The 142457-nt window shown below is 34.8% G+C and overlaps 15 protein-coding genes, 1 long non-coding RNA gene and 1 other non-coding gene across 25 annotated transcripts in view; 9 read left to right on the top strand and 8 right to left on the bottom strand.

Moving 5' to 3' along the window:
* LOC128674566 (NFX1-type zinc finger-containing protein 1-like) overlaps positions 1-10066 on the top strand; it is a 23122-nt gene extending 13056 nt beyond the window's left edge. For both annotated transcript variants that reach the window (XM_053753206.2, XM_053753207.2), the window contains exons 18-28: positions 794-945; positions 1037-1229; positions 1428-1556; positions 1930-2052; positions 2740-2898; positions 3426-3678; positions 6566-6722; positions 6972-7083; positions 7676-7893; positions 8525-8799; positions 9202-10066. In XM_053753206.2, the coding sequence (XP_053609181.1) occupies positions 794-945; positions 1037-1229; positions 1428-1556; positions 1930-2052; positions 2740-2898; positions 3426-3678; positions 6566-6722; positions 6972-7083; positions 7676-7893; positions 8525-8799; positions 9202-9923 (2493 nt within the window). In that variant the 3' untranslated portion in view covers positions 9924-10066. The remainder of the gene's footprint in view (positions 1-793; positions 946-1036; positions 1230-1427; positions 1557-1929; positions 2053-2739; positions 2899-3425; positions 3679-6565; positions 6723-6971; positions 7084-7675; positions 7894-8524; positions 8800-9201) is intronic.
* A 2029-nt stretch (positions 10067-12095) lies between these two features.
* Positions 12096-18927, bottom strand: LOC128674965 (uncharacterized). 3 transcript variants are annotated; one of them, XM_053753993.1, is made up of 5 exons: positions 17843-18927; positions 17188-17361; positions 15993-16141; positions 15333-15366; positions 12096-14793 (listed from the first exon to the last, which is right to left on the bottom strand). In XM_053753993.1, exons 1-5 carry the CDS (start codon positions 18528-18530, stop codon positions 14666-14668), a joined length of 1173 nt encoding a protein of 390 aa, XP_053609968.1. In that variant the 5' UTR covers positions 18531-18927; the 3' UTR covers positions 12096-14665. The 3 variants fall into 3 exon arrangements, with proteins under 3 accessions (XP_053609968.1, XP_053609969.1, XP_053609967.1); XM_053753994.1 differs by having other exon boundaries at positions 12096-14865; positions 17278-17361; XM_053753992.1 differs by having other exon boundaries at positions 12096-14865; positions 17843-18925.
* A 1886-nt stretch (positions 18928-20813) lies between these two features.
* On the top strand, positions 20814-23073 carry dbe (dribble). Of its 2 annotated transcripts, none has more exons than XM_053753624.1 (2): positions 20814-20942; positions 21993-23073. In XM_053753624.1, exon 2 carries the CDS (start codon positions 22005-22007, stop codon positions 23007-23009), a length of 1005 nt encoding a protein of 334 aa, XP_053609599.1. In that variant the 5' UTR covers positions 20814-20942; positions 21993-22004; the 3' UTR covers positions 23010-23073. The 2 variants fall into 2 exon arrangements, with proteins under 2 accessions (XP_053609599.1, XP_053609598.1); XM_053753623.1 differs by lacking the exon at positions 20814-20942 and adding an exon at positions 20949-21108.
* Positions 23074-27628: 4555 nt separating this feature from the next.
* LOC128674753 (uncharacterized) lies at positions 27629-32697 on the bottom strand. Its single transcript, XM_053753622.2, has 5 exons — positions 31785-32697; positions 31450-31623; positions 30717-30865; positions 30089-30197; positions 27629-29163 (listed from the first exon to the last, which is right to left on the bottom strand). The coding sequence occupies exons 1-5, from the start codon at positions 32458-32460 to the stop codon at positions 28979-28981; spliced, it is 1293 nt and encodes a 430-aa protein (XP_053609597.1). The 5' UTR covers positions 32461-32697; the 3' UTR covers positions 27629-28978.
* A 108-nt stretch (positions 32698-32805) lies between these two features.
* SerRS-m (Seryl-tRNA synthetase, mitochondrial) lies at positions 32806-38510 on the bottom strand. The gene is made up of 4 exons (XM_053753619.2): positions 37736-38510; positions 37026-37213; positions 33240-33407; positions 32806-33135 (listed from the first exon to the last, which is right to left on the bottom strand). Exons 1-4 carry the CDS (start codon positions 38375-38377, stop codon positions 32820-32822), a joined length of 1314 nt encoding a protein of 437 aa, XP_053609594.1. The 5' UTR covers positions 38378-38510; the 3' UTR covers positions 32806-32819.
* Positions 38511-39403: 893 nt separating this feature from the next.
* On the top strand, positions 39404-47449 carry LOC128674615 (DNA (cytosine-5)-methyltransferase 1-like). Its single transcript, XM_053753316.2, has 8 exons — positions 39404-39692; positions 39888-39975; positions 40828-41167; positions 41607-41820; positions 42405-45414; positions 45679-45859; positions 46484-46665; positions 47311-47449. The coding sequence occupies exons 1-8, from the start codon at positions 39544-39546 to the stop codon at positions 47395-47397; spliced, it is 4251 nt and encodes a 1416-aa protein (XP_053609291.1). The 5' UTR covers positions 39404-39543; the 3' UTR covers positions 47398-47449.
* A 220-nt stretch (positions 47450-47669) lies between these two features.
* LOC128674617 (uncharacterized protein) lies at positions 47670-52233 on the bottom strand. Its single transcript, XM_053753318.2, has 8 exons — positions 51636-52233; positions 51396-51519; positions 51024-51126; positions 50396-50513; positions 49779-49969; positions 49082-49283; positions 48509-48709; positions 47670-48396 (listed from the first exon to the last, which is right to left on the bottom strand). Exons 1-8 carry the CDS (start codon positions 52087-52089, stop codon positions 47708-47710), a joined length of 2082 nt encoding a protein of 693 aa, XP_053609293.1. The 5' UTR covers positions 52090-52233; the 3' UTR covers positions 47670-47707.
* A 340-nt stretch (positions 52234-52573) lies between these two features.
* Positions 52574-53707, top strand: LOC128674618 (TP53-regulated inhibitor of apoptosis 1-like). Its single transcript, XM_053753319.2, has 2 exons — positions 52574-52833; positions 53286-53707. The coding sequence occupies exons 1-2, from the start codon at positions 52687-52689 to the stop codon at positions 53382-53384; spliced, it is 246 nt and encodes an 81-aa protein (XP_053609294.1). The 5' UTR covers positions 52574-52686; the 3' UTR covers positions 53385-53707.
* Positions 53708-53900: 193 nt separating this feature from the next.
* spt4 lies at positions 53901-55668 on the bottom strand. Its single transcript, XM_053753549.2, has 4 exons — positions 55464-55668; positions 55186-55292; positions 54475-54530; positions 53901-54062 (listed from the first exon to the last, which is right to left on the bottom strand). Exons 1-4 carry the CDS (start codon positions 55530-55532, stop codon positions 53944-53946), a joined length of 351 nt encoding a protein of 116 aa, XP_053609524.1. The 5' UTR covers positions 55533-55668; the 3' UTR covers positions 53901-53943.
* A 15905-nt stretch (positions 55669-71573) lies between these two features.
* Positions 71574-76276, top strand: LOC128674936 (uncharacterized). The gene is made up of 3 exons (XM_053753946.1): positions 71574-71734; positions 75124-75257; positions 75699-76276. The coding sequence occupies exons 1-3, from the start codon at positions 71675-71677 to the stop codon at positions 75811-75813; spliced, it is 309 nt and encodes a 102-aa protein (XP_053609921.1). The 5' UTR covers positions 71574-71674; the 3' UTR covers positions 75814-76276.
* Positions 75755-77932, bottom strand: LOC135309839 (uncharacterized). Its single transcript, XR_010370057.1, has 2 exons — positions 77205-77932; positions 75755-76611 (listed from the first exon to the last, which is right to left on the bottom strand). It is a non-coding gene; the product is annotated as an uncharacterized LOC135309839 (long non-coding RNA).
* A 604-nt stretch (positions 77933-78536) lies between these two features.
* On the top strand, positions 78537-82194 carry LOC128674609 (uncharacterized). The gene is made up of 7 exons (XM_053753306.2): positions 78537-78718; positions 78791-78932; positions 79049-79150; positions 79608-79721; positions 80096-80244; positions 80525-80702; positions 80912-82194. Exons 1-7 carry the CDS (start codon positions 78635-78637, stop codon positions 81073-81075), a joined length of 933 nt encoding a protein of 310 aa, XP_053609281.1. The 5' UTR covers positions 78537-78634; the 3' UTR covers positions 81076-82194.
* Positions 82195-82425: 231 nt separating this feature from the next.
* Positions 82426-104388, bottom strand: CenB1A (Centaurin beta 1A). Of its 3 annotated transcripts, XM_053753303.1 has the most exons (21): positions 104191-104388; positions 103989-104105; positions 102611-102784; positions 100378-100462; positions 100124-100267; positions 95287-95382; positions 94557-94816; positions 94335-94370; positions 92257-92373; positions 91695-91883; positions 91274-91380; positions 90835-90923; positions 90484-90578; positions 89859-89975; positions 89564-89634; positions 89155-89292; positions 88723-88871; positions 88224-88337; positions 87543-87649; positions 86073-86218; positions 82426-85676 (listed from the first exon to the last, which is right to left on the bottom strand). In XM_053753303.1, the coding sequence occupies exons 1-21, from the start codon at positions 104241-104243 to the stop codon at positions 85657-85659; spliced, it is 2424 nt and encodes an 807-aa protein (XP_053609278.1). In that variant the 5' UTR covers positions 104244-104388; the 3' UTR covers positions 82426-85656. The 3 variants fall into 3 exon arrangements, with proteins under 3 accessions (XP_053609278.1, XP_053609279.1, XP_053609280.1); XM_053753304.2 differs by lacking the exon at positions 94335-94370 and having other exon boundaries at positions 104191-104387; XM_053753305.1 differs by lacking the exons at positions 103989-104105; positions 104191-104388 and adding an exon at positions 103572-103659.
* LOC128675094 (U5 spliceosomal RNA) lies at positions 86370-86485 on the bottom strand. The gene has a single exon (XR_008405230.1). It is a non-coding gene; the product is annotated as a U5 spliceosomal RNA (small nuclear RNA).
* Positions 104389-110574: 6186 nt separating the features above from the next.
* LOC128674966 (uncharacterized protein) lies at positions 110575-113159 on the top strand. 2 transcript variants are annotated; one of them, XM_053753997.2, is made up of 6 exons: positions 110575-110708; positions 110844-111044; positions 111399-111524; positions 111607-111756; positions 111964-112284; positions 112610-113159. In XM_053753997.2, exons 2-6 carry the CDS (start codon positions 110876-110878, stop codon positions 112768-112770), a joined length of 927 nt encoding a protein of 308 aa, XP_053609972.1. In that variant the 5' UTR covers positions 110575-110708; positions 110844-110875; the 3' UTR covers positions 112771-113159. The 2 variants fall into 2 exon arrangements, with proteins under 2 accessions (XP_053609972.1, XP_053609970.1); XM_053753995.2 differs by having other exon boundaries at positions 111276-111524.
* A 552-nt stretch (positions 113160-113711) lies between these two features.
* MFS10 (Major Facilitator Superfamily Transporter 10) lies at positions 113712-119971 on the top strand. The gene is made up of 11 exons (XM_053753631.2): positions 113712-114072; positions 114494-114696; positions 114920-115000; positions 115208-115451; positions 115919-116133; positions 116668-116829; positions 117176-117308; positions 117743-117856; positions 118206-118336; positions 119328-119426; positions 119669-119971. The coding sequence occupies exons 1-11, from the start codon at positions 113979-113981 to the stop codon at positions 119741-119743; spliced, it is 1551 nt and encodes a 516-aa protein (XP_053609606.1). The 5' UTR covers positions 113712-113978; the 3' UTR covers positions 119744-119971.
* Positions 119972-129501: 9530 nt separating this feature from the next.
* On the top strand, positions 129502-141617 carry hry (hairy). Of its 2 annotated transcripts, none has more exons than XM_053753952.2 (4): positions 129502-129735; positions 139278-139373; positions 139697-139985; positions 140279-141617. In XM_053753952.2, exons 1-4 carry the CDS (start codon positions 129634-129636, stop codon positions 140557-140559), a joined length of 768 nt encoding a protein of 255 aa, XP_053609927.1. In that variant the 5' UTR covers positions 129502-129633; the 3' UTR covers positions 140560-141617. The 2 variants fall into 2 exon arrangements, with proteins under 2 accessions (XP_053609927.1, XP_053609926.1); XM_053753951.2 differs by having other exon boundaries at positions 129503-129735; positions 140276-141617.
* Positions 141618-142457: the final 840 nt, after the last annotated feature.

Raw genomic sequence — 142457 nt, 5'->3', positions numbered from 1 at the left:
ATTTACACGAAATATCCAAGCCCGAGATGATCAAGATGATCCTTGAAGCTGTGAAAAAATGAAACTGATAAAAGTCAACTCGATCAAAAGATTTCACAGGAAACTCATGGTACCCATTGACCTAGAATCATGAAATTTAGCATGAAGTTAGCATTTAATCCGGACCCGTGCTTCACCAAAGTTCTTAACCTGGGTGAAGCACGGGGACTTCTAAGGTCCCGTACTCCAACTGATGACGTTATTGTCCCTTAGTACAGTCAAGTAAATAAAAAAATACATAATTTAACAAATATTTAATCAATATGATTTATTTAGTGCCCCATGATCGTATTGCAGAAGGATGGCAATTTACAAATTATGTAATTTATAGCTAGTTTAAAAAAAGGACTTTAAAAATTTTGGGTCAAAAATTCTTTAATCTTATTTAAAATTTTATAACTTATAAATTTGTACTGAACCCTCGGTGTGCGAGTTTAACTCGCTCTTGACCGATTCATGATCACTTTTAATCCCCGACATAGGACCAGATTGGTGTTATTGGGTCTGTCTGTGCTGTCATATAATGTGGTTAAATCTTTTTTTTTTTTTGTTTGATAGTCTCTTTATCCCGCGGCTTCGCCCGCGTCTATCACGGAAACATTAAAGATGAAAGTTTGTCTTTTCTAATTACTTATACAATTTTAAGAAGTTAAAGATATAACAAATTTATGTATATAGAAACAACGTATATATAAATTGTGTTGGATAATGAACGAAATGTATAGGTACTTAATGTTTTTGATTCACCCTACAGATCGAAACTGTCAAAGATTTCGACAATGTGCCAGAAGGGGGATGCCTCCTGAAATGCGGCTATGTCTTGGATTGCAAGCATTTGTGTCCCCAATTGTGCCATACGTATGATCGAGCACATGCTTCTATTGCTTGTACCGAAAAATGTGAGAGGTACTGTCAGAGTGATTTCAAGCAATTTATACCATAAATAATTAGCGCTTTGCTAATATTTTTTTTATCTACAAATTGTTAATCATTTTAGAATATTATGCGAGCGGAATCATGTCTGTCCCAAAATGTGCAAAATAAAATGTGATCCATGCATGGTACCCATAGAAAAGAGGTTACCTTGTGACCACGATATGTATTTGCCGTGTCACCAAAAACCGGACGATAAAGAAAAGGTCAAGTGTTTATTCAACGTGGATGTGACTTTACCTCACTGTGGGCACCGGGTAAGGAGAGTTATAGTTACTTTTTACAAGTGTAGGTCCAGCATGTAATCATTATAACCATAATAAATGATCCACCATGCGGGCCCAATTCATAATCATTTCTTAATTTGAACTTGTTGGAAATAATACTATGCGTCCTATAATGTAAATTATTTTTTTAAGAATATATCAATAACTAAAATATGACCATTGTTCCAGATGAGAAAGCAATGTTATAAGGATGTACGGGAAGTAAAATGCATATTCAAATGCGAGTTCCGTGTACAAACATGCGGGCACGTGTGCATGCTGATGTGTCACGTCACTGACGACCCCGACCATGAAAAGGTTAGTCATATGTTGAGGTCAGGAATCTCTCTTTCCAAAATGTCATTTGGGTTAAAAATGTCCCGTTTTAGATTTTTCTCTCGTCTGCGTTTAGCTTTTTGTTCTGTTTTATTTATTAGTATTATATAGGTCTATATATCGTTTAGTAGCAAAACTTTAGCCAATCTCAGATTACCCCCAATTAGGCGCATGTGGTTGTTTATTTTTCAGATCATTAATTTAATTACTTTGCCTTATCTGATCGAATTCTATGTAAGTATATTGCCAAAACAATGTCGATATTCGATGGCGCATGGGTAATGTAAACTGGTGCGGAATACTCTATTGCTGGACTTTAGCTTTTTGCCAATATTGTGTTTATTTTTATTTTCAGTATCTTTGTGGAAAACCTTGCGCCAAGGCCAAGAAGAATTGCACCGCTGATTTACTAGGAGACCGCGGACAACACCAATGTCCCAAAATGTGTTATGAAACTTGCGACAACTGCACCGTCGAGGTCAGAATTGCTCATTTAAATTGTGAATGAATTAGAACTGGTCCAGTGGCTAAGAATCCCGCATGTGATCGAGAGGTCCCAATGTCGAATACTATTCGTATTATATGTATACTAAGTAATCTGACTCATGTATAGTAAGTACTTAGTTTTCATGGACCACCACTTGCTTCTGGTAATAAAAAAACACCGTGAGGAAATCTGCACACTAGTTGGCTATTTAGTTCATTAGTTCGTATGCGCCACTAGATAAATAAATAAATATATTAGGACATATCACACAGATTGAGCTAGCCCCAAAGTAAGTTCGAGACTTGTGTTATGGGATACTAACTCAACGATATCATATTTTATAACAAACACCTATACAGATAAACATCCAAGACCCGGGCCAATCAGAAAAAGATCATTTTACATCATGACCCGACCGGGGATCGAACCCGGGACCTCTCGGTTCAGAGGCAAGAACTTTACCACTGCGCCACCGAGGTCGTCAAATAATAGATGGCGGTACGTAGTCATAATAATTAAAAGTAATGAAAATTGTCACGATGCCTTTGTTAGGAATGAAATCTCACACTAGTGTTAGCAATAATACTCACTAAGATAGATTTTGTAATGACTAAAAACTATCTGCAGATTCATTTTCGTTATTAAATGTTCAATTAACCCCAAATTTTATTTATTTAGGTAAAGAAAAAGAGATCGTCTTGCAAGCATTCGGAAGTGGTGGCTTGCCATGAGAACGTTGACGACAAGCCGTGTCTTAAGAAGTGCGCCAGAAACCTGCCCTGCGGTCACTTCTGCCTTAAGAAATGTTTCGAACTCTGCGGCGATTGCTCCATTAAGGTACGAATGTTCTATAAATTGTTTTATAATATGGAGATACCGGAGTGATTATATATTATATGGAACGAAAATTGTAACTGTAAACTGATCGCGTCATCACAAGTCATCAAAGCTGCCACCAGCTGAAAATGAGCGGTTGAACAGCTTTGTCTGAGCAACATCGAGCTGAGCTGTTACCAATTTGTTTCTGTGGCCAGGCACTCAATGGCACACATTGCATGTAGATTAGCTACTAGATAACGGTAGGTACTCGTAAAAGTATGTCATATCCCTTTAAAAAATATTTCACAAAATTAAAAAGTATAAAATCTTGCACCAGTGTTGGTTGCACTAAAACAAGAATAGATGGCAATAACTGTTACAAACAACTTAAGAATATAATAATTTGTAATATACTCGTACTAAATTACCCTACTACATGGAGACACGTACGATATTCATTATCTAAAACCGAAATCGAAACTAATAAATGGCGTAGAGAGCGAAATTGAACATGGCATAAATAAATCGATTTTTTTAAATGACAGGTTACGAAACCCATTCCCGAGTGCAAACACGAAGTGAAGATAGAATGTGGCAGATCGCCTCAGCGAGAAGATTGCACGGCGGCGTGCGAGCGCACGCTGCCGTGCGGCCACGTGTGCGCCGCGCGCTGCGCCGAGCCGTGCGCCGCCAGCGCCTGCGCGGCCTCGTCCGACATCGCTGTCCCGGCGCCCTGCGGCCATCGGGTCGCCTTGCCGTGCAATATCGCGTCGCAGTGGTCACGCTTACCCACAGAAGGTAGGTACACTTAACAAGAACGCTACTATGTACCGCACGTCACGTCACGTCGTAGTCAGTACGACGCGACGAATAGTTACATCTTTTATCTGAGCCTTATTTCTCATTTATTTATTTACTAGCTATTGCCCACAACTTCGTAAGTGAGTAAAAATCCGTAAATACAGGGAACCTACATGCCAAATTTCAGCTTCCTACGCCCAGTAGTTTCAGTCAGTCAGGAAGCCGCGGGCAAAAGCTAGTTAGCAGTAGCAAAATTTCAGTAATTTTTTTATCGGGTACTCTGTAAGACTGGTAAATATATATTATTCAAATTCGCATTTTTTCTCATCTTTAGTTCCATATTCTGTTTCCCGCTGCGTGTCTCGTCCCGAAACTTGTGCAATCCCGATTCTTGCTATGTAATGTAAATTAGATATCCCGTACCGTTTCCTACATATTGTGCCATCATGTATTTTGCAATGTGTCCCGTCCCGTTTCCCACAATATGTGTCCTCCCCATTTCCACCTCCGGCTCCCACTACCGCTTTCAGCAACGCGTGCCGTCCCATTTTCCATGACGTTTTACGTCCCAGTTTTTATTAACCACAAACTAAAATTAAACATTTTTTGTATTTACTATTACTGTTATTTACATTATATTTATTTTCTTTTGTTATTAACACGTATTCATTACTTTGTTGTAAACAACCAAAATCCATTTTCAAGTCCATCCTTCCATCAATTTTTAAGTCACTAACTTCAACGGTGTAGAACTTTCATATTTACAGTTTTGCACCCCTTTCACCCCCTTCGGAGTAGAATTTCTAAAAATCCTCTCTTAGTGCTCACCTACACTCACCTACATGCCAAATTTCAGCTTCCCGCCCAGCAGTTTTAGGTGTACGTTGTCTGTCAGTCAGTCATTCTGTTAGTCACTCAGTATTGGAAGAGTTTTATACTGATATATTGATACATACTGCGCCCACTCTCTTCTGTTATCCTCTCTCACTACCCAAAGGCTGGCTGGAAGAGATTGCTTAAAATAGCAATAGGCCCACCATTGGTCCATATGTATGCACAATTGTATTATTTTGTACTAATATTGTTTTTATGGGCAATAAATATATTTTGCATTTTGTTTGGTAGCTTCGGAGATTACCCGCCTCAAACATACAAACTCACAATCGCTTACCTCTTTATAATATTAGTATGGATTTGTGAGAGAGACACCATAGTGTGATTTAGAGATTTAAAAGTTTTAGTGGCGCCATCTCATTTAGTCTGAGCGAAACCATATCGCGTGTTTAAAGTCTTGGTGGCGCCATTAATCATCTTTATGATCAAAACTAAAATATAACAAAATGAATTTGTAAATTGATACCGTCCAATTTTATCTATCCATCCATATATAATATACCTTCCAATTATATGACTTTCATCGATAAAAAAAATATATTTATATTCTGTTTATACCTTTCTACAAAAATTTTAAGTAAATCGGCTCCGTGAATTGTTATTTTAATTTTCCTACAGGACCCTCCTCATTTTCCAGGATGAAATGTCTATAAGATGTTAACCCAGGTTTCTGAGGCATTTTTGATTCATAATTAGTTTTTCAATTATCCTATGGGAACCTGACCATTTACCGGGATAAAATGTGTCTAAGATGTTAGCCCAAATTTCAAACAAATCAGTCCAGTAGATTTCGACTGATGCGCATTCAGACAGACAAAAATTTACAAAACTATATTTTCGTTATCTATATCAGTAACTAAGTATATTCCATGGAGAATTTAAAAAAATGTAATGTACAAATTTGGCCTTTTTCAATGTTCAATTTACCCCGATGTTAACCCGGTATATAAGGTATGTACATACCAAATTTCAAGCAAATCGGTCCTGTACATTTCGAGTGATGCGCGTTCAGATAGACAGACAGACAAAAATTTCCAAAACTATATTTTCGTCATCTATATCAGTAACTAAGTATATTCCATGAAGAATTAAAAATATATATCCAATGTACAAATTTGGCCTTTCTTCAATTTTATTATATGTATTGATGATTTATATATAGACACATACAGATTAACAGACATAACATCCAAAACACTTGCATGTTAGTCAACACTAAATTATAAACTAGAAATTGTGATTAGATTACAATATCGAATTGGTTAGATATTTTTCAAAATCATTATTATATTTATAAAATGTTAGTACAATAAAGTCATGATAATAATAACACGTCATACAATGAAATTAATAGTATTTAAATAGGCTAATACATTTTGGACAAATACACTTATAAGAGCCATTGAATCTGTGACATTGTGTTTAACGAGCATGTCACCGAGCAGTCGCTGGGCTCTCGGCGTGGGCGCGTTCCGGGCGTTCCGGTGTAGCGAATGCGCGCTGCTCATGATCCTTATCCCAGGATTTTCTTCCCCACATCGCCACATCTTACATTCTTACATCCTTATTTGTCAGTCCATTGGCGCGCATGTCGCCCGACTTCAATATAAAAGACGAAAATACCTACATATTTTCTTCTAAGAAGTTATTGGTGGTTAGTGGTTTTCAAAGTGTGTTCCGCGGAATATGATGGAAAATAATCAAAAATGCCTCGGGCAGAATATTTTTAACATTTAATTCATTTAGCAAAGTCATTATTTAAAACTGTTAAAATATAGTCTACCAGTACTGAGTATATTAGTACATAAACAAGTTTTCAATTAATAATTTTAATTCTACAATTTTTTCCGTCTTTAAACTAATATTTTGCTTTTTTTTTTCAAATGCATCTTTTTCCTATGTCAATTAATATCAGCTTGTATTTTTCTTGCAACTGCTTGATTTTAAGCGGGCCATACGCTAATATAGTACTTTACATATTTCCCAACAGATCGGAACAAAGTGCTTCTAAAGCATTGCGCGGCACCTTGTAATCAGACTCTGAAATGTGATCACGTGTGCAGCGGCACTTGCTCCCAGTGCTTTCAAGGTCGTATCCATATGCCTTGTACACAGACCTGCCAGAAGATCAACATCTGCGGTCACAGGTACAGTAGTCTCACTCTATAAATTCTTAGGGCTTTAAACTGAACACCCATAGTTTTCGTCATGTCTGTCTGCAATTTACACAAAAACTATTGGCACTTAGGTACATAAAGCTGCGGTTGGGTATTCAAATTAATATTCAAATTAATATTTGGCGTGTATATACATATTTATTACTGTACATTCATCGTTGTAACTTCAGATAGGGGGAGATCCTATACGTACCTAGAATGTATTCTTAAATTTGACAGTTGCGAAGAGCCTTGCAACCAGATCTGTCCTCCGTGCAAGAAGCCCTGTGAATTGAGCTGCGACCATTCCAAGTGCAACCGGGTGTGCGGGTCACCGTGCACGCCGTGCCAGGTGACAAATTAATTTTCCGCTCAGTTTATAGACTGCCATTGTTGTCGCCTATGTTTGACCTGGGGACATTATCTACATTTATTGAAAATTTCATCAAAACAGATCGTGAAAGCGTAACAGTCAGACAGACTTTCGCATGTATGATATTAGTATGAAATTCAAAATATTTATTTTAGACAGAGTCCATATGATATGATGAACAATATCAATTTTCACTAGTGTTAGCAAAAACAAATAATACAGCGTGAAGCCGTACAACAATAAAAATGTGTATGGAAGTAAGAATGTAGGTACAATCGTGGTCAGGTTTATCCCAAGTTATATGGGGCTGAATTTCACGAGCGTTTTGAACACCCTACCATTGACTATCATTAGTGTTTATTAAATTGTACCATACACATTAATCAATTTATATATCCTATTTTTAAAAAAAAGTAAAGTACTGGTGCAATGTACATTTTATAAATGTTTAATTTTTAAAAATGATCCTTTATTAAAAAATTAAACGCTACACGCCGCGCTCAAACAGTCGTGAAATTCACCCATGGGGGATTCAGTTTTTCTGCTCCCTTACTGTACTTATACATTGTAGGAAAAGTGTACGCGGGCGTGTGAGCACGGGGCGTGCGTGAACCGCTGCGGGGAGGCGTGCAGCCGCCGCGCGTGCGACCGCCCGTGCGGGCGCGCGCTGCGCTGCGGTCACCCCTGCCGCGGCCTCTGCGGGGAGCTGTGCCCCGACGTCTGCCGCCTCTGCCGCCCCGACACCTTCCCCAAGGACTTCCTCGGCTATGACTTCGATGAAGACGCCAGGTACTTTACAGGGTTATTTATTTATTTAAGGTAAACCAACATTATTATTTAACAGTATAAAAAATGGAAATACATCATAAATTCAAATTCAAAATTCTTTATTCAATTTAGGATGATATACATCACTTATTGACGTCAAAAATTACTTAAACTAAGTCTACTGCCGGCTTCCAAAGCGCAGGTGAAGAAGAAGCGGCGCAACAAACTTCACCGCAGCCTTTTCTCCAAGGACGTCAATTAACAAATATAGGTCTTATATTAAAAATTAGGAGGACGAATTTAATTATTTATGTGTTCACTAATAATAACAAAAGTAGGTAGAAAATGGTGCGAATAGACTATAAAATCTAATTACTATGACATAGTAAATATAAGAAAAACAAAAAAAGAAAAAGTAAGAATACTTGCTACATTATATGTTGTCTACAAAACACTAATTTCATGACAGATAATAAAAACAACTGCTGTTCAGAAAATATGTGCTTAAAACTAATTATTGTAAAAGTGCATAAACAAACAATGCTCTCACTCTACTAGGGTTACCAATATGAACTTAAAATATTCGTACAAAACCTTTTCGCCGAATTATTCGTCCTTGCTTGGAATTTGCTAAGAAGTCCTTTATTTACAGGTTCATACAGCTACAAGATTGCCCCCACATTTTAGAAGTTGACGACATGGATTGTCTTATGACTGGCGACACAGCAACAATTTCGGTTCGGGCGTGCCCATTTTGCCGCAAAAGCATTATCAGCACACGTCGCTACAAAGACTTGATAAATCATCAATTTAATACAGACATCAATCTTATAAAGCGAAAAATCTTTGGCGACCAAAATATGATAAATAACTTAAAGAAGGAATGTGAAGAAGCTATACTAAAACTTCCAGAAAACATTATAAAAGGTTGGTACATTTTGTTATATTTAGATATTGTAGTAAAAAGTTAGTAATTCATTTTTAAATACGACTGTTTGAACGCGGGGTGTAGCGTTTCATTAGTGTCGCACATTTTTTTTAAAAAAGAATCTTTTTTTTTAAATTAAACATTTATAAAATTAACATTGTACCAGTACTTTACTTATTTATAAAATAGGATAATTATATACATATATGTATAACAAATAATTTAAGTTATGTAAGAAATTAAGTTTAAAAGTAGCCTAGTATGAATATTTATGGGTATTGAAATGAATGCATAATTATATAATATCAATAGTTACCTATTTAAAAATGTTACCTATTATAAAAATGTTATTTTCTCGGATTATGTACCCTTTTATGCATCATTGTTATTTTTTATTTCAGAAAACAAGATTTATCGCATGGCCAGGAATGTTGGTATACCCTATAAGCGAAATCCTTCATTGTTAGACCTGGAGATGAAATTAATATATTTTAAAATTTTGGACATAATTGGAGAATATTACTCAACCTATATTAATGAAAACTTGACCGCTTTCGAGCCTGAGATTTTAGAACATGTTAAATTTATTTGTCAGTCACTTATTAATAACTCTAACAAATTAAGCGAACAACTTCAATCTGACATAAACAACGAGTTAATGCGCATGTCCTCATTGATTCAGCTTGGACAAGTTGTGAATCACCAGACTTATGTGCTGTGCAATAAAGAACTCGGAGTAGTAACTGCGTTGAATGCGGCAAAGAAAGTAATACTCAGTTGGTATGTATTTGATAGTAAATTAGCCGCGCAGTTGATAGAGAACCTACAAGATACATTAAAACAATCAAGCAAAGTGGTTACTCAAAAGGAAAGAGCGATGATTGTGAAAGCCATGGACATGACAGCAGGTCACTGGTTCAAATGTCCAAACGGTCATATATACTGCATAGGAGAGTGTGGTGGTGCGATGCAAGTCAGTAAATGTAACGAATGCGGTGCGCCTGTGGGAGGAACACATCATCAACTGCTGTCCAGCAACAGTCACGCTGGCGAGATGGATGGATCTCAATATCCCGCATGGTCTGAACAAAACAATATGGCTAATTACCAAGTCAATTTTTAAAATATTCATTATTCATATAATTTTTTTTATTCATTTAGTATTATTACAAGATCCTAATTATTAAATTTTTGACAAGTAATAAATGAGTGTATACTTACTAAAGTATAGTGTTTTTTGCCCATATTAAAAAAGTTATCTGACTAATATATAGTATTTTTCATCGTCCACCACTTGCTTCCGGTGAAGGAAAACATCGTGAGGAAACCTGCACACTGGTTGATTATTATTAACTTGTGTGTGAAATGGAGAAGGCAAACCACTCCATTAATAATGCCAAGAAAGTTGTTGTGTGTGTTTCATTCCACGTAATGACCACGACCCTCAGCCATGAGGAATACGACTATGAAGAAGACTCACTCGTACATACTAATTCCATGGTTATATTATATGACACCTACTAGTTATTCTAATCTTCTTCAAATCATAATTATGATTACCTACTTGGGAAATTATTTTTAGATAATTTAAATAAAGCTTTTTGTTGCCTCAGTAGCCTCAAATCTACCATGTCTTGATAATCGTCTAAGTACAAAGTATATTTGCAGAAATTTTGGAACGTCAGTCTGCACCCATGAACTATTTAGATGATAAACTTGGCTATGAATTTTAAAGGCGAACGCTCGAGAAGGACGAACGCTCCTTCTGAAATTAGTTGGCTCCAAAAAACGTCGTTTAGAACGCGCTATTATAGGCCTAGTTTTGATTGCGGATGTCCATATAACAACTATTCCAGTGGCAGTCCAACTTTGAACAACACATTCCTTTGGGCTCTCCGTGGCATATGTAGTATGTTTATTGAGCCAAGTTGAGAAAAGTCAATTTTATTGATATAGATCGAGAGGCTTTTGGATGCTCCAAACATGATTCTCTTTCAAGAGTCTCAAATAGTGGGATCTAGACGATGCAATCTTGGAACGCTGTGAAGCTAAACGCTCATTACGATCCGGTCGACTTTCTGTCAACCATCTCAAGCGTGCGCAGAAATCACTCAGATTGTGCTAGCCCCAAAGTAAGTTCTAGACTTGTGTTATGGGATACTAACTCAACAATGCTATATTTTATAACAAATACATATATAGATAAACATCTAAGACCCTATCAGAAAAAGATCATTTTCCATCATGAGCCGACCGGTGATCGAACCCGGGACCTCTCGGTTCAGAGGCAAGAACTTTACCACTGCGCCACCGAGGTAGTCAAATCGATGGTCATCGATCGTTTTCGAGGCATAGTTTTGATACCTTGGCAAAAGAAAAATGTATTGTTTTATTCGAATTGAAAATCCAAAAGCTCCTATGTGCGTACGTATTTCGAGTTTGATAGATATAATTTCCCGGCGGACATTCGAATCGACATTGCTTTCCTTGTGGCGCCATCTTGTATCAGATTAAAATTGAAGCGACTAAGCTTCTATATTCAATGGTGAAAGTTCGATGGCGAGAGTAAAATAAACTGTATTTTTTTCTAACAAAAAATAATTTAATGGGAACTATCATTATTATATATTTGACGATTTCATTTAAAATTTAATGAGTTCACATGTGGCGTCATCTATTATCAGGAAGTAAAACTAATTATCCGTATTTTTCTTATAGAAATTTTAAGTAAAATTTTCGAAATTAATACTTATACAATAAATAATTACAAATTTGTTTTTGAAAATTCAACCTAGATTAAGTAAATCTAAAATTGTACGTGTCTCACTTCAAAAATAACAAGTTTCATACTAACTTCTACTCCCTATTTCTCACTTTTCGGGATACAAAGTAGCCTAATCCAGGCCAAATTCTATCTCTGTGCCGAATTTCATGGAGATCCGTTCAGTAGATTTTGTGTGATGCGCGTACAAAGACAAAAATTCTAAAAAAAATTGTTTTGGCTTCTATTGACCCTAAATGTCTATTTATTTTTCGTAAATATCTCCTATGTACAGACATAGTCCAGTTACAGTTTTATTATATGTATATAGATATTTTCCTTGTCTATTTAGTACAAATAGGATGTACCTATGTATGCGTGCACACTACCGAAGGTAGATTCCTCTTTATTCATTGATATACAAAATTGATTTAGTGAGACGTAATTTTGAAGCATTTTTTATAATAAAATCGTTAGTGCATGTCCACAGTGAATGCGCGGTGACAGGGCCTAAATAGAATAAATAAAACAAAATAAAGGTAAAATACATTGTATTGAAAAATATCTAGAGCTAGATCTATACTCTAGAGGGAGTCCCACTACACCTACACCTACTAATTCCGTGATTTTTTTAGACGTAAACTTTATAATCAAGACTTCGATTGATGGCGCGCAAAAGTAGGGCCAAGTAATTATCGTTTTTTCTTTTATTTTTTCCAGTCTTTAATAAGACCTAAGATAAACATCATAACATGGCATGGCACGATGTTCGGAATGTTATTCTTAAATGGTCAAAATTTTGGGTTTGACCGGGAGGTACTTTATTAATCTCCACCTTGAGTATATAGAGAATTCAGAGTCTATATTGTTGATAATATTGTCGCAATGTGGGGTTAATGTAGACCTACTTACATTCAATACAAAATCAGTGATCAACGGTTAGTTTTTCATTTGGTCCTACTTTCACGCCGCGGCTGTCGGTGTCTTCGTCGTCAGTCACAAGTACGTCTACAGTCTACACGTCTGGTTGGACCTCATCAAGTTTAGGCAGATAGGTAGGTACTCTAGGGACCCCTTCCGGACTAGAATAAAATTTCCGGTATCAGTGATCAAACTTAATTATAGTAAAGCTATAATTTACTACTTATTACCTATAGGTACTAATAAAATCAGAAAAAAATCAGGTATATAACTACCTTCCTCGTAGTCAAAATCAGGCGAAATAATTTGCCAATGAAAAGAATAAGAGAGTAAGAAAGGCATTTACTTACTAAACACAGAATCTTAAAATTATACCTATATTCATGGACGTATAATTTTATACGTCCATGCCTACGTTATTATGCTTAAGTTTTATTTGCGCCTTAGGCAGTTTGCTTAAATTAGAACTGAACTTATCATTACATTAGGTATTGCACCTAATTGACCATCGTAAATAAAAATATTTGTAACTTATTACCTAACGCTGTTATTCATACGAAAGAAAGCATGTTGAAATACTTTGTTAGTGTCAAAGTGACAAAACATACTTTAACTAGGTAGGTAGTTACAAGCATGCTTTATCTTTATGAATAGGTAACCAAGTACACAATTACACTATTTGGACCTAGATAAAAATTAGCTTGGTTCACTTAACTAGTTTCCTAAGCCTTATAGGTACTATTTTCTACGAACTAAAAAGATTAAAACACTACGATCCTCAAAAGTAAAAAAGTTTAACCTTAAGACTAAGATCTCAAGTAATTTCTCCAATGTCTTCATTCGGTTGAACAGTATAGTTGAACATATTACTGACATAAAAGGCAAGTTGGCATGAACAAACGGTCGAGTACTTTTTATCAACACTAATGTGCAGTGGCATAGCTACCGCTATATCGCGCCGTATCAATGATACAGGGCCCCGGGCTATAGGGGTCCCAACGTGTGGAACCATAAATTAGGAAAATGTTACAATGACAATCTCTTGCTTCTTGAAAAGAAAAAAAAACTGGCATACATACCAATAGAGCTTTTACTTAAGAAACGACAAAAGTAAAAATAGCAATCCGGGTTAAGCGTGTGCCCAAATTTAGCAACATGCTATATCGTTTTTTTGTTCCTACATTCTGTTTGAGTAATAACAAACGGAAGAATTCCGCAATAACCAATGTAACCATGACAAAACACGGAGAACAATGTTTACACGTATACTTTATTATTAAGTCAATGAGTATTTTTTACCATTAATTTGGGGCCCCAATTTTTATTTGTCTTTTAAGACACGCTACGCCACTGCTACTGTGGTAAAGATTAGATAAGTACTATTTTGCTAACATAAAAACTAATATTAGGTATTACTTACATACTTTGTTATGGACCAAGTAATTGGACAAATTGCCCGCGCAACTTGAATAATGAAAGGGCAATATGCTAATATAATCAAAATATCTAGGTATAATTATTATGTAAGTACGTCAATGGGACAGAACAATATTAAAAAAGGTTTTTTCACTATTGCTAATTAACTTAGTGACAGAAACGAATTGCTGTTCAATCGACTTCACGTAGTCCTGTCGTACCTACCCCTAGAGTTTTATTACTACTTATATGTAATAATTTCTTTCACCCGAAATGGCTTGTCCATAATTAAAGTGAACATAGGTATATTAGTGTTATAATTAATCACATGGTTCATAACATATACACACCTCATTTGGCATTATTTTGTCCACATGCTTACTCCATGTTACTGAAAAACTTTTCGTAGTTATGGGTAACCCCGAAATAACGGAAAAAATAAGCTGACATTCTGATCCTAAAGTTAGGTGTTTGATTTGTATGGAACAATCATGGAACAAAATGTTTTTTCGCATTCTTGAGCAAAAAGTTATTTATTCAGTATCATGAACTGAGCATGGACACAATGAACATAACATTTACATAGGTACTTATTCCAAATTCTAAGAATCGGTGTGACAGAAAACAATTGTTATGTCTCGACATCAAATAAGATTTGTGCATTATTATAGCCAAATAAAACTTCTTCAGTATTAACGATAATGCATATAAAAAATTAAAACAGTCTGCTAGTTTAGCTACATATCTACCGCTACTTTTTATATAACTTATCCATCTGCGGATAACATAATAGGCATGCAACAAGGATCTTCGAAACGGTTGATTGAACGAACTCTGAAGAGAAACCTCAATCCTATCAGAAAAGGGATGAAGAATATCGCTGCCATCACGAGTCCTGTTAATATGTATATATTGAAGTATGCGTTGCATTTCACTACGTCGCCCAAGAATTTTGTCGCACCCATTCCTTCATGAAAGATAAGTTTATATATTACAGACAAACACGCTATTACATAACTAATATGTATAACCGTGAAATTTAATATATAGTAAATAAAAAGAAATAGGAACTAAATTTAAATTTGGCAAAAGATAATTTTCGGATATGCATATGGTTAAAATCTCATTTTAGAAAATGCAATTTTTTCTAAGTTCTCATTTTTGAAAATGCACCCAAGTGCACCCAGCCATCTTCAAAGGGTTGAGATTGATGCTAGTTCAATTAATGATCGTCCTAGGCGATCAATTGAATGCCGGCGTTTAATGAACGAGCTAGTAGCTCATCTTAGATTAATAAAAAGGATTCTGTAATCTGAGTGGCTCATTTTTATTGCCGGGCCCAAAAGCGAACGGGCCTAAACCGTCCTCGCTCAACCAGATGGCTGTGACAGAATACTTACCTACTAAATAAGTAAATAACATTAGTTAACTCACCATTTTCACTTTGAAATGAAGCAAAAGGTTGAATCTGAAAACACCAGAGTAAATCACTACTAAAGGTATCGCGGGAAAGTTCGCCGAACTTTGACGGATCCAGCACACATTGCAGTAGGTACATAAAGCACTATGTTCACTCATCGCGTCGGCATTCATGCATATTGTGGAGCCGGCATAAGTTAAGACGAAGTTTATAATCGAACTAAACATAATGTCATGTCATTATAGCTAAAATTTAAATAATGCGACTGGAGATTACGTTTGATACAATGATTAATATAGGTAATACCTTGTTTCATCAAGAATTTGAAATTAAGAATCTAGTCTTAATTTCAAATTCTTCACTCATAAGTTTGCCAATTTCCAATGTATTGTTCAAGGTTAGTTCTTTGCCTTTCTTAATAAATTTTCTTTTTAGGTTTGGGTACCTACATTTCTCTACTAATTGGTCTCTGAGTTGACTGACTTCACTTTCGTTGCTAAATTCGCAATAGCGCGCCTGCTTCAATTCACTCTAGAAAAAAGGCTTTGATCTTGAATCTTGACAGACGGGCGATAAAGTGATCGCTATATGGGTTCCATTTTACCTTTTGAGGTACGGTACAGAAACCTAAAAGATATCCATATCTATAGGTAATTTTCTACTTCAGGACTTACCTGATATTCTGACATCATGACAGTAGTTCCATCAACACTACTCACTATTTTTTTCGGCTCATCACAATAATACGACATGCCAATGGGCACCTTGATATCGAATTTAACTGACCCAACTTTTTCTGCGGCATCAAATAACGTGATATTATCTGAAATTAAATAATCGTTATCATCTTAAGAAATAAAATTCTTAGCTGGACTGACAGCTCTGCTCCTGCTATAAATTTTAAACCGGAATCCAGAATTCGCACTTTACGTTGTCATGCATTCTAATATAAGAGTAGGTATTTCAACCTATACGTAATCTTTAGTGCAAATACATTTTCTGCTTCTATATTCCATCTATGGAAACAATAAGGTGGACTGAAAAGAAGACGAACATAGAAGTGCTAAAAAATTGTAATGTAAAAAATGTAAAAAAGTGATCACCTTGTACGACATGATGATTTCTTTAGGGACTTGATTGAAGAGAAAGTAATAGTTAAAAGGCTCCTAACATAGATAAAAGAAAGGCAAAGGCAAAAGCTGACATTTTTTTTGTTTATCAGGCAAAAGCTGTCATATTTTTTGTTTATCAGACAAAAGCGATTTAAATTAATATTCTGTTTCTTGAGATCGTGTGGATGTTGTACCTGTGTTTAATATCCTATAGTAAGAGGTTAAGATCAACCAGACTGCATCCCAAATCGGATACTTACTTATTAAAAGTACCCAGATGTAATATTTGCCCCGGACATTAGTGAGCCCAAAACACCACCTTAAGAAAATAGTACCTACAGAAACTGTGAAGTACATTAACTATTTTATTTATTAGAAGCGGTATGGTGATGGTGAACATTCGCCCATTATAGAAAGGTACGAATCTTCCTCGTGTCACATGAGTTTGCATACCAATCTGACTCATGTTTAGTAGTTTTCACAGACCACGACACTCGCTTCCGATAAAAAAAAAGTGAGGAAACTGCACCCGTTGATATTTCATCACCTAAGTACCTTCGCTCTCGTGGGAATTTCGGGATAAAAGGTACCGTATGTGTTATTCCAGGTTATATTGTCTACCAAATTTCATAACAATCCGTCCAGTAGATTTTGTGTAATAGTAACAAACGAATAGGAGTAACAAACATACATACACGCATCATTACAAACTTTCGCATTTATAATATTAGTAAGTAGGATATCGATTTGGACCTACCTAGAAACCAGTAGTCCCATGTAAATTTAAAATAGTACCTCAATTGGACAGTGTGGTATTGAACATTAAATTCGAGATATTCCATATTACCTTTCTTAGATACCATATCATCCAAAAAAACTGGATTGGGAGGAGTTACATTACTGGTAGGACTAGCTTCTTTCAGTGATAGTCCTGCAATATATGTAGATTTATAATAATTATTCCGAAACACCGGTCAAGTTACTCGCACACACATAGTAGAGGTATAATATAGAGTACTACCTAGGTGGTGCCGTAACTTTCGAATTTATAATATTATTAGGATACATACATGTGTTAAATGTTTTTAATTTAATACAGGGGACGAAGTGCGGGTTATCATTTCACTTCTCACCATCGAATCTATTCGAAATGAGACATAGTGAACCAATCACATTGCAGTGTGGTTGTCGTTGCATTACAATGGCGCAATGTGATTGGTTCGCTGTGTCTCATTTCGAATCGATTCGATGGTGAGAAGTGAAATGCTAACCCGCACTTCGCCCTCTGGTATTAAACGCGTACTTTTTATAGGTACTTCAGACGTTTTATTATATTAAGCAATTAATAATGAAACGTGAAAGTTTAATGTGTTACATGTGTACCTACTAAGTATATCGGATCCTTAACTTACCTATGAAATTAAGCAGACTTGAATTAGCTGCTAAAAATACGCTATTATCAGAGGATGATCTCTCAGCACCTATGATACCACTGCGGTAAGAGGTCAACATAATAGGATTAACTTTGCCTGTATAAATTCCTACGACGGCGCCATTAGTTATTTTACGGATTGTCCCATAAATCTCATGCATAGCGGTATCATGACGGCGTAAAGCTTCAATTCTCGTCTCTTCACCTTCGTTGTCTTGGAAAAAAATATAGAAATACTTCAAATCTTCCGTTGGCTGAAATATTTGTCCTGGTTCCAATACAAACACATTCATTTGCGTTGGTTCCAAAATACGGCTCACTGTATTTAATGGACTAACAACATTAGGAATATATTTTACTTTGTATTTTATTATATCTTCGTGCAGATTATGGTATGGTGTCCCACTTTCGTCTTTCCCGCTTACATCTTCAGTACAAAACTGTTCTTCCACAAAAATGACAAGAATAGAAGACTGCTTCATAGCATCGTCTACGATGTCGGAAAACATGGCACTTCCTGTTCTGGTGAATGGATTTGGCTCAACTAATTGTTCTAAAACTTGATCATGGTCTATTAAGAATACGGGAAGTGTGTCTTTTGCGATACCGTGTTGAAATATACATATAAATAATAGACACCGCGTGAAACACATTTTTATATTATACATTTTAATTTACGCCGTACCTTTTTACAAATGTCAACTAATTTTATGAATGGAATGTCAACCGACATTTTAGAATATCATTATTTTAAAATTTCGAATATTCCAGAAATCAATCGACCATAGTTTTCGCAATGGAATAATGGCAGTATTGAGAATGAACTATAATGGCACTGGAACTCCAAATACGACTTGCTTCCCCCTTATATCCCAAGACCTGTTAATATGCAATTTCTATTAACATTAGTTTTCTCTCCATTTATAATTATATTGGCAAAATTTATACAAAATAATATATTTACTTTATATTATAATTTTTATTTACTTTATCCGTATGTATATATGTATAATATATTTATATATTTGTATATTTTAGGTTACACACTGATCCGTGTTTATAATATTATTATAACATATTATATTCCGTGTCAATTTCAACCTTGACCTTGGTGAACAATGGAGTTACGAAATTAAAAAAAAAACTCCAAATATGTACCTATCACCGAAATTTAATTAATATCGCTTATCCCAACTAATAGGTATTAAATATGCGAAAGTAAGTTTGTTTGTTACATCTAATCGCGTTATCTACTCAACCAATCTTCTTGAAATTTCGCATATAATAGTAATTAAGAGTATGTAGAAGGACATGGCTATTTCCTCCCGTTAAAACATACATACACATAAATAGGTACATTGCACGAACGATAAACGAATCGATAAACGAAATAATTCCTTAACTTTGCAATAAAAGACTAGATGGCGCTGCGTTATGGCTGCGTTACTTTCGATCAATGTTTTCGATGCGCTATGGATATTTTATTCCAATTGTCACATATGAAAAAAAAATGTTCCCAAGGGAATTTTACGTCGACAGCTTTTACTTTTACAGCTAAGTAGTGTATCATAAAATAAGACTTAATAGCAAAAAGTGGTTCGCCGTATGTTTCGACCGCTGCGGTCGCGATGTCATTACAATTTTTCAAAAACAAAGACAAGAATGAGTTTTACTCTTATCCAAAATCTTTGGTTTTACTAAGTATATGACTGTAGTAATGTCAATTTTATGAATGATTGATTTTGGAAATGATTACTTTCCATGGAATTAGTAGATACTCCGTGTACGAAGTGCTTATTAATTCCATGTTCCTTAAGAAAATTGACGGATTGTAATGATCGCACAGCCCCGGCAGTCGAAACGCTCTGCGAACTACCCCAAAGGCAGAGTTTCGTAAACAGCAGTATTTAGACATTTTAAACGTTAGTTCTCATATAAAAAAAAATACAATAATTATATATATATATATATATATTGATGCAGATTTATGATCAAAAATATTTTCTACGCAACCATGGTGCGAGGTTAAAGGAAAAAGGAAGGATTTAGTGGATTATCCTGAAAATAATAACACTATTTTAGGTTATGTTCTGCATTATTTGGTCAATTACTGTGGTCATAAACTGATATAAACTTGATTTTGACTGAAGAAGTTACCTGCATGAAGTCCATATTTTAACGTGTGAGTGTTCTGAGCTTTTTTTCGACCGTTTACTGGCTCGAAAATTTTACAGCGTGAGGCGTATCCCATAGTTTTCGAAGTATTTATCTTATGGAAAACGATATTTCCCAATATTTCGGCACCCGAATATGCTTCATGTTTGTATATTTTCATAAACGAATGCTTACATAATGAAATGATTAATAAAGTACTCTAAAATAAACGTTTTAATCGACATAGCAAAATGCGGCAAAGCTTTTGTGTACCTGACATACAGTGCTGTACTCTGGCGGGATAAATGTGCAGTAATACTCCCTATTAATTTTAGTTTACATTACTACATCATTATCACTATATATGGCCATGGATTTAATAAGTACTTGACGGAGTATACCTACTAATTCCACGGGTAAGGCGCCTGCCCTACCTGGCAAAACTTCAAAATTAAAATCACCAATAGGTGCCAAACCAATACGTGTAGAAGTTACTTGTATGGGCAAATGGGAAAAATATCGATATATATCGTATCGATATTATTTAAATGTATTGATAAATATTGAGTAAAAAATATTGATATTTTGATATATCGATATTTTCTGCGCAATAACCCATACAGCCTACCTACTCTTCCTTTTTTTTAGAAATCGGATTGGTTAAATACATGAGCAGACAGCAGAGCTTTACAAAATATATCGGTTTTTAATACGAATTTGATATCTGCAAATAAATATCGAAAATGATATATCGAGGGAAAATATATCGCTGATTTATATCGTTTTTTTTTTTGAAAAAGTATCGATATTTGGATATATCATTTTTTATGCCCATGCCTACGTGTCAGTCACGCTTACGCTTTTAATTTTCAGTCAATATCAGCGGTCTAGTAGTATGTAGTGTTAAATTATTCATCTTCATGTAGGTAAGTAAAAAAACAGTAGGTAGGTAGTACCTACCAATGTGCTCTGCATCACATTGTATTTTGGGAGTTTTATCACGTGTGCAATTATTTTGTGATTTTACAACAATAATGAACAGATACATAAAGAAGAAACAAAGTATAGAAACGTAAGAATTTTTTCCAGTAGGTACGTATTACTCTTGATCTCGATCAAAATAAAAGTGTTATTGCAATATCTGTGTAGATGGTACCTACCTATGTGGTTGTAATAAAAGTGCCCTTTTATGCATGTTATTTATTTATGTACGTAGACTTTAAAAGGAAACTAATGGGTATAAGACATTCTGTACCACATATCCTGGAAATTGTACATCAACATATCCACAGTTATGTCAATGTAAAGATGTCCGAGGAGCTACGTAGTTCTCAGAAACTACTTGAAGAATACTGTTGAAAATGATACATCACGATGATAAGTCACAAAATAATCTCAGTCCGATAGGTACTGTTTATATTAAAGAATGTACAACATTTTCTAAGTGGCTCCTCAATCCTAATGTAGCGTTGTCTAGATCACCATGAAGCTAAATCATATATTCGTATTCCACTTCATAAACCTTTAGTCCCTATTGGGATAGAATTTGTACCTGAGAAACAACTAGCGAAACTAAGTGGAATTTGGAAAATTAAATCATTTTATCTGGGTCCTTAATCCTGATGCTTTGCATAATTATAATTGGCTGTAACTACCCGAAATCACAAACAAATCAAAAACCGCAGACACTAACATTTTGTGTGTGTGGACAAAATATCAATATACAAATTAACATTGCAACTATTTGGTATTGGCAAAAAAATAATAATTTTCATATCGTAATACCTTAAGTATTCTCTAGCAAGGTGATAGGAATTAAAGTACAAGTAGGTATTACATTCTCTTAATATAGATAATGTCTGACAATGAACAAAACACTCCAAATTTAGCATGATACTTCAGAAGTGACACTGGTATGTTGGTGATTATCTTGTCAGGTTTGTGCTTTTTCAATGGTCTTGTTGATGTTTTTACAGGGTTTGAGACAAATGGATCAAGATATAGGAATAGAGCATGCTGCGCATCGGCCCGTGGAAAATGCATGGTCAATGAAAATTCCACAGTTTACTCCAGAAGACAATCCTCATGGCTTACTGGAAGAAAGTAAGTTTGCAACTTTGTTCCCAAAATATAGAGAACAGTACTTAAAAGAATGTTGGCCATTGGTGCAAAAAGTATTAAAAGAACATCATATAGTTGCAGAGTTAGATCTCATTGAAGGAAGTTTAACTGTGAAAACAACAAGAAAGACATGGGATCCGTATATAATCATTAAAGCTAGAGATTTCATAAAATTGCTGTCACGAAGTGTGCCGTTTGAGCAAGCTGTTCAAGTTCTAAAAGATGAGATTGGTTGTGATATCATAAAAATAAATTCTTTTGTTAGAAAGAAAGAAACGTTCTTGAAAAGACGCCAGCGCCTCATTGGCCCTAATGGAGTTACACTGAAATCAATAGAATTGTTGACAGAATGTTATGTCCTTGTGCAAGGAAATACTGTATCTGCTGTAGGCCCTTACAAGGGTCTTGTGCAAGTGCGGCGCATTGTTGAAGATACAATGAAAAACATTCATCCCATGTACAATATAAAAAGTTTAATGATTAAAAAAGAATTAATGAAAGATCCAAAACTAAGAAATGAAAATTGGGAAAGATTTCTACCAAAGTTTAAGAGCAAAAATGTTCCAAGAAAACAACCCAAAATGAAAGTGAAGAAAAAGCCATACACACCATTTCCCCCACCTCAGCCTGAGAGCAAAATTGATCAGGAACTGGCAACAGGGGAGTATTTCCTCAAAGATGAACAAAAGAAAGCAAAGAAACGTTATGAAAGGGAAGAAAAACAGGCTGAAGTCAAACGTGCACGCAAAGAAGAGAGGGAGAAGGACTTCATTCCCCCAGAAGAGAAGATTCCAAAAAAAACATTATCGGAATCTATTGTTGATATAAAACAGTTCAAAGCAAAAATAAAAAATCTTTCCAACTCTTTTTAAACGTTTTTAATACAATATAAATTATGTATTTGCCCTTATTAAAAAATAAATTTTAAACTTATAACTGAGGAGTTTCTTACTTTGAACATATTAATGCCTGGAACTCTTATTCTTGCCTGTTTCTGGTTTATTTAGGTAGAGAGCCGCATGCCACCGCGAAACCATAATCGTAAAAAATAAACCTAAAAATATTGGAAGATTCGGCTGTGATTTTACAAGCAGCCTGTCTGACAACCTGACATACAAATCATGGGGTAGTAGACTTAATTCACCTCTTCGCAGATTTTCTACAAAATTTTGTAATATTTTATATTGTACCAGTTTGTATGTACAAATTAATTGTTTACAATATAAAAATGCCAATGTTCTCGAAATCCTTGAGATTTTATTTCTATCGCCTAGAGCACTTGCCACCTACTTACTATAGTGTGCGTTACTCCAGCTAGAAAGTATCTCCTACAGAAATATGAATAGAACCTATAATTAGTGCCTAATCAGCTATGTATGTGCTCGGCATAAAACATTTATGCCTGTCGTAGTTTATGAAAAAAAAAAAGACTATTTCTGGTTGGATAACGTTGTTCTAGCAAGAAAATTTTAAACTAATAATAAGAGAGAAATATTGTTCACGTATCGTATCATCCAGTGGCAGGTAGACATACTATTTTTTTTTGTTTATTCCCTCGTTTTATTGAGGAGGCAAAGGGTACTAGCCCATACAGCCAAGTCTTTTGTATTGAGTAGTCATTCATACTAGTGTGACAGCGAGTCGGCAGCGTAGTTTTTTTTTTCTTTTTCTTTTCTTCTTTGTGGCAATCAAACTTCTTCAATAGAGCTTATTTATGCCAGTGTCGAGTTACATTGTTACTGGACGATAGGATAGGACTTGGCGGTGTTGAAGAATGAGAGCAATAAATACATATATTATCATATGTAATGTAAGGGTAAATAAATAGTTTTAAACATAAATATTATAAATATTTAAAATCTGTAAAGGATAGGATAGTAAAGGAATCACAAGGAAGAGGAGCACGGAGTTCTATAAGGAACTGGTAAAGAGGATTTGAGTCATATTTTGGACATCTGAACAGAAGATGATCAATATCACCTTCTTCAACTAAAGCGCAGTCACATATATATTCACTAAGAACACCGATTCTTTGTAAATGAGTAGCAATACAACAATGACCAAATCTAAGTCTACATATGGTAAAAGTAACTCTTCTATCAAAAATCAGTTTTGAAAACCAAGGTTTTAGACAAAGTTCTGCATTAAGGCGTCGATAATGTCCTCCCTTTGACTGACTAGACCTCTCCCATGTAGAGTTCCATTCTTTCAAAAGATACTCTCGTGGAACTACCAGGAGGTCTTGACAGTAGACAAAGTCATTTTCAGCATTTCCCTGTGATGCTGCTAAGGTTGCCAAGCCATCGACTAATTCATTACCTTGGATACCCGAATGACCAGGTATCCAAGCTAGAGTGACATGTAAATTTAAATTATGACAATGTTTTAAATGGCACATGACCTCAAGGGCTAGAGGACAAGAAGATTGTTTTTTGAAGGGATTTGATAAAATTGATTGAAAAAAACTAAGCGAGTCTGAACAAACATAAGAGTTTTTAATTTTGTTCAAAATAATATATCTAATACACTCAAGAATAGCCATGCCTTCTCCTATAAAGTTAGAGAATAAATTTGGATATTTAAAAAGTTGAAAATAGCCTGATGAATGTCTTAAAATGGCAGCTCGTACACTATTATTACTAGGGTCTAAGCATTTAGAAGCATCTGTATAGAATACTTCAGGTTTAGAATCCAAATCTTTAAGATACGAGATAAATGTAGAGTTTGCTAATCTTGTTCCTTTAACAATGCCTAGGGACAAATTTACTTTTGGCTCAAAAATTAAAGTATCGTAATCGTATGAAAACACAGGATGACAATAGTATTTGTAAGTTGAGCACTGAAGGCCTTCAAATCTCCTGTAGCTAGATATCAAATGTGGTATGCTCTTTTTACGTCAAAATACATTCCGATCATTAATGGTGTCACTGAGAGTACGTAATTTTGAATTTAACGCATGATTGGTATATTGTTGATTTTTAAAAATAAACCTATCGGAAAGATATTGTCTACGTAACGCTAAGGGAGGCTCGGAACATTCGACTTGTAGTGCATTTGTACTCTTCATTGCCAGTTATTATCTTAAGACATTTAAATTGTAATAAATCTAATTTATGAACTGCAGTTTTATTTTCAAGACAAAATATTATAGAGTCAAAATCTAATAGGCTTCTTATTAAAGCATTATACATTAATTTAAGTATACTAGGATGTGATCCCCATCAAACTCCACTAACAGCTCTAATTATATTTATATTCTTTTCACATTTTGTGATCACATTGTTAATATGAGCGTTACCGTTCATAGCAGTATCAAATAAGCGTCCAAGAAATTTAGCTTTATCAGACACCGGAATCATTTCATTATTAACTGAAACATTTATCAATGGAATTTTTCTTTTACGAGTAAATACAACTACTGTGCTTTTGGATTTGGATAACGAAAGATTATGCTCCGAGAGCCATATTGACAATTTATGTAATGTACTACTTAGGTTTCCTGCTGCCTTTTGAATATCAGTGTGAGATGAATAAGAAGTTGAGTTTTCAGACATATGTTTTTTGATATTTGTTTGCCTATTGAACTCAGGGCACAGCTTATTTGTTGCCATGTGAGGTTCAGAACAATTGACACAGACATATTCAGTCACCAGGCACGAGAGCCCACTGTGTTCCCCACTACATTTGCTGCATCTCGGTTTACTCCTACAGTTATTTCTAGTGTGACCAAAACGGTAGCAATTGAAGCACTGAATAGTTGGAAAAATATATTGTTCCACTGGAATGCTTGAAAAGAAGGAATAAACTGCAAGGCCTGTCCATCAAAGGTTAGGACCACTGACTGAGTAGGAGTCCATGAAACTGAGTCTGAGTTTACAGTCCTCCTACTCAATCTGCGGAACTTAACTATTGGTCCATACCCGTCCGGTATTCGTAAATTCATTTTAATATCCTCATGGGTCCATTCTACTGGGATTCCCTTAACCAAGCCCATCTTAAAAATATTGAATGTTAGGATGGCAACCTTATAATCTAAATTTTTGGACATTACATTTAAGAAATTGTTGGCATCACTACATGTCTTAAAAGTAATTGAAATGCGGTTCCTCCCTATTCGTTTAATATCGTCCTGAAGAATATTTCCTAATCCGTTCTTCATCAAAAAGCTGCCAAACTTCAGGGGATGCAGTATGGTACCTGACATGGGTTCTGATATCAGAGTTGCTTGTGCCATATATGGACCAGGGTCAGTTTGCATATAAAATGTTCTATATGGAAATTCAGCTACTTTAGGTGCTCCAAGGGGGGACCCGCGATATTAGGCGTTTTCTTATTTAAAATAAAATTTTCTGACACCAGAGCCTGCTGCAGTGGCCGCATTGACAATTGCTTATCTGTATGTTTGGTTTTGAAAGAATTAGATAATTTTTCTTTTCTTTCTTTTTGTTTTTGATGTTAACAAACTCTGCAATATTTGAATGATCATATTCATCAACAAAAAACATCGGTTTGCTGAAGATGCTGTTGGTAGTATCAGCAAAATCTCCTGAATCATCTTTCGGATCCGGACGATCCGGGTCCGGCTCCAAATCCATAAGTAATAAAAAAGGCTTAAAACTCACTTACAAATTATTGGCAATGATATATACACTATACTACAATATATTATTTATAATATCTACACAGGAATATAAAGATATGAATTTTTGAAAAGGATATCAAAATTTAACGCCCTGTTTTCCCGCCAATCTCAAAGTCCCAGCGTAGTCCCATACGAGCTGCGAAGACCCGTCCACCACCTGCGGGTCCACGGGGAATTTTTGTACACTCTATGAACTTTATAGTCAATGTAGTCAAATATCAGGTTTTATTAGTTTTCCTACATCTTGTTGTATTCTACATATACTATGAAAACTACACAATTCACATTTGTTGGAGCACTCCACTCTCTCTCTCATCTTTGTGTTGTTGACATAAAAGTGGAAAAAGATCCATCAATGGATTTTCAAGATTAATTTTAGTGGATGTTGATTTTAAGGAGCCATTTTAGTTTTAGTTTAGCTGTTCTATTATGATGCTACACCAGGTGTTTCAGTTTTTTAAATGTTGTTCAGGCTTAATAGCTTCAACCAGATAGATATTATTATAGGCATCTGTACCTCAAAAGGTAAAATCGGAAGACTTATAGGACCACAAAGGACCACTTTGTCTGTTTGCCAAGGCCTTTTCTCAGAAATGCGGACGCATATCAAAATTAAATTTACATGACCCTTGAAGCTGTAAGAATTGTTTTTTATTTGTAACTTTTTTTTGAAGAAACATCACTTTGCTCATTTTATAACAAGTTATAAAATGACTAAAGTGATGTTTCTTCACTTGACCGTTTTTTAAAACCTACTATTTCTAAATCAGACTAAATCAATTTTTGGAAATAACTTGTGTTCCTCATCTGTTTTATTGTAATGTGAAATTACTTTGTGTAGGTGTATTTTAGCGTGTGTTCTTGGTAAATATTGGTATTACAAAAAATCAAACAAGTAAGTAGATAGGTAAGTATATCATACTTCTATGTCGATAAAGTAAAATTAGTCAATTTTTAAAACATTAAACGTTATAATCTTGAAAACTAAATTATTATCTTTTTCCTTTTTATCCTTAGATTACAGAAATATAAATTCTGCGCTTCTATAATAGGTAACTAAATTGAATACATATAAGCACCTAGTTATAAAATTAAGACAATAGTACTGTATCTAGTTTTAAAAACGAAATTAACTTTGCTTAAACATACTTAACTTTATTTGAACAAATTTATACAAACAATTGTATATTTTCAAACAACAGTAACTTTTTAAAAGTTTTCAAAAAAGCGAGCTGCTAAGCTTCTTTTTAATAGCTAAATAAATAAACTTAAAATTGTTTATAGCTTACAAATGTCAATTTTATCATATACTAACCATATGATAAACTTACAAATAATACCTAGGTAATTATCATTAGATAAGTTGAATGTTACAAGATTTGACAGAGCACAAAAAAAAACAATACCTATTCTGATTTCTCCATGGAATTAGTAGGTACCCGGTTGTACGAAGTACTTACTAAATCCATGGATTTCTCATTAGATGTATTGCTTTGCCAGACTTAATCGTCAATAAAATTTTGCTATTATCTTTTTATAAATAACATGAAAAAAAAAACTTTACCTGCTGTTTTAGTAATTGTTTCAAAACCTCGCTTTACAAAAAATCTAGCAACTATGTCTCATCCCAGTCGCCGGGAGAGGTTACCTGCTATTGGGAAAAAATATGAATAAACCTATACATATAGGTACTAAATAAAAAAAAGTGATACACTATAGTAATATACCACCGAGAAACCCTGTTCTCAATTACTTAAATGGTCAACAAAGTATTTGTAATATATAAAATGTATACGGGATATATTATTGTGACGAACTCTGCTTGCCAAATTTTGCCGGCCAAATGTTGTTGCCCAAATAATTATTTACGTTTTACGTTTCTACTTTTAAACTGTTATTCAGTATATGATGTAAAAATGGCGTACCAAATAATTTCAAAAAATAAATACTGTAATAACAAATCAATATTTACTATGAGAGAAGTGGTAACAAATGAACGGCACCAAAGGAGAATAATAATTGGCCTCTGGAACAGCGGCCCTCTCGGCTTCGCGAGGGTAAAATCATAATATATTACCTATATATTCTCTATTAAAAAACCCGCACCAAAATCCGTTGCGTAATTTTATAGATCTAAGCATAAATATGGACAGACAAAGGGCAGCGGATTCGTTTAATGTAGTGAAAGTGATATGTAACTTATGCTTCTGCCGTAATGATAAGAAATTTGCCGTAAGCGTCATCCATGCGGTCGTTTGTCTTAAGGTTATAGAGACACGCCACTGATAAGAAAATAGCGAATAAAAGAATTCCTGATACAAAAAATCCTGATAAGAGATGTATATCGTAGTATGGGTTGCATTTGCAAACGTTGTAGAAAGTACCTGAATAAAAGAAAAAATACATTGTCTATAAATCAACTTGGAGTAAAAATATATTTTTTAGAAGTAAGTACCTATGTTTGTAACGCGATAACTTTCGAACCATGTTGGTCTGATTTTGATGAAATTTTAAAGGTATGTAAGTAGTATTTGTCAATAGATTTTAAGTTTGTGGGCCAACAAGTCGTTTATAAAATATACATAATTTTGTAAAAAATATTAATCTATTACCTTGTATTCGTGTACGTACGAGTTACTGTACGTACCCACTTAAGTACGTACTTAAAATATATAGACGAGCATAGTATCACGCTAATACTCGTATTATCGCTAGTATTCGTAAACTGTTGAAACTATTGTATTGTAAGCGCCATCTCATCTATACCTTGTACTACACAGTTATGTATTCAAATTTTGACATTTTTAATAATGATGTAAATTCGTCCTCCTAATTTTTAATATATGTATAAGACCTATATTTGTTAATTTGGAGAAAAGGCTGCGGTGAAGTTTGTTGCGCCGCTTCTTCTTCACTTGCGCTTTGGAAGCCTTAATTAGTTTAAGTAATTTTTTTGACGTCAATAAGTGATGTATATCATCCTAAATTGAATAAAGAATTTTGAATTTGAATTTGACTGCAATAAAAATATTTGAGTTTCATCATTTACTTCAGGTGATGGAAAACATACTGAGAAAGCCCCCCAACAACAACTTATCCGATAAAACACGGTTTGTCGTTTGTTCCCATTTAATTACACCGCGATTTGACACAGCACATAACAGGGAGAAAAAATCCCGTTGTGTAGGTACCTAACAGGGTTACACATTGAAAATATTTTCCTCACAATGTCTCCTCACAGATTTTTATTAGAGAAATGGCAGGGAAAAGCTGTGGGAGAAAACTCACTCGTGGCAAGGCTTAACTTACCGAGTTTAGACATATCCAAACTTTCCAACATTTCTATTATAATAGCAAGATCAAAATTAATCTGTAACTGTGCTAACATTTCATTAGAAATAGGAATATTCGGCTTCATCTGAAACAATTATCAATAAGACACTAATTGCAAGCCTAATCTTGAGAGTTAATTTTGACCCCCTGTGATTATCAGAAATTTGGAATACATCTTCAGTACTGATACCAAATCCAGAATTCCCTTCTTCTCAAAGCTTAACTGCACGGTCATAAATTTACTCTTCGCGCTTCAGTTCGCTTGACAATGCAATATTATGACGAGCATGACCAGATGGCGCACAAGTAAACTGCATGATTTTTGTCAAACATCGAAAGCAACAACATGGATTTAATACGTACTTCGTCCAACCGGAGTGCTTACTAAGTACTAATTCCATGGCAACAAGATAGAATATTTGATAAATATAATGACACGTTTTCCTGGCTTTTTAATCAACATGTTTTTTTCCATTACCTACCTAAGTCTTTCTTGATTTTTTAAAGTTTGAAAAAAGCGGCCAAAACCTCAATTTGTTTATTTTAAACCTAGGAAAGCTAGTGTGGACATCGATTCGGCTTGATTGTGGCATAATAGGAATACCTGATACGCTGTTATGCTGACCATGCTTCTGTCTTTTCTACTAACTAGCGTCATAGGCTCGTCACAATAATAAGATTGATCTATGGGTACCCTGATGTTATAGTTTCTAAACCCAACTTCTTCTTCTCCTTCTAACAACGTTACATTATCTGAAATCAAGGAGAGGGTAGGGCAAAATACACGCAATGTACACATTTTCAAGAACCTTTTTATAATAGGTAGAATTTCAAAAAACCATTCAAGTAGTGTTACCGTTCGATAGTCAACTATCGATAGTTTTAGAAACAGCAATTGTATCGATAGTTTTGCATACTATCGATTGTATATCGAATAAGTACAGCAAATTAGTAGTACTTAAATCGATACTATTGATTTTCTGTACTTATTAAGTAAAATTATTACTATCGAGTTTATGTACCTAATATTGCAGAGCAAACTAATATTAGTATTGATAATCTATTCCTCATCACGGTTCAATATTATCGATTGGCCTATCTAGTGAATCTATATATCTATAGCCCATCTACAGTGGCTGAATTATCGATAGTGAAACTATCGATAGTTCAGCAACGCGAATACCAAGGTTGTAATCGTCCGTTCGAATCCGTCCGTGTACGAATTGTACCTTGTCGTAATCTTTAGTCATCTGACTACTTTTTGCCCATCTCTGCCCTTGTCCAACTAATCAATCGCCTGGTCCACACCTTGATCGTAAATACATAGTTACACTTACCCAGGTACCAGAATTTAGGCAAAATCCTAAAAGAGAACCTTAATCTAAAACCATGAAACTCTATGTAAGTTTCAAGAAATTCCGATGTGTGGGTTTTGGAGCGCAATTCTGACACAATTATTGGCATGTCAGAGACAATTGAACGAGCCAGAGGTGGTCTTTTCAACTTCATTCCTGCAAGTGTATAAGTAGGTACCTTCAATAAAACATATATAAATGTATGTACGTTAATCATAAAACCCTGATTAGTTGTCAGAGGGTGCATAAAAATTACCTTTTCTCCACAATTTTATCAACTTTGTCAATGAAACAGCAACATCATTCACATCACTTACCTATGAAACGGAACAGACCTCCTTCAGACGCCAGTTCCACAATAGTGCTATCAGCGTATGGTTTTTCTCCCGGAGTACTACGCGGGCTGGTAGATGTAATTGGATTAACTTTGCCTGTATAAATGGCAACTACAGGTCCACTCGATTGTTTTTGGATTTGTTCATAAATTGTATCAATAGCAAAATTATGGCGGCGTAGAGCTTCAATTCTCGTTTCGTCTCGTTTATTGTCTTTAAAAAAAACATAGAAAAACTTTAATTTATCTATTGCTCTGTCAAATTTCTGACCAGGTTTTAACACAAACACATTCATTTGCGACGGTTCCAAAATTTGCGTAATTATACTTATTGGATTAAGAACATTAGGCATATATTTGACCCTGTGTTTCAAAACATCTTCACGCAGGCTAGGATACGGCGTACCCATGCCGTCTTTACGACTTATATCTTCAGTACAAAACTGCTCTTCCACAAAAATGATGAGAACAGATGACTGCTTCACAGCATGGTTGATCATTTCCAAAAACGCAATATTTCCAGTTCTCAGAAATGGGTTGGGCACAACGAACACATTGCCTAAAACTTGACTATGGTCTAATAAGAATACGGGGAGTGTGTCTTTTGCGATACCGTATTGAAATATACATAATATTAATAAGCAATGCATAAAACACATTTTTATAAAGTGTTTTTTTTCTGGTATAACAGTCAATGACAATTACTTCCTAGATTGAAATTAGTTTCATGACAGAGATCATATGACAGTTAGTACGTATAGGTATTTAAAATATTTTGGAATTCGAAGAAAGCCTCTCCGTAAGAAAGCCGTATTTCTCGGTCAAGAAGGGTTTAGTTCATAATGAGTTTATAGTGTTGGAGCGGTCGCACTATATCATCCATATTATAATTTTGAAATGCGAGTGTCCAAAGTGTCCAAATACGAAATAAGCTATTGTGCGGCTGTGGGATATATAACAATCTATGTACCTATATAAATTCTCGGTAAAATAAAAATAATAAATTGACATGAAATTTTTATTTCATTTTTTTCATCAACTTTAATTCGGGAACTACTGTATTTTTACCAATGAAAGCTTTCCCTTTCATAAATGGTTGTAAAATATGCGGTACATAGATTTTTCCTTTAGGATCTTGATGAGTTTCAAGGAGTGCAATCAACATTCTTGGCATTGCACATGCAGTCCCATTAAGTGTATGTACAAATTTCAAGGTATTGCCATCTCTGTATTTAATGTTTAGTCTTCTGGATTGATAATCAGTACAATTACTGCAACTGGATATTTCACCATAACTGTTACGGCCTGGCATCCATGCTTCAATATCATATTTTCTGGAAAATATACTTTCTTAGTTATGACGTTGTGACTATGAAATGTACAAAAGCAATTATGTTATTATGACTACAAGATACGAATATTATTTTCAATTGTATACCTGTAAGCAGGTGCTCCTAACTCATGAGGTGGCATGTCCAAAACTCTCATGTGGAAGCCAAGTGGTGCAAATAGTTCTTGTTGCAAACTCTTCAAATTCTCCAGCATACTCTCTGATTGTTCTGGTGTGGACACGGCAAACATTTCTACCTTAGTAAATTGATGAACTCTGAAACGTATAATGTATATCATACTAGCTGCTCCTGGGACTCCACTCCCCTTACAAATTGGCACTGGCTTAAAAGTACATGTGCTATTCCAAGTTCTATTCTCCCATCTATATACTATACTAGTTTTTGCCCGCGGCTTCGTCCGCGTGAATTTCATAGTAAAATCTCGGTCATTTTTTTATCGCATATTCTGTAAGACTGGTAAACATATATGATTCAAATTCGTATTTTTTTCATCTTTAATACAATTTCCTGTTTCCCGCTACATGTCTCGTCCCGCAACTTGTCCAATCCCGCTTCCCGCTTCCTTCCACATATGGATCCCGTATACTATCTACATCAATATGTAATGGGACAATTCCCATCACGTTTTTCGCAATATGGGACATATTAATAATAAAACGTGATGGGAATGGGATGGCCCGCCCCGTTTCCTACTATTTGCCTCGCCCATTTTAACAACGTGTCTCCGTCACATTTCTCCCTCTTCCGCTTTCTGTAATACGTGCCGTCCTATTTTCCACGACGTATTACGTCCCTTTTTTTAATAACCACAAACGTAAATCAAACATTTTACGGGTCTTTCTTCAAAAATAATGAAGTTTCATTTAAATGTTTACTCCTGGGTCATTATACGGTATTTGTATTTAGACGGCCCATCAGAAATATTACACTAAAAGAATTAATTTAGTATGTTATATCTTAAAAGTAAATCATAATCTCGTGTTTTATTTAGACTGCGTCTATAAATTACGCCAACTATATCACTTCGGACTAAAAACGATCAAAAATTAAAAAAAAAATTATACTTCCCTGGCATGCCCCGTTGCCTAATATTAATAAACTTGTATCCTTACACTTTTTATTGAAATCCTAGAATTATATTTCTGGAATAATTAAATAACTAAATTAAAAATTAAACATAATTTCATTCAATAAAGGCAAACAAGAAATTATTAACGTATAAATAATAAACAAAGTTTTAAGAGCCAGTAAAGTAGTGTCACCTCCACCTGGCAAACTTTTGTCAAAATTGGCGACCATAAATTCAGAATAACGACGATAATAACTATAACAGCCTGGAATCGAAACAAGTAGACATAACAACAAGCCAATCGCAAAAGCGGATTTACAAATGAGCGTCGTGTTAGCAACCGATACTGCGTCGTTGTGTTTGTGCCAGTCGATGCAGTATTTACCCTGGTAAGTGTATTTATTTATATTTTATTGTTACTTAGATTTTTTAATAAAATACAATAATTATTATGAGCACAGGCATCAGATTGCATGAAAATATGGAAGAACATATATTTTAAGCTGTGTTGTGAGGTTATTCGCGATTTTGTCACTATTCTGGCGACACTCCCCTGGCATTTTGAATACCAGGGGAGATACATTAAAGCCAGGGAAGTGACTAAAAATGTAATTTAGTATTGTTTGGTCTTTTAAAACAATAAAAACGAGACCTTATTACTAAGACTACGCTGTCTGTCTGTCCGTCTGTCAGGCTATATCTCAGGAACGATAGCTGAAATTTTCACAGATTATGTGTTTCTGTTTCCGCCAACCTGAAGGGTAAAAACGGGACCCTTTTAATAAGACATCGCAGTATGTCTGTCGGATTGTTTGTCTGTCTGACACGAGGTTGTATCTCAAGAACTATGATAGCTAAACAGATGAAATTTTCAGAGATGCTGTATATCTGTTGTCTCTATAACAAATACTAAAAACAGAATAAAATTATTCCCATACAACAAATGTAATTTTTTGCCGTTTTTGATCAGTAATGGAACAAAATTGGTGCGCGAGTCCAATTGGCTGATTTTTTTATATGTACACAAACGTCAATAGCAAGAACTAAAATAAAGAATATTTTGTTTCAGTTCTTGCTTGTGTACATAAGCAAGAATAATGGCTAAAAAAATAAGCAAACGAGAGAAGAAAGACTGAAAAAGAAACGTGAAGCTGAAAGGTTGCGCAAAGGTCGAACAATTAAATTAAAAAAAGAAAAACTGAAATATTAAAGAAAGAAGGAAAAGGGACAAATAAAATGTATTAATGATATGACTGAATGGGAACAACGAACTATTAGAAAAATATGGTGAGAGAAAACTAAAAAGTACAGAGATCGTTTAAAAATACAGTCTATTGCATATTGCCCTGTGACGCCGCCTTCATCTGACAATGATGAACATGCTGCATCTTTTCCTGAAGTATTCATATTAAGTACAAAATAATGTTGCACTAGCTGCTAAAAACGATCCAAAAATCGTCGTAAAATACGGAATAGAGTTATTAAAAAACGAAAAATGAAATAATGTGATTGCGAGCAAAGGTAAAGAAGTATCAAAAGAAGTTAAGGCGTGTAGATAGGCAGAAAATGACCCCTAACACGAAAGCTGCCGATCTGCTGAAAAATGTAAATTTGATATTTTTTGTTAATTTGTTTGTAATCAGATTTCATATTTGGACTGATAGTATTTTATTTATTAATATAATAAACAATAGCAATTAAAATTTTATTTCACATACAAATTTACTAAGAGAATGTCACTACCCTGTTTCTTTTTGTCACTACATTGTCCATCATGTCACTCCCCTGACTGCACATTTTCCCCTGGGGCCTATAAAACTTTAAAATATATAAAATATAATAAATAAATATAATAACTATATAAATAAAATATAATAACTATAAAATATAATAAATATAAAACTTTAACTATATTAATCTTCTGGCCCATAACATTATACATACATACATATTGCAAAGTTGCCACATATTGATTACTAGTTCAAATACATACTTTTTCTCGGGGGCCACTGAAAATACCAATACCGTATAATGACCCTCCTACATCATTCCCCTAGAGATGCAATTTTTTTAAAATAGATACATAATGCATTATTATATTTTCTTCTTCTTCCTCTTACCTAACATTTCAAATTATTTTCACTTTAAAAACGATGTTACCAATTTTCAGCTTTTTTCTTGAAAATTGTATTGAGTCCCATACAATCTTTCACCCCCCTTTTGAAGGGGTTGAGGGTCATTAATTTGTTCTAAACAACTAAAATCCAAATTTTCAAGTCACTATCTTCAACGGTGTAGAACTTTCATATAAACATTTTTGACCCCTTTCACCCCCTTCGGGGTGGAATTTCCAAAAATACTCCCCAGGGAACCTACATGGCAAATTTCAGCTTCCTACGCCCATTAGTTTCGGCTGTATGTTGTCTGTCAGTCAGTCACTCAGTAACGCTAGTTTTATATATATATATATATATATTGATTTGAAGAATGAGAGTGACTTAATCTTATTGCTGGAGAAAACTAATAGAATATTAAAATATTTTGCAGCACAACTAGCCTGCAAGTAAAGGTATAATTCCCTTGAATGGAAGTTGCCCAATTAAATATTTACCTATAAATGCCTAACAAATCAAATACCTACATAACTCATGTACACCACTGGCACCATTGGTACCAACTTTCATTCAAGCAGTAGGTAAAACATAGCTTACTTTGTTATTTCATGATTTTGAGTGTAATGGAAGATTTTTTTTTTGAAAAATTTCATTTTTAAATAACAGTAGTGGACCGTTATGAATCACACCTGTAAATTCCTCTTTCTTCTACAATACTTGAAGTTTCGGCACGGTAACACCTACTTACAGCAGCAAGCCTTAAAGGTAAATCCTTTTTGGAGAGCATGCAATTCATCAACAAGCCAGCCAGTGACATCTCAGCAGTACCTGAGAGGTACAAATCAGGCCCATGGTGATGAGGATCTAATGAATATATCTAAAACATTATAATAATAAATAGTGTAAAATTTAAGTTACTATACATATAAATGACACATGTTAAATACATGACTTGAGGTGATCCGAGTCTGATTCACATTAAAACATATGAAACTCAAAATCCCAGAAAGGTGTTCACAAAAAAGTTGAAAAAAGTCATCAAAACAATTCAAATTTATCAATGGAGTGATGGAGTTCTATTATTATTGGGTACAAAAACACATTGTATGTTTGAGATAACTACAGAAATATTGGCCCAAGTCTATTTATTTAAATATCAATTAAATTGTAATTAAATCAACCTTTAAAACAATATAAACAAGAAATAACTGCAGCATCACTGAAACCATTTAGGACTGATATTTTCCTCTTTTTAGTTCCCTAGGAGGATTTGTAAATACCAATCAGTGTGTTTTATTTGTTTAAAAGTTTGCATACTCCTAATGGAAACCCCTATATATGTGTAACAATACACACTAATTCTTTTTAAAAATATATATATGAAGCCATATGCACAAACCTGAGTTCGGTCACTATTTACAGTCATTCCACAGCTCTTTAAAATATTGCTGGGAAGGATATCAGGAACAGACAGCATATTAAATTGATTTTTCAACAGGAATGACACAGTATACTTCAGCAAAGCTTCTTCTAATTCAGCTAACTCTTCTAGAAAGTAGTAACTTTTGTGACCACATGTATGACCCAACTTATCAGTCCGTGTTAAATTCATGCGTCTTGTAATTTCACTGAACTCTAATGGGGTATGTATTCCAAAATCTCTCTTTTTATTTATTTCTTGAACTAAATGTGGATCTTCACTATATTGTTGCACAATTGGATGGGTTCTATTTGGTAAACTCATTAGTAATTTCTGAAATTCATGCATCAATATTTTGTATGAACTATTGGATTTTGACATACACTTTAATTCATTATGTAAATCGATGACCTGTCCTATATTTCCAACGCCTTTACGTGTACTTATATTTAGTTCTATTTCTTGCAAATTTTTTGGATTGCAATAATAATCTATGTCAATATCAGGTATCTCACTATTGAAAAGTTTGAAGTTACTAATGGATGTAGAAAATGTACGAAATCTTCTAGAGGCTTGATTTAGAAACAAAAATCTTTTCACGCTTGAAGAATACATGATCATAACAACAATGTAAACAAACGGCAAGCACCGCAAGACTACTGATACTGAATGAAATTATATGAATAGGTAGGTAGCCTACCTATAAAATTACTAGGTATGTAGGAAGATCACCTAGGTAGGTACTCTACTCTTATATATGCTTGATATAAACCGTTAAAAATTTCGTAACGTTACCACTGTCAAATGTAGTTAACGTTAGCGGCTAAGGTAACGATAAGCTGGGTAACCATACTTAAAAAAAAATGGTTGCCTGTAAAGTCGGTTTTACGGGCGAAGATTTTACGTGACAACGTCTTTTTCTCAGTAGAATATACGAACGAGAGAGAGGCCCGCCGAATGCCTTGCGTCTCTCTCCCACGGTGACTCATTGTAACGTTACCGGTTACTTTTTCATAAGTGACTCCCAGCCGCAACCTAATTTAAGACGTTGTCACGTCAAAAATACCGGTAAACTCAAATACCAATAACGAGAAAAGTATGGCAAGCTTGTTACGCTATGTTTTTCTTTTCGTAGATCTCGCTCTCCTCGCTTTATTCTTGAGCCAGAATTTTACACAGGTCTGCACGGTGTAAAATGGTAAGTACATTTTGAATATGTGTGTGTATAAAATATATTATGGAAAACGCTTTTATTAAACTTCCAATGTACTTGTGTATGTTTGTTAGGGTAGAATCTTGCAACTCAATAGAACTAAATCGAAATAAGTAACGATACTTTTAACGTTAATTGGTAATATAATTGAATTTTGTGAATTTTAGTATCGATACCCGTCTTACCAATTTTAACTTTAGGGAAATAACGTTAATTAACGATACTTTTAGTGTGAATTTGGAAACAAGTGGAAGCCATGGATTTAGTAAGTACTCCACGAAGTACGTACTAACTCCATTGCTTACACTTGTACCTCCACTTGTGTTGTAATGTAACCATTGGTTGCAACTGTGTACATTCAATATTTTTATGTATGTTTCCGACATTTTACGATTGAGATGTCATCTGTCAACTCAATGTCATGTCATCATTTTTCCCGCCCGTTAGTTTTGTTTACTCTAGTTAAGTACCTACCTACCTACCCAAGCAACTTTCCTTTTGTATATTCTTAGTCTTTTGTACATTCTTTGTCCGTGTAATTTAACGATGTTTGTATTGTGATCTATAAATAATTATGCCTGTATACGTTGATCCAAATCATAGTACTATTGAGGACAGGAAGTATGATTGCAAACTCCCTGTCCACATTGACACTTCTTCAAATGAAACAGGGTCACCAACTCAGGAGCATGGTGAAATTAGTCCTGATTCTTCACTTCAACAGTAAGTATATTTTAAGCTTTGCATATGCAAAAATACAATGACAATAAAAACAGTAATAATACAATTGTTTGTACAGCTCAATTTGCTCTAGATGTACATGCACGCTGTGCATGGAGCTGCAAGGACAACAAATGATATGATATATCATTTGTTGTCCTTGTTCAAAAGTTAAAATCTTGGTTAATGTGTTTAAAGGTCTATGCAGATGTCAGAAGTGACAGAAGTGATCAAGAAAAGAAGTAGAAGTAAAAGTCCTATAAATGGCGAAACTGCGGGGCAATTTGTAAGTTGTTTTCAGATGTTTAATTTTCATTTAATGGGATATCTTGTTACCTTATCATTGAACTAAAATTAAATAACATTTAATAAGTACCTACCAAAATATGTATTCTACTAACTGGAATCCAGGACTTCGCTCCCGTGGGTATTTCGGGATAAAAAGTACCTTATGTATATTTCCAGGTTATGTTCTACCCGTGTACCAAATTTCATAAATATCAGTCCAGTAGATTTTGCATGAAAGAGTAACATATGTCTATATATGTTACTCAAGTTGTGAGGATGTGCCTACATCCTCACAACTTTCGCATTTGTAATATTAGTAGGATTAGAATGATGATGTGACTACAGAGATTTATATCAGTTACAGAAATTTCTTTCTTTCCAGCACTGAATAAGAAAAATGATTATCTGTTTCAATACAGTGTAAACTCTATGTAACAACACTTGATTTAATAAAAAACTCTCTAAATTGTTGATATCACTTGGCTTTGGTAGGTTAATGACAACAATTAATAAAAAGCTGTAAAAACTGTAATAAACTCGACTGTAGCAGTGTCTAAGAAATTTATTATTTTACATACAAATTGGGATTGTTGAACTTGTAGTCTTTTATCACCAAGATGCCTCAATATCTCAAGATATGAGTAAAATAAATAAATTTCTGGGGCAGCAAAAGACACCAGATAAAAATAACTAACTGCAAAGTGTTCAAAAGATGTGATGTTTTTTATACAATTACTAATTTGTTTTTTTTCTAATTCACCATAAAACTCACAGTCCCTTCAGTGTCATAATATAGAGTTTACACTGTAAATACTTTTTGTTTGTAAGGATGTTCAATATTCCTTTACAGAAACGTCTCAAAAAAGATGATGTTGATAAGAATGGCAATAACTTAACTGTAGCAGATATTGCATTAAACAAGTCTGATAATGATGGGACTGACCTGAATGGGTCTAATGAAAATATGAAGGAAATAAAAAATAATGACAGTTCAGAAGGAAATGTAATAAAAAAGCACACCACAGATGATAATCAGATAATTAAAACTAATACTCAACTGAATTTAGATAAATGCATGATTTGCGGACAATTTTTAAATAACTCTGACATTATATTTTACCAAGGACATCCTCAGAATGCTGAGGAGGAATTTGTTGCTTTGACTAATGAAAAACTTGTCTTATCAGCTGGTAAGTTGTTATTTATATTGTAGATTTTTTTTCTTCTAAATTTTTGACAAGGCTTCAGCACCCTTTGTGTGACTATGTCAGCCTCATGGGGGATCTCTAATATAAACTTATCTAGCTTTCATAATGCTTTTCCACAATATAGTATTGTAGATAAAATATTATAAAACAAAGTTGTCTGCCAGTCTGTCTGTTCGCTATTTTTATGTGGTTGTCACCAATAGATAATATGATTCTTGAGGAAAGTTTAGGTGGATAATTTATTATTGACTTATTTTTCATGCAATAATAGCTATTTTTTGTATGTTCCGTCTAAATATCAAACAGATGTCTAAGTGTGAATATAATCTGATATAACTTATTTTGCAATTTTATTTAGACTACACCAACAAAGTTTTATTGTGGCTATAAAAAATATTTACACATATAATAAAATTTTAAGGTGATGATGGAGATGTCATGGAGCGACCTCAGACAAATATAACTGGGTTCTCCATCTTTGATGAACAAGGCCATCTCTGTCCTATAGATGCAGGTCTCATAGAAAGTGATGTTCGGATCTTCATGTCTGGATATTTGAAGTCTATTTGTTCTGATTCACCAGATATTGATGAAGAATCTGTGCCAGTTAAAGATGTGGGCCCTATTATTGAATGGTAATTATTATTAGCTGCACCCTAGTGTGAATTGGTAGTGGTTCTCCTCTAGTGTGAATATTGAGATAAGAATAAACATATTTATTTTTACTTAGTTATAAATATTTGTTTATTTATCTTTATGTATTGAACTCTTATGTATATGCTTATTTTAATACTTTAGTCTTCTCTCTTCATGTCTCTCTTTGTATGTTTTTATGTTTAACTAGCTTTCTATTGTATGCATGTCCTCTCAAGATATCGCTGGTTTATAGTTCTCAACATAGGATAAGTCACTGTTGTACATTTATCTTTTTTGTATTCTTTTCATTTATGAGGTACTTACTTTCATGCGATTCAATAATAAAAACTATTATAAAATTTTTTTCCATCAAATTATTATGAGAGAAGACTATAAGTATTAAAAATAAACATATACATATGAGTAAATATATAAAGATTTATATTATGATTATTTATTGTTTTTACTATGTTTATTCTACCAGGCAAGTGATAGTTAAGGAAAAACCTTTCATTCTGCCAAAAATGTTTTTTTTTTTTCATTATTTTTATTAGTAACCTGAACTTGTATGAATAAATTTTAGGTACATCCATGGGTTTGATGGTGGAAAAAGAAACTGTATAACACTTTCTTCTGAATTTGGAGAGTACAACTTGTTGAAGCCTAGTGAAGAATATACACCTTTGATGAACAATTTATATGAAAAAATCTGGTTGAGTAAAGTTGTGGTTGAATATTTAGAAGAGTACCACTATCTGCAGCCAACATATGAAGATTTGCTTGAAGTACTGAGAGAAGCCAGTATTCCAGAATTGGATGATAAAAAAATGAGTGAAGAAATGCTACATAAACATGCACAATTTGTTTGTGATCAAGTAGTCAGTTTAGAGGCTGATGAAGATGATGACCCGTTGATAACATTACCGTGCATGAGAGAATTAATAAAACTTATGGGTATAAAATTTGGTAAACGCAAGTTTAGAACTAAAATTGATTACAAAAAGGTGGACAAAAAAGCATGGACAAAGGCTACCACAACCCCTCTCGTAAGAAAAACGTTTGAGAGCTTCTTTTCTAATCAACTTGATAAAACAAACCATGAATTGGTATTGAGGAGGAAGAGATGTGGTGTTTGTGAAGCCTGCCAGTTACCCGATTGCGGGGAATGTAATGCCTGTCGGGCCATGGCCAAGTTCGGCGGACATGGTCGTACTAAGAAAGCGTGCGTGAGAAGATTATGTCCCAACATGGCCGTAGAGCAAGCAAATGATTCGGAGCCAGACGATGACGATGATTACCAGCAAATGGTCGAAAAGAAACACCATGATAAGATAGAAGATGCCATTCCAGTCAAACTGACTGGAAATAATAGAAAAATTAAATGGATCGGAGAACCAATTAAAGCAGACACAACCAAAGTTTATTACGAAAATGTAGAAATTGAGGGTTCAGAACTTCAAATAGGAGATTACGTAATGGTCGAAACTTCGCAAATGAATATTCCAGCTTTGGTTGCGAGAGTGGTTTACATGTGGAAGGAGAACACTAACCCACAAATGGGGTATTTCCATGGAGAAGTGTTTTACAGGTCATCAGACACAGTTTTGGGCGAGGTGGGCGACCCGCGAGAAGTGTTTTTAGGAGACAGATGTTGTCACGGAGCTCCTCTATCTTCTATATTACGAAAAGCTCATGTTGAAAAGAAAACAATGCCCCAAGATTGGTTCAAACTTGGAGGCAAAGAAGTGGATGACGAAGTATTTGAAGACGACGGTAAAACATACTTCTACAAAAAATACTACGAAAGATTTACTGCCCGCTTCCAAGACTTACCCGATGATCCGGTATGCCCAAACGAATTGAGGAAACATCGATTTTGTCCATCATGCGAACGAAAAACAAAGAGAGACGCAAAAAACATTCCCAAAGTGTCCGGGAAGTTGGCTGAAAAATCAAAGATAGTTTCGGAAGCCAACAGGACCGAGTGGACTTCGGTGACTTGGCAAGACTACGAATATAAAAAGGGGTGTGCCGTGTTCCTCAAACCCGGCACGTTCAAGCTGAAGAATAGGTTAAATAGCTTGAGCAATAACGTCAGCCAAAAATTAAAACCCGACAAAGTCGACGAAGATATCTATCCAGAGTACTATAGGAAGAGCGATAACAATTTGCGGGGATCCAACGTGGATACGGGGGAGCCTTTCTGCGTGGGCCACATCGCGGCCGTGACGGCGGCCGGCAGCGGCCCGCTCGTGGTGCCGCAGGACATCTTCCTGCTGCTGCGCGTCATGTTCCGGCCCGAGAACACGAGCGCCCGCTTCCCGCAGCTCGAGGACCTCTGCTCCGTGTACTGGAGCGACGAACTGCGCGAGGTGCCGTTCGCGGCCGTGGTGGGCCCCTGCCACCTCATCTACGACCGCAACGTGCCGCCGCAGCTCGAGCTCCGCGACTGGCTCGAAGCCGATCCCGATCGCTTCTACTTCAGAATGGCCTACGACAGATCCGCCGATCGAATTGTCGACGTTCCCGACCACGCCACGGAGGTCGGTCGAGCCGAGAGAGGAAAAGATAAAGGAAAAGGAAAGGGGAAGTCGAGCAGTAAGCGCGTCGAGAGCGAGGCGAAGACCGCGGAGGCGAAGGTTCGCCCTCTGCGCACGCTGGACGTATTCGCGGGGTGCGGTGGGCTGTCGCTGGGGTTGCACGCGGCGGGAGTCGCGGACTGCCGCTGGGCCGTGGAGAACGTGGAGTCGGCCGCGCACGCCTACTCGCTCAACAACCCGTCCTGCACGGTGTTCAACGAGGACTGCAACGCCTTGCTGGCGGCCGCCATGGCGCAGCAGAGCCACAGCCGCGGCGGGCTGCGGCTGCCGCGCCAGGGCGAGGTGGAGCTGCTGTGCGGCGGCCCGCCCTGCCAGGGCTTCTCCGGAATGAACCGGTTCAACTCGCGCGAATACTCCAACTTTAAAAACTCCTTAGTCGCCTCCTTTTTGTCGTACTGCGACTACTACCGGCCTAAGTATTTCATATTGGAGAACGTGAGGAACTTCGTAGCGTTCAAGAAGGGGATGGTATTGAAGCTAACGCTGCGCGCGCTGCTGGACATGGGCTACCAGTGCACGTTCGGCATCCTGCAGGCGGGGCAGTACGGCGTGCCGCAGACGCGGCGGCGGCTGGTGGTACTGGCGGCGGCGCCGGGGTTGCGGCTGCCGCGCTATCCGCCGCCCACGCACGTGTTCAGCCGCCGCGCCTGCACGCTGGCCGCCACCGTCGACGGCAAGCGCTTCGCCTCCGACCTGCAGTGGGAAGACTCCGCTCCGAGGAGGACCTGCACCATCCGTGACGCTATGAGCGATTTGCCCCGCATCTGCAATGGGGCCAACAAAATCGAAATCGACTACGGTTCGATGCCGGAAAGCCATTTCCAGCGGTTGATACGGAGCAGAGATGAAAACGCGAAACTACGCGATCACATTTGCAAGAACATGGCCCCTCTCATTCAAGCCAGAATCAGCAGAGTGCCGACCACGTCAGGATCAGATTGGAGGGACCTGCCAAATATATCGGTGACACTTTCTGATGGAACTAAGTGTAAGGTGAGATATTGTTTCGTTTTTACAATATTTAATCCAAATTAATAATATTTATTGTTTTATACTTTTTCAAGAAGAACAAGCATACAACGGATTAGGAAAAACCAATTATAGCTTCCCATCGAAATACACACATACATAACCTATCAAGAGAACTATAAAGATTATTTACACTGTTACTAGCACATGAAAGAAAGATATTACTCCGATAGTTAATGGAAGCCTGTGGAAAATCTTTTGATCTATAAAAATAAACGTGACGTCCAGGTGCTGCAGTACCGGTACCCGGACAAGAAGAACGGGCGCTCGGGCACGGGCGCGCTGCGCGGTGTGTGCGCATGCGCAGCGGGCGGCGCGTGCTCGGCGCACGACAAGCAGGAGAACACGCTCATCCCCTGGTGTCTGCCGCACACCGCCAACAGGCACAACAACTGGGCCGGCCTCTATGGTCAGTACTTATTATTTAAAAACAAATAAAAAAGATCTGACATAATTAATATCTGCAATAGCAATTTAGACTTTCCATATCATTTGAAAATGAATCTTATTGTAGTAAACTTGAGGCTGATTTTTCTTATTCGTAGTACCAAATACTGTTCCCTAAAGTTAACAAGAATTTTCGTGCTCGCCCTATAAATCAATAATGTAATGTCACAGCGGCTGCCGTGGGACAAATGAATTTCGGCGGCTTCTACTTACTATTACAAAAATATGTTTTTGCCAAACTACTAGCAGTTTAACGGTAAATATTTATAACATTTTAAGGGCTTATAGTATATAGAAAGTGATATTTACAAGGGAAGGAAACAACTTATATATACAAAGTCTGTCTGTCCTAAATATTTATTATAAAAAACTAAAACTATTTACAAAATACGCTACATTTTTTTTTACATTATAAATGAACTAGCAGCCGCCCCGGCTTCGCATGGGTGCAGTATTATGCATAATTTGTACATAAAATAAACCTTCCTGGTGATTTATATATGTATTCGGAAACAAAATCTGTTGCGCACAGACAGCGGGAAGCGACGTTGTTTTAAATTATGTAACGGTGATGTTGTGACGTCAGGGCGTCTGTCGTGGGACGGGTACTTCAGCACGACGGTGACGGACCCCGAACCGATGGGCAAGCAAGGCCGCGTGCTGCACCCTGAGCAGCCGCGCGTGGTCTCCGTGCGCGAGTGCGCGCGCAGCCAGGGCTTCCCCGACAGCTACCTGTTCGCGGGCTCCGTGCAGGACAAGCATCGACAGGTCGGCGGCGGTTTTTATGTTTTTAATATTATTTTTTTATATTACGTCTCTGTGTTGTGCTTGCGACCAATTAATGGCTCCATCGTTCGCCAAAACGATGATTTTGCCAACGTCAAGGTTGAAATTGACACGGAATATATTATAATGATATATGAAATACGGTTCAGTGTGTAACCTAAAATATAAGAGTATATAAATATATTATACATACATACGTACGTATATAGGGGAGAGTAAATAAAAAATATAAGTAGATATTATTATTTTGTATAACTTTTAGCTTTCGATCGTGCCCCATACATCCATCATTCACTCTGTCAATACAACACAAATGTCATGTGTTACATAGGTATTGATAACAATCGTGTAAATTAGAAGAAATAATCATGGATTTAGTAAGTACTTCGTAGTACCTACTAATTCCATGGCAATATATTACTTACCTAATTGATTACAAATTTAAACCGATCGACTTATGGATTGTGTGTCTACATATACAATCAGCATGGAAATGGATGAATCAAAGTAATGAGTTACTAGGTTTATGTACATCAATATTAGATTTTGTATATCAATATTGTATTTTTTTACAATTGCCGCATCTGATTTCATTATGTGCAATGTAACTATAAATTTTACTTCCAGGTTGGGAACGCCGTGCCACCGCCATTAGGAGCTGCTTTGGGCAGGGAAATAAAAAAGGCATTAGCTAAGAGTAATGAAAACCTATAAAAATCATGAACTTCTACATAATTTTAAAAATAAAGACAATAAATCATAAATATATGGCATTTTTTAAATCTATGACACTAAAGAGCTACATGAGAAACAACAGATTGTTATCGAATATTATTGGCGTAGAAATGCTACTAATATTATAAATACGAAAGTTTGTGAGGATGTGTCTTTTTATTCCGAAATTCGGGAATGAATCCCGTGGGTATTATTTGGTATTCTTTAAAAAGTGCCCGGGCACTTTGCAAGGGGAATATGAAAAAACAGAAGATATTTACAATGATTTAATTTATAATAGGTACCAATTCTATTTCTTCATAACATGTTTTGTTTTACGCTTTATATTTTTTACCAAAAGGCTTAATTCTGCATCTTGTTTAGACTTTTTAGGCTGACCGTAGTCTGCTTCAACAGGAGTATCGGCGGGTCGCCTTCGTAATTTTTCTTCAATAAGCTTTTCCATATTCTTAGTTTTTTTGAAATTGGGATTTGATGGATCAATATTGAAGTGATGTGAATTATAAATCGCAGAAAATCTATTATCGTTTAGGTTAATTTCGAAATCGGGTAACGTCTGTTTCTGTTCTTGTTTCTGTTTCATCATTTTTTCATGCAATTTCTTTTTCCTTCTCGATTTCTTTGTGGTATTTTCAGACTCTTGTATCTTTTTCAAACTGAAATGAGCTTTGCCATCATCTTCATCGTCTAGAAGTAATTCTAATTCTGCTTTTCTTTTTTCTTCCTCCTCATCCTTCAAAGGTTGGTTCACTTTTATGTTAGGCTTTCTGGGTTTCTTAAATTCTGGTTTATTCAGCTCTTCAGCAAAATAAGGGTCATTTAAATCTACATCAGATGGTACTTCATCAGACGAACTATTCTCCTCTTCAGATGAATAGTCAGTTTTCTCATTCTTCTGTTTATTCTTCAATTTCTTTTGTTTTTTCTTTTCTTTTCTCTTCTTCAGCAACTTTTCAAATGGGGTTAAGTCTTTGTTCTCTGAAAATTGAAAAAATCAATTTAATTAAACAAGTAAATTATCTATACTTAAAAATAAATATAACCCGATTGTGTCTGAGGAGTGATAAAAGAGTTGATAGGTATATAATACCTTCATTTAACTTCTTTTTAACTAATTCCTCTGCCTTGTCTTTGATTCCTAGTCCCCAAGTTATTTCCATTTCCATATCTTTATTACTTTTCTTATCTTCTTTATTTTCAATTTCTTCCAATAAAGATTTGTATTTCTGTATAGGATCTTCATCATCTTTTTCCGAAAAGGAATCATTGTTTTCTTCAGCAGAATTTTCATCTAGAAAAAATATAACAATTTAACCTTTAATATTTATAATTAACTTTTCTCCACTATGGACATATTTTTGCACTTTATTTTGAGAGTTATCAAATTCAAATCATTTATTCAGAAATTAGACCTTCACAGGCACATTTTCTCGTCAATTTTTATATTTATAGTTATTTCTCACAAGCTACAAACTACTGGCATTTCGGAACGACCACTGCTGAGAAGAAATGCCGAAAGAAACTCATTTGAACAGTGTTGGTCCCTATCATGCCAGATCGGCTTACCATTATTGTTTCTTACAATGTTTTTTTTTCTAATAATATATATAGTACATAATGTACATAGTCAAAAGGTATCGTTTTTATCAATAAAAAAATATACCTTCACTGCTAGACGCCAAGTAGTCTTTCAGATCAAGGTCATCAATTTTGCCATCCAAAGCACTGCGAATCGCCTGCGCACGATTCGGATTGGTCGTGTCCCATGTCAGCTCTACTTTAGCTTGTTGTAAAGCTGTTGTCGTGAATAATCTTGGTTTGTATTTAGTAAGATCTGGTAACTTTGTACATACTTCCCTAGGTTCCTGCAACAGAAAAAATATTAAGGTGCAAATTGCAAGCAAGTTATGTATCAAATGATAATAAAAACATACATTAATAAGTTTTTTACAATAATGTAATTTTTGACACAAGCTTTTGTCTTCAGTGAGATCTTGTTGTAACAAGGTGTGAAAAAAAAATCATGTCCATGCAATAAACTGTTGAAGAGTTCATCATTGGGTGCAAATCCTATGTGCACCATTAATTCATGCTTGTCATAATAATGCATTGTCATAGAAAGAAACTGAAGCGACGTGGAAAGGAAGTAGCTGAAACTTGCAATATTTAACAGCTAAAATTAATAAAAGCTTTTACTGGTTTTAATGTATGAATGAACTTTCGCATGAACATAATGTAGAAATACAAACAAACCAGGCATGTTGATGCCACACGTCGTCTGCCGCGGTGGTCTTTGCTTCCAATTTGCATTTATGTCGCTCGAATCCTCATACTAGATTAAAATAAATATCTAATTATACCTGATCAAATGTAACATCATCAGGAACAAATCTCATGTCTAGTTTGGTCGCGCTACTCTCATACTCCATTCCGTCACACTCGCCGTACAGTTTGTCACCAGTAGCAGCACTATCACATTCAACCACAGCATAATAGTATTTCAGCCGATTTAATTGGTAGCGACGTAGCTTTTCCATGTGATATGTTGAACCTAAAAAAAATGTATGCTTGAAGTTTTTCTCAGTTGTCATTGGCAAAGAAAAGGACATGGAGGAAGCCTCCCCATGTGGCGCATCTCGATAACAAGAAATCCTACTAATATTATAAAGTAGAAGTCGCAATAGTACATGTAAAATACGTAAGTATTGTTTTAAAACAATTACGCGAGTAACACTGTGGGGTTCCGCTGGTAGCTAATATGGAATAGAAAGAAAACAACATTAAATATTCATACTGCATTCATCGTCATACTGAAGGGAGAATTCATTGCTATTTCACTGCTATTTAAAAATATACATTCAGTAATCAATCAAATATAAATCCAGATTTCATCTCTTCTCATAAAACAATCTATAATTAATATATATTTAATTAAAGGCGCAAAAACGTGCTAGCTTAGTAAGAACTTAAGTAATACCTTCCTCATGACCCTCGTCTCCAGATAATTCATTTTGTTCAGATTTCTCAGTCAGCTCAATAGGTCCCCTCACTTCCTCTTCCTGCATTCTTTTCAAGCCAAACTCAGATGGGTAAATCTAAAAAAGGAGATTTTAGTGTGACATTTAATGTCAAAGAAATTATTCAAACATTAGGCAGGCATTTCGTAAAAATTATAAAATATTTTTTCAAACACAAACAATTTGGTATAAGGCTTTTGAGAAGAAATTCATAGATTCAACATATGCCAGTAAATTATGAAGATTATGCTTGGAAAACTCTGCTAGTAGCAGCTTTACATAGCTAGCACCACATACAAATAAACATAAACCAATAAACATATTTTCTTTTACATCTGTGCTTGCTTATTAGATTTTTTGTCAAAATATTTATGAAACAGATACAAAAATTAATATTTGAAATTAAAATCTGTTCATTAGGTTTTTCCATCATTTATAAAAACTACTGGGTGGATTTTGATAAAATTTTGCACAGAGATTAAGTAGAATTCAGGGAAAAAATGGTATGTTTCATTGCAGTGTCTAGTTAATAGTAATAAGTGAAAGTGTTAGTGTGAGAATGTTTTTTTTTCTAAAGTATATACTTACAGTAACTTTGTGTATTACTCCACCAGAAGGTAAAAATGAACTTAAAAGCACCATGAGATCCACAGCCTTAATGTTATCCCAATCCATGTTGCAGATTGCTATCCTGTCCAAGACAAAAAATGGAAATTGTTAATTGTATAAATTATTGCTATATAAATCTTATATAAGACTTTATCCCAACTTATTTCACGTTTAATGCTGAATTAAATGTGAAATATCTTTCTAGTCTTGTATAAAGAACATAATCATTACACAATCATGTAGTAACCAATGGTGAACTAAATAAATAAATGAAATATAATCTTACAAATACTGAGGTTGCCACAGGAAATCATGTGTATGCTATTTAGAAGTCATAATAGATGTACTTGCCTTTTTGTGGACTCATCGGTAGTATCTGCATCCGCATCTAGCTCTCCCCATTCATGCTCCAACTCAGTGTCTTCTTCAAAATCTGTGCTGTCCTCATCAGATGAACTGTCAGAGGCAAGGACACCTGAAGACAATGCAGACAATTATATTTTAAGTATAATGTGGTAGTGGATTTACTCCCATACAAAACTTATGAATTAAAAGTGATTGTAAATTATTCATATTAACAAACGTGGATACCTTCCCCGCGAGCATAGTCTATGTCAAGATCCAAAAGTCTCTCTTTAGTTTTCTTGTCTAACTTTCCACGGACCAACTTGTCATTTTGAGATGACTTTAGAGTGTTCTCTACATCTATGTCTTCGCTTTGGGGCCGCTTAACGAAACGACCAGCTGCTTGGTTTGCTTCGTTAGTTTCTTGATCAACCTCTGTTTTCTCATTTTCTTCGTCGCTGTGATCAGAACTGTGGTCAGATTCCTCTAAGTCATAATACTTTCTTAAGTTTTCTACAGACGTTTCGTTAATTGGACGTCCACGTTTATCCACAGTGTATTTAACTTTGAATTTATCGTCACTAAACATAGATTGGAATCTTTTATCAATTTTAACCTTACGTTCATGCTTAGGAATCTGTCGGTAACGTGGATCATTGAGATATTTTGTAAATCGTGAATCTTTAAGAATATCACCCATTGTGGTTTATTTAATAATTCAAGTTTAGGATAATATTTACAAATTATCACGTGTTATAACTTGATAAAATAACCTCATTAGCAACAACTATCAGCTGCTGCTGAACAAACATGAACAAATGTTACCCCCCTAATCTCCGACCGATTCCCGATTCTCAGTGTTGGTTGTTTGAATTGCTCACTTATTTGACATTGACATATATCAAGGTGAAATGTCATCATTTAAACTACGTAGGTACCTACCCCAAGATATATTTTAGAGAATTTTTCTGATCACGAAAATTTCCCCATCGGAAATATTTCCGATAACGACAACTTTATCAATGTCAGCTTGTCTCCACCCTCTGCTCAAAAATCAAAAAGTCCTACTAGGTATTTAAGTCGAAGTTGCTTAGGATTTTCGTGTCGATATCTAGAACTTCTTTCAATCTGTTCTCCAACGCGAACAGTCAATGTCATATTATGGCTGTCGTTGTCAGTCCGTTTAATTATTTATTTGCAGTTTGGATCTGCACGAAAGTCTCATCAATCAATCTTTTCGTCAGAAATTTACACAATATATTTATTTTAATAAAGGAACTGCATAAATATTTCAACTATGAATAGTATCGGAGAAGAGTGTACGGAATTGAAGAAAAAATACGACGACTGCTTTAATACTTGGTTCACTGAGAGATTTTTGAAGGGTGACCACGATGATTCCATGTGTGCAGGGATTTTCAAAGTCTATCAAGAATGCGTTAAGGTGAGTCTCTGCACGTGTTTCGCAAAAAATATTTATTATGACGAAATACCTGGATAGAGTAATAGCAACACAAAGTTAGCGTTATTTATAGGTTTCCTAGAAGCCACTTTTGCAGTTATAAAATATATTTCATAAATATATTTTTCACATTTTTTTTCAGTAGGTACTATTACTGAAAAGTATATATATATATATATATATATATATATATATATATATATATATATATATATATATATATATATATATATATAATATATATAAAATAAATATATATTCTTTTTGTAAACAGCTAAGTTAATTATGGTTTTATCAACTCGTACTCACTGTAACAACTAATTTTGCTGTAGTATTATCTATATATTATATATTTTTGGCCTTGTTATCTATATGTACTTGCATATAGTTATATCAACATGTCACATAATTAACTATAAAATTATTTTTTTCAGAATGCTATGAAACATCAGAACATTGATTTCAAAGAAATTGACAAGGACATACTAGGTACTGAAAATGAATATAAAGTTCCCCCAGAGAACTCAAGTTGACAGAAATTCAACTTTCTATGTGCTTTAAACCCTGCAACATGTTGGAGCATTTTCAATGGCAATCTGAAATCATATCTGAATAACAAATTAGAATATGACAAGACAACAAGCAAATAATTTATGTGATTAAATGAATGGTGTGTGTTGTAAAGATTTGTTGAACTTGTAAATTTTATTTATTTTTTGGAAATGTAACTGTAAACCTTATAGCATTGCATTTACTAAAGTAACAATTTTGTGAGACATTTGTTAGTATTATGTAGGTGGAAGTCTATGTGTTCTTGGTATATAAGTGTATGTGTAACATATGTGCAGTATTGTGCAGTTTTTGCTAGCATTTAATGAAATGCTAAGATGAGAACATTACATGGTCTATGTGCAGGATTTATTTTGTTGATTGCTTCAAAATATAATGTAAAACAATTAGAAGTAGTAGAAAATATATGTGTTGGTAATTAATTACTTCTTTTACTTATATGGTTGGTAATGGTTTGGGTTGCAAATTCAAACTCAATATAAGAAGAATACATTTATTGAGTTACTATTAATTAAAGTAGCACTATCTTTGACTGGTGTCTCTTGGCCGGTAGACAAAGCCTCTGCTTTTCATCTCCCGTATCACTCCAGCGGGTAGTCTGCCTGATACTGATATTGCATACACTCCTTTACAAAAACGACCTGTAATAAACATCTTTCTAAGAATGGCTTTCTCAAATAATAGAAGGTCCAGTTATAAACAAGTCTGATACAAGTTTTAAATGAATAAGTATCAAACAGGCATGATTTTATCAATCACTTTCTTCCGTAATATTACATAAGTGTCAGATTTTATTGAAATCACCTACAGGCATCATTTATAACTTACAAATTACACACTAGTGAACTTAACAGTCTAATAGTGTTCTATTTATATGTCACTTATTTTTTTATTAGCCTATTGATATGTCCCACTGCTGGGCGAAGACCATTCCTTTTTTCACAAATATCTGTTGAGGCCAGCCAGTTGCAACCCCCACAGGATCAATATTGCCTCATCATCCCATTTGCTAATATTGATAAAAAATATTTTTTTCAAAATATGGTATCATACTTATTCTTTGCCATTTGCAAACCCAGCTATCTTCAGGACTCATCACTGCAATCATTCTAAAATAAAAAAAGATAAATTATCAGAAAATTCATCAATTATATCACCAGTGAGGGTACTAAATGTCGATATAAATACATATAGGTAATAAAATAGTAGAAAAAAGTTTAAGTTTAAGTTTAGTAATAAATTTACAGAAAAACAAAATTAGGTGATAGAGTCATAGGAACAGAGTAAGAAAAACAGTCTGCAAACAAAAATAATGCCAATGTATAAGAAATCATCCTGTGTAGGTATTATAAGTCCTTGATTATTTTTATTTAATATCTCTTAAGTACAGACATTGATCACTGACAATTTTTTAGATAGAGAATTTAGGGAATTACACTTTGTTAACATATTATAGTTATGTAAGCTAATGGTTAGCACTTTGACTGCAGCTCTGGTAAACAATGATGAACTTTATGTTCACGGTCACACACAGCTAACATAATGTCTTCATACTGGGAAAGTTTCATAGAATACTGATAGGTGTTTTTTGACAGTCAACATGTTAGCTGTGTTACAGTTGTCTGTTTATACTCTAGTTTCAGCTGAAATTTTGGTTGGGTCTTGGTGTAAGCTTTTAGTGTAAGCTCGTACAATTGGTGGACTTAATACTAAAAGCATTAGGTACATATTTATGAATATATTCTGTGTTATTACTAGACTTACCCATCAAAATTATTACTTGTGCAATCATACACATTATCTTTATTATTTTTCATTCGTAGAAATTCATCGCAATTATCACATCCATCATATTCAAACTGGTCAAAAGTCTGAAACACATATGAAATAATTACATTATAACGAGATTATAATTAATTAATAATTACAATTTTTCGCAAGATTCAAGGTAAGTTAGGAAGAATTTTGTGATAGAAATGGAAAAGGAGAAGAAAAATATTATGTAAAAAAGAGAAATGGGATAAAGTTACCTATATATTTACCTTTATTAGTGAGCATACTAGGCATGCCCGCAGACCCCTTAAATCTTTGGGTACTGTATCTAACGACATTTTTCGCTTATTTAAATAATTGTAATATCGAATACGAAATAATTTGATTATAATTTACACAATTCGTAAAAACACTGAATTCCCAAAGCAGTGTTTATAACAAAAATAAAGACAACGTAGGTAACTACGTTGTCTTTTTTTTTTTGTTTATCCCCTCGTTTTATTGAGGAGGCAAAGGGTACTAGCCCATACAGCCAAGTTTTTTTTATTGACCTACGTTGTCAGTTTGACGTTGTCGGTTTGTTCGAGACTTGACTTAAGTGAGGGCTTGCTAACGTCACCAAATTCGCACTAAAAGTACCGTTAATTAACGTTATTGGGAAATAATTTGAATAATAATGCGAATTTGGTAACGTTAGCAAACCCTGACTCAAGTCTCAAACAACTTTAGGGATAAAGTTAAAACTGGTAACGGTAAGACGAGTATTGATACTACAATTCAAAAACGTTACAATAAGATTATCAATTAACGTTAAAAGTATGTTAATAGTATCTTTACTTATTTTGATTTAGTTCTATTGAGTTGCAAGATTATATAGTAACAAACAAATACAGGTACATTGGAAGTTTAATTGAAAGCGTTTAAAAAGATTATAAATTTCCCATAAAATGCACTTACCATTTTACACCGATTAACTGATTTTGCTTTGTAATAATTCGCTATACTCTGCCAGTTTACGATTCTGACTCAAGAATAAAGCGAAGAGAGCGAGATCTTCAAAAAGGAAAACATAGCGTAGCGAGCGTCCCATACTTTTAACATTATTACTATTGGTATCGATATTTGAGTTTGTACCGGTATTTTTTTTAAGTATTGTTACCCAGCATATCGTTACCTTAGTCGCTAACGTTAACTATATTTGACAGCGGTAACGTCGTGCGGTCGTGCGCATAGTCGTGAGCAATGGTCGTGCGTGACTGACTGCTAGCGTGATTATGACATTGACAAGTGTACTTACCATACAATAGGGCATATTACGCAAAGCTCAGCGCAGATGGCACTACTGGTGCAACTAAGGTACACAAACATTGCTAATGGAGGCAAAAAGTGCCAATTTTCAATATTGTTGCAGATTTACGACCGAAAACATCTTCTACGCAATCGTGGTGCGAGTTTAAAGGAAAAAGGAAGGATTTTGTGGATTATCCTGAAAATAATAATACTATTTTAGGTTATGTTCTGTATTATTTGGTTAACTGTGGTCATAAACTGATATAAACTTGATTTTGACTGAAGATCTTACCTGTATGAAGTCCATATTTTAATAAGTCTTCATGTGTGAAGTGTTCCGAGCTTTATTGACCGTTTACTGGCTCGAAAATTTTACAGCGTGAGGCGTATCCCATAGTTTTCGGAGTTTTTTATCTTATGGAAAACGATTTTTCCCAATATATCGGCACCCGAATATGCTACATTGTTGTATATTTTCACAAACGAATGCTTACATAATGAAAGGATTAATAAAGTACTCTATAAACGTTTTAATCGACATAACAAAAGGCGATAAAGCTTTTGTGTACCTAACATACAGTGCTGTACTCTGGCGGGAAAATGTGCAGTAATACTACCTTGTTAGAGATTTATTTGAAAACTGGACATTGACGTATTAAAATTATTTTCTTTATAAAAATACCAATGAGGCTGTGTAGGTACTAACACTCCTCTTCACTGCCTTGTTGAGGTCTTCAGGAAATCAGAAGACTCCTAAGTTATTCCGCAATCTTAATAACCGCGGACCAGCTAATGCCTTAGTCAGTATATCTGCCTCCATGTCTTCAGTTCGAAGATACTTGACCTCTATCACTCCTTCTTGAATACAATTTCGTATAAAGTGCATTTTTAGGTCAATATGTTTTGACTTTGAAGTAACCATTGCATTTTGGCTTAGTTTGAGGGCAGCTTGATTGTCATTTAATATGACGATGCTGTTGTAACTGGACCCTAGTTCTTTAAAAAGATTTTTTAGATGGATGGATTCTTTTGCAGCTTCGGTCAGCGCGACGTACTCCGCTTCAGCTGTCGACAAGGCGACGCTTCTTTGTTTTTTCGACATCCAGCTTATAGTCGTACCAGCATATTTAAAACAGTAGCCTGAAAAAGACTTTCGATCGAGTTTACATGCGCCCCAATCTGCGTCTGCCATGCCATACAAATCTTGACCAGTCTTTCTAAAATTAAGACCGACATTTTTCGTTCCTTTTAGGTAGCGTAGTACTCTCTTTGTACATTTGTAGTGCTTTTCTCCGTAATAATCATTAAATTGAGAGAGATAGCTTATAGCAAACATTATGTCAGGGCGAGTCGCTACTGCCAAGTACATAAGTGTACCAATTAAATTTTTATATGGAAGATCATCTCCATCATCTCTTTTATCTTTTTCAAGAATGAGACCTGGTTCTATGGGTGTAGTTGTAGGCTTACAATCTTCCATTTTGAATTTTTTAAGAGTATCTTCTATGAATTTTTCTTGATGTAATTTAATTTCACCTCCTTTACAGGTAACATCATTCCAATAAGTCGTTTTGGTACTCCTAAGTCTTTTAGTTCAAATTTAGTATTTAAAATATCTTTTACTTCTTGCAGCTTTCTTGGACATGAATAGACAATCAACAAGTCGTCGACATATATTACTATTATGAGTTTAACTCCTCTTTTCTCTAGTAAGTATACACATGGATCAGCTTCTGATGCTTTAAAACCTATATTTTTCAATTCCATGTCGAGTTTCTTAAACCACTGCCTCCCTGCCTGTTTAAGTCCATATAAAGCTTTTATAAGATGACGTACTTTATCTTTTGGAATATTTTTTATATCTTTTAACATACTTCGTGTCTTATTGTATAAAGTCAGATCTTCTTGTTTACTTTCTTCGACCATAATTTCTGTTAGGTATTCTTCTAAATAATCAGGGTATTTCATAACTATTTTTTCTTCTAGTTCACCATTTAGGTACGCTGTTGTTACGTCCATTTGGTTCAATTTTAACCCTTCTTCCACAGCTATCCCAACGACAGATCTGATCGAACTTAGCTTAGCAACGGCTGCGTATGTTTCATTATAATCGACACCTGGTCGCTGGGTGAAGCCCCGTGCTACTAGTCTGGCTTTCTTCATAATACTATTATCTGGTCCCACTTTGTTTCTTAGAACCATTTTGTAATCGACTTCTTTCATTTCTGTGTTTTTCTTTTGTATCTTCCATGTACCATTTTTAACATGCGCTTTTATTTCAGCGTTTATCGCATCGTGCCAGTATTCATCAGCTTCATTTTCATTGAACAGGCAAGATACTTCAGAAATTAAGTGACTTTCATCAGTCTCGTCCAGTATGAAATCCTTGGTCCACGCCGGTGGATGCCTCTCTCTCTGTGGCCTCCCATTTTCAGGTGTTGAAAATTTCATTTCATTTACCGAGGAAACATCTTCATCTTCTTGTTCATTCTCATTTTGCAGCGTCTTTTCATTTTTATTTTCTATTATTTCAATTTCTATTGGTTTTATTATTTTATTTTTGTTATATTTGTTTTTAATTTTATTTTCTTTTTCAGGTTTTTTCGGATGTTCCACTTCCTTTACAAGTTCTTCATAATTTTGACCTTCTTCTTTAAAGTACATTTTATCTATGACCTTTATGTCCCTGCTCGTCACTACGTTGTCATCTTCAGGTATGTATACTCGGTAAGCTTTTGAAACCATCGAGTACCCCATAAATACACCTTCTTTGGCGTTCTGGGATAACTTTCCTCGTTTGTTCTTTTTCAATACAAAAGTCTTCCTTCCATATACATGTAGATGATTTCCACTTGGTGTTCGGCCTAACCATTTATTGAACGGTATGTCGCCATTCAGTGCTTAAGGGCTCCGATTTATAAGGTAGTTAGCGGTTGCTACGGCTTCCGCCCAGAGCTTTTTGGGAACATTTGACTCGATTAACATACATCTTGACTTTTCTAACAAGGATCTGTTCTTCCTCTCGCTAATCCCATTTTGTTGTGGGGTATAAACAGTAGTCAACCTTCTTTGGATGCCATGCGATTTGAGAAAGTCGTCGAATTCCTTGTTACGGTATTCTGTACCATTGTCTGTCTGAAGGTGTTTTATTCTTTTATTATGGAATGTCTCAACTTCATTTTTATATTCTTTAAACATTTTTAATACGTCACTCTTCTTTTTGATAAAATAGACGTGACAGTATCGAGTGAAATCATCTATGAACGTGACGTAATATCTTGGTCCTGCTAGTGTTTCACACTCAAAAGGTCCACAAACGTCGCTATGAATTATTTCTAGCATGTCCGTTGTGTAGAGATCATCATATTTTGTGAAAGGTAATCGAGATAGTTTGCCTTTGATGCAGGTCTCACATACATTTAACTTTTCATCTTGCAAAATCAAACCATGTATAAGGTTATCTTTTGCCATCTTCTTTAGATCTTTTTCGTTCAAGTGGCCCAGTTTACGGTGCCATTCCATGATATTTCCATTTCCGTCTTTAAATTCAACATAGTATAGTCCATCTTTTCTTTCTGCTGTCAGCACTACCTCTCCGGTGTTTTCTACTACATAGGCTTTATTTTCTTCAAAAACGACTTTATTTCCTCTTTCTGTTATTTTAGCCACTGACAAAAGGTTTACCGATAAATCAGGGATATATAGAGTGTCATTAAAATTGTAGCCTTGTTTTTGTGTACTGACCGTAACAATGCCTTTACCTTGAATTTGACTTGTGTATTTGTTCGATGCCAACTTCAGGCTACCATTTTGTGGGTTCATGGCAGAAAACATTGTTTTATCACAACACATGTGAGATGAACATCCACTATCCAGACACCAATTATCTTTACTGGTATTTGATGTCGTGGTGCTTAAACAAACATTGTAATTTTTATATTTGTGTACATTGTTCTTATGGTTTGTGCTTTTGTTTTTAACCCACCATTTCTCTGTAGTATGACCTTTCTTTTTACAGCTCTTGCAGTACAGTTTTTGCCTGTTTTTCTTTATATAATAAGCATCAGAGCATTCAGGTTGGTCATCACTGCCACTTCTTGCCTGGTATTCTTCGAAAATTTTTACTTTCAGGTCCTCGGGATTGGGCAGTGAGTCTCTGGACTCAATAGCTATCCTGAAATTTTCAAAAGTCGTGGGCTGACTGTAGAGTAGCATTATACTGAGCAATTCTGGTGGTATTTTAATATCCATATCTGCAAGTTTATCCACGATGTCCATAAAATCATTAATATGGTCGCGAATATCTTCATTAACCGCCATTCGTTTAAGAACCAGCTGTTTTAACAAGGTAGCTTTCCTTGCAGGTCCGGTACTTTGGTAAGTTGCCTTAAGTTTATCCCACACGTCCTTAGAAGTCGAGCAGGCTTTAATTTGTTTTAATTCAGAAGGAGATAATAAAAGTAGGATTTCAGCTCTTGCCTTTAAGTCTTCTTTGTTGAACGCCGACTTCGCCGCCGCATCCGCAGTTGATGGTAAGATTTTCTCGCCGCTTACGATATCCCAATAGTCATTTTTAATCAGGATCGCTTGCGCTTGCAGGCACCAAGTATCATAATTTGACTTGGTCAACGGTTCAATGTTGCGATAACTTGTAGTAGATGCCATTTTTTATTTCTTATATCACATTATAACTACGCTCTGCTACCAATTTGTTAGAGATTTATTTGAGAACTAGACATTGACGTATTAAAATTATTTTCTTTATAAAAATACCAATGAGGCTGTGTAGGTACTAACATACCTATTAAAATGTGAAGTGAAGTCTTGTTCTGTCCCCATCCTGTTCAGCCAGAAATTTTATGATGGTACCCTACCTACTTGAGTACTTTACACATTGATCAATTTTCGACAAGGGTCCAGTATCGACATACAAGCCATAACAAATTCGCACGGTTTTTGTTGATATATATGTATATAATGAAAACTGGAATACACAAAGGGAAACTACTATTTATCAGTTGTATTTCGCAATTCCAGAAGCTCTTTTAAAAGTATATTCATGGATTGATTGAAAGAATTATATCATTTAATTGATAAACTTTTATACATAGAAACACATTGACGCTTGTATAAGATTATATTGATGTTTGTTTATTACTCTTTCTGGATGGATTTTAATTATTAAACTATGGTACTGTATCTATTACCTAAATTTTGGCTAGTGCACTTGATTCGCTTTTTCGCTTAAAGAACTTTTTTATGTACTTACTAGCGGCCAGCCCCGGTTTCGATACTATGTTACTTCTGAAGGTTTCGTCCATATCTGTGCCAAATTTCATCAAAATCGGCGTAGTAGTTTTTGAGTGTATTCATTGCAGACAAAATACAAATCTTTTCTCTTTATAATATTAGTATGGAGTGCCTACCAATGGGCATGAATGAGTATCGTATGAAAATCCGTTTTGTAAAAAAAAAAAACTAGTTGTTAATTGTATTATGTCCTACTAATATTATAAATTGGAAAGTTTGTGAGGATGTATGTGTGTGTATGTTTGTTTCTCTTTCACGCACAATCTGTTGGACCACTAGTTATAAAATTTGGTACATGGGTAGAGTATAACCTGGAATAACACATGGGGTACTTTTTACCCTGAAATTCCCATGAGAGCGAAGCTACGGGGCGCAGCTAGTATGTTTATAAATAACTACATTGATATAAAGGAGTATTATGATAACGACACAGATGATATCTTAGGTTGTGTGTTTACATTTAAGCATTAAGTACGTGCTAAGAAACACATTCGAAGTGTAGTACTTATAGCAGAAATCACTTGAATGAACGACCGAAGGGCACAGGTCAAAAGTGAGGATCTAGGGTTATCAAAATTGGAAAAATTAAAATCTTGAAACTAACCCAGATATTTGAAATTAATTAACTGATTTTGAAATTTCCATTGTGTGTGTGAATGTTTGGGCCTATATAGGTACCTACGTATATACGTACCTACTATGCCATATGGCCAGGCAAATCCGTTTGGATTTTTCATATGGCCTCAAAAATTTGGCTTTGAAATTTTGAAACAAAAAAAATGCTAAAAAAAAGAAATAAGTACATTAGTCATGAATAATGACAAGCGGGCTTGTTTCGCTGGGCAGGAATTCCAGATTTTACATTTTACGAATACTATTTGGGTAATTTTTTTGGGTTTCATACACAAACTTTTAGATTATTTCACACGTTTATTGAACAAAAATAAAGACTTCGGCTGTAACCCTATTTACATCAGGCGACCAGCTGCGCGAGGTTAGCACTTTAAAAAATATCGTAGATAACTGCGTAGTAAATTTTATCTATGAGAAATAGACACCTAATTATCTGCCTAATGCGCAGTTCATTCTCATACAGAACATTGGAAATGTCGAATGAAAATTATGAGTAAGTTGGTAAGTACAAACATGTGTACATACATAGATGCAAAGTTCATTCAGACAGTTTAAATAAACAGACAGGCAGACAGACAGGCAGTAAAATATGAAGAATATTTTACTGCCTGTTTGTAAATTGCAGAAAATTTTGTTTTTCTACAGCATTTTCAAGTCGGACGCACAAAGTGCTACTATTAAGTTTTTTACAAAATCACGTGTAAAATGTCACGACGGTGACCATATGAGGGATTCAATGGTTAATAGAAGTTATGGAATTCCCTTGACGGGAGCCGATTCGCGTGCACCATTAGAACATGCGTATCGTAATTTATGTCTCCTTTTTTCTTTTTAACGTTTAATTTTAAAGTTAAATCTTTGTTCGTATAATTATTTAATGCTTACACGGATCATTTTATAAAAATGCTTCAATTTTGTAGATAGTTCTCGATACTGCTTTTAAGACCATAAGACCACGAAGCGCGGTACTAACGTCCACCTGCTGTCTCTTTTTCCTTTTTTTATCACGCATCATGTAAAAACAACGAGAACGGATCGAGATATGTATCTCCATGTCTATTTAGATGTTTATACTTACTACTTAAATGTAGCTGTAGAGTTGGTCTTCCCGTTAAAAAAAAAAGATTCTTTGTCATCCAATCTAAACAAAGTATATACAAAAAAAGTACCTAAGTGTATACAAAAATTCAGTGCTGCTTAGGGAAATAAAAGCTACGTTCGGACACTTTCTTCTTCACTTATTTTTTGTTTTGAATTTCATTTAAGTCAGGAATGTTTCTGATCTAAGGTCGATTACGGCTTCGTAAAATGAAGTAAGAAAATTTTGAAAAGTTGCAATCTAGATATTGTTAAGATATATCGGTGGGGTTACAAACATGTTAAAAGAGCCTCCCTATCTATAGTATAAATCTCTCTATCTCATCTATGCATGTTCCTGGTTGCGTTCGGTGTTGTGAAGCCTCGAAGCCTGGGGTCAGCGTGAAAAAAAACATGAATATTTGGAAGATTCAGCCGTGCAACATTTTCTGCGCACTTAATATGGATAAGTAATGGTAAACAAAAAAGTTGTTTGATATAGGTATTGGATGAATTTGTTTAGAATTGACCCCCAGAATGACATCATGCTAACACAGCTGGCGACTCAGGCGCTCTGTCCACTTACTTATGCATACAATTTAATATTTATTAAGTTAAAAAAAGTCACGGAGGTAAATAACTATTTCTTCTTATCTGGGTAGGTACCTATCACGTAAAGTATCTAACTACTACCTAACTATTATGTAATGTGTACTATTGTTATAATGTCATGTATGTGCAATAGTGTGCGAATTAGTTTACTGTTTACGAGTTTTTTATTTAATAGTCGTAGTAAAGTATCAATCATCACAATATATATATATATATATATAAAACTCTTGCGTTACTGAGTGACTGAATGACTGACAGACAACGCACAGCCGAAACTGCTGGGCGTAGAACGCTGAAATTAGGTGTGTAGGTTCCTAGGACAGTGTAGGGGAGAACTAAGAAGGGATTTCCTGAAATTCCCAAGGGAAACGTATTTTACTCACATACAAAGTTGTGAGCAAAAGCTAGTATATATATATAAACTTGTCAGGTCATAAGATGTGTAAAAACATTAAATTCCACTACACGACTACGATGCGCGGTTGCGGTCGATGTCGCCCAGCTGTCTGCGTCCATGATCGTCTTACAACACGTGAGCTGGTCTAGTTGACAACTAGCCAATGAAGCTCAACGGCTACCCGCCTCAAACCCGCCTTCAGGTTTGTGCCTCACCTTCGCTTACGCTTCCACATTTATGTTGACGAAGGATGAAAATAATCTATTTAATTAAAGCGCATATTAAATTGGATGTTTTTTATATCTTAAGCAAAACATATGCAGCTTAACGTACTTATTCAGAAATTAGACCTTCACAGGCACTTTTTCTCGTCAATTTTTATATTTATAGTTATTTCTCACAAGCTACAAATTACTGGCGTAGACTACAAAGACTTTATGATATCGGTGGTATTACAGGGACACATCTAGTATTTGAAACTAGAGATGATTGGGGTGAATTTCACGATCGTTTGAACGCGGCGTATAGCGTTTCATTACTGTCGCACATTTTTTAAAATTAAACATAAAATTAACATTGTACCAGTACTTTACTTATTTATAAAATAGGATAATAATAAAAGAGAATAATAAAGTAATTAAATTAATTACTGCGTACAATTTGATGAACACTAATGACAACACGCGGCGGAGTTTAAAACGCTCGTGAAATTCACCCATTGATGTTTTTTTTCTTAAGCAAAACTTTCTGTTGAAAATTTTAAGTACCTAATATAAGATTTACAGAGGTCGATCGGATTTCATTAACCAAGTTCTTGCCTCTGATATCAGTTGGTGTGTTGTTCGAATCCGCCGCGGAACTTTCTTAAAGGGCAGTCCTCTACATAATGTGTCTGATGGTTTGGACTGTGTCTCTGCAGTCGCAATATGGAAAGTCCGCGAAGCCCCACTTGTGCAAGTGGTAGTTGCACCTTGCAACGCCGTTCGGACTCGCTTAATAGAGGTCCACAATGACACAGCAAAATCTTGGATCATGAAATACGATATAAAGATTTAATTCGCAGAAAATACAAGCCATACCATAAAAAAAAAGAAAAATCAATAGGTAGATTTCAATGAAGCACCTATTTAGGGTAGGTCCAGAATTTTTTTGATGATCTATCTAAGGAGACCGCAGTGTGTCAAAATGTAGGTAAGTATAGAGTATTCCTGGGGTCCCGGCATAGGGTAGGTAGTTTTTAGTAATTCCCTTTAGATAGGGCGATGAACTCTACCCTACGATGCCAACAGTTTCTGGGTCGAGTTGCAACGGGAACTGGCAGCGGCCAGACAGAAGTGGACAGACACCCGGGCAGACGTTTATAATTAAAAGATTATTTCACCGGCGTGATTCATCTGTAAATACACCGGCCCGTATTGGCAATGTCACAAACATAACAAAAACACGCGAAGCTCTTGAAAAATATATCTCAGACGACAATTATTTAACGCCAGATGTATACTAAACAACTATTAGATACAATTATCATTTTAGCCACGTTTTCGATAGAAAGGCAAAAGGCAAAATAAAAAATATATATAACGTAAAACAGTGAAGACAAGAACGTCCCATCTCTGCTTGGGCGTAGATAAATAATAATTATGTACTTATGTTAAGTAGTAAGTGTATAGCTGCTACTCAAATATTAGGGTGACTTGTAAGTGTATTCTTGATAATGTAGGTATATTTTTGGAATACAAAATAAATTTGTCTAAAATCCTTCCAATTGATTTCAAATCATACAAAAGTATTCAAGGAAATTAACCAACTAAAAGTTACTAAGTACTTATTTTACTATTACTTATATTTTTATGTTCGGATTCGAACTAACAAAATATGAACACGACAATAAAATACGAATTTGAGAAGTGGGAACACTTGTTGCTTTTTATATTCCTGTGAGTGCAACCGTAGACTTTTCAGACAGGCATAAATCACAAGTTTTACTGTCTCATTGTTGTTTGCGGCAGCACGGTACCTCAACACTAAAATAAAAATAATGCAGATATGTATATACGATAGGTTTTGAGATGTCGAAACCAGGAAAGAAAGATGACCCCTTAGCTCAATTTTAGTTTTCAGTCAAATCAGTTCTGATGTTGTGTACAGGTTTTCCTTAGAGGAGTACTGCAAAGAAGACATTAAAACTAGTGTCGGCAATTTTAATTAGGTTTATTGCCTAACCTTTACAATTTAAGTGTCAGGAGTAAGTTCATATCGCACCGCAACGCTACCGATAGTCAATATAATTCGAACCACACTGTCCTTGGAGATGATCCTCAGTGGAATGGCTCTGCGTAGAAGTTGACCGCAAAAAGTCAGCCGATAAAAGAAATTCTTGGTAATAGGACGTCTTGCCCAGCAGAAGAAACCCCTATACACGGGGTAACACATAAAATAATACAATTTCTCTAAACAGGTAATAGAATCAGCAATTAGTTATTTATTTTCATAAGGAAGAAAGCAATTCGAAATGGAGTCCGAACTGAAAATCCTAAGAATGTAATGCCATGAAGTTAGCCACCTTCCGTGAAGTTCCGTCATTCATTCAATAGCTTCATTCACCGCCGGTTGCTGTGAGAGCGTTAGCAGAACGTAGCAACTAATATTATCAAGAAACTGGATAAAGGATAATAAAATTATTATTAATTTTAGGGAAGTATTGGTAACGAACCGTTACAGTTGCTAGTCAATCTTTGTTTTCTTATCCTACGGCTTCGGTTTCAGCTACGACAAAAATTACCTTCGCTCGGACAGATGGAAATGGAAGCCACTAGACGAAAAGACTGTTGCAAACCGTATAATTGGTCTTCGAGGACCACAAAGTATATATTAACATATGTTTTCTTGGAAATAATTATCAATAGAAATCTAGGCTGCAGATGCCTGTTTGTTTTGGCCTTAGTTGTTAAACCACAGATTAGACAATATTTCTACTAGATTTTACTTCACGCTCTAGAGCACAAAATTGAATTTTCCATCGCCTACATGCAAGTAAAATGAAATGAAAAAATATATTTAGTTAAATTAAACAAGTACTGTGTGTGACATCTTTATTTTATAGCTCCACAATGTTCGCTTTTTGTAGTGTCGTAAAAGTTGCATGTTTCGGAGAGTTTCTGCACGAGGAGCTTTCTACCGAACGAGATTATAAGTGCTAGCTGGCGCTGGTCCAATGGGCCGGGATCTTAAGACGCTAATTACGTTATGGAATCATAAATAATTATGAACAAAAATATACAACAACAATATTTAAATTTTAAGCACATAGATGTTTGTGATAGTCCAAAAATACCTCAAAAATATTATTACATCCAAATGTAAACAAGTTTTGTGTATTATGGCTACCTTTTAAATGAGATAACTATTTCTATTTTTTTAGTAACTACTTAGTTATATATATACCCAAACCAAAAGTAAGTCGATAAATAGCAGTTACGAAGGGATAAACCAGGGGGATTATGCATCCTAAATGCCCTGACAAATAGGGACCCGAAGATGCCAATGGCAAATGCAGAATCAGATGACATGGAGTGATATAAAAATATAGGTATCAATTGTAAGTTTTTTTTTTTAAATTCAGTAGAAGTTAGGGTAATCCCTGGTCGTGTCTTGTCAAGGCGCAGAATAATAACACGATAAAGCCTTGTAATTTGGACGTTTCTATCCAAGACTACCTAGAGCAAGGGATACCCAGATATGTGTGGTATTTTTAGGGTTCCGTCTGTCCCTATGACATAGTAATTATATTATATTATTTATATATATATATATATATAATGTCGTTTAGTATTTCGAGCTCCTGTTGCAATACCAGATAAATAGTGCCGAATGGGATCACACACACGTATTTTATGAGATAGATAAAGGTACTCAGTGGAAAAATAGATAAAAATTGCGCAATTAGTGAACGTCACCAAACATTCCTCTATATCGATATCTATACCTAGAAATGAGAGGTCGAAATATGATATGTTTCCTTATCGCTAAGTACATTTTCTTATTACAGTAGTTATATATTACTGCCGCCATATATCGCTTCCATTATTTTAGATATACCTAATTTATAATTATAATTTGGGTATTCTGGTGTGTTGTCCGGATTAGGGATGCAAATAAACAAATTCATCAGTTTTATAATTATTTATAATACTAATACATACCACTCAGTTTATCTATTTATCTATTCAAATGCGATAATTGTATAAATTTGAAGAAAACAGATAAATTCTCGCGTGCAAAACCGCGGTTTATAACAGCTGTATATATATTCATATAGCAATATATAACGTCTAAAAATGCATATCGAGTCAATGTGTTTAGAAACTAAATTACTTTTTACACAAACAAAACATGTGTTGACTAAAACAGAATAAAATGTTTTGTTTGCTCAACTTTTGCCAATTTTCACCCTTGATCAGGCCTCCTGTGTTTACACGTATTCGTTCTCGAAATAAATTCAAGGAAACTTCTGAATAAGATGTTTGTCTAATATGTTGATTTAGAAAAAAAATGTAAATCAACTAATCCGCGCCAGGTCGCAGGAAAAACAGGCACGTGATTGAGACATATGGTAATACTAAAATTTTATTCTTTAGGCATCTCCTAGATCCATGCCAAATTATTTGACCGGATGTTTGATAAAAGTGTTGACAAATACGATAGATTTACTCGAAATCTGTGACAAATACACTATTATATTATACTCACTCACCACATGAATTACATATGGGAAGTTGATATGCAGAGTTATATATACGCTACATGGAGGTAACAGTTTTCTTGCTACGAAAAAAATGAGCAGAGGAAAAGGTATCGGCTACGATATCTTTTGTTTGGATTAGGATTTCGTAGCAGAAGCTACAGGGTGCCAACTGCTAACCTTGTAGCACCTGCTACGAAATCCTAGAATATTGAATTTACTACACGATTTCGTAATTATTTCTTCTATTTACTTTTTGCATAGAGACTAAAATTATAAGATTTAATATTACTAGATTCAAAAGTATTTTAAATAATAATAGGTTTATTTTTATTAGAATTATTTTTTACTTTTAACAAAAGTCAGTAGTGTTTTTTGTGGAAATTCGTTCATTATTTTCATATCCCCATGGGAAATACCTAGCCGTAATAGCAGCAGCTGAATTTTAAAGAGGTAAACTTTTGTATTGTAAAATGACCTCCCAAACTTTTTGCAGTGTTACAATGAGATTTTTGTTGTTGAACAGAGCACATTACAATTCGATTCTATCTAGCCAATTCGAATATGAAACTAACATTTGCTTTAAACTTCTTTTGTTTGCTTTAATCCCCTTTTTGTCGAGTCGGAATGACTAATATATAATTTTCGACTAATATGTGGCTAAGGTTATGTCTTTATCGTTGACCAGTTGGGACACGATAACAGATGAGCCATATACTGGATGGCACCGCAGTCACACAGGCTATGGTTGGAAAAGCCCCACTTGGCTCGGTTTTCCTGGCACCTTCCTACACCATCCCGGAGTCTATTTAGAGATTTCCAGACTGTCCAGGGGGGGAAGTGGAAAATGTCAGAGTGCAAAGGTGGTGCAAAGTCAATTATATGAATAATCTGCATTGATATGGACATATCTTTTTGAAATTAAAAAAAAATCTCTCATTAAACACCAGCAACTACGTAACTAGGTGTTAATAACACTACTATTGAAACTCTATTTCGATGTGTTTATTGTATGACTCGAGAGCGCAATGGACCCTGATCTATGAGGACTAAAATAAAACTAGTAACACTGGTAGCAGTCAGACAGTCTGGGCGAGAGAATGACGCAATGAAACAACACCATTCAACAGTCAGTTGATTAAAGTTTACAGTAAATCTGCTAGCAAATCATAGGTCAGCACTATTTTTGTGGAAGAATAATTATTAAATTCAATTCCAAAGCACTTGAATTTCATTATTACGAAACTCCGAAAATTTAATTACTTTATTTTAATAGACTACAAAACAAGTAATTAATAGAAAATAACATTATCCCTAACTCAATCGTGTTCAATATTACATTTGTTCAAAACTCCGCTAGTTTTATTTTCTGTCCCCCAAATCGTTGAAGTCCATAATCCCCTATCGCAAATGTCTCTAAAAAGGGATCGCTCATTCTCCTTAATCACCATTACTCAAAATGTTCCTTATTTCCTGAAAATCAATAGTTTTACCTAGTCAGTTCTAAGTTTGTGTATTTTGGCTCGTCGCTAAAGCCTCTGTCAACCATACCAATAAAATGTAACACGTTTATATTACAGACATTTTGGTGAAGAGACATTTTGCGATTTCACAGGACAATCAAAAATTTGTACTTCCTGTAGATCTAATCTTGAAATTTGGCTAGAAGATCAGGGCTTACAATATAGATATCGCAATAAGTGCGAAAAAAGCAATATTATAGAACTCGGTGCGCGAATCCGACTTGCACTTGACCAGTTTTTTTTCCACGCGAATAAGTCTTGTCAATGTGTTTTGAACTGGAAAATATATGATAACATATGCGTAAAACGTAAAAGGGATCATCGATCGATACACAAACAACTATGATTGCGTATTTAGGTATTTACTGCGTGCGTAGTTATCTCGCATCAGGCTTCATTCATGTCCGAGCAACATTCATGTCATTGAAATCGCATTTTACCAGATAACAAGGCGTTCCTCTCCGTGGTTTTAGTTCGAATGTTTGATAATGCTGGGAATTCATTCACTTGACGCTTAATTGCGGATTAGACTTAGATATTATTTCGAAATATAATAATATATCAAGTAGGACCTTTAGTTCAAGTGCTCCGCGTCCAATGATAACATAAGTTTGATGGTACTTTTAACTATTGTCAACAAAATAGAATCGAACTAAAGGGATCTGAGCCTGCCTGTCTTGACTTGATATTTTAATATTTGATGTTGAACATGTGATTAGAGTAGTAAAGATAGTAGGTGAGGGCGGGGTGCGGGGAAATATCATCTCATCCAGCTTAGGCACATATATAATCTGTGCGGGACGAAGCGAAGTCGTCACTCCTCCGCGTTTCGTCTACATGCGTGTACTCGTACCGTCATAGTGAATATTTTTTTTTGCGCACACACACCTTTATAACATGAAGTTCCTAATTTTACTAGCCCTTTGCGGCACAGTGTCGTTGATGCCCATGGAAAATGTAAGTGCAGTTTTGTAATTTTTTTAGATAAATATTTCGTGACCGAGCTTATAAAATTTAATATTTTTAATATTTTGAACACGTTACCTGAAAAGCTAAGTATAACAAAATAACGACACGCAATGCCTTTAAAAATCTGATCTTTTCGATTTCAAACTCCAAACTGGTGTAACTATATAAAATTACCCTTATTTTAAAAAGTGATTTAATCGACTTGAATAGATACCACGTATTTTTAAGGCATATTATGCACACAGATTATGTACGAAAGTGACTTGAATCAATGAAACATAATAAATTAACGAGTTAATAATTTCATATAATATTGTACTAAAGTTGACTGTTTCAAGTTACCCTCGCTTGAATTTATCAAAGTTTCGAGAACTTTCGACAACGATGAGTTCAAGAGCTTTCAGAGATTTTGAGTTTAAGTTTTAGTAAAAGTTTATATTATATCATTAGCAAGTAGGTATCTTATTTAGCGCAATTACTGGAGCCTAAGAACTTTTGTTAAAATTTTATTTCATATTTAGGTACCTTTCAAATTAATATTTTTGGTAACTGTAGCAATATTTTTTTATTACTTTGTCTTCTGCGTTGATAGATTGGCATCCCATTATTTAGATGGTTGTTTGTTACTCAAAATTACTAGACAGATTTAGTACTAATTTAGAATAAATCTGGAATAGGACAAAAAGTGTTTTTAACGCGGAACTCCCGCGGCAGGAGTCTGAAACGGTTCTCCGACAATTGCTTCGTCTACGAATGTTTCTCCGGCAGAATAGAGACATTCTGTCGGCTAATCGGTCATAGATGAAGGATTCTGTCGTTCAAACGCCCGATGTCGAAACATTCTGTCGACGAAACGTTCGTAGATGAAGCAATTGTCGGAGAACAGTTTCAGACTCCCGCAGTAGCGTATACCTGGTCCGTTTGCAATATTAAATTCATTCTTGATAATTAAAAAAATATTACTAATTAGGTAATAAATATAATTTTACTACCTAATTACTAACATATAATATGTGTCCGTCGTTTTGTTCGTAAATCCATTCAATTGATTAAGTATTTGGAATTGCATATAAGGAAATTTGCAGTTTAGACTGAATTTAATTATATCATTGTTTACATTTTGAACTTGCAAGTTGGTATTTGGTATAAACAACTTAAATCCATTATCAGTTTATGTGACGTAGTCATATGTTTTATCTGTTTACAAGACCGTTTTTTTTAAGTATCTGTAGGTAAACGGGTCATCCTCATATTAAACAATGTATAAGTAAAAAACTGATTTCAAATCTTCCATTGAGGTTAGTTAGATTGGGTGGTCTTACAACAACTAGGGATGCCGACGAACGTGCGAAGTGAAGATGAAAAATGTAGGAAAGCGGAAACCTGGGCTTCGATACTCAACGGGCTGAGGAAGTAACCGGGATAAAGCTCAGGTTGACTAACAGCGTGACCAATCTGTTCGAATCTTATGACTAAAATCGGTCCATTTTTCAAAATCAAGTTTCAGAAATTATAGACCTTTACAGACATTGTCAAGTCCAATTTCGTAATTTTTGTGAGTAGCGTAGCCCTCAGCTACGTCTTCACTACCCTATGTTTGACTCTGGGTTATTAACATTAAATAGGTAGGTTTATTCCAAACACTAAAATCGATCCAGAGGTTTTATCGTGAAAGCGTGACAGAGAATTTCGCATTTTTAATATTAATATGTGTGATGGGATGGTTTTGAAAAGTACAAATTGACAGGTCATGTCATGCTCGAACCTTCGGATAAAGAGTGACCAGAAACTCAGTTACATTGCATATCTACTTAAGAAGTTAATCTTACCAAATTGACGATAATTGCAGAAAATGATTTATTATGGTTTGACAAAAGTGAAATGCTTGGCCAGATGGCGACTTTACGATTCTATTTCCGACGCACTGGCCGTGAGGACATGACTCACTTTTCACGTGCCACGCTAGGCAAAGGACCCATTAAATTATAAATATTTGACGAAATCCATCTGTACCTACACTGATGAAGTGATGACGAGAAAACATAAATATTTTTTTCATTTCATGAAAATTAGTGTTAAGTACTAGAGCGTGTTTGATGTAAAGAAAAACACGCAGATTACAATTTATACAGACTAAAATTTAGATTTTTTATTTAGACAGACTAAAATTAATCTTTTTTGGACAGAGTAATCAATAACGTTTTTTTAAACATTTAACAAATTGTTTTTGTTGCAAAGTTTTATTTTTGAACTAATGAAGTTATGTGATTGAATGCATTAGGTGTTTTTCTCTCTCGTACTTAGTACCTATACCTATAATTTGGCAGTGACTTCTATCTATAATAGATATGCAGTAACTGTGTAGATATCCGTTGATATCAAGTTAATATACACGTTACTCGGTTTCATGGTCAGTTCATTCATGTTTCGGGTAGCCACCTACTGCGGATACGCTCAAGGGCGCGCGTACAATCGTGTTGTGGTGGTGACACACAAACGATAACCTAGTGTAATGTATTAAAGGTTAACAAACATACAATGTACCTATACCATATGTTTTTATAAAAGGAAAAGGGTAAGAACTTACGGTTGTGTGACCCCCACTCACTCTCATCATCACATCGGTCAGGTTAAAAAATAAACCATTAAAATTTTGAAGATTGACGTCAACCCTCGTAGGAAATGCTGTTATCGTAGTAATATCCAAGGGTCCTATTCTAAGGCGGCCACACTCGTGGTACTATCGGTACGAAATCGATCTTCAAACTGCAAACTTATGGCACAAATTATAGGAATTAAAAATTATCTTATTTGGAATAGATACTTGCCAGTTGATTGGAATGAACCTGACTATGTCTTCGGGTCAATGCATAAGAAGTATAAACAATGCGAGAGATATTGTGGGTTTTGTAATGTATGTACGTACCTAAGTAGTTGTAGGAGTTATCAAACTTGCATCATTACTCATTGACGCAGTTGTTCGAACTTTATTATAAGATAGTCAAGTGCATCGCTACTGCCCTTTGAGAAAATGCCATCGTGCATTATAAAATAAATTATGATTGAGATACCTTATCTTACAGTTCAATAAAAATGTATTGGCGTCCACATTCGTTTAGGAGTCAGAAAAATATTACCATCGGAGCTCTCGGATTCGATCCCAGGTCATGTCAAGATGGAAAATGATATTTTTCAGATTAACCTGGGTCTTGGAAATTTTAATCTTTGAATTCATGTTCCATAACACAAGTCACGAACTTACTTTGGTGCATATTATTCATTTTTATTTGTGGAAATTAATTAATGAAAAATTACACTTTTTTTTTACTTTAACATCCATGGTTCTTTTACATCAACATACTTTTTTTTTGTTCCAGAGAACGGATAACGAACAGAAAAATAATGGTACTGACAAAGCGCCAACAGCAATATGCGAGACACAGACACCGTGTGCTTGGACCCCATATGCTTTACATACAAAGCAATTACTAAACAAGATCGTTAACACATAGTAAGTACTTTCCACAATCTCTTTCACTCCGCCTTCTCTTTTACGCTACATTTAAGAATTAGTAAACTCAACAGCTGAGATGAACCCGAAAATATTCGCCAATCTTTTTTCTATCTTAGATTTCTGATATTATTTCGTGCAATATTTAATTTCTGTATATTCGTCACTTTACTTCATATATTTAACAAGTGGATCTGTATATGCCTAACGAATAACGTGATAAAAAATGTGTCTGTTACCAACGAAAGCTTGAGAATTTGTGCTATAATTATTTACCGTTAAACTCAGGAGCTACTGTTAGACACAATTTTTCAATGTATGACAACTAGAACCATGAAGGGTAGGCTGCCAAATATCCCCAACGGGAGGAGAAGCCGTGCGAAGCTAGTATTTTAATAAAACAATTTGCACCAATTTAACGTTTGCATTTTTTAATTCCAGTTGCATATGCGCTACCGATATGTCATGCGAAGTGACTGACGACGATCTCGAGGTGAACAGCTACATCCACCACTGCCGGCCCCTGGGCTTCGAGTCTGACATCATCCTGAGATAGCGACCCTGACGACCTTCGGTGATAGGCGTCGAAGTCTTCACCCAATTCTTGACGTCGCTTGTTCCTTCGAACAGTGTATTAAATATCACAAATAATCACAATTTCAAACTAACCATTACTTATCATTAAAATGACATTCAACAATATTTCACAATTTTAAATCAATGTGTATTATAATTTTAAGACAATTTTACTTAATTATCATGAATTTGTACTTATTTTTTATGCTTGAAAATGTTATTTGTGTACTGCGCGAGGTAAAGCACGTCTACAAGTAAAGTTCCTATTCAATCTAGTATGTTTCCTAATAGGTTTAATTAGATAGTACATAGTGAAATGATATGCTAGAAAATGCTTAGTTTAAGTGATTTGACATCATAGTAATAAGTATTAATGAGTATAAAACTGTGAAGACATATGTGAACATGGGTGTTTTTTGAAATAAAATGTATTGCATTAATTATTACTGTAGTTTACCTTATTTAAGCTAGCTTCACTCCCCTGGGAATTGCGAAAATTAATAAGTACCCAATGACTATTCCAGATACCTATCGAAAACATTCTTGCAAGATTGGGTAATAATCATCTCGTACGACGATAATCGTCTCGTACTCGTACGAATTTCGATAACAAAATGGCCGCTGCCGGCTGAGTTTCTATTTTTTTCTTTATCCATTTCTATTTCTCTTCCTGATACGGACACAACGCTCATTTTTTATTTGTCGTTCATTACATTTTAAAAGCTATTTAAAAAAATAACTTTACAAAACACATTTGGATTCGTTGATGTCTTTTTTACTGAAACAAAAAAGAAAACGTTAAGATTTTTTTTTACCAGCTACACCACGCGGAGCTCCGCTTTCTTGGGAACCTTGACTCAAACAGTACAAATATGATTACCTACAGGTTTTATTCTACCCGTGTACAAAGATTTATCAAACTCTAAATTTCCGTCTCAAATTTCAATTTAAGTACTAGTAGTTATCGCGAATAATGCTTCCCTTGCATTTCGAACTGACGAACTACTACGAAATATTATTAATTGTATCTCCTTTTGGGATTCACGGCACTAAGTCCGGTCCTTTGAGAGACTTGCGTGGAGATATGGATCCAACACGTAGAGACCCTTTGGAGAATTTTGATGTTGTGTAGGTCTTCTGCCAAGACCCGCTCCCGGATATACCAATGAAATGATATGCCCATGAGCAGGTCTCGGCGGGAGTGTGAACTATTGCAGAACAATGGATAGAAGTACTGATCTATATAATGAAATTTGGATGGACTGAGAATGGGCTATTGCTAAGAGTTCGGTCACCTGCCATAATCATGATAACTGACTATTCAGTAATATTATTAATATTATTATAAATTACTTAGGTAGTAATATTTACAATCATATGTATTTAGAAGAATTTATGAGAATACATCCATCCCACTACGTAGATATACTATTTAATCGATATAACGAGCCCGGAGCATTTCTAACTTAATTGATTCTTTACAACTTGCAAGAAACGAAGCAAACAATTTACAATTACCTTCAAAATTACAAGGAGAATCAGAATTCTCCTAACCCTATTTTGGTATAGTAGAGCGTACGTATTAGAAAATGTTGGTTAAGTATAAATAAACCGGTCAAGTGTATTTTGAAAATCTTAGGTAGTTTCGGAGATCTGGGTGCGTGTACTCCGTATGAGTTTTTGTATGATAGTATTATTGAAATTTAAATAACATAGCTTTTAATAAAAACAACAGCGCGGAATTTTAAAACCACTAGCGCCATGTATCCATTTTTTCTCGAATCAATACTAATAATATATTGTGAATCTAAAGCGGTCAGTCGTCTTTTCAATAATAACAAAGCTATATTTGAGATCTTTTATTTGATATACGATATGATTTGCAAAACTGTTTATTTTAATTTTAAAAGTTACCGTCTGTATTTGGACTTTTTAGATTTTCTTACCAAATTTCTTCTGATTTGAAAATTGGCTGTGGCAGACGGACGGACGTATTATAAGGGTTCCGTTTTATTATTTTGTTTTTGTACGGAATCCAAAAATAAACAAGTTTTTGATTCTTGTCAATAAACCGTATTTTGAAATTGATCTGTCTTCTTAATTAAATCTTGTAACATTATGCCAATTACTTCTGAAAATCTACTTAGATAAAAATATCTAAGTAGATTTTCAGTGTAAAAACACTGTACGCTGTTTTTCATTCCTTTTGATATTAAAATATTGAAAATAACACTGAAAGCTTTGGAATATCAAAATATCAATTGGGTCAGTACCTAGATATATTGCATCCAGAGAAGACTTGGACGCTTTTCATGACATAACGATAAGTGGTTTTAATTTAACGTTAGTTTAGCCTATTCAATTTGTTTTCATTGAATGTTTCTTATTAAATAAATTTACCACCTGTTTAACGAAAAGTACAATATGTTTAATGTGAATTATGAGCAACAAATGAACCAAAAAGTTTCCCGTGAGGTTTTTAATGAACGCGTTGTTCATTAAAAACCTCACGGGAAACTTTTTGGTGAAAATGTTAAGCGAACGTAAAACCCCTTTACCTACGCGCTCTATTGGTAAATAGCCCCTCTAACGTGTATGAATTTAGTTGAGGGTAGTTCTATATTCCTGCTGCTGCGTCGTTGCTACGTGGAGTGGATGCTTTGGTATCGTGTAGCATTTATATTTATGTAAGTATAATAAAGTACATGCGGTATATATTGTGCCCGTGCGGTCTGGAAAGTTCTTTCCGTTCATCACTGTCGCGTTGTTAACTTGACTCGATTAATTCACGCAACTGTGTTATGGATTGTTTGTTCAATTACACTATGGAGGACACGAAACCTATATTTACAACAGCTAGCGACACTAAGGCTACATCTACGACGGTAGTATTCAATTTTGTGGTATGTACTAACTCCTAATTTAGTAAGTTTTGACTTAACAATTTATTTTTTTAGGAAAGTTTTACGCCCATCGATAACCGAGTGCCAAATGGACAAGAGAGCGTGTTCTCTCCTTTGGCCAATTCCTTTCAAAGCCGAGGAGGGAATGAGCTGCTTAATTTATTGTCACAGCAAGAACCTAGGGCGGCAGATATTGGTAATCATCCGTGCATTAAGTCATTGTTGTTAATATTCCCTTAATTATTCGAAAAGGCTAAATGTTTTATACATAGGTACTATAATATATTTTTTACAAAGGAAATCTGATTTTAGCACCTACGGCCGCGGATGTGGAGGACGCATTGATGAATTTTCGCCTCAATGGTTCCGACATGTTGTTTGACGACATTGACCAGAATTCCCAATACTTCATGGGTAAGTACTAGATAAATGCACTTAGTTGACTGATACTATTATCACGATCATCTCGTTGGTTTGTTGTTTCTATTACGGGCTTTGTAATTAAATAACTACGGATTAGGTATGTGATTTCTATTATATATAAGCTAATCCTACCTAGCTTTCAAGGGCAAAATTATTAATTTGGGACAAATAAATACATAGGTTTAATATTTGTTGATATTTATCGAAGAAAATTATTCTTATTTCGGCGTAGGAAAACTTCGTCACGTCAGGGAAATGGGACATTGGTTGATAATATAATTCACTGCGTACTACTAGATAAAAATAGGTAGTCAAGTCACGTCAGATGCATTGAGGCGGCTGAAATTAAACTTGAACCAGATGTAATCATCACACTCGATTGCATGCAAGCAATAAGAAATGTAGTTAAGGAGATAAGAATTAAAGTCTTATTTACCTGTCTGTGTAGGAAGCAGAGCGGAGTCAGTGGCGTCTGCGCAGAACATCCCCTGGACTGAGGGGTCCAGTGTGGCTGGCAACAGAAACGGAGAGATGATTGACACTTTTGACTTCTTGATCAAAAGTCAGTATATAATTGAATAGTTTTGATAAAACATTCCTTTATTAAATTACGCATTTAAATATAATCGAAAACTAATATTATATTCAGTTATGAACAATATTTAGGTAAATAGTTAGGTACATCCCATAACTGGCACATTCCTTCGCTACTAGACCAGCGTTTATAAAACACGCGGCAAACTTATTGATATTTGTTTTCGTTTCCTTTTCACTAGTGATTAAAAGAAAGGAGTAATTCGTGCCAATCTTAGATTTATTTTACAGAGATTCATCTTAAATGTTGTCATCACAAGACCACTGCGTAGTTTCAACGATCGAGCTTGAATTGAAAATTCTCACTTAGCTGAACATGTTGTAAGGTGGTTGTTGTCGCAGGTCTCTCGTCAGCCAACAACTACGTGTCGATGCTGACGCGCGAGCAGCTGTCCCTGCTGCGCTGCATCCGCCCCAGTCTGCTGTACGAGTTCCTGCAGGAGGTCGCCAAGGTGCGCAGCGACAAACGCATGAGGCGCGCCTTGCCTAATGTAAGCCTTCAGTGTATTCATATTGTTGTGGCGTGTGGTTCCGCTCTAGTAGGACCACTGAATATAATCCCAAACTACATCTATAAGGGACCCAATACCTTGGAAGATGATAGACAACAACAGCTTTGCCAAGAAAGGTTAAGGTCAGACGGCCGGTATTAAAATTATCGCCGAATCTTCAAAACGTTTCGTTTTGACCTTGTACCACACTTGTTCTCCTCTATTTGTTTGAGAAAACTCGTGAAAGTGATATTAATTTCTTTGTGACTTCTTCCACCAGGAATGTGCCTTCTGCAAGAACAACGGCGAGAACGAGGAGTGCTACTCTGCGCACGTGCTGAAGGACTGGCGCGGGCGCGTGCGCTGCCCCGTGCTGCGCGCGTTCCGCTGTCCGCGCTGCGGCGCCACCGGCGATCACGCGCACACCATCAAGTATTGCCCCGAGAACGTTGACGGAGGTCAGTCTTCTTTGCGTCTGTCTCTAGGTCACTTGTCTCGGTTACATTTTGACGCGAACCTTGGCCAGCCTTAAATGTAATGTAAGATCGTGTCAAAAAATAAACTTAAAATTTTGAAGATTTGGCCATTTTATAACTGGACGAGAGCCAATGGTAAATCGTAAATGCGTCAAAGCTAGCCAAATTATTGTATGAGATGTTGTGGCCAGGGTCGGAGCGGTCGAGCGTGTCGTCGCGCCGCCGCGTGCCGCCGTCGCTGCTGCTGCCGCCGCCCGGGCTGCCGCGCGCCATGCCCGCCGCCCCCGCGCCCTCCCCCACACCCACCGCCCCCCTCTCGCAGGCCGCCATCTGGTCCAGCTTCGGAATGAACTAGACTTCTATACCATACCTCGGACTGACTCAACGAAACCATATTATATGTTTATGCCTGGAATAGTTATTCTTTGCTTATCTCGTTCTTTCAATGTCATATATTGAAAAGAGAGATTGAGACAAAACAAAAAATAACATTCGCATTACTGTTTCGATTTTAAATTCGAGTTCAATTATCTTAATAATTCACTATCTGCCACCAAACATCTAGTGATATCGATCTACTAGATGGTGGGAGCGATGTTGTGACTGTTAGGATAGTGTATCGTCGTGCCTAATAACAATGGAAGTCGCCAAAACGACGTCTAGCTGTCATCATTTGAAGATTCAAATATGTGTTGTGATCAAGGATTTAGTAAGTACTTCGTTACGGAGCACCTACATACTAATTCCATGGTTGTGATATCTCACTTCATCGAATATTGTTTCTATACATTGTTTCAATGGTGACAGTAAATAATGTTTAACTGGATAACGATTTTGTACTTTATGTACCTTTTAAATAAATTTATAAATTTCAATTTATATAGATTTTCAGATCAATTCATATCATCTTTATATTGAAAGGTATTTTTCGTTACAATAGATTTGTAAAGGTTTTTTTTATTGTGTTAGATTGTATATTTTCTGATTCACTTTCCGCACTACGTTTGCCTTACTATTTGTAACATTAGAAAGTTAAACCATTGGTGCGGTAAGGTGTTACTCGTCAAATAAAAGTATGCAGGACATACAATATTTGATATCAATAAGAAAACTTGAATCAGAAAATATAATCAAACATGTTATCTTGAACTATAAATTTTTCATTGGTTTTTAAAGTGTCATCCGTTAATTCGACAAAATCTATAAAAGAAATTTTAATCTATTAAATGCTGATATCATAGTTTTGTTATAAACAATACAATCAATCATTACAATTCTAAATTTTAATGAATTCATTGTCAATGCTGATGTTTCAATTATTTGAATTTGCATGCACATCAATTCACCATCTTTGGCAAAATCAATAAATATCAATACAATTTATGAAATACTGTTTTACCAATGAAAAATTATTCTCTTCTTTTTGGTGTTGGTTTACTGTATACTGTTATTTTTAATAAATGTTTGGAGCATCTCAATGTCTTTCCTTTATTAGCATGATATTAGCGTAGACACAGACACAAGTTCTAACAACTTTCACAATATTTGTTGAAAATAAAATATCCGTTCAAAGCTATACATTCCAAAGTAAAACATTTTATTAAACACAATAATATCAGTTCTTTCTTACAGTAGTCTTGTAAGAAAAAACAGATATTATTATATAAGTATAAATTTTTAGTGGTCTGTATTTAAAACACATGTCTAGTATTAATGCAATTTTATTCAAATTCTATGATTATGATACATCAACAATATAACAGAGTATTTATTCGTATTACATAGATACAAAAAGTTCAATAATATGTATAATTAAACGACCCGGTGAGATCGTGTCGAATGCAGTTTTAAAATACTTATAAGTATTATGATGCCTTTAATGCACAGACTACAAATAAAGACATAGTTTTGTGCACCTCAGGCAATGGCACTCGTGGAAACAGTAGTGCAGCTATGACTTGTAAATTCCAAGGTTCGTTTACATGTAACAATAAATTTTACAACCTGCCGTAAGTCCCGTGTGCAACGGATTGGACCCGTAGTTTTAATTGTAATGTATAGTGACACGGGCTCCTATAGAACAGTAATGTATTCAGAATGTAAAGAGCTTTTTGTAGTAATTTGGATACTTATAATTTTAATGTTTCCGATTTGGTTACTTAATATTTTTCTAATTTATGTAAATTGTATGGTTACACAAATATAAATTGATATACATTACCAACATTATATTTAGCGATAACATAACAGATCACATAGCTAGCTAGTGTAGTAAGTTTAGTTAGGCTCAATAACGTGGTTTGCGGTCTACTGAAACCACTGATGCAACATTAAACGAATTTCATATAAAATAGTTTGATATGACAACCTATACCATTTGAATACTATTTCAAATTTAGGAATTTCGGAGCTTCCTAAATATCAGTTTTTTCCGTATTCGGCTGGATATAAACAAAATTTTAATAGTCAAAACTAGTATTATAAATGTAAAAGTATGTTTGTTTGTCCTTCTTTCACGTCAAAACAGATAATTGGATTGAGGTCATTTTTGTTGTGGAGATAGTTTCAATTCTGCAGAGTGACATGGCCATTTTTTATAATAAGCCGGAGCCGGAGCTGCGGACAACAGCTAGCTAATTAATACTAAAGAAGACATCTTTAAAATTTTTAGTAGTGTTTAACGTACGAATGATTACTTTGGATTCGTTGATTTCATGTGGTGAAAGTTTCCAGGATTTTAAATATCGAACAATAAAATAATATTCAAGGATGACATACATACAATCTTTAGATTTCTGAAATTTGCCACGAGTCCTCGCAACTACACCTTTACAATTTGGTTAAAAAACTCTAAGTTTCTAAATAACATCATATTCATATGATTAACAGGAATCGATTTCTGCATTAGGCTACAATATCAGGCAATGTAGACAGTTGTCCAATTTACCTATTAGCTAGGTAGGACTTATTTTGAATGACCAATTTATAGTTTCTTGACCCACAGTGACAGAAAGGTGAATAATATAAATATAATCGAAGTCACCATAGTTATTAGAACCAACGTTTGAAACAACATGGGCGATAGGATGTCTATAAGCACATTATGTATAATTCTTTATATGAAAAAATATAGTTTGGAAATTTAAAATATAAAATACATCATTGTAAAGTAATAGCCATTTAGGATAAATATCATAATTTTAACACTTTTGATTATGCATTACAAAAATAAGCAATAATTACGAATCAACTATACAACTAAAACTTACAATACGATAAATTCATTGATGATGGTTAGAAAATTCATTTAAAAAAAATGTAGGATTTTGCCTAATACAATAGTACAAAATATTGGCAAGTAGAAACTAAATAGACTTGAGAATTTAATATACAGCTTATAAAATTATAATACAAAAATATTAATTGCTTACTGTTAACATTGAGATTCGATTCATAAAGTGAGCGAAAGCAACCAATTCGTAAAAAAATGCTAATGGAATGATTTAGTTTAAATAGTCAAGTGTGATTATTACGGAATGTAATTTTAGTAAAAAAAAAACAATTTTCGCGTATACTTTCTTACCGTTTCGTTCGAAAATCTGAACAGGGTTCGATAATGGTACAGAATTACGATACAACAAATAAACATTGAAAATATGTTGTTATCGGTTATCTCATATCTACATAACTTTAATTATCGCATCTGTACTACATAGCTTAATCAATAAGTCAACTATATAAGTTATAATAATTATATTCCAACGACGCCAATAATAAAATCTTTGGTTTGCTAAAATACAACGATTTCGTTCTCTTTCTATCTTCAACAGCAGAAAGAGAAATATCTATCTAGTATATCAAAAGTGCACAATAGGCTAGTTTTTAACAAGTCTTATTAGATATATTTTTTAATATCAAAAACAACAATTTGTATGGAAATTGTATTCCAGTGATGTCGAAGTGATGACACTTTTCCGTGTCAAAAGCATTCTTAATAAGAATTAGAAAATAGTTTAATCATGTACCTAAATAAATGATCAACTGAAATGTCATTATTTTTAGTGTTTTGTTTTTTTGTGTCAAATATTTTATATATTGTCTAGGAATCATCCTAATTATGAACTGGTTATAAAATAAAGTTCAACATTTCACCTTAAAGAATAAAATTTAGGAAGACAATCACAACATTTTCCCTAATCATAACAATGTGTACAGTGAAATTTGGCAGCTGAGGGGTGAAGTTTGTATTTAGAAAAGCCTCAAAATTTTGGAAATCTCTAATAGTACAACGATTTCAATAGTAAATTTGACAGTGAAGTCGAAAATTAGTATATATATTTTAGTAACTTAGGAACAATTTAACATTTCATTCGAAGCAGAACAAGTAGTGATAATATCGGATTATACCATAGTAAAATTTTATTAGATTTAATAAACACAATTCGCGATTAAGAATGCTATAGATATAATAGGCCGCAAAAATGCGAGTGTAAAATGTACTCAATATATTGGGTCCTACAAATCTTGCAATCATCGTACGAAATTCATTATTATTATATACATTGGCATCATCGTGTTCGAAATACTTTATTACAGACCGATGCCTTCAACGCATAATTTTGTAAGTGACAAAAAATTACATTTTAAGATGAGTATGATATTTGTCAATCACATGACACCTCTGACAACAGCGTGAACAACCTCACGTTCGCGTCGCGTATTCCCTCATTGATATATTTCGACATCTAAATATATATAAAAAATCAGGAATATATAAATGCTGGCAACATATGGATTTTGGTTACTTACAAAATTATGCGTAGGCAGGCATCAACATGTCACATGTCAACGTTAGTTCGATGGAAGTTAAGCTTTCAGTCGATTTCACGTCGTCGGGTTACCACAGCCAACGCCGTCTTGTGATGTTTAGGCTTCGTCAGTCGCTCGCCTGTTCGCCTGGAAACATTATTACAGGTAGTGATACAGTCTACTATGTCTTTATCGCTCACAGGGCTCGCAGAGAAAAGGCATGAATTACGAAACTGATTGCGGACTCATTGGTGGAACTGAGATTACTTAACTGAGAAATAATGTCATTATTACAATAATAATAATATAATAATCGTCAGATCAAGGACTTATACAAAATAAATAAAATTATTATAAACTAGCGGCCCGTCCCGACTTTCCTCGGATAAAAACATAATAAATTATATAACATTCTTCAGGAACCACACTATCTATTGATGAAAACCACATGAAAATTCGTTCATGAGTTTATCGCGAACAGACAGACGCGGCACAGGATTTTATTATATGCAAGGATAAGGATAATTTCATTAAAATATCTACCAGCGTTATTGTTGTGCCTGCGCACGAGTCTCTCCGGGTGGGAGTGCGCCAGCTGCGTGTAGTCTCTAAACACCTCGTTGTATGTGTCGTCGTTTGATGACATTTCGCTTTCGCGCATTTCTTCGTTCAACTTCGTCAGTCGCAGTCTGGAAATAGAAATTATTTCCTCATCAACTTACTCCTTCGTCCGCCCCTTTTCACATTCGAGGTCAGTGAACATGTTGATATAATAATATGGCTATTTACGCAGATTATTTTAAAAACTATTTTAAATATAGTTATTTTTTTAAGTCTCTTAGCTCCACCGAAGCAGAGCCATCAAAAATTATAAAGACTCATTTGTGTGTTCCCCTCCACGGAAATCTTTAGTAAAAGGCGAAAGATTTATACGTGTTGAAGGGAAACCAGAGTTGGCGCTTTAGTCCCACCGAGCGAACCCTACTAATCGCGAAAACAACACCATAGCGCGTTTCAACAATTCATGTTTTGAAGCAGCGCCATCTAGTGTGCATTTGAGAGACTAAAATTGAACAAGTTATTGTTTTATTTTATCCAAATATAACTTCATAAGAACATATTACTAGTTTAGTCGTAAATTTGAGATTGTCTAGTCGCCGTTGTTGAACGAATGATTGAACATCGAGTGAAGCCGTGCATATTTAACAACGCTTGACTTGCCGCTTCTTAAATACATTGACAAAATGGCTACTGGACAAATGTTTTATAGTGTTAAAGAATTATGGAGCATAAATAATCTAACTCTTTTTTTACATGTTGAAATTATAATATTATTATAATTTGAATAAATACCTATAATGTATGTTGAATTTGCACAAATGTTTGCAAGTCAGTTTGCAGATTGAATACATGAAACTATTCTGATGTATCATCTATCTCAACTGTGTTCTGGCAAATAAACATTTCTGATTTCTTTGTATAAGACTAGCCGCCGTCCCTACTTTGCTCTGGTAAAACAAATAAATTATACACCTAAACCTTACTCAGGAATCACACAATACATATATTGGTAAAAACCGCATGACAACTTGTGCAGTCGTTTTTGAGGTTATCGCGAACAGACACACAGACGCGGTAGAGAACTTTGTATTATAATATGTAAAGATAGGCCGGGAAGTCGTATGGAAATTCAAGAAAATATTTATTCACTTATTGACATGAAATATTTACTTCAAACTAAGTGGAAACTTGATAACGCTAGCTTGTTGTCATTTGTTTTCAATTGTTTTTGTCTAAGTGTTGTTTTAATGTTTCGACGCATGTGATCAGTTGCCAAATACATTTCTATTTATAAATAGGTAAAAATAACTAAATCACTGTAGCGAACCCTTGAAATAATATTGTCAATGTTGTACTCTGACCGTTGTCTGTGTGAACTTTAGGTTCTACTAGCGCAATCTAGCGAAAAAAAATCATGTAAACTACTAGGAAATTAAATCAAATTTGACTTACAGGGTAACAATATCAGCGTTGGCATGTTTGACCGCGATGTCCAGCGGGGTCTGTCCCTCGTTGTCCGTGATCGATTGGTCCGCGCGGTACCGCAGTAACAGACATACCTACAAACACAGGGGAACAATATTTTGTTACAATTTTTTTATTTAAGTACACAAGGCTTTTAGGCCACAAGGCCCAGTAGTGGGATTTAAACAGCTAAAAATTAAAAGAAAAAAAAACTTTTTGAAGAAAAGCTTTTATTTAAATGGTTCAAAAAGAAGAAAATATTTTTTTACTTTAAAATTTTAACTATCAACTTATAACCTCATTATACACAATTTATATCACCAAAAAAGCTTGTCGCGAGATTTACTTGTGTAAATAAACTAGTACCTCTATTTAATTGAGTAAAATACTTATAGGTAGGTACTTAAATAACAAATTGCCTATAGATGGTAAACGAAGTAGGACATTCAGAGGCAAAATGGGTGGCCTAAACCCAACGGTGGTGAAAAGTGGGATATGATAACATTGAATAATTTCCAGTTAAAACGGACAAACACAGATCATACAAAAATGGAAACATATAAATTGACCGATTTTTATGAAATTTGGCATACGGATAGATAAATAAAATGGAATAAAACAATGAAGTTAACAGAATCTACGGCTTATATCTTTCACCGATTTTTTTACCTGTCCTGTGTGTCCGGCCTCTGTGGCTAGATGCAGAGCAGTTTTCCCATCCTCGTCCTGTACGTTCAGTTTAGCTCCGTTCAGAAGCAGAAACGAACACGCCATTACTGAACCCTGAAATAGATAAAATTGGAATTTTTTATATATGGCCTCATCACTTCTCACAGCTACCGTTTCTCACAATTTAGTCAACCGTGACTACGTCGTATTATAGAAAACTAAAAATATTTCTTTTGCTTTTCGCTAAGAAATAAGAGAAATCGATAAAAATGTGAGACGGCGCTAGTGTGCGGACACAAAGTTTCGTGCGGGGGTACCGATATTATTATTTATGGTCGATTCTCAGAGCGTTTCGACGGCCGCGGCCGCGCTGTATTACGATCCGTCAATTTTCTTGAGAAAGGGATCATTTTCAAAACCAGTCATTCATAAAATTGTAATTAGCACAAACAGATGAAATTGTTTGAAAGTGAAATAGTAACGAGGAGTCCGTACGTACGCCGAGCACGGCGTGGTGCAGCAACAGCGGCTGACGCGCGTCCGCGCCCGCGGCCAGCGCGCCGAGCATCACGCGCGCGCTGCGAGCGCGAGCGGCGCGCCGCAGTACGGCCGACGCCGACAGCCCGCTCATGTCCTCCGTCACCGCGTCTGTCACACCACTAACACGTCACGACTACTTTCAAAACGAAACTTCTTCACATATTTGACAGTGCAAGTGCCATTTTTTTCTGTCCGTAATATGCAAAAGGATTTAAACGACAGATTTTACGATCTATTTATCTTTTATGTCTATTATCAAAGATTTAAGCCGTCCTCGCAAGATCGATGACATTCAGCCGTTCATCATTTGCTACACTGGCAACAAGGTTATACTACTCAATAATTTGTTATAATTATAATTTGTCATTTTGTTGAACAAAAATAAACTCACCCGAATCGTCCCGGTCCTCTTCTTCAGTGGACTCGTGATCGGAAGGCAAACTAAGGTCAATACTCCTTTCATTTGACAACTCTTTGCCGATCACCAAAATTGGACTATCCGGATCCGATTTACTTGAACTTTCCGAAACTAAAACATAATAACAAAAATATAAATGCTGTAGTATTTTTATCAACTACTTAGTACAGTTACAAAATTAAAACTTAACCACACTTGAAAAGTTATTAACAAAAAAACTTACTGTAAAGTTTTGAAACTCCTCCTTCTAATATAACCTCTTATATTCGTACTCCTCATAACCGAGAGTCGTGACCATGTGTAATGTAATGTTACATTACACATGGTCACGACTCACGGACACAACGACTTATTTATATAGTAGTTACAAATAAACATTTACCACTAGTGTTGCTGTTCACGTCACTCTTTTCATCGTTTATGGTCTCCGGAAGTGTGGGAGGCGCACGTGTCCTGAAAAATAATGTAGTTTTAATTTTAACTGCCTATTAGGGTGACGGTAGATTCCGATAGATCCCAATACTCTCTAACATTTCTTTTTGCTTTAAAAATTCTTTAAAATGTGTTGTTGAAATATATAAAAAATAGTACTCGCGCGTTTATCATACATTTCTTGTTATGGTAACGATACTTTCATTTCTTGGTACGATACTATTATTGCAGTATATAGTGGATACCTGCGGCGTGGACGGCGCACGGACCAGCGCCGGGCGGCGGACGCGTGGTCGCGGACGATGTCCTTCACGAACGACAGGTGCACGTACTTCGCGCGGATCCACGCTTCGCGCACTGACCTGTTCGAAATATTGGATTTTACTAGCTATACAAACATTTTAGTTGCATGTTTGTCAAAATATTCGACTTTCAGATAGATTTTTTGAATAAACTTTAGAAGTGAATTATTTTATGCCGTGTTTTTGTGCCGCTCAAGAACATTATTATGACCTGGTTGACCCACCTTCACACTCAAAATAAAATATAGTGTTAAAATTGGTAAATTTAGTTCCCGGTCTTAAGAATGGGGTCACAGTTCCGTTCCTATTTTACAATGTGCTATTTCATAATTTACTTTATAAATTAACAAATTTTAAAATTGTTATGACTTATACAAAAAATCCATCATATGAAAAGAAGTTATGAAAATAGACTAAAAGTAAAATGTTTGTAATTATTAAAGTCCAAAGATATTTAGCAACAACTTCATCATATTAATATTTTAATAGCTTTTTATTCCACTAAAATAACAAAAGCATAGAAGAATACATTTTTTACGTTATCACTCGTTTTGTAACAAACGCTTACGTTTCGCAATCTGGCGTTGCTCGCGTGACGGTGGTGCCCTCTGTGTTAGCCTCGTATATCAGGTTCACTACTTTATTACCCAACTCTGCCATTACCTGTGACAATTCAGAAAATATTATTATTGTGTTGTCTCTATTATTGTGATCCTAAATAATACATTCCAAAACGCAAAATCGGCATTTGCATCGGCCGACCAATCGGCGTTAAGGTTAATCAAAAAATATCACCCAAAAATGATTGTTAATGGTGTGATTGTTTCACTTATGATTTCATATTTGTGAGATTCTCAATGAGGTGTCAAATCAAAAATTTGTCCGCTTAGATATTATTCTTGTCGATGAAAACCTTTACCTTGATTATATCCGGTTCCCAGTCGTCTAACGTGAGCGATCTAACTTTGCTGATGTGGACTCCCAGGGACCTGTGTATGCCTGAACATTCTGCAAAAAAATTAATACAGTATATATTAGTGGCAACTATAACTAATCTGCTAATTGTCTTGTGTTTTAAAATCGATTTTTCTGTATTTTATACTGGTTTGAAAGAAAAACACTAAATTTGTTGGACGATTCTCTTCTCGCGCAAATTGTAAAAGTATATCAAGGGAAAAGGCTCCAAACTGGAGATTTGATAGGCTAACAATCTAACGGCAAACAATTCGCCAAACTTTGGCGGTTCCAATGTACACTGCGGGTTTTTGTTGCGGTAAAAACCCACACATACAATCTACCCTATGTACTTCGGCATGTGTACGAGTTCGGCGGTAGTGTATAACCGGAATAGTACGCACCAATACAAAGTGTGATCCCGAGATTGATGCTCGCCCATCTCGGATTGGGGCTGCCGCAGTCGCAGCAGTTGTTGTTCCCGGGAATGCTCAGTAGTTGCTCCCATATTCTACAACAACATTAATCTATAGTTTCGAGTGTCCAAACAATTTTATAGTAATATGTTATACCTATCACAGAATACTATACCCCTCTCTCATTAAGAGACCCAGATCCACTTTAGGGTCACTGAGACAGGAGTAAATAACTTATTATAAAACCGATTCCTTTATTTTATTTTTTGGGCATCTAATTTACAACTCGCTTAAATATACATATATAATTGCAACGCCTGGCAAGATGCTATGTCGTTATATGTAAATAGAATTAAGCCATATACATATGTAATGCAATGAAAATAAATAAATGAAATTAAGCACCAACCTAACTTTCTTCATGCGCACATTGGTGACGTTATCACTGTCGTTCCTGTGCTCGTCCTTTACTAACACGAGTTGCGACTGAGTGTTGTCCCGACTCTGCCCCTGTTGTATAGCTGTTCGTATCCCGTTCTGCAACGCAGTGATCCACGCGTTCAGCATCTCTTCAGAGTCAGCTTGTAGCATGTGGCTTCTGAAAATTCAAAGACATAATTAAAGATGTCGGACATCCTAACCTGTTTGTAACCTCTTTCTACTCAACCAATCTTCTTGAAATTTTGCATTCATGTAGTTTGAAGTATGGAGCAGAACACAGGGTACCTTTCATTCCGGAAAAATAACTGTGCCCGGGGGAAATTTCCGCAGCGAAGACGTGGGCAAAAACTTGGCGGACCGTGACATACAAAATAGGCGTTATAAAATTGGATTTATATTTATAAAGAGCGACTGGAAGACAGTAATTGGTGTAATAAATTTGGTACTCCAGCAAAGTTCAGTGTGAAACTGAATACATTCAGGTTGCTTTTATATGTATATGAAACATAGTGTCTTCAATAGGTACGTACTTGGATGGGGATAAAACTTCGAAGCAAAACCGTCTCTCTCCATCCAGCACTGGCTTCACGGTACATAGTCTCAAGTCATCTTCCATTGACGTCACATTTAACTCGCCCGTCCGTTTTCTGGAAAAATAAACATTTTTTATCTCACTCTAATTTAATGGTGAATAATTAAATGGCTTATTGGCATGAAGTGGACGCTATTGCCTAATAAGGAATGGTTAAATATACAGAAACTTTTGCTATGTCAAATATATGAAACTAGCTTATGCACGCGGCTTCGCCCGCGTGAATTTCTGTACGAAAGCGGAACAGACATACAAACTTTCACCCTTATACATATAGTCATTTCGGGGTAGATGTTTGAAAAAAAAATGTCCAATGGTTGAACAAGGGTCTCTAATTACATCCATACCAAATCTCATCTAAATCAGCCTAGTGGTTTTGCCGTGAATAGATAGACCGACTTTCGCATTTATAATATTAGTATGGATATTAGTATATATTTATATTATACTTCTTATTTTATTTTTACATCATATGGTATTCCTTTCGGCAAAATTAAAATAAATATTCTTTTATTAGCAAATATATTTTTAATTCTTTCAATGATGAGATTAATTAATTCTGAAATCTAAGTACCAAAACTAATTTTACTTTAATTAAAACTAAAATGAGAAAATATTAATACGGGAAACTCATTAGTTAATCACAAACTGTCAATAATTACAAACTGACAAGTACCGCTCGACGGATACAATAACAAGTGTTTCCGTATTAATATTTATATGAATACTTTCGTTTGTACAAGATGAGGACAATATATTGTAGTAATAAATTCCCATGATGCCAGTAGTAGCAACACTGTAATCTGAACTTTCACCACAAATAGCGACATTGTGCCGACATGCGAAAAAAGGAGAATCTGACATTTTCAGATTGAGTCATTATACATATTCGACATCGTAATTTTTTGACGATACCGAATTTTTGTACGACTCATTTTCGAAAAAATATCAGATGCGTCTTTTTTTTTTCTTTCTGACGACAGTTTAAAAAAGCATTAAGCGAGTTTGTATGTGTTGATGTCACAAACACCGAATGAAGTAAGCGCCGCACATATTAAACATATCTTCAAAACGCAATTAAAACTACACACGGGATTTAATGAGCCGCGCTGGGATTGTTCAATTGTTAATTAGGCCTTCGCGCGTATGATAATTTATTCGATGAATTTTAAGAAAGTGCGTGGGCACAAAAACTATCAAGAATTTAGTGTTTACTCATTTAACAAAAAAAGTAATGCTAGTGAATATCAAGATGTTATTTCCTTATACTTCCTGAAATACAATCAAATTTCCGGATAAAAATAATAAGTCATCATTTCTCTTACGAATCGTTAAGGCATGAACATAATAGTTTTACGAATTATCCTTCAAATATATTAAAATGATCAACACAAAAAGATATACTTATGTATATATTGCTAATTAAGTAATTACAGAAGTCACTACTTATACATGAAGGTAGACTATCAATCGACTCGCGATGATCGAAAAATGAAGTCTGATTTCTAATTTCGAGGCTGCTTATAGCTGTCAATTATAATTATACACGTACTTAAAGGCTTTACGTACAACTACTTGATTATTATTCAAGAACTACTTTTTCTATGCGATTGTTTGATCACAATCGTCGCAGATTATCTCGCATGATGTATTTGAAATTTCAAGGTCCAAGAGAAAAAATGAATAACAAGTTGTGATGAAGTAGCATGAGGTTTTCACTATTGCTATTGCTAAATGTTTTTTCAATTGGGTACTAAGTTATGAAAATAGAATGGACGCTGGAACAAAACATATTAAAATGTAACGAAAGCCTAAACAATGGTTTAGTCAAAATGTTTTGTCTCTAACCCTCTTCCCAATATATCGATTTTGAAAAACAACATAAAACTAATAACTAAAATAAATTTAAGCGTTCGTTAATTTTTATCGAATAAAACGATAAGAATCGAGTACGTATCACAATTTAGACGTGTCACAGTGCGGATGTCTGCGATAGTGATAAATGCTTAGATTTACTTGCGTATATGGTTCGTCTGCTTGCGACCCGGAATGCTGGAAAGGTTACGTCACAGAGTTTAAAAGTATACGCGAACAAACCTGCATAATAAATGCTTGTAATCGTTCATAAGAACATGACATATACGTAATATTTGCAAAAATTTAGCCATGTCATAAGTGTGGCTAATATTTCCAATCACTAACTAGCGTTACAACATTGTAAATAGCCAAATCGCTTACCTATACACCAGTCTATTGTCATACAAATAGAACCATCTTCTGTTCCATGTTTTGAACGCGTTTGATGTCCGTTTGAACAAGTATCCTTGCATTCTTGGCAAGTTTTTAAGACACGGGCTCGCCAGGGAACCGTCTTTGCAATCGCCGTCCGCCTGGTTGGCGTTGCAGCTCGGCAGTACTGTGTCTTTACTGTTGACAATCGTGTGCCGATTCTCCATCTCTTTGTCAAGTGACTTGGTGTCGTTACGCATTGTTGAAACCTGAAAATTTCATCATTAAACGTCGGTAATTGACGATTGCTCATACTTTCACATTTACAGGAATTGCAAATCGTTAACGATAGTGTGAGGAAAAATTAATGTGCTAAATCATTCCAAATAACCTAATTTACATCTATATCATAATTACCTAATATTACCATTCAAATAATTATATTTTACTAACGAATTATACTAGTATTTACTCTTAGAGAAAAAATATTTTACAATAATGTTTTGAAACACAATTTTAATAAAAGTTTTATCTAAATTAAAATAAAAAGTGGTTATAAACAATACAATGTACGAGTACTTTAACGTGTAAAAAATATCCTAAATGATGTCACCTAAGCTGCAATACAGTCATAGTTCGACAAGTTGCAAATGTTAATCTTCATTTACAAAGATAATGACTCATAGCTATAATTCGTTTTTGTGAAATGAAGGAATTTCTAAAACAAAGTTATACGCACTTCGTCGGCAGTGGTTTTGAGGAAGGGCTCCAAGTCTTCAGACAGGTCGGCGCCTTGATGGTAGTAGGTGCAGCACGCTTGTAGGTACGACAGGAACTGTAAGACAGAACGACACGCCTTATTAATATTCATAACTTATAACAACCTTCAACTAACTGCATCCGACGATATATCAACAACATTACGGCATAATTATCATGGCCGTTTTAGTTTTAGTTTGTAAGATTAGATTTATGTAAACACTATTCCATATTAACATAACATAACGTAAATAAAATTCGGGAAAGCCTTTAGAACCTTGAATTTATTTTTTATACTTGTTTAACGTGCCAAAATAAAAGAATGGTTTGTGTTACGTGCCAAAATAAAAGAATGGTCGTATTTATTTACTTCATTGTTACTGCCAAGAAAGTTGTTGTGTGTAATAACCACGACCCTCAGTCATGAGGAAATACGACTCTTCACTAAATATTATACTAGTAAATAAATTCTATAACAAAATACTTATATACATTTCTCATGACTATAAAAACTATTTATATTACTTATACAGTTATACTAGTTATATTTATTTAGCTAATTAAATCTAATAAGTAAATACTTTATCAACAATTTGACAACAATATAAAAAAACATGAAAAAAGTAATAGAAAATCAACAAACACTTTTATATGTCAGTATGTCACAAGTTTTCAGCCAAATATAGATAAAACATTATGCCAAATCACCTTTTACAGACACGGCGGACGGACTGAATTCGTCACAGACTCACTCAACTATAAACACTGTTATTCGCAAAAAAAAATGATTGCAACACAACACAATACATAACTGTTTGAAGATGGCTCGTCCCGTTTAGGCGGGGACACAGTTGCAACTGTCTAAGCTGTCACGCTCAACCGTGGTAGGACATTGCAACCAGACGCGCTAACAGAATCTAAGCTTAACAGTGACTAATACGATCATGATAACTTATCGCCAAAAATCGAATTAAGGTCGGCGCCCCACCTAGCTTAGACTATACAAATCAAACAATAGAACAGATAAGATTTGCACAGTTTAAGGAAAGATGTAGTACTTAATTATGGTTTACTTTTTAATGGACGACTATCATAATGAGGTTTATTGAGTTTTATTCATTAATTGACAGTATCTATTCTTAACATAACGACAATCATCTTTGAAATGAATGAATCAACATTAGTTCATAAATTATTAGTTCATTCCCGTGGAAATTTTGAGATAAAATATAGCAATCTTGGATAATGTACCTTTCAAATGGTGAAAGAATTTTTGAAATCGGTTCGGTAGTTTTGGAGATTACCGGCCTCAAACATACAAACTCACAAAGTCACAAACGCTTACCTCTTTATAATAATAGTATAGATTACAGTTCTAGAATAAATTAGTGATCATCCGAATTATGTATTTTACATTGCATCCAAGAAAGTCAAGTAGTTCATTGTTATCATAATAGACATATGAGGGTCGGCATATTCGACATTACCGCCTGCCTAAGTTAATCCGTAATTGCCCGACTTAGTTACCCAGGATTTGTAAATTGGGTAGATTGCAACGTTTTGTAAACTGGTAGATAGTTAATGTAGGTACACTGGAAAGAATATAAGAAGATAAATTATATAGCACGGATATACGCAATTAAGTATACATTTTTATCCCAGAATTCCCACACTTTCGTTCCTTAACAACAAATATATTTTTAAGTTTTAGCATATAGTAGACAGTCAACTAACTTGGGCGCAAAAAACTTTTAATAACGTTTGACTACTATATATATTATACTAGTTTTTGTTAGTTTACTGGCGTAAAAGTTGTTTCATGTTGCTGGGGGACTTTCGAGTCTTATCTTAGTACTAATTTCTCAAAGAATCTACATTACAAATTCAGTTTTCTACGTTTAGTGGTTATATTGCCAGTTACAGAAGAATCTTAATTATATTGACTATCATAACTTCGGCATATATTGAACTAATACGGAAGACATAGGTAAAATTGTGCAAAAAAAATAAAGTGCATACTGCCAGGGGCAAGTTGGTAATCATTACACCGTCATGATCCTAATAGCAGTCACGCACTGTTGGCTCGCCCGGCCCAGCTACAATTGACTACCAGTTGTTTTAATATGACTCCACACGTCATACAAAACAATTACAACATACAACGATTGGTTCTAGGTATCTCATGTTATTTCTTATACAAAGTAATTTTAAATTGGATAATATAATAAACAATAAAACATCATTTCACGGCATCATAAACCCATCCCGTACGCCATCATTCTTTGAACTTAGACTATGTTGAATTAGATGATATTTTTTCATTGGCTGGAAATTGGGATTGGCGTATCGCATTTTCCAGGCAATGAAAAAATTGCATCAACCTTTACGCGGGGGCATAATATGCTGTTATTCTATTAACCGTATTACAAAGGTAAGGAATGTAGTCTTCACATGATTACTGTAGATTTGCGTTATTACGATGAAATTAAGCCCTCTATAAAATTGGATCTATACATGTAATCGTATGGATGAGATGACTCATGTTATAATATGTCGTTTTTAATACGAAAAAATACATACCGCTCAAAACAGTGAGCACAAGTTCCCACGTAACACTAGCGATTGTAATCAAAAGCAGTTAATTTCAATATCACGCGTTGTTTTCCTAATAATAGAGTTTAAAGTTGCCTGTTTAGTTTACTTCACATGCAATGCAACCGTGCGTGCAGGGAAGATCCTGCACTGCCATAGAATTTTCCTTAGGGTCTATTATTATAGGAATACTTGCATACATAAGCGGTTGGTAGCATAACTATGACGTCATTCGATGTTAATTAAAATAAGCAAACACGAGACTCCTGTAAACAAAAAATACAGCGGGCCGATAGATATGTACTTAATGGCCTTGTCTTTATTGTTGTGTTGCACGCGATTTTATTCACTCTTTGTTAGAAAGACAATATATTATCTTCAAATTATGGAGCGGTCGATATGACAACATACATAGAAAAAAAGACTTAGGAGGCTAATTAGCCATAAAAAATCTTTTAATAGAATAAGAGAGAAAGAAAGGGGGCGGATCTAGTCTATAATTTAAAATATATCTTGCATTTTTTATAACCAAAAACGTTTCTTTGTTGAATTTAGTACAGTGCCGCGACACAACTACTGGTGAAATAGTTTCTTATAAGAATGTAAATAAAATAACCCACCTAATATAAAAAATAAAACCACTTACTTTAACAAGGACACATTCACATAATATAAACACACACACAATATTCACATAATATAACAATATATCAATGTTCACATAATATGAACGGCAATACTGTAAGTTTGAATAAATATGGGATGATCGTTTCGTTCACGAATATAAGGCTTCGACTGAGCATAACGAATATGCAATCAAGTTACATAATAAAAATAATATAGAGAGTGAAAGCGTGCGTGACGTCACATGCGCTGCAAACTCACGAGTTTCGATTTTCGCAAACCCCTAGAGACTGGATTTTTGTAAAAAACTAAAGTACCAGGGAGCCCGAGTTCCGCTCCTTATTTTTTTACGGAACGAACGAAAAATAGAATTTTCCCAGCCATGGGACCTAACTCAATTTTTTTTGCCGCCGTAACTATTCATAATTATCTGCAGCCCTCCGTGACCGCTGGGTATAGCCTTCTTGTTATCATAATGCCAGCAAATGTTTCTTGTGAAAAAATGCAATTTTAAAAATAAAGTTTTATTGGTCACTCTTAAATCCTCTTTTATTTATTAATTCAAACTTTATTTACCAATACGGTACAAAGGGCGGACTTAATGCTAAACGCATTCTAGTTTTCTTTCTCTGATATTCTTTAGTAGATAACAATTAGCGTAAACATGAGTTCCTCTCTCGTGGCATATATATGCCACATACACGCGATGTGTTACAGTTTTGGCAAGGTCGAATAAAGAAACAAATTGGTATATGCACATTTGAAATGAAAGTGCTAATCATGAACCTTCCAGTTTTATTTTCTATTAATCTGTAAATGTTTATTTTGAGGGAATCGTAAACAAATAAAAATATCTTGAACGTCAATTCAGTGTGACCCGAGCGCCCGCTAATTATTCATGAAACCAATATCGCCTTTAATACGTATTCACTTATAACAATTTGTACGTTTTATTACTAATTTTGCTTAATCTCTTATCTAGTCAGTTATCAATTGTTTCATTTGAATGTTATCTAAGTGTAGTATTATAAAATAAATAACGGAAATTTAGTAATGCTAGTACTTACAAGATAAGGAGATAACAATGAATACAGAAATTTAATTTACTCTGGTGTATAGAGGTGACAAAAATCTTATGACTATGAATCGGTTCTAATATGAATAGCTCAAAATAATATCATGAAAATAGCATGGATTTATTTTACTATGATGTTGTCCATTATCAGAGTAGAATAAATGTTTACGTGTTTAAGTTTTCATTGGACATTACAATTCAACTTGTACATTTATACAAGTTGTATGTGATATTGATTTTAAAAATTATCATATGTTGAAATGGATACTTTTTAAGTGCTTAAACAAATGAGGTGTAGAGCGTGCAATACGACTACTCCTTGTCTCGCGTTGAAAGCGGTCCCGACCACATTCAGTTACTTTAGTTACCCGGCAAAGTGTGCACTCCACACAAGTCATCATGTAGTGCATCACTCACATCATCATGCAGCATGGTTATCTTGTGTTTGTGGTCCAGAGCTGTGTGTCGGAAACACGAGCGAGTGCCCACCATTAGGTTGACGATCCCTGCTTCAAGAGTAACTCACCGTGGCAAGCACCTCATGTCGTTTCCTAGCTTGCAACATGGTGATCTTGTGCACGTGGTCAAGAGCAGTGTGTCGGAAACACGAGCGAGTGGCCACCAGCAGGTTGACGATCTCTTCCACATCGCCGGCTTTGCTGCGTGACACCTGATTGGAAATAATTTATAAAATTTGAAACATTTTTTTATAGTTATTAGATTGTATTATTCATTTAATCTCGTTTATTGATTATATTTTCTAATACAATTTCGACTTACCTGGGAATTTCTTGTTAAAGCTATGTCCAGATCATTTGAAATTTTGTCAAAGTGATGTTTACTCTCCTTAACACCTTTTATATCCCTGAAAGAAAGTAACACAGTTGTGATTGCCGTTTAGCTATTTTCATTAGCTAGGTACCTTGTTGATAGTATCGTTGATTAACTTCAGGTCATTGATTGTCCAATAGAAATTTAAAAAATAATCCTTAAAACGATGCAGCCTGATAATTATATGAGGAATAAAGTTATTCTAAAATCCTTAGATACAGAGACTTCGGGGTGCAGTAGAAAAAACTTTTTGCGGCAAACAAACTTAAATTTAACTTACGATTCGTGAGTAAACATTAATTAAACAAAAGGTTATTTGCATGCATGAATATGGAATAGTATACGACGGGCAAAAACAGGCGGTCGTCACGACATTATGATTATCCGTATTCGTATACGGTTACGGGTCAACAAATAAATCAATTAAAATAGGACAGTGAGTCAGATGCTATAATCTAGTTTTAGGAAGTCGACGACCCCTGAAACTATATTTATCTAAGTATGTCTGATTTTAATTCACGTTTTTTTTTCGACTTTTCTCTCCAACCACCTCCAACCCACTAACGCTTTTTTCAGTGTTTATATAAAACGACTCACGATTTTTGACCGGAACTCACCGGTCAGAACTAAAATTATTCCATAACGAATAAAGTGAACAACTACTAAAATAATGCCTCCCTTGGGATTTTTACCTAAAGATAATATAAAGATAATAGCGGTAAAAAAGTTTCCTACAATAAGAAATAAAACTGAAACAAGACTCTTTTAGCAGTTTTTATTTTGATGTATAAGACAGAAACACAGAGGAGACTTCGTTAATGGTTATATTTTAATATGAAAAAATGTTTGATAGTGTAACTGGATGCTCACTTAATATGGTTCCAAAAGTAATATTTTAGTCTGTGTGTCAGGAGTACCTATGTGAAAAACGTTCTTAGAACCTAGATACCCGCAGTTTGTTTATATACACCAATTTAAACAATAAACAGAGGAGATACAAAATGATTGATGGTACCTTCATATAGGTATAGCACGAAAGCAGACAGGATGCAAAAACGTCTGCGTATCTACATCGCTCATAATTATCGATTGTACGCATGATTCATTATGTACTGGATTCAATGAGCTATGTTTTTCCTTATTCATGTGTAACATGAATACATGAAATATAAACGGCACCTCAGTACAATTCTGTGGGAATTTCGGGAATCTACGTAAATGTAAATCTAATCCAGGTACCTAATTTTTTACTGATTAAGAGTTGGGTAGAGAGTGATGGGGAGGTCCATGCTTGCTATAAATCTACAATACAGAATTCGTAACATAGCGACGATAAATACGGAAAACGATATCAAAAAGCGTGTTTATGAGACTCGAATGGAATTTCATGGGGAATTTGGGTTCATCAGTTCGGTTGAGTAGGGCACCGACATAGATGTAGGCCATCACTATGTCAGTGCCCACATTGATGAATTGATAAAGCAAAGTTTAGGCCATTCGAAATATAGATGGGTTGTTAACTCAAATAATGAAAATAGCTTGGTAATTGTGGATTGTGTTAGTAGATTGCGGATTGAGGAAGGCTGCCTCATGCCGTAGAAAATAAAGGGCTGCCGATGATAACATAAATGTACTCGTAAGCTGTCCAGACATATAAAAGGAGGATATATAAACTGCTCCTATTCGGCGGGTAGAAACAACAAGCCAAATAACGATAAAATATATACAAAGCTCTAATAAATCTGGAATTATTGGTACTTCATTATTATTTTATACTGAGAGGGCATGTATTGCCAGTTGAGTAATAAGCAAAATTTTCATTTCACTACTTAGATTTGTATGGAACTCTGGTATAGTTATCAACAATAGTTTTTCATAAAACTGTCCTACATTCTTTATTTTTTTTTTCATTAGAAAGAACAAAAATATATTTGCAAAAATTTTGAGTATATACCAATTGGTGTTAAAATAAAATCTTACATGTTTTACCTATTATGGGTATGTAAAAATAAATAAATAACAAAAAACAATTCAATGAATCCTCAATACAACAACAGCTACACAACAGAATTCAATGAGCATTCATTTTCACAAAACAATATATACTTACTTTATATTACAAATTGATATGAAAAATTAAAAATAAAATAAATTTTATGAAATTGTCATTAAAACAACTTACACTTTGATGAAGGCAGTGAGATTCTTGAGTACAGTCCGTGATGCCTGATCCAGCAATATAGAGTGAAACTTGTTCATTTCTTGCAATGCATGTATCATGCGGTTCAGTGTTGTCATCACTGCAGGGTCTTCTGAGAAACTTCCACTTAAATCCCACAGTGCGTTTGTAAAAGTCCTGAAATACAACATTTTTCTGAGACATTCACAACCATTACAAATATATTATATTTTCCTTTTACAGTTATTTATGTCCCACTTCTGGGCAAAAGCCTAAACATAAACAATATTTAAATTTTTTCTATGGTAAATCTTCAATGAACAGGTAAAAAAAACTTCTATGAGCCTTTCTGGCCATGTGTAAGTGAAATGGAAATAACTTTTTCTTATTTTTGGAGCGCAATCTGAGTTTATTTATATATCACTGATTTCCAAATGTATATAGTATATTAATATATCACATTGGATTTCTGATTATCAATGTGTAACTATCATTATAATATTTTTACTAGTAGTACCAGAGATTCTACACATGTGAAGAAATAACTATTCAATTTTATCATACCAGTATAAATTCATAGAGTATTGTTCTTTTCATTAGTTATATATCCATCTCATTTTAGTGCTCAGAACAATAAAACACTCAATGAAATAGCATAGCATTTTATTTCATTTCCTATCTATTCTATCATTATCTAAATGCAGGTTTCTTTGTCATGACAATCAATTTTTATTTAGGAAAGCATGCTCTCCTAAATAAAAATAAGTTATGCTCAAGCTGCAATATGATGTGGTATAAGCTCAATGATTAAACTTTCGTTACTTACAAATAAGATTTGAAAAGATAATTTTTGTCAAGTTCTTGGGCAAAAAGAAAAATGATACAGATAAAATGTGAATTTTAACCAATGTTTTCCATAAAATAAACAATAATCTAAGTTCGTATAATTAAAGTGAATTCTTACTTGTCAGCTACTGTACTATAGCAGTATCCATATAGCATCCACTTATAAGAAAAATTCAATAGAAATCGGATATAAATAAAAAAAACAGATAGAAATTGCAAATGTTTATACACTAATTTGATTACTATAATCTAATATATAGTCAATGTCATATTGTAAATAGCATCAGTCCTGTTTTTATTAATATAATATATGAAGAGGCTAGATATAAAATAATTAGATATTTAAAGCATTCAAGCTTGTTCTTTCATTTCTATGAACATTGAACAAAGAAAACTTTACTTTTACTGATAAGGACAAATACTAGGTAACATTTATTATATCTAATAAATAAAGACCATTCAGAAAATTTATAATCTCTTGTACTTATAGGTATCTATAAGAAGAATAATAAAAAGAAAGTAGAACAACACTTACCCTCTATGACTCATGTATGTTTTGCCAGATTCTATCATAATACTACATGCTTTTAGAACTTTATCTAGCTTCTGTTCCAATGAATCAATGCTTGACTCTTCGGTCTCCAGCTGTTCCCTAAACAAAACAATAATACATTTTACAAATGATTCAATACAATCACGTACAATATTTTCACTTTCTTTAAAACTTTCATTGATACCTAAATTTGGGCGAATCTCTGAGGCACTCATCAAAATCTATTAATGGCTTCATTTTGGTAGCTTCGTTTGCGTAAATATTCACACAATTTTAGACCTCCAACATTGTTTTATTCCGAATATAATTGATTTGAAGATTTCAATTCAAGACCTTGCACATCAAATCCATTTGCATTTGACTTCACTTTTGACGTGTTAGATTTGACGTTTACTTTACTGACATTTTTTTTTCTAACCGGAAGTTTTTTTTTTCTTTTTTCTTTGTGTAACCGGTAGTTAATGGTCCTTTCGAGATGATTGGCGGGAAAACAGGGCGGATTTAAATTTTGATATCCTTTTCAAAAATTCATATCTTTATATTTCTGTGTAGATATTATAAATAATATATTGTAGTATAGTGTATATATCATTGCCGATAATTTGTAAGTAAGTTTTAAGCCTTTTTTATTACTTATGGATTTGGAGCCGGACCCGGATCCTCCGGATCCGAAAGATGATTCAGGAGATTTTGCTGATACTACCAATAGCATCTTCAGCAAACCTATGTTTTTTGTTGATGAATATGATCATTCAAATATTGCAGAGTTTGTTAACATCAAAAACAAAAAGAAAGAAAAGAAAAATAAATTATCTAATTCTTTCAAAACCAAACATACAGATAAGCAATTGTCAATGCGGCCACTGCAGCAGGCTCTGGTGTCAGAAAATTTGATTTTAAATAAGAAAACGCCAAATATCGCGGGTCCCCCCTTGCAGGTCGAATCTTCTCTCGAGCCTGCTTCAGTGACTCAAAGGGCACCTAAAGTAGCTGAATCTCCATATAGAACATTTTATATGCAAACTGACCCTGGTCCATATATGGTACAAGCAACTCTGATATCAGAACCCATGTCAGGTACCACACTGCATCCCCTGAAGTTTGGCAGCTTTTTGATGAAGAACGGATTAGGAAATATACTTCAGGACGGTATTAAACGAATAGGGAGGAACCGCATTTCAATTACTTTTAAAACATGTAGTGATGCCAACAATTTCTTAAATGTAATGTCCAAAAATTTAGATTATAAGGTTGCGATCCCAACATTCAATATTTGTAAGATGGGCTTGGTTAAGGGAATCCCAGTAGAATGGACCCATGAGGATATTAAAATGAATTTACAAATACCGGACGGGTATGGACCAATAGTTAAGTCCCGCAGATTGAGTAGGAGGACTGTAAACTCAGACTCAGTTTCATGGACTCCTACTCAGTCAGTGGTCCTAACCTTTGATGGACAGGCCTTGCCCTCAAGAGTTTATTCCTTCTTTTCGAGCATCCCCGTGGAACAATATATTTTTCCAACTATTCAGTGCTTCAATTGCTGCCGTTTTGGTCACACTAGAAATAACTGTAGGAGTAAACCGAGATGCAGCAAATGTAGTGGGGAACACAGTGGGCTCTCATGCCTGGTGACTGAATATGTCTGTGTCAATTGTTCTGAACCTCACATGGCAACAAATAAGCTGTGCCCTGAGTTCAATAGGCAAACAAATATCAAAAAACATATGTCTGAAAACTCAACTTCTTATCAGGAAGCAGCAAAGCTATTTCCCTTTAAGAATACCTATTCTCATGTAGCGACTTCCTTGCAATCCTCACATCCTCCCTCTTCAAATTCTGTTCTTGACAATAACAATATCCATTCTTATAAGAAAACTATTGTTAAGAAACCTAAACAAGCACCAAGTCATTCTCCAGGTTATGATAAGCAGGAACATAATTCCTTGATACGCTCCATCTCCTTTGAAGAAACTAGAACTACAGGTACAGCTCTCCCAGCAAATAAAGCACCTTTACCCTCATCAGAGGAACTTAATAAGTTGTTATCAACACTTGTTAACATTATTGCTAATTCTAACCTTCCAGAATCCGTTGCTGTTACAATAATAAACAATATTTCAATATCAATTTTTAATATATTTAAACATGGATCAAGTCCTCCAGTGGAACTGTAAAAGTATTACACCTAAAAAACATGATATAATCAATTTGATTAACTCATATAATTTATTTCTTTTAGCTATTTCTGAGACTTGGTTAAAACCCAAGTCCAATTTTCATATCCAAGGATTTAATATTCTTCGACATGATAGAACTGATGGATATGGTGGCACAGCTCTTTTAATTCGCAATAATCATACTTTCTTTTCACTGTCCATTCCTTCTTTTAATTCTAAAACTCTTCAAGCAGTTGCTGCTCGAGTGGGTGAAGTAACTTATCTTTCCATATATATTTCTGAAAAGGATTTATCTACTCTTCCTATATTAGATAAAATCATTGATTCTCTGCCTAAGCCAATAGTAGTTTTAGGAGATTTTAATGCTCATCACTCCTTATGGGGTGCTCCTAATGATGATAACATGGGAAATGGCTTGATGGAAATTATACATGACAACAATTTATGTGTGTTAAATGATGGTTCTCCAACTCGTCGTCCAGTACTAGGACAAGCACCAAGCCATGTTGATATAACCCTTAGCTCTCCCGAGTTGTCCTCTTTACTAAGCTGGGAATGTTTATCACTTTCCGGTAGCAGTGATCACTACCCAATACTTATTTCTCTTCCTTCTGGTAAAACAGGTTCCTTTTCTCCATTACCTTCTCTTTTTAAGTATAGATTAAATAATTGTGATTGGGAGTCATTTAGCCGTACAGTAGACGATTATATCGAGCCACTTCCCGCATTATGTGCTACAAATTTGGAAAACATAAATAAAGCATATGATAACCTTATCACAGCATACTTGACAGCTGCAGACAAACACATCCCAAAAAAGAAAGTTGCCAGTAATAAAATACCCTCTCCCCCGTGGTGGGATAAAGAATGTACAGAGGCTATTAATAAAAGAAATGAAACAGAACAGTCAATTAAAAATAATTTAAACTTGAATAGCTATCTGTTATTTAAAAATACTGAAGCAGCCACCAAAAGACTTCTGCGTAAAAAGAAAAGAGATGGATGGAAACGCTTTTGTTTAAATCTTTCTCCCGATGTACCGTCGTCTGTAATTTGGAAGAAAATAAGAATGTTTAGAGCATCTACAGTAGCTCAGGCTAAGAATTCAAATTCTGTAGATTGGGTTGAACCGTTTTTAAATAATCTTGCTCCCAGCACTGTTCCAAATTTTAATCAATTACCCTATATGTACTGTTTATCTGAAAATGTTAGTAATATTTTATCTTCTCCCTTTTCTTTAGTTGAGTTTCAGTTGGTTTTAAACAGACTATCAGATTCAACTCCAGGTTGTGACGGCATTCCTTACTCTTTTGTAATTCATTCCAGACCTCTTACTCTTACATATTTACTAAACTTAATCAATGCGTTTGTAGACTCAGGCTCGATCCCTCCTTCGTGGAAACATCAAATTATCATACCTATATTAAAACCCCACAAAGATTCTAATGATCCTACATCGTTTAGGCCTGTTGCTCTTTCATCCGTCTTGGCGAAATTGGCAGAATATTTAATTAAACAGAGATTAGAATGGTACATAGAACATAATAATCTATTTCCCCCTTCACAGTTTGGGTTTAGAAAAGGTAAAAGTGTTGCTGATAGTCATGCTTTATTTACCACAGATATACTAACGTCCTTTACAAAATCAGAATCAGTTGTTGCTGCATTTTTAGATATTCATGCTGCGTATGATAATGTTGACTTAATTAAATTAAGCGAGAAGATGCAAAAGTTGGGAGTGCCATTGAAGTATGTCAATTTTATCTTTAATTTATATTCAGAAAGAACTATATCGGTGTACGTTCCTGGATTTGAAAATGAAAAACGAACTATTTGGAAAGGCGTTCCACAGGGGTCTGTACTTAGTCCCCTGTTATATAATATTTATACTTATGACTTACATTCGAATATAGATCTGGCATCATGTTGTGTGTTACAGTATGCAGACGATGTTTTAATTTATTCATCTCACTCTGATATTCAAAAGGCAGCAGGAAACCTAAGTAGTACATTACATAAATTGTCAATATGGCTCTCGGAGCATAATCTTTCGTTATCCAAATCCAAAAGCACAGTAGTTGTATTTACTCGTAAAAGAAAAATTCCATTGATAAATGTTTCAGTTGATAATGAAATGATTCCGGTGTCTGATAAAGCTAAATTTCTTGGACGCTTATTTGACACTGCTATGAACGGTAACGCTCATATTAACAATGTGATCACAAAATGTGAAAAGAATATAAATATAATTAGAGCTGTTAGTGGAGTTTGGTGGGGATCACATCCTAGTATACTTAAATTAATGTATAATGCTTTAATAAGAAGCCTATTAGATTTTGGCTCTATAACATTTTGTCTTGAAAATAAAACTGCAGTTCATAAATTAGATTTATTACAATATAAATGTCTTAGGATAATAACTGGTGCAATGAAGAGTACACCAACAAATGCACTACAAGTCGAATGTTCCGAGCCTCCCTTGGCGTTACGTAGACAATATCTTTCCGATAGGTTTATTTTTAAAAATCAACAATATACCAATCATCCGTTAAATTCAAAATTACGTACTCTCAGTGACACCATTAATGATCGGAATGTATTTTGGCGTAAAAATAGCATACCACATTTGATATCTAGCTACAGGAGATTTGAAGGCCTTCAGTGCTCAACTCACAAATACTATTGTCATCCTGTGTTTTCATACGATTACGATACTTTAATTTTTGAACCAAAAGTAAATTTGTCCCTAGGCATTGTTAAAGGAACAAGATTAGCAAACTCTAAATTTATCTCGTATCTTAAAGATTTGGATTCTAAACCTGAAGTATTCTATACAGATGCTTCTAAATGCTTAGACCCTAGTAATAATAGTGTAGGAGCTGCCTTTTTAAGACATTCATCAGGCTATTTTCAACTTTTTAAATATCCAAATTTATTCTCTAACTTCATAGGAGAAGGCATGGCTATTCTTGAGTGTATTAGATATATTATTTTGAACAAAATTAAAAACTCTTATGTTTGTTCAGACTCGCTTAGTTTTCTTCAAGCAATTTTATCAAATCCCTTCAAAAAACAATCTTCTTGTCCTCTAGCCCTTGAGGTCAAATGCCATTTAAAACATTGTCATAATTTAAATTTACATGTCACTCTAGCTTGGATACCTGGTCATTCGGGTATTCAAGGTAATGAATTAGTCGATGGCCTGGCAACCTTAGCAGCATCACAGGGAAATGCTGAAAATGACTTTGTCTACTGTCAAGACCTCCTGGCAGTTCCACGAGAGTATCTTTTGAAAGAATGGAACTCTACATGGGAGAGGTCTAGTCAGTCAAAGGGAGGACATTATCGACGCCTTAATGCAGAACTTTGTCTAAAACCTTGGTTTTCAAAACTGATTTTTGATAGAAGAGTTTCTTCTACCATGTGTAGACTTAGATTTGGTCATTGTTGTATTGCTACTCATTTACAAAGAATCGGTGTTCTTAGTGAAGATATATGTGACTGCGCTTTAGTTGAAGAAGGTGATATTGATCATCTTCTGTTCAGATGTTCAAAATATGACTCAAAGCCTCTTTACCAGTTCCTTATAGAACTCCGTGCTCCTCTTCCTTGTGATTCCTTTACTATCCTTTCCTTTACAGATTTTAAATATATTAAAGCTCTTGCTTCTTTCCTTTCTTACCATAATATTTATGTTTAAAACTATTTATTTACCCTTACATTACATATGATAATATATGTATTTATTGCCCTCATTCTTCAACACCGCCTAAGTCCTATCCTATCGTCCAATAACAATGTAACTCGACATTGGCAAAAATAAGCTCTATTGAAGAAGTTTGATTGCCACAAAGAAGAAAAGAAAAAAAAAAAAAAATGGTCCTTTCCTTTTCTTTGTCATTCCTTTCATCGTGCTATGCTGTATCGCTCACTCGTTACCTCATGCAACCTCATACCGTCATGCAGGACAATAGATTTGAAAGGGCCTCGCGCGAGATACCTGCACGGACCCGCTGCCGTGCAGGACAGCTATCTGGTATGTCCTGTTGTCTGCCTACCTTACCAAAACATATACATGTAGTGTTATACTCCATGCGCAGGAAATATTTAAATCTCTTTCGCATACTAAAAAAAAGAAAGAATACGCGATAGTAGAATGACTAAGAAAACTAAAGACGATGAACTAGCATAGCTAAATAAGATAAATCATAGATCAATTCTATACAACTTCTCGGCCTATGTCAAAAAATATAAGAGCTTTGTTCCGTCTCTTCTCTTGTGTGTCTTATCATTTCTCACTTTTTGTAGACAGGTACGAAGGATAATAAAATATAACGAAGTCTATAGTTTTCTCAGTCTATTTATAGCCACTCTACTACACACTAGTATATATTGTCAACGATCAATGTCAGAAAAGTAGTTCGAATTCTACAAGTTCTACGACAACGTCAACAAAAATTATATAGGTTTAGGTACCATAATTTTGATCTTACAAAATTATCGGAGAAAAAACAAATAATAGGTACCTATAAGTATAATATCTGCTTTGTTGAGTTTAATTTGAAAGTAAAACAAAATACTTAATTTGTGTTTAGAAGTTCGGTAACTACCTACTTGCCGGTCATGTAATTTTTATTAATTTAAAACTCTTTTTCAGTAAAATTTTGGTGCTGGTTGATATAAACAAAGATGATGTTACAAAAGGATAAGGAGGAAACTACTGTAAACAAAAGATATCTCAAGGAGGACCACATTTTAACAGTTGCTTTATGTGCAGTGTCCATACCACTTTCTATGTCTATGTGGATCGCTAATATAGTGTACTCAAAGTTTGTTCTTCAGAGTCAAGCACTGGACGGTATTATCATTTACTATTTCGTTTAAAAGTTGTACCTATGTTCTTAAAAAGTTATAAAAATTGAGTTATCATTGTCATTTTTACACAGATTTGAATGTAAACCAAGAGTCATTATTACATTAAAGTAAGATCTAATAATGTAATTTAAAATTCCTACTATGAGATGACTTTTTTATTATTATTAATTTGTTACACTTTCAAAGTAATCATATTGTTTAACATTTGTTTTAGAGCCTGTTGTCATATCTCCTGCTAGATGGTTAGCATCATGCTTAATTCCATTATCCATAACGGTGATGGGGTACAAAAAGAAGAGCCTAAGTTTAAGTGGTGCCATGCTTGGATTTTTTGTAGGATTCATCCTAACACTGAGCAACTACTGCTTTTTGGGAGTTCTTTTAACTTTTTTTGCATCATCATCAAAGGCTACCAAAGTGCGTCCTCATTTAAAAAGGAAATTTGATCCAGATTATAAGGATGGTGAGTTAATATGTAAACAACATTTTCTAATTTGTTGACTTGGCTATCAAATTGTAGTCATGGATAATATTTCAATTTTCAGGTGGTCAAAGAAATTGGATACAAGTGCTATGCAATGGAGGTATGGCTACGCAGCTAGGCTTGTTGTACTTATTGGATGTTGGGGCAACTGAACGGCCAATTGACTTTGTAAAGGATTACAGGGCCTCCTGGTTGTCTATGGGCATTTTGGGTTAGTAGTATAAACTACATGTAATATGCAAAGTTTTAACACTGTCTTGAAACTTCATTAGAATGGTGGATCATATTGGATGTCCATTGGTAGACTAACTGGTTAATCTCCGTATATATATATATATATATATATATGTATATATATATGTATATATATATATAAGTATATATAATTATTATTTATTATTATTTAAAAATTTTTCAGGTGTGTTTGCCTGTTGCAATGGTGACACATGGGCCTCTGAACTAGGAACAGTAATCTCTGAAAGTGAACCATATCTAGTCACATCATGGAAGAAAGTGCCAAAAGGAACTAATGGGGGTATAAGTGTTGTTGGTACACTATTCAGTGCTCTTGGTGGATTTGTCATTGGGTTAACTTACTACCTGGCGGTTCTTTATTTCACTGATTCATCACTATTGGCCTATGCTCCACCTCAATGGCCTTTAATTGTCTATGGCACTATAGCTGGATTTATTGGCAGTCTTGTTGATTCTTATATTGGGGCAGCTTTGCAATATTCAGGTATTATTTTTTAAGTTATTATGTAAAGGAAGATTCATGTTTACAAAAGATTGGTTGTGAATTCAGGATATAATAAAAGGTTTGCCCATATAATCCATATTATTAATTAGATAAGAACAACATTTCTTTCAACAATTTTTTTATTCAGTTTGTAGTGGGCATATCCTATCTAAATAAATAACATTTTACATTGTAGATATTGTAATTAATTTATTCAAAATTTGGGTATATAATTTTATTTTATTTCATTTAAATTTTATTTCACAAAATTAAATATCTTAAATCTTTTTAAGACATTTTTACATTATCGTTTTTCTGTTTACAGGTGTGGATAAAGACGGGAAAATAGTATCTCATTCTCTTCTATCTGTAAAACATATTAGTGGAAGAAATATTTTGGACAATCATAGTGTCAATCTTATATGTACAGTTATTATGGGTTTGCTTACACCTACTATTAGCAGATATATGTGGCCGGTGTACTGATAAATAGCAACATTTAGTTTAGCAATGTACTTAGGCCTAAATTAAGGGACACTGAACAAAACCTAATATTTTTTCAATGAAACGAAATTAACAAAAAAGTGATAAATCTGTTGCATAGAAACAATATAAGACATTATTAATTGTAGGTTTTTCTCATATTTATAGTGTTTAAAATAAGTACTACACAACTACAATTCGTCTTGTAATTCTAAATTACCTATAAAGTACCTAATTAATAATTTCTGCTTGATGAAGTAGTTCCAAGTTTTTTTTTTAATATAAATCTCGTATGTATACATAAATTGGTTGTTATAATAATGTACTTACAAAAAAAGACGCATTGTTATATTTATTTCTTACTTTTTCAATTAAATATTTTAAAATGTTAATATGTATTATTTCTCCTAAATGCAAAATAGCTAGTAGCCTTGCTGATTGCAACTTGAACTATGTACCTTATTGATAACATTATCTGCCTAATGAATAGATTCCATGGAATTAGTAGGTACTCCGTAAGTTCTTATTAAATCCATGATAGATTCACAGAACTTGGAGTCTTTATTAATCTAAGAATGGATTAAAGAAGATCCGTTCTATATTGACTATGCTTGATAATCTAAAATCGTAGATCCTTGTTTCATTTTCAGGACTCCGTCCTGTGAAAGATTTTTAAAATAAAATACCGCCACTAGGTAGTGTACAATATAATGTTTTTTTTTAACATAATAAATATAAAATAATGGGTTAACTAGCCCTCTGCTCAGCATTTGCGTTGAAGTTCTAAATAAATAGACAAATCAGGCACTGGTATTTTAATAAGAACATTACGAACATTGAAATGTTCTCATATAGTTGTGGGTGATTTTTATGCTATTATGGGCATTGAAAAAATATAAATGTCAAGTTAACTCAACTTGTCATCCATCCCATCATGTCATGTTGACGTTGTTTGATTTGATTGATGCCAGCTGCTCCGGGGCGGAGAGGTTCCTTTGTTTATTTTACAAAACTTGAATCCAAAAAACTTGAAAGAGTGATTCATCGTCTTCTACTCAACTCATATAATTAAGTATTTAATTATTAGATGGTTAAAATCTCATTTTAGTGGTGCCAGAAGTGTACCCAATTAATTCCTAGTGTTTGTGTAGATACTACCTATTATTATTCAAATAGAAAAAAAGTAGCACAAGTGATGGTGTAAATGAATCATGTCTACATCCGTAGAAGAGAGTCCTATTATAAATTCGGATATAGAGAATGATGTTACAAGCAGCTGCAGAAACCTTGTCGAGAATGAACTTGGTAACTATTTTTTGATGACTTGTTTTGTTGATACACAGACTCGTATAGGTTAAATGCAAGGTCAGCCTTAGTTTCGAAGTATTGAATAACAATAACATGACAATTCATTAATTATTCTATTAGATTAGAAATTATTGTTTTGGTTACCTATTTTTAATACCCATCTCCAGTTTTGCAATTGTAAATCAACAGCTTATAAAACATAATTCAAAGAAAATATTGTTAGTTCGGTTTTACACCATACATACAAAAAGAAAGGTTTATGTATAATGGCCAGAATGGCAGGCTGGAGTGATATACCTCAATAAAAAAAAAACTTATTTCTTATTTCTTTATTTGTACGAATGTTGTTAGGTTAGTAGAACTTAGCTAAAATTGTGACAAACAAAACCAACTTCCACTATAATATTTCTTATTTTAGCTGAAGAAACAACGGGATGTTTCAAAAGCAGGACTGTACTTGGCATCATGGGGTTCCTGGGATTTGCAAATGTGTATGCGATGAGAGTGAACTTGTCAGTGGCTATTGTAGCAATGATTAATTCTACAACCCCCATGCCCTCGAATGACTCTACCCTAGATGTGTGTCCAGCACCTGCTCCTAGCAATAATTCTATGCCTATTGTGAGTATTATAATTATATTTTGTCCCCACTGCAAATTGTAAAAATCTTTAAAATATATTTTTTATTACTGAAATTTTGTAACTTAGGGATTTTAATAATACCTATGACAAGTCCCTTCTTCCTTCTCTATCTTCTGTTTTGTTATAAAATATGTAAATAATAACTGCAGAAGTGCAACTCAGCAGATGACCATATTTAGTTAAATTGTTACTTTTTTTTCAGAAACCAGGGGATTTCAATTGGACTGCTGAGCAACAAAGTATTATTTTAGGTTCATTTTTTTATGGATATGTGTTAACACAGGTAAGTTTATATTATATGTACATAAACTGTACTTGTGTAATAAAATCGAAGTATCTACTTTCCAGCCCTGACTGATGATTTAATCAACTAGTTTGAAGTACTTAATAAATGTGTACAAACATAACTGGTTGTGAATTCTAATTTTTTCTCAATAGTAATTCTTAAAAAAACTATATATATATGGAATGTACCTTTGTTCTTTATCAGATTCCAGGAGGTCGAATAGCTGAAAAATTTGGCGGGAAACTGGTTTATGGCGTAGGTGTTCTATTGACTGCTATATTCACGATCTTGAGTCCAATAGCAGCTTTTGTGGATTTCAAGTTCTTTATAGCTGTGCGAGTTCTAGAGGGGCTTGGCGAGGGCGTGACATATCCAGCTATGCATGCGATGCTGGCGCGGTGGATCCCCCCTATGGAGAGGTCGAAATTTGCAGCATATGTTTACGCAGGTTTGTGCCTATTTGTTTATGTAAACAAAATAACTACTGAAAGGAAAAATAAAATAGTACACAAGTAGAAATCAACTTTTTGTTGCTGAATTCATAAGCAGAGCAGTACTCTGCCTTAGACTAATCTGTCATATTAATATGACAGATTATATATTCTTCCAAAGGTAAATTAAGCATATAACAGGCCAATCTGCTAGCAGGTCCTTTTGATATCAGGGTCCACCATTTGCTACTGGTCATTCTCTGCATTTTGTCTTGATTCCTGAAGGCCAAAGACAGTGTAAATAAATGGATATAAAATATTTTCTCTAGGGCAAAATGAGGGCAGAAAGAATCTAAACACCACAATTATGATTTTTGTGATTTACTCAGAGATGTTTACACCCTATTTTTTCTTAATTAACATATGATTTGTTAGTTGTAGGGTTTGTATCTCTGAATTTTTTTATATTGTTTAAAATTTACAGGTTCGAATATTGGCACAGTGATATCGCTGCCTATTTCTGGATGGCTTTGTACCCTAGACTTTGGTGGTGGTTGGCCGTTGTGCTTCTATCTGTTTGGTGGACTCGGGATTGTGTGGTTCATTGCATGGATGTTGCTCGTGTATGACTCGCCTCAAAGACATCCCAGGATATGTCCTAAGGAAGTGGAGTATATTACTGCATGCATTGGACCTCAGGTAATTATATACATTTCTGTGTCTTCATATATCAGAGATATAGATTATATTTCTTCACAAAAATGATTCGCCGAGTCGACTTGCTAAGAAGAAGCAGTCTTTATATTCAGTTTTACATTAGAATCATGTACAAATGCGAACAAATCATGATACTTTTTACTTTAACGCTGCTTTCTCTTGTTAGTCAGTTTATGTGGGACATTAAAGTAAAAAAATAATATTTTTAATTAATTAATGTTAATAAAGTTGTTATAATTGAGTGTAACTACATACTGATAGTAAGTGTATCGCGTGCCATTCTTATTTAATGAGGCCAGTGGTGAGTCACACTCGAAGCTGACCTCACAGATGTTCAATACTACTTTTGTGTTCGGTGGAAATAGAAATATAAAAAAATATTTATTTGTTTGAATATTTTGTATTATTTGTTTTGTTGAAATATGTTACTAACAATAGTTTATAGTTAACTACTAACAAAGATGGACAAAAGTCTGAATAAAAAAGTTTTATTATTATTTGAATGTTTGTCTTTAGGATGACCACCCGTCTATGTCAATACCATGGGGTAAATTCCTGACGTGCGTGCCTCTGTGGGCTATTCTTATCGCGCAGTGCGGCCAGTCGTGGCTGTTCTATACGCAACTGACGGAGCTGCCAACCTATATGCAGAATATCCTCCATTTTGACATTGTTTCTGTAAGTTTCCACATAGATTTTTTTTAGCCTGTAGTGTCCCACTGCTGGGTAAAGACCTCTTCTACTTCAGCATTAATCCCTGGCCGCGTAATCTTCTTAACTGTCGATATGAATGGATGCGGAAAGATTTTACTTTTTCAATTAAGTAACTGATACAGACTATTAGCAGTTTCTTAATTGACTTCAATTAAAATATATTTGATTAAAAAATCTGTATTATTTTAAATCATCGAATTCTTTTTTTGGCTTTAACTGCAAACTAACAAATTCATAAAAAAAGCCAGGATTATTATATTTTAACTTAAATACCTCAATGGGTTTTACGTAATTTATATATTTATTTCAGAATTCAACATTATCGGCGGTTCCTTACCTGACGTCTTGGATAGCCGGCATACTGTTCAGTATCTTCGCTGATTGGTTGCTGGTCAAGGGCTGGATATCCCGGATCACCAGTATGAAACTATGGAATACTGTTGGTGAGTATGTTTTGAAATTAAAGAATCTTCTTCTCATTGAAAGAATAAGAATGTAGAAAGATGTGATGTGTGGATAATTTAAAAAATATACAATAAAAACAGTTAACATTCGAGGAGTTAGTTCGTTGGGGACTGATCTTGTATGCAGGCTGGTCTTGTTTGTCATTGGAACAGACACACGTGTAAACCATAGATAGATCAACAAAAAAAAAACCCCGGGGATCTTTCTTCTTTCAAGATCTTTCAAGCAATTTTTGCGCGAAGAGTCACACGCATGCGCTATGGCGTGTACACAGAAACACAAATGTAATAAATAAAGAAGAAATCTGAGAGTGATATTATAGACATAACGTTTTTAATATAAGACCTGTATGGACTCCGTGCGAAGTTGGCCCACGTTTAAGTCAGAATAAATCAATAAATAATGTTTTCAGCGGCGTTTTTGCCAGCGTTCGGTCTGCTGGGCATCGCGTGGGCGGGCTGCGATCGCCTCACGGTCATGTTGCTGCTCAGCATCACATCCATGTTCGGCGGCGCCGTCTACGCTGGTCACTACTTTACTTATATATTTTTAACTCCCTCCTGTTCATGTTTTTTTTTTAACTTTCGCGCTTTGAACATAAAACTAGATAATTAACGGCTGCAGCAGCGTTAATATATAATTTATATAGTTATGGGCAACGGCAGCAAGACTGGCTGCGACCACGGCGACTACAAGGTTGTTGAAACGTCAGCAACATTAAATAAAAAGTAGGTTCATGCTAACACCCGCTAATATATATTTTTCATCACACAACATTTTTTATATTCTTTATATATTTATTATAGACATACTGTAAATATTATAATCGTGTGTTACATTGTATATTATATATATATATAATATTTTTATTATAGGTAACCAAATGAACCACATCGACCTATCCCCGCAGTTTGCCGGCACGATGTACGGCATTACAAACGCAGCCAGTAACATCTGCGGGTTCATGGCGCCGTATGTCATTGGCAGGATCATTAGCTCCGACCAGGTAACGTTTTCTATTGAGATATGTGGTCCCGCCCTATAATAGGAACACTCATTATTTTCCGGATGCCATATGACTTTAGTCAGGGTAGGTCATACCCTTAGCTGATTATAGCAAACAATAATTTTCCCATGGCGGGTGTTGATCAGACAGGCGGCCGGTAGGAAAATTACAGCTGAATGTTCAAAATTGAACAAAATTCTACTAGAGTAAAATTATAAACTAGCTTTTGCCCGCAGCTTCGCCCGCGTGAATTTCATAGAAAAATCTCAGTAATTTTTTTATCGCGTACTCTGTAAGACTATATTATATGATTCAAATTAGCATTTTTCTCATCTTTAGTTCAATTTCCTGTTTCCAGCTGCGTGTCTCGTCCCCCAACTTGTCCAATCCCGCTTCCTTCCAACATATTGTGCCATCATATTTTTCGCAATGTGTCCCATTCAGTTTCCCTTTTCCTTTCATAATTAGTTTTTCAATTATCCTACGGGAACTTGACCACTTACCGGGATGAAATGTATCTATGATGTTAACCCGGTATATAAGGTACCTATATACCAAATTCAAAGCAAATTGGTCCAGTAGATTTCGACTGATGCGCATTCAGACAGACAGACAAAAATTTCCAAAACTATATTTTCGTTATCTATATCAGTAACTACGTATATTCCATGGAGAATTAAAAAAATATCCGATGTACAAATTTGGCCTTTCTTCAATTTTATTATATGTATTGATGAGAAGGTTTGTGAGGATGTATGTTTGTTACTATTTCACGCAAAATCTACTGGACGGATTGTTATGAAATTTGGTGCTCGGGTAGAATATAGCCTGGCATAACATATAGGGTATTTTTATTCCGAAATTCCCACGGGAGAGAAGCTTTGGGGAGCAACTAGCGTTGTATATATGTTAAGCGAAATAAATATGACATATGAAAATCTACTATTTTTCGCTTCAATGTCATGTTTTAAATGTATTTGTATATTTTCAGCAAACACTGGGGCAGTGGCGCGAAGTGTTCTATTTGGCTGCGGCCATTGACCTTGGAGCCAACTTGTTCTATCTGTTTTTCGCCAGTGCGGAAGAACAGGTATGTTCATTTTATGTTTTACACCATAATTTCAGACTACTTAAAGCAAACTGGCAGGCCTTTGCCTAGCAGTGGGACATACAAGCTTTATAAAAAGCATACAAACTATCTCTCAATAATCTTGACTTCCCATCTACACTATGCCTTCATACTACATTATATACATTACACGATCAGGTACATAAAATAGACGTCTATTTTACCAAAATGACTACTTCATCAAAAAGACAAATATTTTCCAGGACTGGTCAAGGCCTGACGACGATGACATGACCGCGTCAGCTCCAGTGGAAAGCATCCTATTTCCAGAATCATAGGGTTTGATCCACCACACCGCATGTACGGCCGACACTGTGGTCTAGTACAACCGAGAATATTTTAACATATAAATCAGGTGAACATCCCAGGTATCGAAAGCTAACATGACATGAATTAGTGAAAATATTAGACTACATAATAATGAGACTATAATTAATGAAAAAATATGAGACTATAACTGTTAAAAAATTGGCATATTTTAAAAAAATATAATCTAGATAATAATATGTATTTTCGTTTAATTTAGAACCCAGTTTAAAAATCAATATTATAAATTACTTCGCAAATTATAAATGACATAGTTTATTTTAAATGTGCAATTGATTTTTAAATCATATATTCATGATTTACCTTTTTTAAAGTACCGAAACACTGGTTAAAAAAATATTCACATTTCTGTTGGCTGAGTAATTGTATTTAATTAAATTTTAACTCATTCGCTCTTACTTCGCTTTTTAAAGGACTTAAATATATATTTGTCTTTAGACTTTAAAATGAGTATGAAAATATATTTACTTGCAAAAATATTTTTATATTCAGTGATCGTTGTCCCTGTTTCCCTCAGTGCTAATATAATGAGAATAGTTAATGTTTTTTGTGTCTCAATTGAAATTATGTCGCAAACATAAATTGGTCGTCTGTGATAGTTATTGATAAAATATCTAACTTAATTTTCTTGGCTAGTTTCTTCAGAATATTAAAAAAAATATTGACTCATTGTCAATTATCCGGAACCAGTGAACTTAGCTTTCAGCTTTTTGATCTAGTGAGGGATTTCTGACACTGAGACATTGTCAGCTCCATGAATTAAAATCCAATACTGTTTTACCATTGGTCAAGGATTTGTGAAATCAGATGGTCACTGACCAACCTACGTGGTATTAAGTACTGTTTGAGTAGTTTATCGAGCAGCTCAACATTTTTTTATTTCATTTTATCTATTCGGGAAACTAATAGCTCGTACAATAGTTACGTATGTATGTCAAAAGCCAGTTATGTGTTTTCATAATTACATTTTTGTGTATAAATTAAGTAAAAATTCTGTCGAAATAAAGACCAAAGAAATTATCAATCTTTTTGTTATATTAATATTTTGAATGTTTGAACAAGAGGTCTTATATGCCAGTAAAATAGCGAATTAGTCACATCAAATGCAAATTAAGCTTAATAGTAATCTAAAATAGGTCAATTATTTGAGATAACTTTGTTTTAACTGCTCACTTATGTTTAAATTGGTTCCTAGTTTTACATAAGTAGTAAATAATTTAATTTTAAATTAGGATTATATTTTTACTCTTGTCTACCTAATACTTGATTGAAATACGATACTCACATGAAGTGGCTAATAAATTTACTATTTAAGGCTGGTGTATGCATACCGACTGCGTAACGCGTGTTTTTTGTATAAAACTAGCGGCCCGTTCCGGCTTTGCTTCCGGGTTAAAACATAATAAATTATACCCCTAAGCCTTCCTCAGGTATCACTCTATCTATTGGTGTAAACCGCATGAAAATCCGTGCAGTAGTTTTTGAGTTTATCGCGAAGAGACAGACAGATGCGAGATGTAGAGGATTTTGTTTTATAATATGTAAGGACTGTGTTTTCCATCCTGGTCTCGGAGCGATATAGAAATATAGGATGTGTCAACTGCTTTCCCTCTCGCGTATTTTGTAAAAGTCAATCAAGGGAAGCGGCTATAAAACTGAAGAATCCTATAGGCGATGGATTAGCAATCTGTCACTATTTCTCATATCCACCAATAAGCCTACCATTCAGCTGAACTTGGTCTTTGAGTTTCGCAAGCTTGGCTCTGTATAAAGTACAGAAGTAATAAAGAATAAAGACGTCATACTGTATATTGTGTAAATTGTGAATCCATACAACAAAAAAAAAAACGCACGCGCACGCTATTCGCAGTCGGTGTGGATCAGTCTTTAATTTAACTATCTCTGTACAAACATTGCTAGTTCAGTATTGATGGCTGTCGATAATCTAGATCTCAGTGTGATCTTTTTCGTTTTATTTATCATATATTAATCATAATACGTAACGGTAATAATTATTATTGAATTATGATTTAATATATCTAATAAAGATAGTTATTTTCTGTTTAAAATTTTGTTTATTAAACTTTAGACGTTTTATTGGTCGAGAAAGTCATGCTATAGTATAATCTAAATCATTTAGGAAGGCGGCTTTGTATTAGGCGTTGTGTGTTCATAACAGCCACTTTAGATGATTCGGATTATACTTGTAAAGTATTACGAGTTGATTTTTTATGAATGCGGCATTATGATATTTTTAATCTGTAATTAAACAAAAGGAATCGTACAGTCGACAGCACGTCACGACACTGCACGAATCGCAGCAATAATAATGGCCAATTTGAAATTAATTTGAGCAGTTTTATGTACTGTTGACTGTACGTAAACCCACCATACGTACAGAATAGGAGATAAAAATGAATTGAAATTATTGTATCAGGAAGTCACGGAGTTACTCTCTGTTTTCAAAATTCTGATTGTTTAAATGGTGCTAAAGATTGGTCAGTTAATACTGAATATTTGAATTGTCTTTAAATATATTTTTGTCTAATCTCGCATTATTTTTAAATATTGTTGTAGCATAATGTAACAAATAACGTAAGAATAAATAATTATTGCAGTGTTTAATTATTATGAATATTGGAATGCGTTTATTAAAAGTATTTTTATGAAGTAGTCTCAATTTAAAATTGCATATCTCATGAGTTGAATGTAGTTGTATCTAGTGAGGTGATTGTGAGTTAATAAAATATGCTATAATTAATAATTCATACGTATAATATAGTGATCATTATCAAATATCATTCCTTTCCAATGTACAAGCTTCAAGCTATTAAATATTTTACATTTGTTAATTTTTCAGTATTCATTTGTGATTGCTTGTTACTTGCTGGAATTATATTTTATGGCAAAGTTACGATGATGTTGAACTGATAAAAAAATACTGTAATAATATCATTGCGGTTTCTATATAAAATCGTTAGTACTGGTTGACGGTTTAAGTTCACTAATATGTATAGGACTACTTCCCACGTTTAAGGTGGTAGGTGGTTGTAAATGTCAATGTCAGATGCCTTTAGGTGACTTGAACAAAATTTGACACCAGTGTTAGCCATAAACCATGGAATTAATAGGTATTCCGAAGTACTTACTAAATCCATGCCATAAACACACTCGAAAAAAATGCGCGTGCGCGCGTATTGGTCAATTTTTATTTTTTTTGTCGTCAACTCGCTCGTCCTTAACATTTTGTGCTACAAAAAAGTTGTATAAAATATAATATTTGATGAGGTGTCTAGTAATCTCTCTCGGAGAACGCCGCAGCTATCAATGTCATTCATAAAATTTATTTTAAAGAAACTTTTAAAAATTAAATATTTGTCGGGAAGAGACAAAAGTGAAAAACCAAAATAATAATAGCATGGCCGAACCTGGATGACCATTAATCACGTGATGTTTTTTTTTTCACTTGATGATACGTGGTGAGATATAAGACTAACCCCTTTTAGTAACGACAAAGAAATTTAAAATAAAAAATATCACACACCGGTTTTCGGTTTACAAATTATACACTTGATGAAAAAATAAATACGCGTCATATCTTACTACACCGCCTTTCCACTCTTGTGATATTTTGTGATTTTTGCTTAAACCCATCTCAAGCCTCACTTGATTAATGCACTACCCGTCTGAATTTCTTTCACCAGTAGAAAGCTATATTATTCCCGACCTGAGTGACGTTAAGTATTTTATCCCGATATTCCCATGGGAATGAAGTCCCGGGACGCAACTAGTATTAAGTTTATGAAAATGTTTAGCAAAGCAGGAATTTGTATTTACTTTTACTATCATTCCAATAGTTTTTTTGAAGTTCTAAGCTGATGACGATTATATGATGTTGTAAACTATTGCCAATGATTTGTTTAAAAAACTTGTTTTGTTTCGTTTCGATATTGTTTCTTATTACGCTATGTTTAGGCCAAAGATAGCATCTTTTAATGAAAAAAAAGGTACAAGTTACGTATTCTTGCTAAACTTTGTAATTGGTAAATAAAATAATATTTGACCAGTTTATCAAGTACATGGACTGTAGAGTCCATGTACTTGATAAACTGGTATAGGTGGTATACTTGATCTAATTTTTTATTCCTGACTAATTCTATGTTGTGTAATTGACTCTAATAAAAGCACGTTTTTGTAAGCGCAATATCCTAATTGCAGGACAAGTATATACCATAATAGAAACATTAAAGACGTGATAATTAAATAACACAGCCCGATAGATAGAAAAGAAGTAGCCTAGCCCACGGGATTTACTAGATAGGTAACCTACTTATCTAGTAATTTATACCTACCTAGGTATAAATGACTAAATATATGTATATGAATTTTGGACAGTACAGCGCCGGCCGTGTCCGCTATATAGGACTAGAAGCGTTTCTGGAAGTAGAACACGTATTTATGCAATTTATTCGCTGTGATGTCTGGGACTATCTTTAAGATATTGTAAACAAAAATTATGTAAAATATATTAAATATTGTATTTTTGTAGCAGTGTAAAATAAACTTTAAAAACAAAATTACTCTCATTATTTCCGCTTCCCATTTGCATAAAGGAATTGTGTAAATTAGTTTGAAAAATTAAGTGCGCGTTCAGTAATCATGCCTCGGGTGTGTGACTGGCTCTTTACACACGACACGACTTTACATTACGCGTTTCGAAAGCTCATTGGGCAAACAAAATGTTGATATATTTTCAGTTTGTCAGGTTTATCTGCCCGACTGTACTGACAATCAGTGTAGTGAAAATTTGTCTGATTTTGAAATATCAGCTGTATATATGTAATTAGTAGCATGTATGTAAAATGATTGGTACTCTGTAGCATGCATGGGTAATAACCCGAGTTAAAACCCAGTTATCACCCAATACACGTGTGGTTTAAAATGCGTGATAACTGGCGATAGACGATAACCCACAAATTACATTTTCACGAACAAAATAGTTCCCAATATAATATAAGTAGTATAATATAATATAAGTAGTATAGTATAAATAAGTAGGTAGATTATTTTTCTATTTGTCACTGAACCATGGTCCATAAAGGAGACTAAAAAATTAGTGTTAAATTCGAGTCAGTTTCCCTTTTCCCTTAGTGTGTTGTGAAGCAAAATTACTTTTTAGGAAAATTACATACCTGAGAAAAGGCAGAGCGAAATTCGGCGCCAATCTTAACACTCAACCGCAGCATAATTACCATGTGTGAACGACCCCCGTCGTATCAATATTTGTTTTCGCCCCGGAGAGATGTTTTTTGCCCCCGACATACCAACGTTTATCGGTAACAAGATGCGGGCACAGTATAATTATGATGGGCCAAGCAGTCACCTTAAAAAAGCGCAGGTGTGACTTGCTGCAGCCTTTACGTGCAATCAGATGCAATCTGGTGGCGATTAGAAAAATTAGCGTGGACTCGACAGCTGATTATAAGGTTGAAATGGTTGGCGGATGGAAGTTGATGTTTATATACGAGTAGATGACTAGAGATCCTACAGCCAGTAACTAGTAGGTAAGATATATTCGCCGCGGGAATCTAAAAAGATGGTTCAATCAGGAAATCTAAAGAGATATAAAAGCATGGAATAAGAGTTCGCCGTTGTTTTTGTATGTTGTTATTTATATAAAAGTTATTGGAAACAAAGTATTGGCATTATTGAATTATTATTATGGATATGGTCATCGGGTGGAGATTAAAACACAATAATCAAAAGTTCCACGGACCCAACGGAGCTTATAAATGTGATCGTCAAAACAAAGTGAGAAAAATGCAAAAAAGTTTGAACATTTAAACCTTTCTACGATGTCGTAAAAGTGATGGACAGTGAAAGAAAAGAGTTTTTGTCCACAATAGCGACGTTATTTGCGAACCCTTGCAATTAACTGTTAACAAAGTATTTCGCCGGCTTGGGCGCGTGTTTGCCAAACATTTAACTTCCTTTTGTCGTTCCAACCCGTCAATTTGATACAGCTTTTCAAGTAGGGTTTCCAGTAGTTTTTTCTCTTTCAATCCTGTAAATATATGTAATTTTAATAAAGCGTTAAGTATATCCGTAGGAAGTATTACCTACCTGTATGGATCTCCTCAATGGATAGGCAGTTTTCAGGAAGTGGAGTTCTTTATTTAAAAAATATTACCTATACGTAGGAATATTTTTGTTCTAAAGTAGTTCATCATTACTAAAAATATATTTTTTACAAAAATTTTACCTTTTATAATTATAGAAATCACCTGAAAAGAACATACTTAGTAGAGGAGGGTTGCGATAGAGTTGAAGAAACCTGTACGAGTATGGTGTCCTGCAGAATCACAATATCTATGCACCGCACGAGCAAAGGACGGGCGGCCGCGGCGGACGGTTAGCGATGAGCGATAAAAATTAAGAAAAACTTTATGACCCGCCAAAGGCATGTTACGAAAACAGCCAACAAAGCTTAACGGCCAACCTTTATGAATTTGCCTGTTTTACAATACGGACCTTTTGTGAAACAACCTTTGCTTTGGTTGCGTCAAAAGAAAATAACGGATGGTAATTTTGGGGTGATGGGAGTTATAAATTTTATTGTTTACACTAACTATATAACAAACATTAACATGTAACTTTATTCTTTTAATATAATTATTTAAGTAAAGCATAAATAACACTCAGAGAAAATTAAACCGAATTACAATTAATTTCTAAAATTTAAAAGGTATCTTTACATGAAAATAAATTTGAAATAAAATGGTCATTTTATTTCCAAATACCTACGTATTTAAAAAAATCAATTTATATATGTATAATCTAAAAAGTTTACAAAACCACGCATCCTATTTTTTTTTCATTATTTTGTGAATGCTGGCCGCTTATTATTTAAATAGTTGGTCGATTTGCTTCGGTACGCCACTCATTGGTGATTGTGTCTTATACACAGATGCTTCAAAAGTTGCGGTTCTCGGAAAATAACCCACAGACGGACAACCCTTTGTCTCACAAACTTTTATTGCTACTGAAACCGACGTGACCGTCCCAAATGTATTGTAATTACTTTCTAAAGTTAATGCCGTGTCGAATTGAGGCAGGAGAAATACTTAAGGGCTTAATTACAAAGTGCAATGAACACCAGTTATATCTTTATGTAGAAAATTTCCATAAGTTATAGTTTAGAGTAAAATAAAAAGACATATTCTTACACAATTACCATCCGATTTTTATAGATCCGAGAATAGTTTAATGGGTTAAGTTGGGATGTAAAGTACACTTTAAGTAATTATTAATATTAATTTAGTAATAAGAATGAAATGTTACGTAACAAACTGCAGATTAGTAGATACACTGACTGGAGATACACTGAATATTTTAAAATATTATGGCGTCTCATAAAATATGGTCAAACGGTATCCAAGAAAAATACAATGCATTGCTCTATTTTTGAGTCGCAAAATCAGTAAAATAGAACAAATCCTTTGTTTGTTGGGGTTTGACAAAAAATGTCAGAACATCGGCAGGCGTCCATAATGGCTGTGTTAAAAATGTTTGGACCGTTAATTGTAACAGTCCATGTTTTATTTCTATATGTTTACGGTTAAGTTATTGTCAAAAAATGGCAAGAAATATGAGAGCCGCTGTTTCGACGAATTGGTACGGTAAATGTTACAATAATAAGCTCGGTCGATATTAGGCACTTTAGTAGATACTTCGGTATGTTCTTTAACTCTAATATAAGAGAATAAAATTGAAGTTGATAATATGTATGTATATATGAACCTTACCTACCTTTTAGCATGTTATTCGTCGCTCCTGGGTAATTATGCAGAGTCGCGACGTTACAAATCTTTCAGTCACGCGTAAATATTTCAGTCACGCATACCTCACATAATAATTTCTTAGTTTCGTCATGTCAGAATCACCATAATTAGTTGTCGGCGTGGTCGCGGAATTCAGACAATAGAGAATTTGAATAAAGACCTTATGTGAGCGGGTGGGCTGCGTTTCTGTAGCGTTTGCATATGCAAGAGTTCAAGCGTGAGTTCCACAGCATTGTCATACAACAAGTAAGGACAGAAGGTCGAAACAAAATTATATGCTAGTTATGCTCAAATGACATTTCTTCTCAGCAGTGGTTGTTCCAAATTGTTAGTTAAGAATTATTATACGCTTGGGTTTCCCATGGGATTAGACAAGAAGATAACGCATGAAGAGGTGACAAAAACATTTTCGCATTTATGATGATATTAGGATACATTAGGGATAGGATAGTTATTTATTTCTTTCTATAGAAGTAGAATTTAAAATATTCCATGAGAAAATACCTGTGAAGGTCTAATACATCATGTGAAAGTAATAAATGCTTTGCTTTGACACCCCATGTCAACACGAAAATGTACCTCAATATTTTAACTTATGTATTTGAATTTTCATATCCACGCACCGATCGGAGCAATCCGAAGTTTATTGTCGTAGTATAAAACGATTTATGGGTTTGACATGGCATAAATTGTAGTTGCTTTCAATATGGGTGTTATTCAACATTGTATATTTAATCCTATCGGTTTTCCTAGTTTCCTCAATAGTACTAATAGCTAACTTATAAATGCATAAAACTGTTATGCACTTCTATAAGTTAGCCATTAGTACTGTATCTATTATTTCTTTCTTACAAACTAACACAAATAGCGAAATTCTTAATTCTTCAGGCATCACATGACTTTTTTATTGGAACTTATTATTCACACACTTCAATATTAATTGGTATTATGCATGATGAAGAAATGAGTTGGAAGGGTACTCAATCTGTCCATGGCTTTACCTTAATGTGCATTAGACGCGTGGACTTCCTAAATCTATGTACGAATAGTTAAGTATCTATTCTGTGGCCCAGTCGGTCTCGGCGCTGGTCTTTGATGTGCGGGCGGTAGACTCGTACAAATTTATGCTCAGAGTCAATACATTAGAGCTGTAGCGGGCGTCGCGCCGCATGTCGTCAGCGGCTATTTGAATAAATACTTGCACGTGCCCATGTTCCGCATCTATTTTGGATGACAAACGAGATCGTGTTTTTGAGATTTGATAGACTCATTAAATGATATTACTTTATTTATTAAATTATATTATTATTTTACCGTTTAGTACATATAGTTTATCGATCTATGACATAATTAACAATACACTATTGAATGAAAATATGACTGATTTGGAATCTGAGATACCCATTATTTTTGTAAGGTGTACGTGATATTAACTGCTCCATTTTTACTTAGGTATTTCACATAGATCCCGCCTTATTGACATACATGTGAAGAGTGTAGAGTCTATTAATGTCTACTAGTGTATATTTTAATTTTTTTCCGTGACCGTGATTGATATTTTATAGTACCAACATAAAATATAAGTACAATACGTACTAAATGTATCTATATATGTAGTTAAATCTTAATCAAAAAAGTTTTCTCAAATATATTACACAACTATACGACGATTTAATTTTAAATGAAATATCACTTTTTAAGTAATAAGCATGTGTACTGGATAAGCCTGTATCATCTAATCACATCATACAGAGCATCTCGTATCTTGCGAACTTTGCGTGATAACACGTCTTGAGGCACGCGAGAGGCGGCCTCGACGTCGCGTGCCCGTGGCCGCCGCAGGGCTCCCGCGGCGGACCGCAGCCGCACGCCGCCCTCGCGCCAGTCGCGCGCCGACACCTATCCGTGACGCGCGTCTGTTCTACAACTTCCTCCAACCGATCACCGCGGCTTTTCCAAATTTGAAATTCAATATTATGCAGTGACTTTTGTGAGTGATCATGGTGACTGGTATCCCTGGAAGCCCGCAGGGTGTCTCCAACCCTGTCGTCGCCAACATGACTCCCCCGGCCGAGCAGAAGAAAACTGGCGATAATAGAAGGGTGAGTTTCGTTTCTTTTAAGATTTTCTTTACACAACTTGGCAAAAATCAAAGTGTTATAATTTAGTATTTTCAACGCTTTATCTGTTCAATATTAAAATATTATGTTATAACATAACATGTTTATAATATTTTTTCATGAGTTTAATAATATGTAACAACATTTCTATAGCTTTAAGTGCATGCTTTCATGCTATGCACAAATTAATATTTTTTATTACTGTGATTAAAAATAGCACTGCAATAGACATCAACGCGCGTTAATGTACGTTTATCAAATTCTCGTTATACATTTTTAATGCTCTCGAGTTTTCTATTATTACTTTTTTATTACTTTCCAGTAAACGATTTTATATTTATTTTGAATCAGACTAAGAAGAATTTAGTATATCAGTTTAAAAGTGAAAGTTCCTGAATGCTAATGAATCATATTATTTTCATAAATAAATAATTGTTTAGTATCAAATTTCATAAAAGTTTTGGTTTATGGATAAATATTACATGACATTTTAATTACCAATAAGTGCTTATTTATATTTTATGATATCCTAGGTGATGTAAAATATTGCTCGACCTAGATAAAATATTGATTAAGTACCTACTCTATATATTTAGGCCCAGTATAATATCTAGTTTTAAAATTCAAATACCTAATTTTCAATAACTTTTTTCAATAAAATTCAAATACCTAATAATGTTTTAGCTATTATTTACAGTAAGGGATTTTTTAATATCAATATTTTTTATTCGACCAACATAAAAATGTCTTCATAAAAACTGTGTAAAGAGAAATCATATTAAAGGCAGTATAAAACAGAGTTATTTTTCTACCTTTATGTTAGTTTTACGTGTTAAAACGTCACAATTTCCATCACGTTTCGCGTGTGTTTCTGTAATCTGTGCGTCTTGCGCCCTCTCGTTTAGCAGAACACCGCGAACGACGCAAAGTGACGCGTCACGGCGCACGCGCACGATTGTCGTGACCACGCTGTCTATTCTGCTATATTTAAATCATAATCGTGTCTGAATAGATTTTCAATAGTAGCACATTAACACATAATAAGTACTGTTGAAAAACCATTGAGACACGATTGCGATTTAACGTTAGCAGAATCGACACCAAGGCCCAAACACATCGTCACGCTGAATTTCAAGAATTATCAGAATTACACGATTTACATTATATTGCACAAAACATAGATTTTACTCAATGTTGAAAGTGGGACTGCTCCTATTACTAATACAATAAAAAATGTCACAAAGCTTTGCGATAGTACTTGTTGGTCAAAAGACTTATCTATTGATAAGAATGATAAAAATCGCTTAATTTGCTAGATTGCTTTGTGATTATTTCTTATGTTTTACGATTAATTATTAAGTTGAGAACATAAGCTACTAGTCACTAACTTTTTATTCTTTCACCATGTAGTCCTTTCACAAATAATCTTGAGATGCCACAGTGACTCATTTCTTTAATAGTAGTACGGTTTAACAATTAATAATATCAATATTTTAGAAAAGCAGAATTAATAAAAGAGAAATTTATTTTAATAAAAGAGAAATATATACGTATTTATTTATTAATTCGCGACAGACTCAACAAAGTGGCAGTGGAAGCATTTACGATATCCAGCCACGTAATCGGAGTGTTGAAGAGCGGCGGCGCCGCGAAAATACTAAGATTTGCAATGTTTTGGCTTTAGCCACTTAATTATTTGCGTTAATAATGTGTTCATAACATAACATTTTACAGCGGATATACTGTGCTATGTTGTAGATTAGCGCCTACACTATAGCCCGAATCTTTTCGTCACAATGGATATTAATTTTAAGCATGTATGTAAATTTTAATTTTATGCATACAAGTATATTACGACCTCTAAGGGCCTTTTCCACCTCTTTCTGATAAAATATGATATTGTAATCTGACATGGCAGACATATCAGAAAGACGAACTGCTAGATAAATCTGCCTGATGTGATTGGCAAGTTAGCCGTATCTAAAACTTTAAGACACACGGTTAATGCTAATATGTTACATTTAGGCTTTAGGCTATCTGGTACTTTATCAGCACGCAGTGTATCAGGCCCTAATCATGATGAGTCTTTTATCTATTTCTTTCTCTGTAATAAAGTTTGTTCACTGAGTACTCGAAACGCTATGACGCGACGTTGTACTGGATTAGGGTATTTATTTATTTATTTCATACATTATATCTTACATTATCATTACAGTTGCTCCCAATGCAATAGTTAAGATCTAAAATTACACATGGTTTCTACCATAACACAATATATACAATGTAGCTCTTGTGATCTCTGTCAAAGGATAACCAAATCAGTCGATTTGAATTGCAACTTCATTTAGGATCCTCAGCGCTCTAGTCAACTAGCTGTCCGTCCAGCCTACCGATTATTACATTATTATTAGATTAAAACAGTATACATGTTTAGTTTCTAAGGTGGAAGACGTAAACTTCGTTGGCGATATTTATTCAGTACACAGAACGGATGCAAAATCAAATTACCTCATGGTCCGTGAACAGATTATTCGTGTACAATCATTAGTAACGCAATATCCCCAGATCGCCTCCCACATTGATCCTTCCTTCTGTGTTATTTTCCTGTCCGCTCCTACTGTGTCTCAGTCAGGGCTATGCATGCACGTTCATGAAAGTGAGACTAGAGACTTCTAGAGATATCAATTAGATTAATTGTTATCACTGTCATTTAGGTTATTATAAAAAAAGAAACGGCGACACCATAACATGATATGTTGAAATTACTACAAATCAAAATTATATCTCCGCATAAGTGACAAAAAGTAAATCTTGCTGACGCGTGCTGGAAAACATTTTAGCCTGACGGAAAAGATGCTTTTGCTTTTTTGAGACGAAAATCTGATGAAATTAGAGGATTCCAGCCAGCCCTGGCACCAGCAGACGTGCGTGGTGAGTCAGTCCGTGGGCCGAGACCGTCGCGTGGGCTAATGATCGTGGGAACGCGCCCCTGCGCCCACGCCCATCGTCACACCGCACACACCGCCGCCGCCGCATCTATATCAATTTGTGCTCGTCACGCCCGAATATTAATGCTTTATGTCTATACGAGATTGTGGCTTGCGGTTCCGCCCTAGAATAGGATCTCCATATCTGAGGTGACTATAATGGAGATATAGCCCACGCAGCTGATAGACAACAATCATTAGCGAGAAGGGTTGCCGTCATTCAGGCGGCCGGTTGTAAAATCACAGCCGCACTCTCAAAATGCGGTTATATCTATTGCGCTGGCCCAGGCGGCGTCACAGCTTCGAAAGAGACTTTCGTATCGAATCGAGAATATTTGTCGAATGTAATTTGCGACGCCTAAAATAAAGTTCTAGGTATACATAAATGAGCAAGGAGGATCCAAAGGCCAGTGTAGAAGTTAGAACGAATATCACCTAGTAATAACATAAATATGCAATTGGTAAACTAATGGTCAATAAATTAACAAACAATAAATTAATATGCCAATAGTTTGTAGCTTGTGAGAAATAACTATAAATATAAAAATTGACGAGAAAAAGTGCCTGTGAAGGTCTAATTTCTGAATAAATGATTTGAATTTGAATAACATAAACATTAACATTTAAATGCTAATAGATCTATCAAATATCACTTGCAACAAAATATCGCGAGCATTATGTCAGTTTTGCATCTTGAAAGGTTAAAATGGTGTTGCAGGATAATGTTTAATTTATATTACTACTTAACTCAGTTACTTTCATAGAAATAAAATATTCAATTTGTAATTTTAGTCAGAATTCGACTAGAATCAGCAAAAAAATAATTCAAATCAAGCACATTTCTTACTCGCACCTTATTTTGGTGGTCTTTCGGAGGCGGGTTTATAAACCGCCTCCGAAAGCCTATGCAATAAAAAAGGCAATAAAAAAAATAAAAATAAAAGTGATAAAAGGATATATTATAATATCCGAAGTATTAAAAAACATTTTAACGACACTTGTCCATTTTGGTCAAAGTCAAAGCATTTCTACAGAAATTAGAGATTCACAGGCAATTATATTTCTCAAAATGCTACAAACTATTGGCATTTCGGATCGAAACAACCACTGCTGAGAAGAAATTCATGTTTGTCAAACAGTGCTAGTCCCTATCAATGCCAGAAGGATTAACTATTATTGTTTTTCTGATTGTATAATAAAGTACATAAGTGTATGGTCAAAAAGTATACAAAAAGTTGTGCTGCGCTTCCACGGCGCAGCGGCGGCGGCGGCGAAGTGGAATTGGGCGAGATAGCAACGCGTAGTGTGGAGAGTGGCGCGTGAGACTCGAGGAAGCTATTAGAGAGAAACGATCCATCATCGATGATAACCATCATCGCTGCCGTGAGATCGCTGCCGCCGCCGCTGCTATCGTCCCACTATTGCTGACAGGGTTCCCACTCATAAATAACATTAATTACAAATTCGTTAAATCGAGTGCACAAGCCGTGCAAATGCAAATATTGTACTCCCGATCTGATTGAATATGACAACTTTTTTGAATTTTCCAGTTTTCTTAGACTAAGGAATCTTAAATCTCAATGTAATGAAAATGTCCCTTGCCTATGCAATATATGCCATATTTTTCGATTGGTAGCTTGCAATTAAATCCTTCCTACCCACATATCCAAATATAATGCATTCCTAACTACTTTATATACTACTTTATATAACGTATTACTTTAGTAGTAGTATACCAAAAAAATAAGTGTTTGATATTTCGGTCATGCCATCCTTGTGCTGCGCCCACACGAGGCGCCATACGTCGCTCGCTGTCGCGTGTACTCGCCGCCTACGTTCATCGCCTACACTGAGCCACGAACGTTGTTGATAAGATGTGAATGATGCGATCAATGCACAGTCTACTCGCGAATTGTGGGCTTTGTCATGTGGGACGTCTCCAAATCTATTTATGGACGTCTCTGCAATTGTCACGGTTTGATGCACGATTCTTTTTCTGATAGCCACGAGGAGATAATGAATTCCGGTGTGGAATACTGACAATTTTGTGTTTAGTGTAACTTCTTATCGAGTTTGTAATATGTAGATTTGATAAGGATGAATCTAGACAAGAATCGTCCCTACTTAATTAATTTCAACAATTTTCTACTCATCGCAATCACTAAATTCGCAAATTTCATGCTTTATTCCACGCAAAGCCAGAATGCCTGTAACGTATCGCGATGGGTATAGGTAGTTTAATATTTTTAAGTGTGACTAATATTTGAATGGTAGAAATCTGGCAGATTCGATTACCTTATCCACACGATCGACGGAGCGTGTCTGCGGACGCGTGCCGGAAGTTCGCAGCTCCCACGCGTTGGCCGTTTGGCACGCGACGCCCGTGCTAACAGAGACGTAGAAAAAAATATTTCAAAATTTTACTGGCTGTTTAGTTAATATTCGAATTATTGTAATGTTTTATATTTCCTTGTATTGTAGGTACGTTCTAATATATTTTTATATCTTTTTATAATTTTTTTCATAATATCGACAAAAATTTGAAGTCGTTTTGTCAGTTTAAGTGGAGGTAACACAGTGATTTGAACATTATTGTTCTTAAGACAATATGCCACTGATCATACATTCCCACAGTACTTACAAGCAAGCGCGCGCGCACGCCAACGCGACCTATCTGCACTGCCAATGCGCTGCCGTCATCAACTGATTGCATTCCGATGGGTATTTTGGGAATTTCGCGAATCGAACAATACTTTGGTTACGTTTGATCACGGGAGAGTCTAGTTAGCTCAGTAGTCGTAAATTTATAGATTAAAATACAACCGTTTAGATTAAACAGTGTTATTTCTTGAAATTACAACAATTTACACTATTATATTAAAATATACACCACCATTTTTGTTAAAATGTACAATAGTGGTCACAATTCCTTTTTCAAAAGCAAGAAGTAGCTTCGTAATGCTACATATTGTCCAAATGAGTCTATTTATCGTGATACTCAATAACATACCGACACGTGTACAGATTAGATAAAGTGCACCATACACGGCTTTTGTAGCCATTGTTTACCTCTGCGTATCGAGTCGGCAATCGAGTCAGCCATCGAGTCACGTTGGATCGCGTGTCACTCTGCATAAACAATCTACTTCCGTTCGATATTTCCTTATGGTGCTTATCTGCTTAATTCAATCTTGTTTCAGTGTGTTTTATTTCCTGAAGACTTGAATTCCTAATGACAATATTCTGATAGTGAATGGTCAAATAAAGGTTGAACTAGTCGAAAATAAAATCGTTGTGTACCTAATTAAAATTAAAATTTTATTTAGAAAAATAGTGACCATTTCGTGTATTTACTTAATCCACATAAATTGTACTATCTGTATCATATGGCCTTCTAACCCTCGAAATGACGTTAGCGGTCTCCTGCCGATTTTTACAGAGCGTGTAAATCATAATTATGTCGCAGACAGCGCCCGGCCTCCAGACGATGTCACACGACACGAGCTACACCCGAACATATTTATCAGCTGATATTTGTACACGCGCCGTCTCTGGGCGCTTGCCAAAGGAAATAGTTATTGTCTTTATTTCCTAGAAGCAACCATTGGTGTTGATATTGTAAGGAGACAACTTTTAGGGGAAATAATAAATTCATAATCCTTATTTAAATAATTATGTGATGAATCCACCGTTTACAATACGCAGCGACTAAATTAAGGGATCTCTTTGATGACATTTCTCTACTTAATTTTATTCGCTCAAATTGAATACATTATTTTTATAGAAAATGCAACATAAACGTTATATTTGGCAGTAAGCAATGTCTATTTTCACACGTAAGTATACTCTATATGTAGACGTAGTTGCTCTACAAATCGACGTGACTCGCCAAGCGTTGCGCAATTCGTCACGTTGATCGGTTCTGTTCCGTCGCGGCATCGGCTATTCGCCGCCGGCGACGGCGACTATTCCATTACATAGAAACAAATACACCGATTAGTCTCCATCATGTCAAATGTCGCTCTCGATATATGCCCATAGATTTAGTATATTAAAGTACCGGTCTTATACAATACTAATGGCATCTCGGTTTGTGACAAGACAGTAACTTATTACCATACGCTATGATATTTTTATATCCGTAAAATGATTTTGTTACTTAAATTTTTGAACAAGTTTTAAGGGGACGGTTCTACTTTCTGGATATACCGCCCCCTTAAGCAGAATTATTTGTAAGGGAGCTTTTAAAGTTTTGGTGAAAATAATTTCGAATTGATTCCGGAGAATGCAAGTACGCACGCAACCTACGCAAAATCAAAAATACCGCTGTAGAAACTAGAAAGCAATTAGATTGTTGATATAAATGTTAAGTATGGCGGGGGCGTATGACTGGAGAGGAGAGGCAATTCGCGCCACTAGAGTTGGGACTGTAGACTTGTAGACTTTATGGTTTGCCAGACAGATGTTGAAGAGCATTTTTGCCCTCTTTATTCTTCAACTGTCAGGTGGACACGACTAAAATTGGGCAAAGCACTGCGGATTCTATCGCAAAGCAATGACAATGACCAAGAATCTAAACTTAAAATGGTGTGACTCAGTCAGGCATACCAATTTTTTTATGAAATTGGTAAATGGACTACTTTAAAATATGGAGTGCTTTTATTCTTAGTCACCTGATTCGGCTTATTTAGAAACCACAATAGGTACGCCACCAAAAAAGATGAGATTTGCTGACGTATTTTGCCTGAACAAAAGCAAAACGATATAATAATTCGTCTACTGCGCAGACAAACTAGAGATATGTCGTGTCATATTTCGTGGCGCGCGTTATAAATACGAGTACGAGCTTTACTTGTAAATCTAGTGTCTAGTGTCTGTATCTTCAACACGTGTCTACCGACACGTAAAAAGTCAAATTGGTGATACTTTCATGCTGATAAATGTATGTCGTCATGGCGCAGCAATGTCAAGTAATTTACAATCTTCGCTAGGATGTTTTTGTTACGAAATAAACGGCCGATAAAAAACACGTGAGCGTGAGAAATTTTATATCAGCTAAGTTTAGTTATCATTGTTTTGTAAAACACAATTTTATCATGTTTTTGTATCGTTTTAGATTCAACGTTATAATGATTCATTTTTAGTTATGTACCATGCTTTTCTAATATGAAATAATTAATTTTGTAATAACGTTATATAGGACACAGTTTAATTTTACTACCGGAATTCTAGTTACGTGTTTTCTAATTCATAAAATTTTACAAAAAGGATTAATTGGGTGGAATCGAAATGGAAGAAGGTATACTAATTACTCAAACTCAAGATGAAATAGCAGGTGACGTGTCGCCACGTCACATGTCATTAAAAACACTTAGAGCCGAGTTACCATGCACGAGTTTCCATAACCATGTGATTACCATTGAAGTGTTAACAAAGCCGTCAATGGCAGCACAGTGCTCAGCTATTATATAGTACAAAACTCAGGGCTGGCAACGAAATCGAGGTCTAAATGAAAATAATAAAGGGTAATGTCAAGAAAGCATAATTTATCTGTAATTACAATTAAACGAAATCTAATGCATAAATTTATTATTATTTGTAACATGGTGTAACTAGTTTATGTATGTATCAACCAATTTTGTAAAGAATGCTTCCTTGCTTTTTTTTTCCCTAAAAATAATAGTCTATAAATAATATCGTTATTTCAATAAATAAATCACAACAGAGCATCTACAGAATCATCACCACCGTTTGTCACTAACAGCCAACTATAAAATAATTTCCCTTTTAGAATTTTTTTGTACGTCACCCTAAAATAGAAAAAATATCGATAGCACATCACTAAACTAGGGTTTATTAGTTTAGTAATGTATCGCAGAGAAATTATCTATTTTAGGATTCTTTTCCTTTGAAAATTTTCTGAGGAAATTCACATCGGGAATATCTGATTATGTATCGTAAAACGATCAGGATTTGCATTGCTGTGCATTCTCCAAAATTTAAGAATGGCATTTCGGCCAACCCTAACCTGTCACGTGGTTCGGTACGCGTGACGCGAGTGTCACACAGTACGTCCAATCACTGCGGCCTTCACCTTGATGCGCACGCGCCGCGGCATGTAACACGATTAGCGTTAAAGTCGCTGTGACGCGTGTCACGCTCCATACGCGCCGACGAGATTTACGACGACCTATTTACAGCCCGCAATGTACTCGGCACTCCTAAAACTATCCGATTTTCTTAACAAATATTTAAGCCTCATGTTATTTTTAGTAACACAATCCGAATTACCAGATAGAATAAAAACAATGTTCTTATTCATGATCATTCCCGATGATTCGTTTAAAAATTGCATCAACATTTCGAGGCGTAAAGAGTATGTAGAGTCCAGAATTGTGTATTTATTTAATTTATACAGGTTTAAGCAAAAAATAAATGCTTAAACTCCCAAAGCAAAATTGTGACTGTGACAAAATTCATAATTGTACATTTACACCTAGCATATGTATTTATAATATATTTTTGTCATTGTTACAGAGCAACAAGCCTATCATGGAGAAGAGGCGGCGCGCGCGCATCAACAACTGTCTAAACGAACTAAAGGCGCTCATCCTCGACGCCATGAAAAAAGATGTTAGTAGATTAATTTTATTGATGAATAATTGTTTTATTTACTCATAGGTAGGTATTTCCTATAAAAATCTAAATGTATACGCATGACATGTATATTTATTTATTAGTAGGTACATTACCATAATTATAAAAGTGTAATATTATATATACAATAGGACTATTATAAATATAATTTTCAAGCGAATGCAAATTAAGATCAATGGGTGCTACGACTAACCTCGCTATAACACTACGACTAGGCTACAAAACGCTACGACCGCTACGACATTTGCTACGCCTACGATTTTGCTACGAAGATTAAATTGTTTTTTTTTTCTTTACAGCCAGCCAGACACTCGAAGTTAGAAAAGGCGGATATTCTAGAAATGACGGTGAAGCATCTTGAGGGGCTTCGTTCGGAGGCGGCGTCGCCGGACCGGTTTCGCGCGGGGTACCGGCAGTGTGTCTCCGAAGTCGCGAAGTACCCGGGCCTGGAGACCGGGCTGCGGAGACGACTTGTGAGGCATTTGGAGACCTGCTCGAATATCCCGGGTAACAGGCCGCCAGGGGCTCCCACACCGCCTTCTGATACAGAAGACACAGCTCCTACTCATTCTACTATACTTATTTCCGGTAATTAACTTTATATTTTAGACTCTATACTTAATAAAGATATAGAATAGCGACTGGCATCGGTTTCAGTTTGATAGAAATTAACCGGATTACAATTTATAAAGCTTTCATCAAAATTATATTTTTTATTTGTGATTTAAGCAATGACTCTGTTTTAAATTTTTAGTTACAATAATTACAAGTTGGGAAACTGAAATAATTCCATTGTGAATATTCATTAACTGATGTTTTTGCACTCTTGTCCACTTTAATCCGTTGAGAATTTATTGAAGATTTCTTTTTCTCTTCAGCAGGTCCCGGGTCAGGCGTGCGTGTGGTGCCAACTCGGCTGTCCAATGGCGACATAGCACTAGTACTGCCCGCCGGCCTCGGCACCAACACCCTGGAAGCAGTTCCCAACCTCGTGCCTCTCTCCCCGCGAGATATGTCGTCCTCTTCATCCTCAGAACCCCGCTGTTTCTCCCCCGCCAGTTCCGGCTGGGGCACTCCCCCACCCCCCACTGACGAACCAGCCCCTCTAGCGCTCGTCACCAGAAAACAACCCCCCGAAGACAAACCCTGGCGCCCTTGGTGACACTCCCTCCATTCCTATGCTCGGATTCTGTGATATAGATTAATTTACTGTATATATCTACCTACAGAGTATTAAAGTTCCTAGTATAAACATAATTTTATATTGAATAGAAATATTGAGGGTTTTATATTAATTACGTGAGGTCAGTATGAGTTTGTGTGATAGTTCATTATTAGCAAAAGTCCTGATTTGTAAGTTAATTTTAATTTAATTTAAGTGTATATTTTCATGGTTGACATCTGTGGCAGTATTTCATGTATGTACGTAAAGGGACATCGATCCCGTATTTAATGTTGTTTGCGTTATTTAGAAATAGATTTTTAGGACTTAGTGCCATGTACCTACATAGTTTATGTCAATATTTTAATATTGTATTTTAGTTAGTAGCTAATTTCATTTCATTAAACAAACATGGCAGATAGAATTCTACGTGCCTTATACAGCAAAATCGTATAGTCTTCCATAATATGTTTAAGTTTTGTCGATACTTCCATATACTTTTATATTTTCATGAAATCACATTTTAGCTAAATAAAACCATAAAATTTTTATTCGCCAGAAAAATGTAAGGCGTGATAATATATCTTTATTCCTTTTTTATAAGCTTTGAAAGATTCAACATCAATTATACCTAATGGGAGTGTCGAATTAAGTTAGTTTATGTCGATAGCAGTGTAAAAATCGTATTATTTAATAAAATAATATGTTCAACATACAATTTGTTACCGAATGAACCAGTATAGTCGTATCGTCTTCCTTTTGCCAGTTACCGCGCTCGGGCACTTATTAAACATTTATTATATTATTATAAATAAAACGAGTAATTTTATTCTATAAACTTGTGGAACAGGCTTTTATATAAGGTATGATTTTATCGCTCCGTAGATTTTAAAGTTGTTCGAACAACCTTAATTTTAAACGATTAATTTGCTGTCTGTATCTGTTAAACATAATGCAAATAAAGTGATATTATTTAAGATGTATAATTTTATAAGAGTAAGCTGATGTACCTAAAAGAAGTGAATATTGTATATAAATTAAAGCATTGGATATCTAAATTCGCCTTTTTATTTCATGCACATCCGATACAAAACTTATCAAAATTCCGAACCAAATCGATCCACAACAAATATTTTTCAGTATCCATCTACCAACATTTATATCTAGGTGTTTGCGAATAAATATTTTATTATGCTTCGCGCCCATGGGAACTTTCGGTTAAAAATTACCCAGTGTGTTATTCTAGATGATATTCGACCCATGTACAAAATTTCATAATAATCAGTTCCGAGTAAATTTTGCAGGAAAGAGTAATAACAAACATACATATTTTTAATATTAGTAGGATTCAATCACATAATCTGGTACACTAGTCAACAACTTGGTACAAGGCAACTACCAGATTATGCTACATAGCTCGTAAATGTGTAGTATTTCGAAATTATCACTTGAACATGGGGGGCTACCATGAAACATAAAACACGTAGCACGTCATTGCGTTCACACGTTTTCCCTTTTTTATAAGTACAATGCGTATACGATATGGAAAAAACAGACAGCGTGTGGACATTAGTAACGTGATACGTGTTTGTATGTTTCGTGGTACTGGATTCAATATATCGAGGACATAACGGAAAGACAATCCCTTGCAGTCAGATTAATCGAACCAACATGAATGGATGGAAAAAGTTAATGTCGTCCGATTCGTCGGACAAAGGAATTCGGACCACGTGGCCATAGCGAATTTAACAAATTCCAAGAGATACGTCACGTATCAGAGAGTAAGATAATATTCATTAAAAGTTTTTTATATTGAAGTTCATAAAATTCCAAGCTGACTGTAGCATGGCACACAAACATCGCGCTGCGCGATCTTCCTAATCTATGACTTGTGACCA

This window comes from Plodia interpunctella, chromosome 13 (assembly GCF_027563975.2).
Source record: "Plodia interpunctella isolate USDA-ARS_2022_Savannah chromosome 13, ilPloInte3.2, whole genome shotgun sequence".
In the NCBI taxonomy this organism is placed as follows: domain Eukaryota; kingdom Metazoa; phylum Arthropoda; class Insecta; order Lepidoptera; family Pyralidae; genus Plodia; species Plodia interpunctella.
This window is presented reverse-complemented; position numbering and strand designations above follow the sequence as displayed.

Excerpts from the sequence above, each read along its gene's own strand:
- LOC128674965 (XM_053753992.1), bottom strand. The coding sequence starts at position 18,530 with ATGTATAATATAAAAATGTGTTTCACGCGGTGTCTATTATTTATATGT. Across the intron at positions 16,142-17,187 it reads ATGGGACTACTGGTTTCTAG|ATAATATCACGTTATTTGAT; the intron begins GTAGGTCCAAAT and ends ATTTAATTTCAG. Across the intron at positions 14,866-15,332 it reads TTCATTTCAAAGTGAAAATG|GAATGGGTGCGACAAAATTC; the intron begins GTGAGTTAACTA and ends TCTTTCATGAAG.
- dbe (XM_053753624.1), top strand. The coding sequence starts at position 22,005 with ATGGATCAAGATATAGGAATAGAGCATGCTGCGCATCGGCCCGTGGAA.
- LOC128674753 (XM_053753622.2), bottom strand. The coding sequence starts at position 32,460 with ATGTGTTTTATGCATTGCTTATTAATATTATGTATATTTCAATACGGT. Across the intron at positions 30,866-31,449 it reads GCCTAAATTCTGGTACCTGG|ATAATGTAACGTTGTTAGAA; the intron begins GTAAGTGTAACT and ends CCTTGATTTCAG. Across the intron at positions 29,164-30,088 it reads TTTGGATATGTCTAAACTCG|GTACTTTCTACAACGTTTGC; the intron begins GTAAGTTAAGCC and ends TCTTTTATTCAG.
- SerRS-m (XM_053753619.2), bottom strand. The coding sequence starts at position 38,377 with ATGATCATGTATTCTTCAAGCGTGAAAAGATTTTTGTTTCTAAATCAA. Across the intron at positions 33,408-37,025 it reads GAAGAAAGAGGAATTTACAG|AGTTCATCAATTTACTAAGG; the intron begins GTGTGATTCATA and ends TATACGTTTCAG. Across the intron at positions 33,136-33,239 it reads TTAGGAGCACCTGCTTACAG|AAAATATGATATTGAAGCAT; the intron begins GTATACAATTGA and ends TATATTTTCCAG.
- LOC128674615 (XM_053753316.2), top strand. The coding sequence starts at position 39,544 with ATGCCTGTATACGTTGATCCAAATCATAGTACTATTGAGGACAGGAAG. Across the intron at positions 41,168-41,606 it reads AAAACTTGTCTTATCAGCTG|GTGATGATGGAGATGTCATG; the intron begins GTAAGTTGTTAT and ends TAAAATTTTAAG. Across the intron at positions 45,415-45,678 it reads CTGATGGAACTAAGTGTAAG|GTGCTGCAGTACCGGTACCC; the intron begins GTGAGATATTGT and ends CGTGACGTCCAG.
- LOC128674617 (XM_053753318.2), bottom strand. The coding sequence starts at position 52,089 with ATGGGTGATATTCTTAAAGATTCACGATTTACAAAATATCTCAATGAT. Across the intron at positions 49,284-49,778 it reads ATGATGTTACATTTGATCAG|GAACCTAGGGAAGTATGTAC; the intron begins GTATAATTAGAT and ends TTTCTGTTGCAG. Across the intron at positions 48,397-48,508 it reads TAAAAAGAAGTTAAATGAAG|AGAACAAAGACTTAACCCCA; the intron begins GTATTATATACC and ends TTCAATTTTCAG.
- LOC128674618 (XM_053753319.2), top strand. The coding sequence starts at position 52,687 with ATGAATAGTATCGGAGAAGAGTGTACGGAATTGAAGAAAAAATACGAC. Across the intron at positions 52,834-53,285 it reads TCTATCAAGAATGCGTTAAG|AATGCTATGAAACATCAGAA; the intron begins GTGAGTCTCTGC and ends TATTTTTTTCAG.
- spt4 (XM_053753549.2), bottom strand. The coding sequence starts at position 55,532 with ATGTCGTTAGATACAGTACCCAAAGATTTAAGGGGTCTGCGGGCATGC. Across the intron at positions 54,531-55,185 it reads ACAAGTAATAATTTTGATGG|AATGATTGCAGTGATGAGTC; the intron begins GTAAGTCTAGTA and ends TTTTTATTTTAG. Across the intron at positions 54,063-54,474 it reads TTGCAAATGGCAAAGAATAA|GTCGTTTTTGTAAAGGAGTG; the intron begins GTATGATACCAT and ends TGTTTATTACAG.
- LOC128674936 (XM_053753946.1), top strand. The coding sequence starts at position 71,675 with ATGAAGTTCCTAATTTTACTAGCCCTTTGCGGCACAGTGTCGTTGATG. Across the intron at positions 71,735-75,123 it reads CGTTGATGCCCATGGAAAAT|AGAACGGATAACGAACAGAA; the intron begins GTAAGTGCAGTT and ends TTTTTGTTCCAG. Across the intron at positions 75,258-75,698 it reads AACAAGATCGTTAACACATA|TTGCATATGCGCTACCGATA; the intron begins GTAAGTACTTTC and ends TTTTAATTCCAG.
- LOC128674609 (XM_053753306.2), top strand. The coding sequence starts at position 78,635 with ATGGATTGTTTGTTCAATTACACTATGGAGGACACGAAACCTATATTT. Across the intron at positions 78,933-79,048 it reads ACCTAGGGCGGCAGATATTG|CACCTACGGCCGCGGATGTG; the intron begins GTAATCATCCGT and ends ATCTGATTTTAG. Across the intron at positions 79,151-79,607 it reads GAATTCCCAATACTTCATGG|GAAGCAGAGCGGAGTCAGTG; the intron begins GTAAGTACTAGA and ends CTGTCTGTGTAG.
- CenB1A (XM_053753303.1), bottom strand. The coding sequence starts at position 104,243 with ATGAAGCCATTAATAGATTTTGATGAGTGCCTCAGAGATTCGCCCAAA. Across the intron at positions 102,785-103,988 it reads ACATACATGAGTCATAGAGG|GACTTTTACAAACGCACTGT; the intron begins GTAAGTGTTGTT and ends GTTGTATTTCAG. Across the intron at positions 88,872-89,154 it reads AGAGGACCGGGACGATTCGG|ACGCGGTGACGGAGGACATG; the intron begins GTGAGTTTATTT and ends GTGGTGTGACAG.
- LOC128674966 (XM_053753995.2), top strand. The coding sequence starts at position 110,876 with ATGATGTTACAAAAGGATAAGGAGGAAACTACTGTAAACAAAAGATAT. Across the intron at positions 111,525-111,606 it reads TGATCCAGATTATAAGGATG|GTGGTCAAAGAAATTGGATA; the intron begins GTGAGTTAATAT and ends TTCAATTTTCAG. Across the intron at positions 112,285-112,609 it reads GGCAGCTTTGCAATATTCAG|GTGTGGATAAAGACGGGAAA; the intron begins GTATTATTTTTT and ends TTCTGTTTACAG.
- MFS10 (XM_053753631.2), top strand. The coding sequence starts at position 113,979 with ATGTCTACATCCGTAGAAGAGAGTCCTATTATAAATTCGGATATAGAG. Across the intron at positions 115,001-115,207 it reads ATGGATATGTGTTAACACAG|ATTCCAGGAGGTCGAATAGC; the intron begins GTAAGTTTATAT and ends GTTCTTTATCAG. Across the intron at positions 116,830-117,175 it reads TCCATTTTGACATTGTTTCT|AATTCAACATTATCGGCGGT; the intron begins GTAAGTTTCCAC and ends TATTTATTTCAG.
- hry (XM_053753951.2), top strand. The coding sequence starts at position 129,634 with ATGGTGACTGGTATCCCTGGAAGCCCGCAGGGTGTCTCCAACCCTGTC. Across the intron at positions 129,736-139,277 it reads AAACTGGCGATAATAGAAGG|AGCAACAAGCCTATCATGGA; the intron begins GTGAGTTTCGTT and ends TCATTGTTACAG. Across the intron at positions 139,986-140,275 it reads TTCTACTATACTTATTTCCG|CAGGTCCCGGGTCAGGCGTG; the intron begins GTAATTAACTTT and ends TTTTCTCTTCAG.